General features: G+C 37.5%; 3 protein-coding genes and 1 long non-coding RNA gene across 4 annotated transcripts; 2 read left to right on the top strand and 2 right to left on the bottom strand.

Annotated features, from left to right (window-relative positions):
- The first annotated feature begins 3,089 nt into the window (after positions 1-3,089).
- LOC134669803 (uncharacterized) lies at positions 3,090-18,956 on the top strand. Its single transcript, XM_063527427.1, has 15 exons — positions 3,090-3,093; positions 3,316-3,580; positions 4,853-5,041; positions 6,081-6,297; positions 10,002-10,154; positions 10,555-10,649; positions 12,911-13,109; positions 15,130-15,244; positions 15,481-15,695; positions 16,032-16,216; positions 16,399-16,519; positions 16,824-16,995; positions 17,427-17,569; positions 17,896-18,001; positions 18,415-18,956. Exons 1-15 carry the CDS (start codon positions 3,090-3,092, stop codon positions 18,447-18,449), a joined length of 2,214 nt encoding a protein of 737 aa, XP_063383497.1. The 3' UTR covers positions 18,450-18,956.
- A 4,940-nt stretch (positions 18,957-23,896) lies between these two features.
- Positions 23,897-28,374, top strand: LOC134669794 (O-acyltransferase like protein-like). Its single transcript, XM_063527421.1, has 9 exons — positions 23,897-24,106; positions 24,347-24,461; positions 24,863-25,077; positions 25,598-25,779; positions 26,077-26,197; positions 26,451-26,622; positions 26,963-27,105; positions 27,483-27,588; positions 28,262-28,374. The coding sequence occupies exons 1-9, from the start codon at positions 23,897-23,899 to the stop codon at positions 28,372-28,374; spliced, it is 1,377 nt and encodes a 458-aa protein (XP_063383491.1).
- A 6,689-nt stretch (positions 28,375-35,063) lies between these two features.
- Positions 35,064-109,751, bottom strand: LOC134674442 (ATP-binding cassette sub-family G member 1). Its single transcript, XM_063532552.1, has 14 exons — positions 109,227-109,751; positions 50,599-50,716; positions 50,185-50,302; positions 49,668-49,766; positions 48,205-48,350; positions 43,068-43,191; positions 42,143-42,257; positions 41,287-41,501; positions 40,570-40,738; positions 39,865-39,965; positions 39,307-39,462; positions 38,447-38,655; positions 36,105-37,959; positions 35,064-35,843 (listed from the first exon to the last, which is right to left on the bottom strand). The coding sequence occupies exons 1-13, from the start codon at positions 109,375-109,377 to the stop codon at positions 37,818-37,820; spliced, it is 1,863 nt and encodes a 620-aa protein (XP_063388622.1). The 5' UTR covers positions 109,378-109,751; the 3' UTR covers positions 35,064-35,843; positions 36,105-37,817.
- LOC134675234 (uncharacterized) lies at positions 108,265-108,772 on the bottom strand. The gene is made up of 2 exons (XR_010099707.1): positions 108,690-108,772; positions 108,265-108,538 (listed from the first exon to the last, which is right to left on the bottom strand). It is a non-coding gene; the product is annotated as an uncharacterized LOC134675234 (long non-coding RNA).
- Positions 109,752-112,749: the final 2,998 nt, after the last annotated feature.

Here is a 112,749-nt window from a genome sequence, read left to right as displayed (position 1 = left end):
TGCAAGTGAGATGCACAGAAAGTAATTATACATATACTGATGGTAGCCGTGAATATGGAGGGTAGAGGTAAGGAGAATCCTTTATGACTTTATGAGAAAACTCCTTTATGGGAGAATATTTGCAAAAACTGGGCACGCTGTCAGCTATTATAATTTTTCTAAATCTCTCCAGAGTAGCGAAAAAAGAAAACCCATAAACCTAGTTTTTCATTGTATCAATACCATACTAAAAATCATGGAGAATGGAAGTTTCTCGTATTTAGAAGTGGAAAAACGTTTTCTCTTTTTGTATGGACGATTACGACGTATAGTCAGACCGTAAAAAGTCTGCAGCGATTTTGATAGCCCACGCAGTGCAAGTGTCATTTTAAACGTCAAACTTCTATGAAATTAATAACACTTAAGCTGCGTGGGCTATCAAATCCGCTGCAGACTTTTATTGGTACTACTATAGTATACTTCCCTCTTAAGGTTTTTGACGGAGACTTTTTCATTAATTAATTACATGGGGATTGTATTCCTTTACCTCTACCCGCCACTTAGAGCATTTAGAAAGGAGATGTCATCGCTGTCATTTTCTTTACAAAACGCGGGGACGTCAAATGTATTGCTATTTCTACATGATTTGTACGTAACGTATAAATAGCCATGTCAGTCCATACAAAAGTTTGCACAATTGTGCAAGTTTTTCGGCACAGGGGTGAGTAATATTGTCAACAAAAAAAATAAAGAATATAGACTAGGTATCTGCCGTATTCGAACTTCAAGATATTCACAAGAGACGACACGTACTAGATCCATTCTAGATACGTTATAGTTTAGATATCAACTAGTTCTCTTTTGCAGCGCAATTCGGGCAACCAATGTCACTTTTACGTTAGATAGCGTAAGATATCTATTAGATGTGAATTGGATCTCTAAGTCAAATCCCGAGGAAGTCGTTCAAGAGTATCTCCAGAATCACGCCAATGTCAAATTTGACAGGTTAGATCTTAAACATATCGTTATCCTACGAGTATCTTGATGGTGATGTCTAAAAGATATCTAATAGATATCTATTTCAAAATCCGAATCGGGCCCTATGATATTTGATTTATTCGGTTGTCAATATAAAACAAATGTAGTTGTTCTTTCTTCTTGTATGAGACGCCATTACTATGTAGTCTTGCTTGAGATTAAGAAACATTATTTGGTGTTAAAACAAGATTTTTTTCCTGCTTGGAACCCTAATCCTAACAGTAAGCACTCAATGACCACTCCAGTTATTAAATGCTCTAAGACCAATTTTGTCACTTTGTTACTGAATCAACCTTCATTCTAAATTTTTTTAAGATTTGACGTTGCCATAGTTACGAAAATAATAAACACATCAATATTAGTAAACAATGTATAAAATAAAATATATTGTATTCAAGAAAAAAATTGCAAAATATGATAATTACGTAAACATCATTAATTAACGAGTTTAAATTATAACTTTGCGTGTTAAAAAATAGGAAGCAAAGTATATGGCGCGATTATACAGGCTACTTTTGGCTACATATTTATTACCTATGATGAAAATAGTACACACATGAGAAGAAATCTTAAAATACTAAAATAGGTATATATTATATTATGGTCCGCTTCAGTCCGCATCATAACAACGGCCGTCTCCTATACTGCTAAGTACCATTATCAAATAGAGTGTGCGGAAAGAGAAGAGTTGTGAAATGTAGGGGAGCCCATACATCATACCTACGACTCTTCTCTTTCCGCACAGACCCTGACCTTAATAGCGATCTTAATTTTATAGTAAATGATCTCGAGTATATTTCAGTGCCAAGCGCCCCATTTCCAATACAAAATGAACCCACGCAGCGCAGCGGGTTTTTGGCAATAAATGTGTTTAAACCTTATTTAAATTTTCAGATTCTAAACCACCACGAAAAGTTATTGAAGAAAGTTTTATATTTCCTGTTACCAAATTGACATGAAAAACGATTACCTAGGTATCAAACACAAGAATTTGAACATCGGAAAATAAACTATACTTACTTATTAAAGAAAAATAAATAAACTCATAGAACATTTGTATGTTTTATTTTATGTAAGATGATAATACTTAATAAAATACGTAGGAATTCTTGCGTACATATTATAATAGGTCTTGCGGTATTCTTATATGTGTTATGTGCAGTGTGCACCCAGCAACAAAAGCAGCAGCATATCGTACCGCTCCTTGTAATGAGCCTTAATTCTTATTGCATACATGCATACGCATGCATACATGATGCCATCCGGATTTTCATGGAAATGTTGGTTCTTGCCTAAAACCAAAAACTGCTCGTAAGCAATGTGATCTTCGCAAATGTAGCAGTAGAAACAGGAAAATATGATGTCAAGTATATCTCATTACCTTTGTACTAAATCAGCCTTTTATCGAGTTATTAATTGATTTACCCCTTAAAGTTTTGCTTGAAGTTCACGTACTGTTATAAATTTATACATATTACGTTGAAAATTGCATTAATACTCGTGAAAAATCTGCGTATTTGTTGTGTTTACAAGTTGACAGAAATGTCACGTTGGAAACGCACGTATTTTTCGATAACATCTGTCACGTTTACTCGCGTAAAGTATTTACGCAGAATAATTCTGGCTCAGTTTTCATTATATAATTAGAAAGGGAGCGTTTTAGGTGTGAAGTTAGGCAAGTATGGAAAACTCGCGTAAAAACGTTTGTAACTCATGGTACAAATTGAAATTTTTAGTTCTTTACGTGACCGGTAGAGGCACTGTACAATTACTCCATACATTTTCCTTAACTTTCTCACTATCTTCACTTCTCACTGTCATTCACGGAACTCATAGTAGAGCTACAGGGCATTTCTATTAAAAATTTTATAATTTTTTTATGTTTGAATTGGGATTTTTTTATATTAATTCTACTCAGAATCACGAGTTTTTCCATTTTTACTGATTGTGAGAAAAAACGTGTCCCCAAAATTTTCGATCCATTTGGTTACGGTTTTCAATACAAACTACTGAACGTAACAAAACGGGCAAAAAAATTGAAATTAAATACATATATAATTTAATGAAAATATATGTGTCTAAAAAAATAGTGCCTAATCTTAAATTTGGATTATAACTACACCATAATTTATATTAATTACTTTTATTATTTACAATTTATATACAACCCGTATTGTATTATACATATACATATATCGTAGTCTAAGTACCCACTACACAAGCCTTTTTGAGCTTACTGTGGGGCTTAGTCAATTTATGTAAGGATAATCCTGTTATATATAATTTATTTTTTCTCAGTCTACGACGCAAGCTTCAGATTTCCACAAAACTTGCTCATAGGCAACGTCTTCAGTCTGGGCAACTACCACCAATGCCTCGCTATAAACCAGCCTGAAGGCATCCGAGGCAAATACTGCCTCATTCAGACCCATAGCCTGCAAATACCTATCTTAGCTGGAGGCAACGTCACTTGGGCTGAGGTTGAAAATGTATGGAGTGAAGAGAATTTGAGGGCGTATAAAGCGATGCCAGGACTTGCTTTAAATGATGAAGACATTTCTAGGTAAGTGTGTTGAAAACCGTCGTATAAAAAGCGTGTATATACGAGGACACATTGTACATCGGCTTTCTTAGCTCGCGCGCACAAAATAGCCTCGTGTACCAACTTAGCACACATTATGACTCCTCTACACGATGGGCCAACGCCGGTCACTCCACGGGACGCATTTATGCGTTGGAGGGAGCAAGTGATATTGCTATCTCATTATACCACATAGCTGCGTCCCTTGGAGTGGCCGGCGTTGGCCCATCGTGTAGAGGAGCCATAAAAAGCGTGTATATACGTGGACACATCGGCTTTCTTAGCTCGCGCGCACATAATCGCCTCGTGTACCAACTTAGCACTTGTACAATGTACAGTCGCCATCATATATATCGGAGCGTCCAAGGTGCTCACAAATATCTGAACACGCCTCTATTGTCAGGGCGTTAGAGTGCATGTTCAGATATTGTGAACACCTTGGCCGCTCCGATATATCTGATGGCGACTGTACTTATAAGCTTGCGTTAAAGAATCAACTCCTTGTTTCTCAAAAATCCATGATCAACGCTTCCCCGCAATTCAAAGTAACCCCAGTTTATGGTAACTATTATTCCATTCATTAAAGTGTAAACTGCTCGAGAGCCGAGATTACTCTACCGCTCTACCTTGATACTCCACCACGGCTATGTCTCTGAAATAGCCTTACGTAAACTTTAGCCCAATCTAGGGGCAACATTGCCCCGTGATAAAACACCAGCACCGTAAAATGGTCCTACTTTTCTTCCCTGTGGGTAATTATGCTCCAACTCCTTATAATAGTTTAACTTTCAACATATTCAAATGACATCTCATCGGCAGTGGCTTGGAGGACGTTTTCGTTAAGTTTTTTAAGTTAAGCTATTTTTTTTATAGTGTAGTCTTGTTGATAAATAAAACACAATGTGTGTGTGTGTGTGTGTGGTGTGTGTGTATGTGTCTGGTTGGTCGACTTGGAAAAAAAATGATAACGTAACTTCGCACCTCTATGTAAACTACATATTATTATTCCCCGAAAAATCCTATCCTTTGCTCCTTATTAATTGCTTGAGATATAAAATAAATTATATCATAACGTTGATTCACCGATAAAAATAATATGTTACATAAGATCTTCATATCAAATTATCTGAATATACTTAAAAATATCCATAATTTACTTAATTTGAAGCAAACATTAGGGCCATTTTACGCCAGATTATTTGACGACATTAGTAACGATGTTACAAAGGATTTATTACTTAATTTTATTTTCAGAACGTCTGTCTTTGATATAATCAATGGTGTTCCATCGTTAACGCTCGCCATCTGTATACCGCGCTCCTGTAAAGTGGCCGATGTCTTAGAAGCATTGGACAGCAACTATAATGTGCAGTTCAACTACACTGAACAGTTCTGTCGTTTGCCAGGTGACAAGCTTCACTCCGGAGCTGATATTACTGCTCTGTAAGCTTCATTATTATTATTTCTTTAAATATTTATTGCATAACTGCACCTCGCATAACTACCATGAAAAAAATCCATTAAACTGTCTTATACTCATGCAATATGTTATAAATTAAAAAGACTGTTACGGCTGTTATGTTTGGTGAGGCAGAGTTCAAGAAACGAGCCTTAAGAAGTTATGATCTATTTAAGTTCACTAGTCAACCGCTGAGTCTAAACATACTTGTTATTGCTCAAAAATTCTAACATAAAGTTCTGTGAATCTATGTAAATATGCATATAATATAACATTTTAGTCTGAATTTAAGTGTAAATACACTTAAATATTTTTATTTTATTTTACAGTGTGATATTTTCTATCATCGGATGCTTGACTTTGGCAAGCACGGCATACGAGCTAAACCACATATTTATAAAGAAAGGTAACGTGCCTATGAGCTGTACTGTACTGTATATACGGGATACTTTAGCCCAAGAGGGTAACATTGCCCACTCGTATATAATATGTAAACTACGATAACGATTGCAAAGCAATTAAGTATTAAGGATTAGTTAAATAGAAAATAATTTTACACGTGGTGTTAAATTCTATATTTAACAGCGCCATCTATCTCACCTCTTACGTACTTTATCGAAGTCTAGAATCACTAGATGGCTTAATGATCTATATAACGTACCTACTTAGTTCCCTACAAAGTGCATAGGTGGCGCTGTAATTAGATTTTATTATTTTAGGCTAGTTAATCTGCGATGTACTCATATCACTTTCCGAATATACACCATAAGAAGCACACGCTGGTTTGTCTCCGACTCCCTCAATATCCTCCGACCTACGCCCACGTGCCATCACGTGGGCAATATTATCTTCTAGTATTAAATCAAACTGGATTTATGAAGGCATGTAGTTTTATTTTTATTTTTATGATTTGGATTTTATGAAATTAATAAATAATCATTATTGAAAAGAGAATTATGTGCAGTCATATAAAATATGTATGCGTTTGTCGAATGTTTACCAAATTTTTTTGTTATAATACAGCGATAACATGTTTCTAGCCTCCACAAAACCTGACGAGTTACGAAGCTGCTTCTCAGTATACGGCAACACAGACCGCCTGCTGACGCTCACCAGCAAGCCTGGCGCGCTTGACTGCCTCGACGGCATCCGAGCCCTCTCCATACTCTGGGTCATCACAGGACACTCGTTCCTTGCCCATCTCAACACGTATTTAAGCAACTATTTTGATTTGCTTGAAGTAAGTTTATGGGTCCAATATTTTTTCTAAGCCAGGGTTACTTAAGTCCTGGGGAATAACTGTATCCACATCATCATATATATAAAATTGAAAAACCAGAACGGGATAAAAAACGAGAGAAGAAGCGAGATGGCGCCTTATAAATTTCTAAAAAAGTTTTTGACACGTTTCTCGAATACGACGCACGTATGATAAGAAAAAACTGTTCCAATCTATTATCTAAATATGAGAATATAACTAGAAAATAAAATTTATCGCTTTCGATGCGTATTTAATTTACAATAAGCAAATGAAATTTTCAAAATAACTTTATTCGGCCATCTCTCGGCAACTCTCGGTTGCTTTCGTTTGGCGGGGCTACAGATTAGACCAAAAAATCCGTAAGTTAAAGTAACCAAAATTATGTTTGTCATGTTGGTATACAGGTATTTCTGAGTTTTTTTACACAAAGTAAAATAAAAAGTGCTGCCAACCTCAACCTTAGTGTACGCCCATACGAGTGACTTATGCCATATATGACATCAATCAAATTAATATTGTCATATTATAAATAATTTGTATTTTGTGGTTTTAAATTTCTTTTTGAAACAAATTTAAAACAACAAAGTTTTTTGATAGCAAGTTATAACGTAGGTAGATAAAGTGCATATTCAGATATTTTTGAGCGACCAGATGAAAATAAGCAAATGTACAGTCAGCAGTCAGCCAAATATCGTAATATAACTTTATTGCCATAGAAATAAGGATGTGTTCCGATATAGTGGCGAAATATTGAGAGACCACAGCGGCTCGGATACTGAGAGAATGGGAGAGGATCGTGCCGAGAGCGTAGGTACTTGGGACAACAAAATGGGAGATAGCCGATCGACGGACGCCTAAGGTACCGCTGAAACGACGTAGTTGCTCGAGACCTGCTCAACCTCCGCCATGCCGACTGGCGAGAGCTATCGCAAGACCGAGAAACATGGCGTGATATGGTGTTGGCCAGGACTAACATTGCGTCACCGTACCTAGCCGTAGTAAGTAATGTTATAATATCCATAAAGGGAAATGGGGAGTACGTTTGTATCATGGTGTAATAATATACTCCGCCTGGTACTCTCTTCCCTTCTTTTCGTGGTCACGTGACTGACACAAGTCTACGTCATCATGCGACAGCGCTATATGATATTGATAATATGCGATAGCGCTATATAAAGTGGCAATGTTATTGTGATGTAGGCTTGTGTCACTCTGTCTGGGAGGAGAAGACCATGTTTTAATAGACTAAGGTTTGTATCAAAAGGCGATTTATGGGCGGTGGTCGTCCATATTATTCTTAAGGCGGTAATTAATCTAATAAACTTTTTTGCAACTAGGCTTTAACACAACACAACTAGGCTTGCATCTAGGCTTTAACACAACATAAAATAAATAATAATTTTATGTTGAAACAAGTTTTAAATAAATACCTACGTAGATGAAAAAATACAATCTTGCCTTTTATCAAATCACATCATTTTTTGAGAAATTTGCGAGCTAAGTTATCCAAATAACGGCTACAATTTAATAAGAAATGGATATCACAGTTATAAACCCTGGCAGGATTGAATACATAATAATGTCGGTATTTCAATGTACATAAAACAAACTCTTTATTTCATTTACGCGAGCGGAGCTGCGGGCTCGTCTAGTATTAAATAAGAGTAACATCCAATAATCAAATTAAGGTATACCAAAGCAATTACAAAGTCGTCATTTAATATTTGAAGAATTTATCTGCAAAATAATATACAGTTAGACCAAGAGAAGTCGATCCCGATAGCACACATCGTCATAATTTTGATATTTAAAATAACATTTGCTCTAATCACCTAAAATGTAACAGAGGTAAGGTAAGTACCCCTATTAACGAGGGGGTTAAGCAACTTTTACAAAGACAGCCAATAATGAAATATAAGCTGGCTCTGTATGAGCAAAGACATATTTTTTTATGATAGTTTGTATATCGAAATTTATATTTCATTGGTTTTTGGACTTGTTTTAATTAATTATATAGAAAAAAATAATTATTAAAACCAAAATGTCGAAATCGCCTATTACCGTGATAATTGATGATTGTTACCCAAATACCGCGGATAAGGGTTCCATTTTACGAGGGTAGATAAACCCATCGCATTTTTAGTGCCTTATTTATATACCTCCTTATATTTATTTCACAATAGTAGTTAAATAAATAAAAGGGATTATATTTAATCTGAATTCCAATCATTACATTCAATTAATTTTTTTTTGGATTTTCTTTGAAGAAACGAAAGGTTTTTAAGTAAAACATAATTATGAAAATTAATTCCTTAGATGTAGGCTACACCTACTAACTACACTTAGATAATAGATACGTGGTCGTATCAAAAATACATGCTGTATACGAGTATCTACATAATATTAATAAATTATAGACGGACAAGAAATTGTAGAAATTAAAAAAGCGGTCTATATAAAGGGACATCTTACACAGACCGACATCGACATAGCACCAAACTATGCAAAGCTTGTACTATGTAGAATGTATTAAATGAAACACAATGGCGTTCATGCAAGACTATTTTATTATAGATAGTGTGGGTGGGTACATATACTCATTTTTATACCTACCTACATAAGTACATACATCACATTCCTCCTCTCAGAAAAATATAAGAAACAAAGCAGGTAACAATTTAACAAACCAAATAGAGACTTATAGATATGCGCCGTAAGGTACATTTAATAATAATTGATTTCTAACAACGACAAGTGCTTGTTACTATCCAGTCACATACAAACATCAGTCGGCACCTTATGTGTTAAGTAATACAAGATTTACCAAACTATGATTAGTACATTACTCTTATCTACATATAACTATACACAGTAATACGTATCTATTTCTCTTGACAGGTGTGAGGTAGAATAAACTACTTATTTAATTAAACGTTAAAAACTAGGTACTTAGTAAATTAAACACAACTTTATACTTATAACTACTTTTAACTTGAGTGAATAGGGTTGGGTATTGTGGTAAATTTCTATTAGGTATTTGCAGCCTTAGTTAATTTTGTACATGTTTACAGTTTTATGAAGTATAATAATGCCTCTGTATCTTACGAGTATTACTAATTAGATGTATTTATACATATTCTCATTAATTTATTTTGTTTCACTATTAATATTAAATTTACATACGGACGGAGATAAAAAAAAAGCAGTTTTTTTTTATATTTTTTTATGAATGGTGTTATTATGCGTTTATCTTACCTACTCGTGCTTACCTAAATTTTATAATTGATTTTAGCACGCGGGCGCAGCGCCCTCGCCTGCTCCGTGCTCGCGACCGGCTCGCGGGCCGGCGTGCCCGGCGGGGGCAGTAGGGCCCTATTCGACTCATCCTTTTCCCATGATGCTTCTGCATCTTTAAATTCTGGGGACTCTGGTCTGGAGAGAATTTCATTTTGCTGGCTCGGTGAAGGCAGGGGAATATCGGGTTCAGAAGATAAATTGTCACTGGGTAATGAGTAACGTACTACTTTTCTTTTGATAAGTTGGTCTATGTGTCTGCTCCCGTCTTGTTCGCCAACCTTCACATTATATGTCACAGCGCCAGTGCGCTCTGTTACTGAGCCCTCTGTCCACTTTGGACCATTTTTAGAATAATTTCTAACCAATACCTGGTCCCCTTGGCGTAGCTCGCGCGTGGTCCCGCCGGCGTGGCGCAGCTGTGCATTCTGCGCCGCCTGCACGCGGGCGGCGGGCGCAGCGCTGCCGGCGCGCAGCAGGTCCAGGCGCGTGCGCAGCCGCCGCCCCAGCATTGCCACGGCGGGCTCGCGTGCCGTGCTGCTGTGCGGGCTATTGCGATACTGCAGTAAAAATTTTAAAAGGGCGGTTTCTACGTTCTCACCTTCGGTTATGGCCTTTTTGAGTACCTTTTTAATAGTTTTGACTGCGTTTTCTGCGGCTCCATTACTTGACGGGTGGTATGGAGCTGTGACAACGTGGAAGACGCCATTTTTTTGTAAGAACATTTCGAAGTCGTGGGACGTAAATGGTGGGCCGCCGTCAGTGACGAGTTGTATGGGTAACCCGTACCTCGCGAAGACCTCGCGCAACTTGAGCGTCACGTGCGCGGCTGTCGTGCCGCTCGTCATTGAGAATACTTCGATCCACTTCGAATGGGCATCGATAAGGAGGAAATAAGTTCGACCATTATGATGTAAGAAGTCGGCATGAAGTCTTACCCAGGGTTCGGCGGGCCAGGCATACGTCGCGGGCGTGGCGCGCGGCGGCGCGTCCAACTCAGCGCGGCAGGCGTCGCAGGAGCGTGCGCGCCGCTCCAGGTCGGCGTCCAGTCCCGGCCACCACACGTAGCCTCGTGCAATCTGTTTCATGCGCACCATACCTACATGACCGGCGTGAACCTCCTCCACCACCTGTGCCCGCAGACTGCTGGGGATAACTACCCGATACCCCCATACTATGCAATCATGATCGATGTGCAGCGTGTCCTTGCGGTGAAAATAAGGTTTTTCATTTTCGATTTCCGTATCTGAAGGCCACCCGCTCATGACGTACCCGTACACTTTGCATAGTGTAATGTCTTTTTTTGTTTCCCTCGCCACGTCCCTATGGCTAAGAGGGAAAGTTTCTTCCACGAAGTGTAGATATGCCGCGTCGTCTTCGTCATTTTTCCTCGACCCTGCAGGGAGCGGTAGACGGGAAAGACCGTCCGCATTACCGTTTTTGTCCGTCGATACGAATTCTATGGTGAAGTCGTATGCTGCCAGTCGCACTGCGTACCTTTGTAAGCGGCTCGCGGCCGTCTGAGGTATGCCATGTTTCGGACCAAAAATGTATGTGAGCGCTTTGTGATCGCTTCGAAGGGTAAACTTACGGCCAAATAGGTATTGGTGGTGCTTGTTCACTCCGTACACGATGGCCAACGCCTCCTTGTCTATCTGGCTGTAGCGTCGCTCGGTCTCGCTAAGCGTGCGCGACGCGCAGCACACGAGGCGCTCGGTCCCGTCAGGATACCGCTGAGCCAGCACAGCGCCCAGTCCATAGGCACTGCTGTCCACGCAGAGAACCAGCGGCAGCGACGGCTCGTAATGTGCCAGCGCTGGACTGTTTAGCAACTCACCTTTGACTTGTTTGAAAGCCTGATCACACAAATGTGTCCACTGCCACCGGTTTCCCTTGGCAAGTAGAGCATACAGTGGGTGTAAAATAGTACTGATATTGGGTATAAATCGTGAATAATAGTTGACAAGACCCAATGCGGCTCTGAGCTGTGACACATTTTGTGGCACAGGTAAATTTTCAATGGCGGCTATTTTATCTTTGTCCGTATGAAGGCCATTTTTATTTATCCTATAACCGAGGTAACAAACCTCGTCTTTAAAGAACTCACATTTTTCGAATTTAATACGCAACCCTGCTTCCCTCAGTCGAGTTAAAACCGCTTTCAAATTTTTCATATGATGGTCTTTGTTTCTACCAGTAACACAAATGTCATCGATAAAGGCCACTACGCCCTCTAACCCGCTAAGCGTCTCTTCGATTAGTTTTTGAAATATTTCAGGCAAACACTTTATTCCGAATGGAGCCCGTCGGTACAAGAAAGTACCTACATGTGTTGTTATAGCGGTTAGAGGCTGTGAGTCATCATCGAGAACCAGCTGTAAATATGCGTTCTTTAAATCTAATTTAGTGAACTTTTCCCCTCCACTTAAAGCAGCAAATAGTTGTTCAATGCGTGGCAAGGGGTAGTGAAACTCTTTTAAACACTTATTTACAGTGACCTTGTAGTCACCGCATATGCGAATCGAACCGTCGCGCTTGATTACGGGAACAATGGGCGTCCCGTATTCAGAGGTGTCGACTTTATAAATAACATTTTCTGATTGCAACCTCTCAAGCTCACGTTCGACTGGCATACGCAGCGCTAATGGCAACGGCCGGGCTTTGCAGAATATCGGAGAACTATCTTTCAAATGCAATTGTATTTTTGTTTTAAAAGTACCTAATCTGTCATCAAAGACCTCTGGGAACTCATTTTTTAATTGAAGCACCAGTGGGTCATTGTTGTCAGATATATTGTTTATTTTAATCGAAGCGAGATTTAATTTACGCAACCAAGATCGGCCTAACAAGGGCGGGCCGCCGTCCTCAATAACAAACAACGGTAAATCAGCTGACTCACTCCCGCTCGTCACATGCACACTGATGTACCCCAGTGGAATTATGGGTACTCTCGTATATGAATGGAACCTATCGTCATTCTTTTGCAAATTTAAATATGAAAAATGTTTATCGTAGAATTGTTTTGATATCGCCGATATTCTACTGCCCGTGTCAATTTCAAATAAAATATTACAATTGTCAACCTTAAGTTCACAATGATAAGGTCCATCTTTTATCTTACTTTTTACTGATAGAATCTTGTACATACCATCACTCATATCGTCGTCCGAACTATCACCATCAATGTAGTTCTGATACTTTGACCTGCCGGCACTTTCACTTTTCTTACACACTGTAGACAAGTGTCCTTTGTCCTTGCACAGGTTGCCAGTATATGTCTTGTAGCGACACTTGTTAGGCGCGTGTCCGTCCCGGCCACAGCGCCAGCAAGCGGGCCGCCGCTTGGCCGCCGCGGGCGCCTGGCCCACGCGGTGCAGGCCGGCCGCGCCCTGCCCGAGTCCTGCCGCCGGCGCCCCGCCGCCGCCGCCGCCGGTCGCCGCTGTCTCGGCGTGCCGCTCGGCCGCTTCCAATGCGAGCGCCAACTCCACCGCCTTTTTGTAATCCAATGTGGGTTCCGCGAACAAGCGCGACCTCATCTCTTCACTTCTGAGGCCCGAAACGAATTGGTCGCGTATATTTTCCTCCAGCTTTGTACCAAAGTTGCAATATGTCGCAAGATGTTTTAAATTTTGCAGGAAAACTCCAATCGCTTCGCCTTCCGCTTGCCGCCGCTGTCGAAAAATATGCCTCTCGGCTATTTCTGACCTTTTAGGATCCAAATGGTTTTTTACAAGCTCCACTAGGCTTTTGAAGTCCTTTGTTTCTGGATGGTCAGGTGCACACAGATCACACATCAATTCGTAGGTCGCAGAGCCGACGTGCGTTACTAACGTGGCCACGCGGAACTCTTCTTTTATTTCATTTAGTAAAATATACTGTTCCACGAGCCGTACGTACGCGTCCCAATTCCCTCGACCATGTAGATCAAATTCGTGTACCTTTCCGTAAGGCATGATCACTAATTTCGACCAAAATTCACCGATTCGTCGCCAGTTAGAATGTATTAAATGAAACACAATGGCGTTCATGCAAGACTATTTTATTATAGATAGTGTGGGTGGGTACATATACTCATTTTTATACCTACCTACATAAGTACATACATCACACTATGGATACAAGGCGACGATATACATACCTACTTACATAGATAAATACGTACTTATATACATAAAAAACACCCATGACTTAGGAAAAAATATCTGTGTTCGACACACAAATGAATGCCATCAACATCCAATGATACAAGATATAGGAAATCAAATATTAAAATAAATAAAAAGAATTTATTTATACAAAAGGTTAATGGTTTATAAAATCATACAAGAATAGCATAAATATATCTAAACATTAAAATATTTTAATCTAAAAGACCTCCGCGAGTTGTACCGAGTGCAAAGGTGTCCATCACACTTGCCGCGTTACCACGTTACCACGTTAAAATAAATTAATATTGTATGTCTGTGTATTATTGTTCTAATTAAAATAATACAATAGGTTTTATGATAATTATATTATGAACCTATTTATTTCCTACCAAAGTTATAGGTGGGTCGGTATTAGATTCCCATACCTACATCTTATTACCGAGTGATGTCTTTTGTAACCATCGCTAAACGGTTTAATTCACATTATTGCAAAACTCATTTACGAGTAATAAAAATAAATAAAGATCGTGTATATTTTGAATACAATCAAAATGGAAGATTCTAAATATTACAAAACATTGTATAAATAAAACAGACTTGACAACCATGGTTTTGTTTTTATATCAATATTTAAACAAGATTCTCATATAATGGTTTCTAAGAAAACCTCCAGTTAAGTACTTAAAACTGTAGTCAAAATTAAGAGTTTTTGAATAGATTTCATACCACGTTAATAGCTCTTTAGCTTTATAGATGGTTAAATATTTCAATAACATCAAGAGTTATGGAAATGTGTATCTACATATGAATATACACCCCTTTGAACTTAAAATACCGTTTCCGCTATTACCGAGATATACATACCTCGAAATTAGGAACCATACCATAAAATTGAACCCAACACCCGAGGTTTTGAAATTCCTATTTTTTACTATTGGCAAGCAAATGTTTACAAATTGAGTATTTGGGAAACATAAATATCATAATTTAGAATAGATATAAAGTCTTAGTTTTTCTATAATATTCACTATTACTATGAAAATCACTAAATAAAATACGCGTTTGCTTACTTGAGGTGTTGCGCGTTAGTATGTGGCATTCAAATAATGCGCCCCCAATGAGTTAGTTTACGGTTTTCGAATTATTTACTTCGTGTTTCTTTACTAGTGCTATACTTATTCGACAGTCAAAAGAGAAGGCTTTATTTGTGTGTACTTAAATTTAAAAAAAGTCAATTGGCTTTCTTATAAAACGCCTTTTTGTACATACCGCGGTAATCACTGCCGATTTAAATGGGCTCGTTAATAGGGGTACTTACCTTATATGTCACTTATATTTCCTTCATAAAAATGTAATAATTTTGTTTCAGTGGTCAACAAATTTAAGAGCGTTTTACATTTTGGCTGCGAACTTGAGCGTTGACTCGTTCTTTGCGCTCAGTGGTCTCCTGCTAGTTTATACAGCAGCCAATAAAATGAAGCCTAGTAAGTATTTCATAATTATATGTACAATATAATTATGAAATTATATTTACTAGCAACATAACTTACTATACATTTTTATTATCTAAAAGATAATATAAATATGTGACACTTAAAACTCGTATTTTCATATTTTAAAGATTGTTTTCGAATGGGTAACATCCCAAATTCTACCAAAAGGCTAACCGTGTTTACGATATTAAAGCGTAGACTTAGTGTAAACTATTGATTTATTTCAGTGCAACTTATAAAAAACCTGCACCTATTCTACCTTCACCGACTCCTGCGCATGTTCCCACTGCTGGCAGCCGCAGTGCTGCTCCAAGCATCCGTGTTTCACCAGGTGTCCGACGGCGTACGTTGGAACCGCGTCGCGTGGGAGACGCAAAAGTGCCGCGACCATTGGTGGTCGGCACTACTGCATATACAGAATCTGGTCAACCCTCGAGCAATGGTATGTCCTTTTCGATACTACTTATTATTAAATTGGACCGACAATCTGTCAAGATGCCCATGAGTGGATATCTCAGCTGATCATGATAAACCTATTAGTTTCATAGTGGCTTGCCTTAGCGAGGGAAACATTTACAAAGAATCAAGAATATGGGAAATTTGATACATAAATGTTCCAAGGATCTTATGTTACAAGGAACTAAATGTCGACAAGAAAATGAAAGCTCATATGAACCGATGAATCGTTTGGAATGGAGCTAGGCATCGTGAGGGCTTCTTCTTTTCTGAATAGTGGGGTATCAAAGAATGAAGACCAATAATTTTGTGATATTTCTAGTGCGTGGCCCATTCGTGGTACCTGTCAGTGGACGTGCAGCTGCACATCCTGTCACCACTGCTGCTGTTCTGGGTACTTGGCAGCCGCCGCTCCGCCTGGGCCGGGCTCGCTGCCGCAATCCTGGGCTCTCTCACCTTCGTCACTGTCTATAGCTTCCTGATGAATTTCAATGGAGACCAACTAGAGTAATTAACATCAGCTTGTATTTTTCCTCCATTGTACATTTGTGACTTGAAATAAGTTTCATTGAATATTCTTAAGGAGGTGCAACAAGAATGTAAAGACATTTTTAAAAATAATTCAAAGTACTCAATTATTTTTAAAAGCCATTCCTTATTTTCTAAATACCTATTATAAATCTTCACAGCGATCGTTACTCAGTATATTTCTACCGTAACACCCTTGCACGGTCACCGGTATTCATAATCGGCATGCTGTGCGGATACATGCTGCACGTTACAAGAAATAAGAAGATTGTAATGCCTTGGGTAAGTTCTTGAATATTTTTACCAGCAATTACCTATCCCATATATTAATGCATGCTCTTAACGTTGTGTACCTAATGTCATTTTTATTTATTCAGTCGTTTTCCTTTGTATTCGTATTCATTCTCAGTGTTATGTTCTTTAAGATATTGCCTAAATTGTAATTTGTTCAGCGAGCGTCAAAATTGTATTGACACATAAATTAATTAATTCATAAAGCCATACAATTTTGCCGCTAAAAACTTACAAATACGAAAATAATAAGGCCTTTGTTCTGGACTAACTACTAATTAATCTCATTTTGCAGTGGTTGGTTTGCTTCGGACACACATTGGCTATAGTACTGTTAGGGTACTGCATGTACCACGAGCATCCTGAATGGAGCCAATTAGCCATCAATTTGAACATAGCACTGGTACGGCCCGCTTGGGCTGTCTCGCTCTGCTGGCTCATTGTCGCATGTGTCAACGGATACGCAGGTATATTTTTCCACTGTTAGCATTAGGTAATTATTTTTTTTGTCAATCTAACCTATTTGTATGGGGATCAAATGACTACATAGTAAATGGGACCAAATGACCAAACACATCATAGCAAGTCAAAAGTCAGAAACTACAGTGAAAGTTATACATTTTTACAGCACAAAATGCGCCACCCTGATGGCAATCGAGTGTTGTAGTATTTCTTGGGCTTTGACTCTTTTGGGCTTTTATATTGCTTATGTACCTTACTTTTGTATTACTTACGTACGTTACGTAGTTTTTGTTACGTACTTTAGACATTAAATCATCATACTTGAATATCCAGCATGTATGAAAATGAGCTAAAACATATACACATATATGGGTTATATTGTGCCTGAAATAAATTATTATTTTATTTTATTTAAGATACGGATATTTTTACACAGGTCCGATCAACTGGTTCCTCTCCATCAACCTATGGAAGTTTGTAGCCCGAATCTCATACGCAATGTACATCTTCCACCTCCCGATGCAGTTCATAATGGTTGGCGCCAACATCATGCCCATATACTTCAAGTTCGAAACCGTTGTAAGTACATTCATATTAATACTAAAAAAAATCACTATACATTGATTGTTTCGCCTGATCAGATGTCGATTTTAAGTAAGAGTTTTTACCAAGTTTCACGATTTATCGAAGACGAATGAATAGACTTGGACATTTCTTTTTTTTTTGTTTAAATGGTGTGAGTTAGTTTTTTGTCGCGTAGTCATGAAATCTGGATATTATGATCCTGGAGAAACTTTTCAAATGCTATATAGCACACGACACGCATAACACAAAATAATACATTTGTGTATTTTCGTAAAAAGGTAACTCATGCATTTTGCTACATAATTTGTTTATGATGGCAGTTTATAAACCTCGCGAGTGATGTGGCGTACGCGGTAATCGTGGCGGTGGTTATGTGCGTGCTTGTGGACGCGCCCTTCTCTACGCTTATCCGGAGGCTAATGGCGGGTACGTACCTATCACCTCTATCAATTGAAGGTACCGTAAATTCGGGTAACTTTAGCCCAAAGGGATAACTTTGCCCACGCGATTAGTTTTACAAATTAAAAACTGCAACAACAAAGCAGGCATCAAAGCTGTATTTATGGATGTGCAATGTTAACCTCTATGGTGTGTTATGTTATAGAACTGAAAGACCCGGCGTTGTGTAGGTATTGTCTTTAAATTTTCTGATAAATCGACTGCTCTCCCAAAAATGGACTGTTCTCATAATCTATCTCAATTTTTAATGTTTAATGCTTCCTTACCTACATAAACCAAAAGGAAAATAATGTTCATCATTTTTAATCAAAGTACGGATTTTAGATATTATAATCAGTATTAAAACTATTAATAGTTAATCAAATTTTATCTGTTTTCAGTAATCGTCCCTGCACATCCGAAAAAACCAGCTTAACAAAAGGAAACTCCGGATTATTAGAATCTTTAGACTAAATAATATATGATAAATTAATATAAGTGATATGATATCATTTATTGCACTTTACTGACTCTTGTCATGTTAATTTACTTGTGGGCTTTTTTGTAATCTTTGATATTTTGTCAAGGGTTTTAGTAGGTGCCTAATAGTACATTATGATACAAGTGTGAAAAGTAGTAAATTCGCAACGAGTTGCAATACATTGAAACACGACCGAAGGAAATTCGCAAAAAGACACGAGTTGCGAATTACCTTTTCGCACGTGTATTGTACAACGTTTGCAGTACATATGGCCCTTTACATTTTTGACATACGCACGTATTGTCCTTAATCCCGCCCTAGGGTGGTATACTTACACCATATGTACTGTAAATGTAATGATTGGAAAGAGATATAGAGTTGTAGAATGAAACGACCCCGTGTTTGACAGACGAGCTAGGAGGCGTAACTGAACATTCAAACGTTGATAGGCACAGCGTCAGACGTCAAATTCGTTTCTGATTTCTTTTTTAGAAAATTATTCCAAAATTAGAAATAAAGATATAATATTTTTTAAATTATTATATTGTGGTAAGTTCTTTATATGCTGACTTAAAGTAGACCATCACTATCCTGATGTTGTGAAATAATTTTAAGTAGCTTTTGCCTGCGACTTCGTAAGCGTAATATTAGTAATTTGGGTAGCTGATGTGATTGTCACGAATAAATATATCTTAACTCAACTCAATAAAACTCAACCCAACTCAACACAACTTTCTTTTATTTCTTGATTTTCTTGAAACGCATCCACCCACAGGCTGGGGAAGCCCATTTTGGTATGTGGCACTCGCTCCTCCCGTAACTACCTCTGCTAGCCAGAGCCCTCTCTCTGGCTAGCAGGAGAATACCCACTACCTATATAACATCCCTGCGGCGTCACCGGCTTTGCCGTTAGGGGGCGTCATGGGATCGCTGGCGTATTCTAGCCGTAACGCCCCCTAGGGGCTATTCATAAAGGACATCGGATGATGGTAGCATGACGTAGGAGGAAACGGGGTCATTCGAACAATGATTTTTGGATGATTTTAGGGGGGGGGGTCAAAAATCGTCAAAAATCGATGACGTAATTTATGGACACCCCTAGCAGCCGACCGGCCTGTCGTTCGGGCACGTATGTCAAGGGTAGGAGAGCCTGGATGCGTGGCTCTTGTCCCAGCCGTGTAGAGCCATCCTATGTGGGCCCCCAACCCACTGGCTCTACGGGGGGAGGGGCTAGCTGTTGGCTACGGCATGTCGCCTACATCTCCCCCCTGTCCGCCTGCACCCGCGCCACTACTGCCCTCCACAGAGTCTCCTCAAGCTGGATAACAGATGGTGACCATACGTGGAAGCTGTTCCATCCTAATGGTCCAATCATACCCGAAGTTCCACAGGAGGGATCCCAACAGGGACTCCTGTAGCTGCGCTTGTAGGAGGACATTCAGGTAAGAAATGTATCTAAGATGCTTACATACTTAAGAAATACTAAGCACTTATGTATTTAAGAGCTACGCGATGAATCTAGCCCCCGCCGTACAATTGAAGTTACGCTCTCATTTTTAAAATGACTTGCTGAAATATATCTCTGTCTGGTTTTTCATAGCTATAAAATGTATTACAAAGATAACGGTTCGTAGGACTTTTAATACGACACAAAAACCCAATTAAAAATAAAATACGACATACACATCGGTAGGTCTTGCGTAACATGGAATAATCCAACATTTAAAACACATACAAACATAACACGGGTATCCTGAAGTGAATCGTAATTCATTATCTATAATGCATTATCACTCAATCGCTTAATTTTAATGATAGTTATCATTCCTTTGACTTATATTAAGCGAAATATAAACTGTTAAGTAGTCACTCATTTAAACCACCGAGAAGGGGACATAGTGAACGAAAAAAATGATTTTTCAAATATTTTTATTCGTGTTTTTTGTAAGTGTAACCGCGGAGAGTAAAATAGAAAACTTTGTTCATAGATATGCATACAACTATGAGTTATACGAAAATGTTTTGGATCCAGAGTTGTGTCAACGACACTTACAAGAAATGAATACGTTTGAATGTAAGTACATATCGTCGGTGCGAATAAAAAAATCGCCATGTATTTTTAAGCTACTTTTCAGGAGACAAAAATAACTGTTTATTTTCCTGTTTGTAATATATTTGTTGCGCCTGTATTTTTTTTGTGATAGATCAATGATTTTTAGATGATACTCATGAAGAAAATAAACAGATTTATATGTAATTTTTTAAAATATTATTATTTTAACCAAATTTTGCTACATAGCGACTTAAATTTGTTTCATTAAAATGGTCATGTGTGAAGTTTGTACACATAGCGATTTGTTGCCAAAGTAACATAGTACGAGAGATGATACATAGCGGATTTTAGGGTCTATGTCAGGTAATCCATTCTACAATAGATGATACATAGCGGAATTTAGGGTCTATGTCGGGTAATCCATTCTACAATAAATCGCCATGTGCACATATCGTTATGTGCTAAAAAATCACATAGCTATTTTTTTGTTTCTTTTCTATTATTTTTTGGACAAATGTTGTTCTGTGTTCACATAGTGGAATTTTTATTTTCAAAACTAATAAATATATAACAAAAATATTTATGTGGGTCGACGGGAAATTTAAAAAGGAATTCAAATATGCCAAAATAAAAAAATCTTAAAAAAACACAGCGATTTTTTTATTCGCACCGACGGTATATACATATTTCCATCATGACTATTTGAAAGTCCAGCTATAGATAGATCACTTTACTAACCACAACTACCGAACAGCATCATTGTCTACGAGCAAACTTGTGACATTGGCGAAATCATTATAAAATTAATAAAAGACATTTTTTTTTAATGAAGAGGAAAAGGAATTTTACGCGACTACGGTAAATCAAAACCAAGGGCCTTCCTTTCCCCTCGACCCCTTGTATGATTTTTATAGCTTAAATTATAGAGCGTCATTTAGCAAGTGAAAACAAGGCTGTATTTAAAAATGTCCAAAAATATGTTCTATAAACCGTAATAACCTGGACCCCTACTCGACAAGCGACGTTTGACGTATCGTGTTGATGTCCCGTTGATGTGGGAAAAATCATAAGTTCTCGAATACGTACAATGTCAAAATTTGAAATTAACAATCCACAGTTAGGGTGACAAGCAAACCAAACCGAACCACCCTTAGTTTAGAGTTGAGTTTTGGTTGTACCAAATGATATTATCCACCTTTGATGGAATCAACACTCAGTATGCAATAAAATCAACTGTTGATTTGACGTGGATGCGAAATCTGACAGTTGTACATGTCGAATTTGGCCCCTGGTCCGCCAAAAGTTTTTCAAATATTTTATTGGGCGAAAAATATATACCTATATATAAATTAATGTAAATACATTGTCAAATAAATAGCAATCTTAAGTATTAATTGGACTGGAATATTCAACACTTTGCCAAAAGGGTTAATATCTACCTACACTAATTTAAATTACCTATGTCTGAGTGAAGTACGTACACAAACACGAGAGTTCTTGCACTATGACTGGCTTACCAGCGAATAATTGTATACCTATTGTATCTCACCAATTTATTATTTCCCAGTCTACGACGCAAGCTTCAGATTTCCACAAAACTTGCTCAGAGGCAATGTCTTCAGTCTGGGCAACTACCACCAATGCCTCGCTATAAACCAGCCTGAAGGCATCCGAGGCAAATACTGCCTCATTCAGACACATAGCCTCCAAATACCTATCTTGGGTGGGGGCAACGTCACTTGGGCTGAGGTTGAAAATGTATGGAGTGAAGAGAATTTGAGGGCGTCTAAAGCGACGCCAGAAGGACTTGCTTTAAGTGATGAAGACATTTCTAGGTATGTAAATAATTGATATTGAAATTAGTGTGACGTTAGTGGATTGAGATAGGTACATTTCCCACCGATGATTGATAAAAACTACCCTATGTCCTTCCCCGTGCCTCATTCGTGCCGTGCAAATTTCATCTAAGTCAGTTTAGCGGTTTAAGCGCTAAAAAGTAACAGGCGGACGGGTAGGCAAAGTTACTTTTGCATTGATTATATCAGTATAGATATATGTACAACGGATTTAATAAATAATTACATTTTTTATTATTATTTCAGAATATCTGTCGTTGATATAATCAATGGGGTTCCATCGTTAACGCTCGCCGTCTGCATACCGCGCTCCTGTAAAGTGGCCGATGTCTTAGACGCGTTGGACAGCAACTATAATGTGCAGTTCAACTACACTGAACAGTTCTGTCGTTTGTCAGATGACAAGCCTTACTCCGGAGCTGATATTATTGCTCTGTAAGCTTCATTATCATTATTTATTACAATTTACGAACGGAACCTCCAGTTTATTTAAAAAGGCTTTACGAAATTCATACTAGTTTTTCGATGGTTATAATTATAATGGCTGTCATGCTTGGCGAGGCAGGTTACGAATTACGAAGAAGTACATACAAATCGAGGACTAATGCTTTAAGTCAGCAGTCAACCATCAAATATAATTTTATAATTACGAACAAAATGCTTTGTGTGTAACATTTCAGTTATACATTTACAACAACATTTTCAAGAAGTCTGGTCGCTTGTGGTGAAAAAAAAAATGTATGGAGAACAGAGTGGCCAACTTTCTTAACATTAGTTTATCTAATACTGATTCTAAAATGGTCATATCACACATGCTATTTACATTTCTACAAACAAAGATATGGCCTAAATGGTGATTAAAGTGAAGTATGGTGCTAACTAGTAAAAAAGACATAAAAGTGCGATTATCTCGAAAACCACGAAACTTTTACTAGACCTATAAGTGCATTTTCTGGACCAGCCTAAGGTGGGCCCTGTCGATGGTTAGAAGGTTGTCCATTTATTACTGGACATCCTGTATATAACATTTCAGTTCAACTAATATTGAAAATTCTTACTTTTCAGTGTGATATTTTCTATCCTCGGATGTTTGACTTTGGCAAGTACGGCATATGAGCTAAACCACATATTTATAAAGAAAGGTAACAAATTAATTAATTATATAAAAACGGGATACTTTAACCCAAGAGGGTAACATTGCCCACTCGAAAATAACTTTTTATGTATCTGAACTTCAATTACGATTGCAAAGCAGTTAAATTTAGAGAATTTATTAGTAAAATATGTATGTAATAAATTAACGGGTGGGCAATATTATCACATACTTATAGTGTTTAAGTAGGTAAACGTGGTTTTAGGCACCTAGTTTTGTATGTTTTTGTGCTTTCCTACTAGTGTGAAGCTACTAAATAATATATAACTACTGAAAAAGTTGTAAGCAATCATGTAAACATTTATCTTTACCATTGTTACTGTTATAATAGAGCGATAACATGTTTCTAGCCTCAACAAAACCTGACGAGTTACGAAGCTGCTTCTCAGTATACGGCAACACAGACCGCCTGCTGACGCTCGCCAGCAAGCCCGGCGCGCTTGACTGCCTCGACGGCATCCGAGCCCTCTCCATACTCTGGGTCATAACAGGACACTCGGCCCTTGTTCATTTCGGGACGTATTTAAGCAACTATGTTGATTATCTTGAAGTAAGTTTATGGTTCAAGTAGTCTTGGAGGGTAACTTTGTCCATGTATTAAGTACGAGTAACACCCAATCATCAAATTATAAACCAAAGCCATATCATTTAATCAGCAAAAAATATAGAATCTGATGGGTGTGTAACGTACTTACCTACAGTATAAATAGTCACCAAAAAAGTAACAGAAGTTTACGTTATTTACATTTTCTTCATAAAATGCATAAAAATGTAATAAATTTTGTTACAGTGGTCAGTGAATTTAAGAGCAGTTTACATTTTGGCTGCAAACTTGAGCGTTGACTCGTTCTTTGCGCTCAGTGGCCTCCTGCTTGTTTACACAGCAGCCAATAAAATGAACCCTAGTAAGTATGTTACGTAACGTATAAAATATACAACAGGGAACTTTTTACTTTTAGCCTTTTTCTCTGCTGATTTCAAATGCATAGAATATTTATATTACTTATTTTTAAAAGTAGTCAATCACTATACATTGCATTTAATAAAATTGAACTGGTATAATGCAACCAGAGAATAGATGCTCTGACGTTAAATATGATTACTGCAAGAGTAACTTTAGCATCAGAAGATAACATTGCCCAAGAACCATTATATCATTACTAGCTAAGTACCACTAATAGCTTCTTTAAAAAAAGATGGTGATAATAATTAAATAATATACTGCTTTTTATACTTAATTAAGATTTATTTTTAAATACTTTCTTTGCAATAGTCTATATTTTTGAATATTTTTGATTTCTTTCAGTACAACTAATAAAAAACCTGCACCTATTCTACCTTCACCGACTCCTGCGCATGTTCCCGTTGCTGGCAGCCGCAGTGCTGCTCCAAGCATCCGTGTTTCACCAGGTGTCCGACGGCGTACGTTGGAACCGCGTCGCGTGGGAGACACAAAAGTGCCGCGACCATTGGTGGTCGGCACTACTGCACATACAGAATTTAGTCAACCCTCGTGGAATTGTATGTCCTTTTCCATACTACTTATTACACGAAGGTCCACCTTAATATTATGTTATAATAGAGCGATAACATGTTTCTAGCCTCAACAAAACCTGACGAGTTACGAAGCTGCTTCTCAGTATACGGCAACACAGACCGCCTGCTGACGGTTCTCATTAAGGTGGACCAACGATCTGGCAAGATCGCAGGGTGGCCCCGCCCTTGTATGAGGGCAGCGTTGCCATCTTAGAAATCCATGAGAGAGTGCCCATGAGTGGGATATCTCTTTGCTGATGATGATGATAATTATTGTCATAACAGGTGTCTTGCCTTAACGAGGGAATTATTTCCTGTGTCACGTAAATGTGAAATAATGTTCAAAAAATTCCAAGAACCTTATGTTATATTGACAAAAAGCTCATATGAGTCGTTGAATTGTTAGGAACGGCGCTGCGGATCAGAGGTTTCGCGTGAGCTCTTCTACTCTTCTGTATAACGGTATACCAAAGAAATAAGTCCAATAATTGTGTGTTATTTCCAGTGCCTGGCCCACTCGTGGTACCTGTCGGTGGACGTGCAGCTGCACATCCTGTCACCGCTTCTGCTGTTCTGGGTACTTGGCAGCCGCCGCTCCGCCTCGGCCGGGCTCGCTGCTGCAATCCTGGGCTCTCTAACCTTCGTCACTGTCTATAGTTTCCTAAACAACTTCACTGGAAACCAAGAGTAATTAATATCAGCTTAATTTTTGTTTAATGTTGCCTTTGAGACTTGTAATCTTATCGAAGAATCTGAAGGTGAAACAAGAACGTATTGACTATAAAGGCATTTCTAAGTTCGATAAGACGATATGACGACCAGTGGTTAATACGATTTTTATGGCTTTTCCCTAGAGATTCGTGCTACAAAATCATCATTATTTTACAATTTTTTAAAATAATTAGATACTTTTACTTCTAGGCCCTTCCTAGAAACTAAGAAAATAATAAATATAGCAAATAATATTTGTTATTTTCTTTACAGCACTCAATACACAGTATACTTCTATCATAACACCCTTGCACGGTCACCGGTATTCATAATCGGTATGCTGTGCGGATACGTGCTGCATGTTACAAGAAAGAAGAAGATTGTGATGCCTTGGGTAAGATCTTGAATATTTTTACCAGCAAGTAACCCAATTTATTAATTCAGCCGTGTACAGCGAGCTTCGAAATGCATTGACACATAAATGAATGAATTCATAAAGTATAGTAATTTTGCGGCTAAGTGTCGGTACTAACCCTATAAATGTTAGAAATAATAAGAAATGTACGCTAATAAAACCTACAAATACCTACGAAAATTATGCCTTCGATCTGGATCTGGAGGAACTACTAGCTAATCTAATTTTGCAGTTGTTGGTGTGCTTCGGACACACATTGGCTATAGTACTGTCAGGGTACTGCATGTACCACGTGCACCCCGAATGGAGTCAATTAGCCATCAACTTCAACACAGCTTTAATACGGCCCGCTTGGGCTGTCTCACTCTGCTGGCTAATAGTCGCATGCGTTAACGGATATGCAGGTATATTTACTACTATATTACTATCATTGATTGCATTTTGAAAATCTACGTTATTTGTATGAATCAAATATATCATAGCAATATAACAGTCGAAAATGAGAGTCAAAGTTGGTTATTTCTGCAGTGCAAAACGCGTCATTCTGTTGGCAATGGAGTGTTGTAGAAACTCCTTGACTTCCATTTTGGGCTATTATATTGCTTACCTTACTTTTGTATTACTTACCTATCTTCGGTTTTGTTACTACAGTAGATTTAGATATGGACTCATTATATACTTACTTAGATACATTAATTTCAAACATGTATGAAAACGAGCTGACACACGGATATTTTTACACAGGTCCGATCAACTGGTTCCTCTCCATTAACCTATGGAAGTTTGTAGCCCGAATCTCATACGCAATGTACATCTTCCACTACCCGATGCAGTTCATCATGGTTGGCGCCAACATCATGCCCATTTACTTCAACTTAGAAACTGTTGTAAGTAGATTAATACCAGAAAATGGAGGCCATTTTCTAGAAAGTAGGACTTTACTCCAATATATAATATTATGAATATTTCATACTATTTGCTATAGATAAACTGATGTTAAGTAGATCTTATTCAACATATGTATTTATATAGGTAAATCGAATAATTTACTGTTTATCTGAACCAATGAATAAGGAGCAAAAGATACACTGTTTGGGGTAACTTTGGCCCTAACCATTAGTCACATTCTCAATCGGGTATTTTTACAGAGTAGGTAACTTAGTAACTTATGCATTTTGCTACATTTTTGTAATATATTTATTTATTTAGAAATTTAATTCAGGCAACAAGGCCCATATTACAAATACCTCTTTTATGGTGGTAGTTCATGAACCTCGCGAGCGACGTGGTGTACGCGGTGATCGTGGCGGTGGTTATGTGCGTGCTTGTGGACGCGCCCTTCTCTACGCTTATCCGGAGACTAATGGCGGGTATGTATCGCCTCTTTCAATTTACTCCGGGTAACTTTAGCCCAATAGAGCAAGGTAACTTTAACTCAAAGATATAACTTTCCCCAGGCGATTCGATTTTTTACAAATTAAGAAATACAACAACAAAGCAGACACAAGTGTAATAAGATTTGTGGAAGCATAATGTTCACACTAGGCCAAAATAACCCTGTCATGAACCTATTGACTTAATTTCCTACTAAATCATTTTTTTCTTAAAACACACTGTTCCCAATATTTGTCTCATTTTTATATAGGTATACAATTATATGATTATAATTAGTATTTCAGCCTATACACATTTGAATTTTCTAATCGGGCATTTCTATTTATAGTTGTACCTACTCAAATTTTTATGTCAGAATTGTGAATTTGTATGTACTCAGGAATCACATGTTTTTTTAATTTTACCGAAAAATATATCCTCAAATTTTTTGCCCATTTGGTTACGCTTTCAATAAAACCTTTTATGACCGTAACAAAGCGGACAGTAAACAATAAAAAATGTATGTAATTTTGGGGACACTTTTTTCTCGTAGGTATTAGCAGGTATTAGGATCGAAAGAGCTTGTGATTCTGAGTGGCATAATTCAAAGCATTAAAATGCAACTTTAAGTAATATTTCCCAATCAATAAAAATATTATCTGTTTCTAGTAATCGCACCTCCACCTCAGAAAAAACCTGCTAGACAACCGGGCACTCAGGATTCGAATCTTCCAGAAGCAAAATTAGACGAAACGTCAAAACCGAACGGACAATCAGCTTAGAACGGAGAATTGATAATTATCAATTTCAATGATGAAATCCGGAGCCAGACGGATTACCGAATAAACATGACTAATTGAATTTCCGATAAACAGATACTTAATGCATTTCAGAATAGTTATTTTTAACACTGATTAGGCGATTATCACACCGGTATCATAACCGGATACGACGAAGGTGTAAAGACCGCCTTTGTATCAAGGACATTAATATATCCCGAAGACTAAAAGATACGCGATATATTTTTTCTTGCTTTACTCACTCGTGTGAGATGTTTACTTGTGACGAGGATTTTTATAAAAGTAGGTACCTACTTACCTACTCAGTACAAATATACTATTAGGCTCACTAGATCAGTAGATCTCATGTAGAATGTCCTTACTTTTACGATTGTATTAATTTATTTTATAATGTAAGTACCATTTATTTTTGTGTGTCTAAGTGGAAATGTATATATTTGAAGGTGTTTTATTAATAATTAAATATTAGGTACATGTATTTTATAATTAAATTAGTTTAGTGATAGATAATCTCGAAAACGACATACACTATTAAAATTATCGACATTGACTGTGGTAAGTAGGTAGTTTATGAAACTCAATCAGGGGCGATCGTGAAATAAATTTTAATAAAGTTTTTTAACCCTTTATACAGGATGATTCATGAGACGTGAGCAGGACTAATCCTGCACACTCAGTAACTGATATTGATCGATCACCGTCGGATTTAGGTGAAACAGCCACACTTTTTCCTATTTATTTACTTTTTGGTGAGGGCAAATTTAATTCTCAACAATCATGGTCACCCTACAAAACCTAATTAATTATCATAAAACCTCTTTAACCGTAATTCATTTTGATTACGAAGAAAATAAACTGTCAAACTTGAGTGAGATACGAGTTTTCAAAAGTAACCAGACTGTGATGACAGTGATGAAATTCAATTTGACACAAAATATCGGTAGTTTAGTATTGTAAGTTGAGGGTGACCAATTAATAACTTTTTTGTTTCAACACGCCTAGAAAATTAACGTTAACCTTACTAATACTGATACGAAACAGTTGCTTATAATTTACGAAATGCGTAGTGTCAGTCCTGCTCACGTCTCCTGAATCACCCTATATAGTAGGTGCTACTTTGTTTTTATCTAAGAAAGGGACTTGCAATTAAAAAAGTGTTACATTCACCATCAGATATATCAGAGCGGCCAAGTTGCTCACAAGTATCTATACACGCCTCTATTTTCAAGGCGTTACGCTACGTCTTACGTAGGCGAACAACGCGCGAACGCGGCGCGGCGCGGCGCGGCGAAAGCGGCCGCCGCCGCGCCGCGCCGCGCCGCGCCGCCTGACATTCGCATGCAAATCGCGCCGCACCGCGTTCGCAACGAGATCGCTTACGTAGGACACTTCTATGGGCATCAAAGGATTGATTTCGCCGCGCCGCGCCGCGCCGCGTTCGCGCGTTGTTCGCCTACGTAAGACGTAGCGTTAGAGTGCCTGTTCAGATAATTTTGAATACCACGGCCGCTCCGATATATAGTTCGTTTTTTTAGCATTAGAAATAAGGTAAACAATCTTGATGTGTCTTTTAATTGAAAAACACATTTTAAAAATAAGTTACGGCAAATACGTAACAATTATGAATCTAATACGATCATTTATATTCTTTTGCTTTCATAAGTAATAGTTTTTGATTTTTAAAAAGCGTTTTTCAATTAAAAGACATGTCAAGATCGCTTACCTTCTTGCAAGTTCTTTCTAATGCTAAAAAAACGAACTTTAGCTGATGGCGACTGTGCAAAAAGCTTTTATGAGATGAGCCCAGTTATAGATTTGCATATTAATTTATTGTACTGTGCATTTTTTAATTTGTTTTATTATTTAATACAAAGTTTTGAGTGTAATTATAATATTATTTATTAACTATTGACATCCAACTATACATATTTACTATAAGAAGACGCAAGATATGGCCCCAACAAAGAATAAAGTAACTACGAATACGGCGGCGGTTAACAGGTTGGTGGATAATATTTCAAACTTAAATAACGAAATATTGAACATGAAAGGAGAATTATTAGCTTGCCATAACACCATCCGTGAGCAACAAAAGCTACTTACTTGCCAAAACGAGAGCATCCAGAAGATTCTCAGGGTTATAACCGGCACTAATAACACAGCACTACCGGACTCACAAAACGTCTCACTCAACGAGTCTGGCCCTTTTGGCATGATCTTCCTGGGTGATGACCAGCCCCCTGTTGCTCCGCCGCCGCCTTCCATCCAGCTTTCGACCCAAGAACCCCCTGTGGCCTCCACCTCAGACCAGGGCCGTTCTAGGCTAAGGCGTAAGGCTCTCACCGCAGCCCATAAAAACAGTCCACAGGGACCCACTGAGGTAACGTCCCCTCAAAATGCCTTGCCGCTGCCGGTACGGCCACCACAACAGCAAAAATTGGCGAAGTCACCGGCAGCCTCTTCTCCGAGGGGTTCTCTGCGTGTAACACCAGCTGTGTCAACAGATCCTGGAGCGATACCCTGCCCACCATCTGTACCATTGTTAGCTGCTGCACCACCACCAACTGCTGTATCATCAGCCGTCAATCTGCCCGCGAAATCGGCTGTAGCTGGTCTTCGCGCTGCTGGTCCCCGCATCGTGAGTCTCCATATTTTCAACCTTAGCGAGGACACCACCCTAGACGACGTCATTCGACATGTCCAGACCCAAATCAACATACCAACGCCAGTATGCGAACAGCTGGTCGTCACCCGCGGAAAGTACGCTTCTTTTCGCCTTGATGTACCAGCTAATAAACAAAAGGTCGCCAGGGACCCTAAAAATTGGCCATCTGGAGTTTCAGTGCGTTTATTTAACACAGTCCAGCCAAAAAACGTATCAACAAGACACGAGATAACAAAGACAATTTAGTATCTTCTAAGTTTGTTATTATACACCAAAATGTACGATCGGTATGCGGTAAAACTTCATTACTAGATTTATTAACAAATAACGAGAAACCACAAGTATTAGGACTTAGCGAGATTTGGTGTCGAAAAAATGAAATTGAACGAGTGAGGTTAAGTGGGTACGCGCTGGCTAGTTATTACTGTCGCACAAATATCGCACATGGCGGTACTTCGCTGTACGTAAAGGAAGGCACAGAATATCGACAGCGTAATGACCTACTTACTTTTGCCGTGCAATATCATTTTGAATTCGCGGCTATAGAAATTACTCATTGTAACTTGATTATTATTGTAATGTATAGAACCGGTAATGGTAATTTTGACATTTATATTGAGAATTTGGAATTACTATTAAGGAAGCTAACTGACGAAAACAAAAGGTTTCTCATTATTGGCGACCATAATGTGGATTTTTTATTAGACTCTAGTTTAAAACGACGCACTAATGATGTATTAAGGGCCTATGGATGTCGTAACACTGTAACGTTTCCCACTCGGGAGACTGCGGATTGTGCGACGTCCATTGACTGCGGTTTAAGCAACATTGCGCCCGACACGCTCTCAGTGACACCGTTGGTTACTGCGATAAGCGACCATACCGCTCAAAAGTTTGAGTTGACTACTGAACATAACAAAAAGTCAAATGAGGTGATTGAGCGCCGGTTATTTAGTGCAAATTCATTCCATTCATTTTATACTGACATTGATAAAAATAAAAAAAAAAATAAAAAAAAAAATCTTTATTGCAACTTTATTACTTAAATAATTATGATTTTAATTTTATTTACAATATTGACCTTGACATTGACTATAAATTTGCTAAATTATTTGAAATTCTGACATACTATATGAATATTCACTTTCCATTCAAGAAGATTAGGCATAAAAAACATAACACTGTACCGTGGTTAAGTGATGATTTAGCGGAGTTAGTTCGCAAGCACAATGACCTTCACGAAATAAGACGCCAGTATCCCAACAACCCCATATTAACTGACTGTATTGAGCACTACTCTTCTATAATTAAGATCACTGCGTTACAGGCTCGTCGAGCTCACACTGAGAGTAGGTTGGCTTCTAGTAGCAATAAAGCCAAAGAAATATGTAAGGTTGTCAATGAGGAGGTAGGCACAAAAGTAAGATCGAACCACATATGTCTCCGCGATCCTAACACCAATATTGAAGTGAAGAGTAGTGAGTTGCCAGACACGTTTAACACACACTTTTTAGGGATAGGGTGCAAACACGCAATAGGAAATGATATGGAGCAATCAACACGCTATCTTGAGAGGCACTTAGAAACTACCAATGTACCATCTTACACTCTGCCGGTCGTCACACGTGATCTATTGACCAGTGGCCTATTTTATAAAGCTACAAGTTACAATTTACAAGCGGAAGTCTCTTTCTAACCCTATGTATTAGAACGAGACTTCCGCTTGTAAATTGTAACTTGTAGCTTTATAAAATAGGCCACAGGACGTTACATTCAATGTTAAAAAAAGGTGACACTGTCGATGCTTTTGACATTTCGCCAAAAATTATTTTGTGTCTGTGGCCTGTTATTGGCGACATACTTGTCATTCTCATAAATACTATTTTTGAAACTGGTACGTATCCTAGCGTGCTAAAAAACACAAGAGTGTGTCCAGTTTTCAAGGGTAAGGGTGACAGGTGTGACGTCAATAACTATAGGCCTATTACAATAGTACCCACCATTTCAAAAATGGTAGAATCTGTCCTATCGTCTCACCTTATGACTCATATAGAATCGAATAACCTGCTCACCGAAAACCAATTCGCTTACCGACAAAAAATGTCGACAACCACCGCGACATACAGGATATTCGATTCTATCATGACAGGGTTAGACGATAAGGATAAGATTGCCGCTATACTGTGCGACTTGTCAAAGGCATTTGACGTCATAAATCACGAGTTATTGCTTAAAAAATTGAAAATGTACGGAATCAAAGGCAGTGCCCATGAACTGTTTACCTCATTCTTGTCAGACCGCAAACAAGTCGTGAAATTACTCACTGATGGCAAGTCAATCCAGTCTGATGCAGGAGATATAAATATTGGTATTCCCCAAGGTTCATCCCTTGGAAATACCTTATTTTTGTTATTTGTCAACGACCTGCCATCGAATATTGGAGCTGGCTCGTCTGTATTGTTTGCGGATGACACAACTGTGTTAGTTGGTGCAAGCTCTTATGACCAACTGGCTTTAAAAATTCATGATGCTTGCAACCAATTGGAGGCATGGTTCTCAGCAAATGGGCTATTGCTTAATTATACTAAATCAAATATTATGTTGTTTTCTGGTCGAAAGGTTCAACTGCCACCGTGCATGGCTAACTTTCCGATGCCCATGTGCGAAAAGAGTAAGTTCTTAGGGTTTATGATTGACAACACTCTAAATTGGAAGTGCCATGTAGACAACCTTTGTGATCGATTGGGTGGTGCGTCGTTTGCGTTGAGAAAACTGAAACCACTTATCTCAGCAGAAGCCTTAAAGCAGGTGTACTTTGCGCATTTCCACTCTATTATGGCATACGGCTCACTGCTTTGGGGCAATTCAACAGATGCCAAAAGAGTTCTGATAATGCAGAAACGCGCAATACGTACACTTGCCGGTGTGAAAGACAGGCACCCTTGTAAAGAGCTTTTTGGTTCTCAACGTATAATGACGCACTACTCACAGTACCTGTTCGATGTACTGATATATGTAAGACAGAATATATCCCAATTTGCACGCATTAACTTTCCGGGCAAACTGCTTCGAGCTGCAGGGCGTCTGAGAACAGTTCCCCGTCGCATGGCACTTTCAAGAAAGAACCCACGAGTAATCGGCCCTACTTACTACGAGCACCTACCTGCCGCTCTGAGAAATGAGCCGTGTGACGAAACATTTAAGCGCAAATTGAGAAACCTTTTGTTGGATAACCCTCTGTACTCTGTAAATGAGTACATGGAATTGAATTTGTAACAACATATGTAATTTTATTTATTATTAAATTGTAGATTTGTATTTTAAACATGACATTTTGTTCTTTTGTGATATTTTTATGTTTAAATTCGACATTTTAATGACAGTTACAAATTATTTATGTTGACATCGACTTTAATGTTAACTTGGTTTATATTCAATTGTTTGACATGTTTTTCTTTGTACATGACGATCCTTATTGGGAGACATAATTTTATTAATCTTAATATTTTTTATTTTTAAATATATAATGTAATTTTTGACGATCATGATGAGAAGATAAACATAATTTTGACGAATGTAGCAAATTTATAGTGTAATTTTCATCTTGAAATAAAGAAATCTAAATCTAAATCATATTAATTTATTGTAATTTAAATATTAAATATTATTATAGGCCAATTGTACACAGATCAACCTAGTCCCACAGTAAGCTCAATAAGGCTTGTGTTGTGGGTACTAGACGACGATATATATAATATACACATATGTATAAATACTTATATAAGTACATAGAAAACATCCATAACTCAGGAACAAATATTTGTGATGAACACACAAATAAATGCCCTTACCAGGATTCGAACCCGGGACCTCCTGCTTCATAGGCAGGGTCACTACCGACTAGGCTAGGAGGCCGTTAACTTATGACTCATTACTTCAGTATGATTTAAATTATATTTTAATAGGTTTATCTAGACTTATGTGATATAATAAAATAAAAATACTATAAAAATAATCGAATCAATTTATTTATTTACAAAAATACGATTTTATATTAAGTATTTCCGAAGTCTTCTCTTGGTCATAATTTTAATTACATGATTTGACATATTTTATATTAATGGCGAATAACAGCATCCAGTGCATGTTGTTTTGGTACAGTCAGCATCAAATACAAGTGGTGGCCAAACGGAGTGGCCAAATATATTGCACACACCTGTTTCATTTATGGCCACTTTAGATGTCACCAAATGTTGGGACCGTGCGCGTTGGAGGGTCTACCATCTTGTGGCCTGAATCTGTATACATTGACACTTCACCGTGAAGTCTTCACGCCAAGGTAAGTGGTGCCCTCTACAGTTCACATGCCAATAAACTGGGGGCTCCTGTGCTGCCCCCTACAGTACATCATACACGCGCCCTATCTGTTTGATGATATGATAGTGATTGTAATATGTAAGTACAAAGTATAAGTACAAAAATACAAAATATATATTTTTAGGGTGGCAGGTATACATATATATTAACGATCATACCTATGTATATACCTACATTTTCTTCTTATTTTAAATTACGTAACGTTAATTGAGTATACACATATTTAATTATGACCGGTTTACACAATAACTTGCAATCAGATATTTATATCACAACTTATTACATATTTACTAAGCAGGGGCCTAAATTATTACCTAATAAACATTTGGTATTTCTTTAATATATTTAAAAAGCAATAATTCTACTGTCTTAAATATACAATGATCACAGTCCCATCAAACTTAACTAACTTACGACTAACTAAGATTCACGATCACGATCAAGATTTACGATTAACTAAGATTCTCATAGTGCTATTTGTCCATATTAAATTGTCTTTCACCTGTAAGTATCTGATCCTTTCGCATTTTCTCAAAGGTTAGCTGGAAGAGATCCCTTTTAGGGATAAGTTCGCCTTTGTACATAACATTTTTATTTTTGTTTTGTTTTTGTCCATTTTATGTAAACCTGTTTATGTGCAATAAAGTGACATACATACATACATACATACATACATACTAACAATTAAATACCTTTATTTATAATTTATAAACATGCAGGTGCCTCACCACCCAAAACAACCATAAAGGATCTCACACTAAGTAGAACAGTCCGGGTCCGGACTGATGCGTCTGACCATTGACGTATATCTAAGGACTGGCCTAACGGCCAATATGAATGGGGCATGAGTGGAGCCAGTACAGCGTGTGACACCGCTACACCGTGATTGGTCGCAACTAGTTGCGTTAGACGCACGATTGGCTCGAATTCGTGAGTGACACCGCTAAACTAGTAGGTAGTTAGGTACCTCCCAGTTTTAGTGCCCGTAAGCACAGAATAAATAATAGTACTAGGTACAGAAGACTCACTCTCTAACAAAACGCGTCTGTCACAGTAGATGGCGACAGCGCCACGTGCGGCTTATGGCAAACCCCAAAATTGGGGTCGAACGGATGTACTTCTAGCTACCTGTAGCAAAGCGACGAAATCACGGAGTGAGCCACGCCTGCCGTCCATTAGATATATACAAAAAAGCAACACAACACGTGAGCACAGATCAAGATCACCCGTCGTAGAAAGCGAGATGTCAAACGCTTTTCGAACCGGACCCGGACCGTTCTAGCTTGAGTCATCCTTAAAGGTTGGTGTGAGATGGCAAAGAACTAGTGTCTGGTGAACCAATTATGACAAAAAACAGAAATATATATAGATTTCTGTTTTTTGTCATAATTGGTTTTAAACGAACAATTTTATGATTTTGAAAACATATTTAAAAGTCACAGTATGAGCCTAACAATCGTATCAAAATCGACACATACCTAATGAACCAGTAACTGGCCACCTGCTAGTAACTGGCCACCCTAAACTAAAAATGAATTGTATTCACCTATAATTTCATTTTTAGTTATAGGGTGGCTAGATACTTGCGAATTACCCTACTCTATAATGAGATGCATTTCAATTTTATATGGAGAAATCATCATAAAATAAATAATATAATGTTTGTTTAAGTTACCTACTTACCCATACTATACAATTGTGTTAAATGCCTGCACCAATTCATGTTTATGTTTAATCCAATTGTTGACTAACAGAAAACCTTTACATATGGGCAGAGTCGCAAATTCCATTTTAAAATTATAAGTGGAAATATTTACCGTCTTGGGTGAGACTTCAACTCACGACCACTGGATCTAGTTCAATTTTTGCACTTTTAATTTATTCCTAAGCTTAATAGCATCGTTCGCAGACGTTTCTGGTTCAGTACAAAATTAAATTAAATTCCATTATATTTAAGTACTTATTAATGTCTTCAAAACTTAGTATCATTTTGAAAACTGAATTATCTATCGACTTAATTAGGATCAATGTTATTAGCATTTTGTACAGTACCGTAAAACCTAAATTTATTTTGCTTTATAGTTTTTAGTCATATTCGTAGAAATTTTAGCCATGGTAGAAGGGCAAATAGGAACGAATTGATTCGCATTTCCATGTCTCTATTTAGTATGATGGTGGTACTAGTGCTCGACATGCCCAATAGATGACACCCTGCTGTCACCTCTATTGACAACGACTTAAGTTTCAAGATGACATTGCTTGGGACTGCGTCGAGCACCAGTACCACCCCCTTATTATAAGTCGATTCAAGAAATCCGGCGCCAATTTTCTACGAAAAATGTAGTCAGTTCAGTACAGCTCTTAAGTATTGCTATAACTAGTATTAACCAGATCGTTTGATACTCCGACGTAGAGTGAGATAAGCCACCACTCTAAAGAACACGATAGTCAGGAACAGCAGGACGATGTCCACCCAGAAGTTGTCCGGCTTGTAGCTGAACAACTTGATGACTTCCTTTGGGTGCCTGCGGATGGCAAGGGGCTAGTGTAAGGCGCTGATATAATGCAAAACAAGGATTCCTCAAGTGGGATTACTTCCGAAAAAAAGTCAGGGTACTTATGGACAATGCTTTTAAGCCGATCTGCTAATAGCTTAAATTCTGTGTAAGCATGTATGTATATGGCTAAGAATGAAAATCATAAACTTTAGTTTACGATGCTGTATTATCTGACAAAATTCGGAAGTTCAGTTCTTAATAAATCTATTAATTCTATTTGACAAATTTCGGTGACCAATACATTCAGACTACGATTCTGATTATATAAACCACCTCAAAACAGCGATTGAAGATATATTTATAATATGGGAGGAATATTTAAGTAGGTACAGTAGGTACCTACTAAAAGGAAGTTCTATAAGTTTAATTGACTGAAGCTATGGCCAACATCACTACTCACACAAAACCTTCCAAATTTAAGAAAACCGAGGTACTTAGGTTAAATTAAACTTACTTCATATGGCAGTAATCTTGATATTCAGGGCAGGGTAGCGCCTGGCGGTTGAACGAGTAGATGCACAAGATGATGGCCTCGAAGGCGTAGCGGATGAAGGAGGCGTTGGAGAGCAGCCGCATGAACCAGGACATGTGCGACAGCAGCACCAGGTACCCCGCCAGCACCAGCATGCAGCACGAGTAGATGGCGCCGCAGAATGTGCCGTTCTGAAAATAGTAAAATAGGTACAGGTTTTTTTTTTCAACTATGCAACCGTGGTCCCTATATCTATGACAGTTTATTTTTATATGGAGTAACTGTAACACAAAATTTACGTGTAACATTAATTAATAAAACCGGGCAAGTGCGAGTCGGACTCGCCCACCGAGGGTTCCGTACTTTTTAGTATTTGTTGTTATAGCGGCAACAGAAATACATCAATTGTGAAAATTTCAACTGTCTAGCTATCACGGTTCGTCAGATACAGCCTAGTGCCTGACGGACGGACGGACGGACGGACGGACAGCGGAGTCTTAGTAATAGGGTCCCGTTTTACCTTTTGGGTACGGAACCCTAAAAATGCGGTGAAACATACTTATTCAATTATTTTTTACTATTAAAGCCTAACCAAAAAAAGCTCCCAAGTGGTACTTGGGGAGGAATGGACTCTAGACTAGACTAGCAAGGGCTCTATCAAGAACAGAAGAGACAGTACTGAATATTAGTTAATATGTTTTTGGTAAATTGCCAACTTTAAGTACGGTATCACTCACCCTGCTTGCAACCCCCCGTATGCGAGGCAACTGGTAGTGTACTTATGGCCATACCCCGGGTATTTTAATGCGAGAATATCTTATGCATAAACAATAGGTACTCACGATGGGATTGAGAAAGGTCCCAATCAGATTGCCAAGCGCATCAGCGAGTAGCGTGGTGTGCGAAAGCACCAACACGAACATCGCGAACCGCGATAGATCCTGAGGTTGCTCCGTTAAGAAGTATGAGGGCGCTGAGTACACGAACGAGTACCAGATCTGAAACAAGTATTAACCTTTCATATGTATGTGGTAGTCAAATATCGTGGGGTTGTACTGTAAAGAGCATAAATATCGTTCTGTCTGTGTGACTGACTGTCTGTCTGTCGATCAGAAATGAGATCGAGATGAAATCGATCCAACAGTTTGAAGAGTAAATTCTAGCAGTTTATACATGCACGATGCAAGTAACTTGCAGAAGTTTCTCAACCTACGCAAGTTACTTGCATACTCCATGCAATTTCCATACTTTATTTATAACTAGCTATTGCCTGCGACACGCTGCGTGAAATTAGTGACAGCAGCTAAAGTAGGTATAGCGCCTGGATAATGCTAACGCCTATAACTAACGGACAGACAGACACACTTTCACCTTTATAATATTAGTATGGACTTAATTACCTGAATTGGAACGCCAGTGAACAGCAGCGCTATGTAATACGTCTTCAGCTGGTACCAATTATTGAACGTTTCTTTCTTTATGATCGACAGCTCGGCGGGAACTGAAAAAAAAACATTTTAAATACAAGAAATATCTTAATGCTGCATGTCTATTAGTACCTACACTTTTCTATGGAAAGCCACAATTGTTAAATTAGCACCGATCTAAGTAATCTCTTAACACTTAAATACCTATATATAAATTAACAAAGATAGTCCTTTGTCACACATCAGCAGCAGCAGTCTGCACCCCTAACACAAATGTGCCACGATACTATCTCGCGCGTGAAAAACACTACGCGTTTTATTCTATTTCATACAATTATACATAGCAAAACAGAATTCGTACAAGATGTGCACTGTCCCAATAATTGCCATCTTCATACTTAATTTCAAGCAATAGAGGTGACAAATAGGTTGTCTCAAACATAAGTGCCGTTCCGTGGGAATCTGCCAAATCCTACACCGGAACATGCGACACAACCGAAAACCGCTGTGTCGCCGAAATAATTTTTTATCTTGTAAGATTTTACTATTGTATGTAGGTATGTTAGTTTGTAAGGGCCTTAATTGCCTGATAATAAATGATATTTGATTTGATTTGATAAGTATTGGATGAAGCTGTCAAACACTAGTCAGTAATTACATGCAAGAGAAAAAACTTACACTTCAATATCCCGGGCATAAGCGACGTGTACATCAGGTAGACGATGGATATCATCAGGTAGCCAAGGTTCGAGAATGTCTTGGCGCCGTCGTTCCCTGATCCGTCGAAGAGAAATCCCAGCAACACGCCCACCATGATGTGTAACAAAACTTTTAGGTGGGTCACCGTCTGTAAGAACAAATTTTCAGTCATAACATAAGCAATATTGATTAAAGTCCCTAAACAGGCGCAGTGTGGGTATTCTAAGGAGGTCCGGTTAATATTTTGCACTTTAAGGATGACACACGCTACTAAACTAACGGCCTGGGTCCGGGCCGAAGCTTCCGACTCTTCGTTTTCTATGACGTGATCGATATTTTCGATAGAAAAATTAAATGTCAAAGGGCTCGGTCAAGACCTGACCCGTTCTAGCGTAAAACATCCATACACAGTCCTGAAATTATATCCTACACAATAAAGGGTGCAAAAATACCTGTCACAATCTTAATTTGAGGGAAGAGTGTGTCAGATATTTTGCGCGTTTCATTGTGTAAGACATCAAATGCAGATAACTGTAAGGTGGAAGTTCGAGTGATTACAAAGTCGCACTAGTAAGTTTACCAGTATATGTCAAATTTAAATATGTCAGAGATGATAGCAAGCTGTAATCTTTTGGGCATTAGCACGTCGCGCAATGGGGCATTCGATCGGCGTCGTCATCGGTGCATAAAACTCACCCAGTCTCTATATTGTTGTATAAAACACCGCCGAAACAGTACGCCCAATCTGTACCACTCGGACGGGGGTCTGACCGCAGCAGAGATGGTGGTCTTGCATAGCTGATCGGCTTTGCTGGGCATCAGCGTCGGTGCGCGTGTCCAGTCCATCTTGTTGCATTCCACTGCTAATAGCTCGTTGAAGCTGCCGTATTCGCCGTTCGCTATTTCTAGCACTGGAATTGAACAGTTTAGTATAAGTGTGTATAATCCTTTTTGACTAAGCGTAGCGAAAGTCTAAGCCATTATGACGAAGCAAATAGTTAGTGAGTACCGTTTCTTTACTACAAAGACTATGATTGTAGGATAACAAAACATGTGACGGTAACGAAACGGCCAAGCCACATATTATTTTGACTAAGGCACTGGTCCCACCGCGAGCTAGTAAGCTATGAGCTATCGGCTATAAACACGAACAAAAGATAAGCACTCCCGTGTAAATAAAAGAGACACGGCGATATTTATAGCTCACCGCTGGGCGAGTAACTATAAATATCGCCGTGTCTCTTTTATTTACACGGGAGTGCTTATCTTTTGTTCGTGTTTATAGCCGATAACTCATAGCTTACTAGCTCGCGGTGGGACCATAGTGCCTAAGATGGGTGTAATTTGTGAAGTTAGGCCTTGTAGAGTTAGGGCATGTAGAGTTAGAAGCTTGGCTCTACATGAGATCTGATAACTTTTAGACAGTGCTAGCCATTGAGTATTGGCAACATTTTACATGAAAAGGTTTTTAATGGGATTTGAGCGGCCAAAGGTCACGGTCTGGTACGCCCGTCTATTACAGCTTTAAGATGTTGGTGTTTGTTGTACTCACTGTAGTCGGCGGGATTGTGGTATTTCGGGCACTGGAGACCAACACTGGCGAGGTACGGCACTGTGTTCTCGCTCGCGCCGTGGTATACGCACATACCGTCTGCCAAGATGTATACCTGCAAATGCATAATTTGCCAACATATACATGGCATGATAAAGTGTCATTCTTTGGAACTTGCTAACTACGTAAACAAACCGCCATATTGAAATCATCATTTCAATATGGTGGTTTGTTTACGTAGTTAAACTAGCATTGTTAGCAAGTTCCAAAGAATGACATTTTATAAGGTAAGGTAGACATGAGGTGGATGGTTCTTTGACATGGCTATATTACAAAAAAAAAACAACGGGTTGCACTCCGGGAGTGCCGAGGTGAAAACCAATGACTAGTCCAAAATGTCTGCAGCACTATGTAAAGTTTAATTGTCCTATCCTCCTTTCTGAAAAACTTTAGTTCCAAAGTTGCTGGTCAGTGAGCTTGTTTAAAATTAGAAATTCAAATTTGTAGCGGTAATTGTCTAAAATTCGAATAGAAATTGTAAAGTTACCTTGCATACCTCGCGTCTAAATATACTTGGTCATGATATTTTGAGTTTCATTCACCAATACTATTCACTTTTATTAGCGATTACATCAAGATGTACTCGTAGCTTTATTGAATTATATTTGAGTGATATACAGTTAGAATGTAACTGTGAGATCCTCGTATTTCAACCCGTACAAGACTAGAACCTTTTTCATGTAATGTCATTGAGTTTTTCTTTATTGATTTAAATGAGTGGCCATCTAAACGTTACGGTCACGTGATCGCGTTACGCTGTCTCGAGTTTATAATTTTTTTCCCACCTCAAAAAGTGCCCAGCGCCGCTAAAGAACTTTTCACTTCAAAAATAAAATATATTATATAATTATTTATAGCTAATTACCTGATCAAAGAGCGAGTATATAGAGGCAGTAGGCTGATGGATGGTGCATACGACGGTTCGGCCTGAACGCGCCAAATTTTTTAGCATTTCTATACACTGTGCTGACGTCACGCTGTCCAGTCCGCTGGAAAAAAAACATAACATTAATAATTGAAATGCGATTAGAGACGCGAGAAAACCAAGGTCAACTTAAGGAGGGCACGTTTCAAGTCATAGAATAGACCAGTAGGTAGGTGGGCATTTTCAGAGAATCAGGTTTTCAATATTTAATTGAAAACCTGATTCTTTCACATCTTCATTCTTGGGCTCATTCTACTCAGAATCGACAGCATTCTCTATCCCACCCTTAAAAAAAAGATGTCCCAAAATGTCCATTTCATTACGTCACGTTTTAGTATGAAAAAAATTTCACTTATGTGCGTGACTAGAGCATGCAATGTCAGTCTCGGGAAAGGTTTCAAATTTCCCGGGATTGGGTCAGGACCAGTTCCGAGAATTCCCGGGAATTCGGGAAATTTCGGGAAAATTAATAAAGTTAACATTTTGATTGAAATTAGTATAACCAAATGATTAGTTAATATTTCTATTAGTTTTTAAACTAAATCATACTTAACGGTTGATATTTCGACTAAAATATACCTATCTATAATGTCAATATTCAAATTCAGACGTTTTCTAAGAATCAACTAACTAAGTAACTAATACGGCTCAGCAACCCAAAGAGGGTCTTAGCCTCCGAAACGAAAGCACGCCACTTTTCCCGATCCTGCGCCGTTTCCTGCCAATTATCGGCTTAAAGCTGACGCAGATCTCCTTCCACACTGTCTCCCCAGTGGTACTTGGGTCGACCTACCGGGCGGCCACCAGTCGGTCTTCCCAGGTATGCCCTCTTGGTAGCCCGATCCTCTCCTATTCTTAATAGGTGACCGAACCAGCGAAGTCTGTGGGATTTCGTTTCGCCGATGATATTGGGTCCAGCCACCAAACTCCTCGATTTCGGGGTTCTCCCGTATCCTCCACGTGCCGTTGTCTCTTTTGATAGGTCCCAGGATCTTGCGAAAGATCTTTCTTACCGCTACCAGGAGCTGACTTTCCTCTTTTTGTGTTAGTGTTCAGGCCTCGCACCCATACATAAGGATTGGTCGGATAACGGTCTTATATATCCTTAACTTAGTATTTCTACTGAGAAGCCTGGACATCAACACTTTATGGAGGGCTGCGCTGTTTTGACTGGTTAATCCTGTGACCTATCCTAGGGGCCTCTCGCTCCAAGACACTGGCTGCCTGTACTACTTCATCGCGGCTTTCCCCTAATAAAGCCAGGTCGTCCGCGTGATAGGGTACGCGGACGACCTGGCTTTATTAGGGGAAAGCCGCGACTTTGTGCTTGCTGCTCAATTCCAGCCTTATGTCCAACGTTAACACTTTTCGGACAACATGTTCAAGGGCTAAGTTGAAGAGCATGGGTGATAAGGCATCTCCCTGCTTTAGACCGGTCATCACCTTGAATTCCTCGGACAGCTCACCGCCTACCCTGACACGCATCCTACACTCTTTTGTTGCTGTACTACTAGTTTTCTAGGGATATTAAAATTTACAAGAATGGCATACGGAGCGTCCCTATCTATGATGTCATAGGCCTTAGTGAAGTCCAAAAACAAAGAGTGAACGCTTTGGGCGTACTCCCACTTCTTCTTCATAATTTCTTTGAGCAAGAAAATCTGGTCCGTCGTGCTGCGGTTTCTGCGGAAACCACATTGGTAATCCCCAAGGATTCTTTCAGAATATGGTTCCAGCCTCTTGAGCAGTACGTTGGACAAAACTTTGTACGCTGTAATGAGTAAAGCAACTCCTCGATAGTTTGACCATCTCTTTTTCGAGCCTTTTTTGTGGACTGGACAGATGACACTGACGGTACATAACTGATCGCATCTAAACTCTGTCACTTAAACTGGATCTTAATCTGTTACAAATGTAACCAGTCGAAGAAAACGTACTCATATACCATTGGTCTGTTGAACAAAGTATTGTATTAGGAAAAATATATATATATATATATATGTATAACATAATTTTGGCTTGTAGCCAATTCGCAATTAGACATAAATCGATATAACATAACATTTATAAATTTCCCGAAATTTCGATATTTTCCCGGGAATTTTGTCTCCAGTTCCGATACTGGCTGAAAGTGCCCGTTCCCGGGAATTCTCGAGAAAAATCAGTCTCGGGAATTCCCGGGAGCATGCCCTATGCGTGACGTAGTGAAATGAATTTTCATACAAATTTTTGGGACATTTTATTTTATCATCAGAATTGAATATGCTAGTGATTCTGAGTTGAAAGAACCCAAAAACACCGGGATCTGTGACAATCGGGTTTTCGATATTTATTTCTGAAAACGCCCTGTAAGGTTTGCAACCTTTACAGCCTTTTTGATCAGTAACTAACTGGCGACAGTTACGTATTTTTTACGTAATTTAGAATCTGATCTCGCTGTTAGATGGAACTCATGGGATGGGTGTGCGGATCGGCATTCCAGATAGGGTTGCCAGATCGAAAGGCGCTATTATCGGGAAAAAATATAATTTTTTCGGGATTATGGGACTTAACTCAGGAAAAAGTAATTGTATTAAAACAACGATATTTTACATTATTGGCCCTACGTCAGCTGCTCTGCTCATAGACGTTTCTATATAAAAATAGTATAATTTTTTTGAGATCTTGAACAGTCTCGGTCATCTCGACGCGGGTCGCTCGCTCGCTTGACGATAGTTCGGAAGTTGAAATTATTGTTTTATAACGTGAAGCTATTTTTCGGGACAGTTTTCACCTTGTCGGGAATCTGGAACTCATGCTAAAAATTGGGAGAATCCCGCCAAATCCCGACCATCTGGCAACCCTAATTCCAGAAGAGGCAGCCATTAAGGCTAATAGCCGATTATTGTAACGTCGCCGTCGCTAATACAAATAAAGAAAATCAACGACGTGTTTTTTAATTATCTTCCACATTCTCCCTGCTTATCCCTTCCCTTTACATTAATGTATAGTTTGTAGGTAAGCGCACATGTTGTTGTTTAAAAAAAGGTTTTTTTGTTTTTACTTAAAGCGTAAAATGTTAATTGATGTCAAATCATAAAGATTTTCCTACATAAATAAACAACTTAATCATTCCTGTCAAAATTATGACAACAGAATGATGATGAAAACTAACAATAAATAAATAAAATACATGAACAAATCATTTATGTAAATTTTCTTTATGTTTGTGCAACCATTCAAACGAAAAAAATAATTATATTAGCAGATGAAGATGACAATGGCTCATACTTTAATACCTACTTCATTAACCACAATACCTATTATTTTCGTTCAGGTATTGGACATTTTTCTCCTTCGCCTCTGATGAGATTTAGAGCGTTTTCACATTGTCCGATCCGATATCAGAATTGGGATGGAAGTAAAATGTAAGACAAATGTATTTTTCTAAAGCTTTTTATTTATTCCTTCAATAAATCATTATTACAAAAAAAATAATATAATGCAAAAAAAGGTTTGTGTGCGTATGTGTAGGCATAGTGTTTGTTCTAGAGTGCGTGATCGCAAAAGACGGCGCCCCCGCGGCCTGACTACGCAGAAGCTACTACCGGCTCGATTCGGGAAATGAATTAGACACTTACTAGATATGAAATAGTAAATATATGTGTCGTTCCACTGCAAAAGGTACCTTATAGCGGCTGGCGCCGCGATTCGGGAAATGAATTAGAGAGTCACAAGATATGAAATAGTGAAGATATGTGACGTTCCACGGAAAAAGGTAGGTACCTTATGGTGACCGGCGCATACGTCGCATAGCGCCGCAATCATATTGGAGCGGCGTTAATAATAGCGTAAGTGCCAAACGCCATAAGGTACCTTTACCCGTGGGACCACACATATCTTTACTATATCGTACCTAGTTAATCTCTAATTCATTTCCAGAATATGTTTCATGTTATTTCAGCAAGTTGTTATAAAATGAGAAAGTAACCTCGATTGTATGGCGGCGTCTATTTACGTTCTTGCGACATTAGATTGACTAGTAGAGGTGTAGTAATCAACCTAAAACGCTAGTGTGCGTGAGAATGAGAATTTTAATTAATGCATTTTGTAAGTTGTCTCAATGGTCATTGTCGAAGAGCTATGAAATTGAATACTATGAATAGTATAGGTAGGTACTACAAACAATTACTTTTTTCTAATTGTATTGATTGGCATCATACGTCATGTGGCCATTGTTATAAAGCTGGACTGTAAGGGCGCATCCATTAATTACGTCAGATGTTCGAGGGCGAGGGGGGTAGTAATATGGGTCACGCCGAATATCACCAAATATCACGTATTTTATACGAGACAATTAAATTTAAAAATGGTTCAAGACTAAATATGGCAAAATCAGACACAACCCTCCAAATACTACTCTAAAAAATGACAAAGCAAATTGTTTTTTTTTTATAAATTCAACGCATTTATACTCAAATTTGTAATTTGTATTTGTGTTGTTTTGAAACATATCGCGTGAGGTTAGGGGGAGGTGTGTCTAGGAAAACCACATGACATCTCACCAGAAGCAAAAGGGGAGAGGGGGCAAAAGTCCTCAACACCTCACGCAATACATGGACGCCCCCTAAGGTGTATTTAGCATCAAGGCACCTCTAGGTGTTGGAATGATTTAATTATACCTATTAGAGATAATTATACCGGTAATAGCTTAATTTAGCTCATCTATCTTATGCATTTCATGTCTTGGCGCATGCGATTTCATCATCTTCATCTTCCTCACGTTATCCCGACATTAGCCACGGCTCATGGAAGCCTGGTATCCGCTTGGCAACTAATCCCGAGAATTGACGTAGGCACTAGTTTTTACGAAAGCGACCGCTATCTGACCTTCCAACCCAAAGGGTAAACTAGGCCTTATTGGAATTAGCCCGATTTCCTCACGATGCTTTCCTTCATTGAAAAGCGGCTGTCGTTAACATTATAGTGTGTTTGTGACCCGCTCCAAGTGCAAAAGTAACGTCCAGCAGTTCCAGAAGTTCCAGGTCTTCTAGAACTTGATCAAGGACTATGTCAAACATGGTTATTATATACTCACGTGGTGGGTTCATCCAGAAACAGTACTGGAGGGTTATCCAGCAGTTCCAGCGCTATGGACAGCCGCTTCCGCTGCCCGCCTGACAGGTTACCGCACCGCGTCTTCTCTGTGCCAGACAATCCCAGGTCTTCCAGCACTTCGCTTATCTGTTCGAAAGAAGATTTTAGTTAAAGATAAACTATAAGTATGTACAGTTCAATATGCACGTAATAAGATAAGGATGATATTCTTATTGACCAGGTATTCATTCTATGTATTTATTTATCTTAATTCGATCATTTTTACGAGATTATTATTTAATGGCACTCGAGCAAACACCACAGTTAGGGCTGATTTAGACGGTGCGCGAACTCGCATGCGATTTTAGTTACATTGCGGACTGTTGGTGACATCCAATTCAGCCGACCAATCAAAAACCGTAATGTAATGAAACTCCCATGCGAGTTCGCGCGCCGTCTAAATGAGCCTTTATCGACAATTTGGTACAACCGGTCCCGAGGTCGATTCTATTTTTTTGTATTTTTTTATTTATTTAGGGACCTTTAATCTTAAGATTACGCCAGTGCCATTGTACATTCAACAAATTAAACAATTCAAATTGGTTCGATTCTAATTCAACAAATTGTAATGGTTATAAAATGGTTTTGATACGTCAATTACGATCGTCTCGGTGATTAGCACGCATCTCACGCACGACATTCACTTCATTACAATGACGGGAGATCAAGGACGTAAGATAAAATAAAAAACATAATAAGCTGAATCGGACTCTTAAGTCTGAGGCCCTACTGTGAATCACATTCGACGTGTTGCCTCACTGTCACACTTACGTACGAATTCACAAATGCGACAGAGAGGCAACTGTTGTGACACTCGTGACTGAAGGCGACTTTTTTACTCGGATAATAAGTACTAATTCACGGACGTGGCGTAGTTAAATGACAATTTGTAATCCCTATTACCTATTATATTAGATACAAAGAAACAATGAACCAATTTTTTACCAAGCAGATACATCTGCGAGCGAAACAATGTCATTATGCTTGATGTAATCAATGGGTACATTTGCGTGTCCTCATTAATGGAGGTCGAAAATTACCACAATAGTCGGAAAAAAGTAGATTGTTTCTTTGTCAAGTTTCTTTAAAGCCTAAGCTGTAATTTAGACCTGGGGGATCGCAGAATCCGGGCTCCGCATCAGGCATATGCAGTCAAACAATGACGGTCAGAAACTTACCACGATCTGCTTTAGTTTGTCGGTCACGTTGCCCAGATCCCGACGGCTCCTAAGACCAGCTGTTGTGGTCAAACAGGGGAAATAGTCGAATATTTACCACGGTCAATTACGGTTTTTCGCTCATATTGCTGCCCAGTTCCATGTCAACAGCAAACTAGATCAGCTCCTTGGCCGTGAATACAGAGTATCTAATGCGATCAAGTAAGGAAAAGGGTCAGAAACTTACCATAGTAAGCTTCAGTTTATCGGTCATGTTGCCTAGTTTCATGTCGGCAGCAAATTTCATCAGCTCCTCGACTGTGAACAGCGGGCTGATGCGGTCATCCTGTAAAATTATACATTCAAGGCTTTAGTTAATTTTATTTCTATTATATATATAGCATTCCATTACAATCATCGATACGAAGCCACATTTTTACAACTTTTGATTATTGATATCGAATTTGCATGAAATACTTCCAATCGTTCACAAAAATGACCGCATTTAGTATGTAAATTATAGGTATAGGAGCCTAGTGTCAAAATGTTGGGGAGAGAGCTCTCCCCACTTTTTCCAACCCAAATCAACCCATTCATTACTGTTGGCTACCGTCCACACGTATCCGTACCGTGCTCGTACATGTAGAATAGGTATATGCTGAATAGTTCTCGAGTACCCGTAGTTACTGCTGATGTGTTCCCAGCTGGCAGACACTGTTGCCTGTCCGTGTCGTATCCGATACCTATCCGTGCCGTGTCCGTACCTGAAGGATGTATGCTGATTTGCTGCGGTAGTGTTTTAGTGCGCGCATTGACCGCTGATGTGTTTCCAACTGGCAGACACTGTTGCCCGCCCTGATCATGCCCGTCACGCCCTTCGTGCTGAAACGTTTAAGGATGCGTTTAAAGTTTTAGTTTTTTATTCTACATTATTATTTGACGCAATAGAAGATAGCTGCATATCATGCAGCTATCTTAGCTAGAATATTATTCTACACAATCCGGCACACCGGCACATAGGTAATTGTCCGAAAAATAAAGGCTTTTTGTTCAATTTGATATTATTAAAAATAATTGTTTAGGATAAGTATTAGTACGATTTAACCGCAAGAAGGGAAACTTTAAGTCGTTTGCTACAAAAAAAGTTAGGTATGTTGAGTTTATTCTAAGTAACTTACGAGAAGCCAGTGAGTGCGTTCATGAGAGACGACTTGCCGGCGCCGGAGGGCCCCATGATGGCCGTCAGCTGCCCGGAGCGGAACAGGCCGGAGATGTTCTTCAGGATAGTCTTCGTTCCTGGAATTAAACAAACGGTTTTTAATGCAAGTAATCGGCTTAATATTCGCGGGGGCAGAGCCGTTCTAAAGCATAGCATATGGTAACATTCCATTTCTGACTGCAGCTGCACTACTAGTACTGAACGCGTCGCTGTTATTGTCAAATTCCATAGTAAAATGAACAGTAATGCAGCTGTCGTTGGAAATGGACATGTCAAAATTTCTGTTTTAACGATATTATTTACTTTTTTTGAATAACTTAATAAATACCTATATATTATAATATGGTTTTCGTTTTCGCACTTTAAGTAGGTACCTACCTATCTTACGCATTAAATGATAAGAAAATGGTATCATTGAAACATCATCTTAACATCAAAATGTCAGTAAGTTCGAAGTCCCTTCGAAGTTTTCCTAAAATTACATTTAGTTTCATTAAACACACTCAACTTTGTTGCAGTTGGCCAACGATGGCCTTAAGATGGTCGCGCTGCTATCGTTTCATAATGCCCGTCACTTTCTAACATATCTAACCAACTAGAATAACTATAAAAGTCTGACTAGAACTCCAATCCAATTCAATCCAATTTAATTTCATTTTATTTATTGCATCATTCGTTTTTCCAATTATTCCAATTATTTTTTTGAAGTGGAAACTTCTTTAGCGGCGCTGTGCACTTTTTGTGATGGGTAAAAATGCAACGCAACAGCGTAAGACGTAAGACGCTTCGTAAGACGGACACATGACCTGATCGAAAAACTGTTACAGTGTCATTGAGTTTTCACTTCTGCCGGCACGCCCGTTGTAGCACTTGTAGCGCAACCCGTTGTTTTTTTTTTTGATTAAAAGTGATTAATGCACATGCATTGTTACTTGGGTAGTGATATGTGTCAGATACGTGCCAGTCATATCGACCGTTTTTCAAAGCATGCTTTCTTTTTTTTTCTACTAACAATAGAATAGTAAAAAGGCAGGATCACAGCGCGCCAACAAACTGGTTACTCCAGTTTGGCGTATTAATTGTATCTACAATATACATATGTATCTTTGTAATTATTTCACATAAATTACATAAATAAATGAATTAATAATTATTAATAAATCGCTATATATTACGTCACTGCTTAAAGTGCAAGAGTGACTCATGACATGACACCATAGACGATAAAAGTGTAGCCATCATACCCGTACAGGTTCCCTTTGCAATCCGGTTAACATTTATGTAAGGACGAGTTGGCAAACGCGGGGTTTGCGAAACGTAGGTACCGGTTCTAGCCCTTTCCGCTAGGCTGAACTTACTACGACTGGTTTTTTTACCCGACGACTGCAGATAGATTCTTGAATATCCATGCCAAGTTTCATATAATTTAATTACCTACCTAATGTACTTGATTTTAAGGTGCAAAGTCTTTTATTATGCATCTACTACTCATAATTTATAATTAAGTGAACATTTAATTTTTTAAAATCTTGGTCATTCTGCCTGAAACACAAATCCTAGTTCAGGCACTTGACGGCTACTTTTCTCTAGTTAATAACATTTCAGTCTTTAAGAGCAAGTAAAATACTTACTGACTTCAATAATTTAAATTGTTCGTACAATTTTTCAAAAAAAATTCAGCACATCGTTTTAAAATGAAAGGCGACTTCGATTGTAGAGTCTGTTCGGAATGTATTGGGGCCCCATACATTCCACGACACTTCTCTTTCCGCACAGACTTTGTAATAATACTCGTAATGTACGTAAGTAAATATACTTAATACTATCGTAAATTATAGTTTTCCCATGAATTATATATGAAAAACAAAGCTCTTAATGGCTTACATTACAACCTCATTGGAATGAGTGCAAATATGTTTAACTGTATTAAAATAAACATATATAATTACCTATATTATAAATATTTAATTACTACGTTACGTCCATATTTGTAATTGTTTGTTCAGAAGTGGGAAACCCACGGCAAGCGAGCATGCGGCTATTTCAAGTTTTAACTGCGACACTTTTAGTAGTACTAGTAGTACTAGTACTAGTGGTAGTAAAACACTTTATGGCACAAAACAAGTACATAAATAACAATAGAGAATACAATAAATATGTACGAAGGAGAACTATACGTCGAGGTCTCCTCTCCTGCGCGAGAGGGCTTGGGCTATACTTCCCAATGTTCCCATGCTGGCCCAATGCGGGTTGGGGGCAACACATTCAGCGTTGAATTTCTTCGCAGATGTACGCAGGTTCCTCACGATGTTTTCCTTCACCGAAAAGCTAGTGGTAAATTTAATACCTATCAAATAATATTATTTATATTTAATTCGTACAAAAGTCCTGAGAAACTACATACTCGTAATTGGTTACGAGCCAGGATTCGAACTTAGAACCCGCGACCTCCGGAATGTCGGACTTCAAATCCACTCGGCAATCCCAGCTTCCACACAACTCAGGGTTATTATTTTCTGTTGCACTTGGCGTTCTTCTCAAAGGTTTTCGACTCCTGAATTTTAAACATTAGTAAGTAATTTATAGTGTCACCTCTATCAAGTCTTAACAAGAGATTATTATTTCTCAGAAGTATTTTATACTGGTTCACTTAATTACAATAATAACAGCGTTCTTTAGTTTTCCCTGACGGTTTTTCCTTGAGGTCTTAGCGGACCACCTTGTTCTAGTCATCATCACAATATCCTCCGGAGTAAGAAATTTAATGAGCGGATTTTTTATAGTGCGACTTAAAATAGTAGAAATTAAATAACATTGAACTAGAAAAATTCCATACCAAATTGTTGCCATGCATTTTACGTCAAATATGTGAAAGTCGCGTAGGAAATGGCGCCCTCAATAATATTCTACAATTTCTAGCTGGACTATACCTAAGTTCCTTCTCATTGCAAAACAATATGCTAAAACATGCTTACATTACATGAAATATGGCATGCAATATTTCAATTGGCAGCGTTAAGAAAGCGCATAAAATACTCCGACCTTGAGGCGAATTATTATTTTGTGCCACTCGCCTTCGAGGTAACGGGGTGTTGGGGGTCTGACGCCATAGCTTTTATAAGGGAGGTGGGAGGTAGAATCAGGGAGAGGACCTCTGACGCTCGCGCGGGTTCGTACCTGGTGCAAAGGCTGGCCATCGCTATCCAACGTGGTAACGCGGCAAGTATAATGGGCACCTTTGCACCCGGTACAGCCCGCGGAGGCCTTTTAGATTAAAATATTTTAATATTTAGATATATTTAAGTTACTTTTGTATGATTATTTATGTACCATTAACCTTTTGTATAATAAATTTTAATTTTACCCTAAAAAAAAAAAAACACAAATTGGAAAAAGGAAAATACTTCGACTTGCTCTAATAACCAAAACTTATCCGCCGCTCATCATCCGCTGTTATTAATGCGGTCTGTGCCAACCTACACCTATTTCTTGTGTACATTGCGTAAAATGGCGGTTTTTTTTTTTTTTTTTAATTTAACAGAACACAAAGTACAGTGTTACCTATAATTAAAGTTTCGCCAAACTGTAAAACAGTTTGTTGGCGATGCGCTCAACAAAACTATAAACAACAATAGTACTTAGGTAGGTAATAGATATCAACAACACACAACTGCCTGCCAGCCTGTAATAAACCCTATTTCGACGCAATACGTACCTACTATCGTTCGGTAAGTACTTGCGCCTTTACCAATTCCCTTTTTCCAATTGAAATATTGCATGCCAAATTTCATTCCTAACTGTTCTTAATAGTTCATGTTCAGAGGCCCAACGATGGCACAAACTGATAAAACCGTAATGGTGGCAAAGACAAATAAATAATATAGATCGCAGGATTTACATGTAAAGTGGCATTGAGTGATTATGTACGGATATGATGGTCGATCTTGTCTACGAGACAGCGTGATAAAACGGCGTCCGCGGCGGCGTTGAATTAAATTAATATAAAAAGGCAATTTATAGACCTTTTTTGTGGTCGTATCGTATCTAATCACTAGCGACCCGCCCCGGCTTCGCACGAGTTATACAAAACCTTAATACATTATCACTCTATTGGTAGGTGAAAACGGCATGAAATCCGTCCAGTTGTTTTTGAGATTATCGCGAACAAACATACAAACAGACGCGGCGGGGGACTTTGTTTTATAAGGATGTAGTGAATAGTGAGTCTAAAGTTAAAATGCGACTCACGTTAGACCGGACCGTGGCCGGGCCGGAGATTCCAGAGCTTCGTTTTCTATGGAAAGCACCACGTGATCATAATCATCGATCAACCGTCAAAATGACATATCAGACGTCTCGTCTCGGGCACGGCCCGGTCTAGCATGAGTCAATCTTAATGGCTCCTCTACACGATGGACCAACGTCGGCCACTCCAAGGGACGCAGCCATGCGGTAGAATGAGATAGCAATATCACTTGCCTCTAATGCATAAATGCGTCCCTTGGAGTGGCCGGCGCTGGCCCATCGTGTAGAGGAGCCATAATATTAACCTGTCTCTGGTTGTGACAACAGGCAAAACATTATCACAACACAGCCATCTAACGAATTGCGCACAACGCAGAACTGTCATAGCGGCATCATTACGAGTACATTATGTGCCTGACTCATTGTGTGTTTACCTTTACAAGGACGATCATTCTGTCAATATAAATATTGGACTAATTCGTGCCTCGCTTGTGGACAGACGCGGCTTTCAAACTTTTATAAATTGATCTTGATTTGATATTATTGTTCTCTTTATAAGAACGGATCATGAAACATAAATATAAACTGAATTGAACGGCCTCCTAGCCTCGTCGTTAATGACCCTGCCTACGAAGTATCACTTGAAAATGTAATATCAGTAAACGAAATGTTGGAATAAAACTAATTTATCCCAGAACATACTTCCATATAAGATTAAAAATAATTAGTAAGTAATTCAAATTCGAATTTATTTATATCATGTGATTTACATACAGATATACAAAACGATAAGCATAGGTACAACAAATTAACACATTAAAAGTTAACAAATAGGTCAGATATAATACAGTATTAGTACCTAGCCAAACAATTCAATTTACATAATAATTGTTAATATATTTTTTAGGTAGTAGTACAATAAATTTATTCGTAATTAAATTGGTACAGAAATTTACATAATTAAATTAAATTAAGACATGCATAGGTAATTCAAAAAGATAAGATAAGATCCATTGCATTGAATATGCATATTGTGTTAACACACAGATAGTGCACCTCTGCATGAACTGACACATTGACACCTATATTGCAATTTGCATGTGAGAGACTCATAGGTATTTATTTATATATAGGTATTCATTATTTCATTTCTGTGTTATGGCTTAATGGATGTTTTCTATATGTTTAAGTATACCTATATCTAGGTATACAGTGTGTTTTCTGTGACAGGAGCAATAAATTAAACTGTAGGCTGTACTCCTCAAACTGACCAACATTTGTTCAGCAACTTTTGAAAATAACTCATGGTTTGATTTTTATTACACTTTAAAGATTATTCTAAGAGGCAATGTATTACAAATTTTGTTATGTTAAAAGCGTGACAAGTAACGTCAAACACACTGATGTCAGCGTACATTGAAGGCAATATTTATTTTGTATGAAAAAGTCTAAAGGATTCATATTTTTTAAAAGTTGCTGAGTAAATGTTGGTCAGTTTCAGGAGTACAGCCTTTAGTTTAATTTATTGGTCCTGTTACAGGAAGCACCCTGTATATTATATTATATCGTCGTCTAGTACCCACAACACAAGCCTTATTGAGCTTACTGTGGGGCTGGGTTTTATAAATGTCTAAGGACATCGCGTGAGAGCGAGCCACCGCGAAGCGAACCAGATAATTAGTTGATAATTGATATTGATTTGACTCCATCGACCTCAAGTACGATTCAATGATGCAACGATTAAAGTCGAATGATTATAGAGGTAAGAACTGGAGTCGGTAGTGACTCTGCCTACAAAGCGGGAGGATCGGTAAGAGCATTTATTTGTGTGTGAACACTGTTTGTTCCTGAGTTAAGGGGCCCACTGATTAACAGTCCGCCGGACGGTATCGGCCTGTCAGTTAGAACAAAATTTTGACAGTTCCGAACAACTGATAGGCCGATACCGTCCGGCGGATTGTTGATCAGTGGACCCTTTATTAATGTATTCTATGTATATAAGTATGTATAAATATAACTATATATTATATATATCGTCGTCTAGTACCCAAAACAAAAGCATTACTGAGCTTACTGTGGGAATAAATCTGTGTAAAATTGTCCTATATTTATTTATTATTTACTCTATTGATATTAATTAGGTTAGAAGATGACTTCTCCTCGCAACACAAAATAATAATAGTGTCTATAAGTTTTGTATAATTTTCTATTTTGTTTTTGTGTAATCCACTTTTTCTTCAGAATTTTTGGGGCGCCCCTCATATAAACAAAGGGGTTTACTATTCAATAAATAAATTACCTTTGCAAACAGTGACGATAACAATTTACATTCATCAATAAGTATGTCAAATAAATCTCTTTCCAAAGTGCCTAATAAATCTTTTTCTACACATATTATTTTTCCGTACATACACAGAACACATAAAAACCATCATGTCAAGCTACAAATTTTAACATTGTAATTACCTATATATTTTTTTACGAACGATAAACTATAAAATATATTAAAAAGACATACTTTATACCTACCTATGAGTAAATAAACTATAATTATTTAATTAATAACTAGCGACAGCGATAATGAGATCCGTTTCATAAAGGTCTTCTCTAGGCGATAATGCATTTTTATTGCAAGCATACAGGGAGTTTTTCAACTTGTACCCACTCTGTGAATAAGTAGATCGTAGGTACTGGACATGACCGGTACTGACATTTTATTTGACAATAGGTAAGACACATTATTGCCATGATTATGTAAGCTACTTGTAGCGACACTGTCTCAGGGCCAAATATAATCTTGTGTAGCTATTGCAACGGGGTAAGTGACACTTAACTGTAACTGGCCTTCACGTTAGGGCCTGTATACACATTGGTTAGTATTTATTGTGAGTGCATAGTTGCATACATTTACCAATAAACAAAATTAAGTAGCAAACAACAGGTACTTTTACTATATTCAACTCCTCCTTTAAAAACATCTGTTAATTAAGTAGGAACTTTTATGAACCATTCGGTTATAAAAAATATGTTTTTAATTAGTTAAATAATATTATTAAAAAAATGGTCCCATTCTCATTGTTGGCCCTGTATATTTGGGTTGATTCCTTTAACCTTACCCAAAGTATTATCTTTAGTAGGTGTAAGCAACAACATTTAACGTGAACTTTACTCTATAAACAGTTGACAGATAAACAGGTACAGTCAGCGTCAAAAGTTCAATAAACCATCATTCTCTAACAGCTTAAAAAATAGACAAGTTTATAGAAATTTGCAGCAATTTATTTTGTACTCGTATCAAGCAGAAACGTCTGCGAACGATGCTATTAACTAACCATAGAAATAAATTAGATGTGGAAAAATTTACTGTCTTGGGTAAGACTTGAACTCACGACAACAGGATCACTAACCGGTTATGAAAAAAAATCAGTTTAGACAGACAAATCATATCCATATCAAATTCATAACCTGTTATTACAACCAGAATACTCCTCCATATCTTTCAATAATGTGTTGTAACACGTGATTTCATAAACACGTGATATTTTCTTTGATAAAGATATCGATGTAACTACATGACATACTTCTAATGTTTACGATTATTCGTAACAAATAAAATACACAATGATATTACATATTATACGTATAACTATATAGTCGCACCAATAAAAGTGTGCAGCGGATTTGATAGCCCACACAGTGTAAGTGTTATTTATACGTCATAATTTTGTAGAAGTTTGACGTTTAAAATGACACTTGCACTGCGTGGGCTATCAAAATCGCTGCAGACTTTTTACAGTCTAACTATAGATAGATTTTACTCTTAAATACTCGTAAGGAGCATAAAAAATTCTTCCATACTTATACCTGCCAATAAATCTGTTTTTGTTGATTATTTTTGCATAAGTATACGTAGGTGTAGGTATCCAATCTTTGTATAACGTGATACGCTGTTACTAAATAACAGTACATGAGCAGTGATGCACTGTCCATTTTCTTTCGATCACTGCTCATGCACTGTTAGTGCTTGAAAATGGAGACCTAGGCTCTCCGAAACATGTCGCGCGTGTGACTAAAACATATGTGAGGTACCTAAACTGTAAAATTAGCTTAGTGTATAGCCAGTATAGCAACTGACACATTTTTAGGGTCTCCCCAGATTTATCGCCGCGCAATCGGCAAAAGCTATATGTCTGATTGTCTGCGCAATATGAGCGAAAAAGCCAACGCATCGGCAGGCGCCGGCCGATGTGAGCAGAACCGAACGACGACTTTATCGCTCTTATTGCGCAGACATAAAGCTTTTTCTATATTCCTATATGAGGAGACCAGAGGGCTTACCGCAAACCACGTTCGACGTGTTGCCTCTCTGCCGCACCTGTAAATTCGTACGTAAGTGTGACAGGGAGGCAACACGCCGAACGTGGTTCGCGGTAGGCCCTCAGATTGATAAAATGAGTGACATTCGCCACCGCATCACTTTCGCGATTAGAATCGTTCATTCAGTCTCTCATTTTATCAAGGAAATTGACACATACAGCGGTGGCAACAACAATTTATTCCCGATAGCAACGAAGGTAGGTTGCTATTTTATACATATTTGGCTACTCTGTCGTAGTGTATCGGTTGCTAGGCTGCAAAATTGTTAATAACAAGTTGAACTTGGCAATGCTATTTTAAAACAAGTTCCATTACTTCCAATTAAGGCGCGTTCCGACTTCTGCGACCTTGACCGTATATTTTGAGCCCGCCGCTTGCACACGCGAGAATACCTATTTTATAAACTTTCATCAAAACGACTTTAGATTAAGCAATTATAATATACCTACCCTAATTATGATATAGGTACATTACTTCCACTGGGTGGGCCACTGACCAACCCCTAGGCGGTGTTCTATGGGGTTGGCCAAATATATTTTGAAATTTGTTTTAAAGCGATATATTGTTGATAAACTAAACAAACATTTGCATTAGTGTATTTTGATACACTAATAGTATAAGCAAGCCAAGCCAAGAGCCAAATTAGTATAATTTTAAAGTATTCCTTTTTTTTATTCTATTTTTCGATGAGGTAAATTGCAGCTGTCACGTGGTACGGTACCACAAATTCGGTCGGACACAGGAACCTGCCAACACATCAGGATTTGGCCGATCACTTTTTTTACTGTCTTCAAAGGTATCCTACAATACAAGTTTCATTCTATTTTTCGATGAGGTTTTTTTGATGCATACATTTTTGTAACACGTACTTTTTTTAAATTTGTTAAGTTAAGCCGCGGCCGACCAAGAGTAGCTGAAGCTACGACTCCATTTACCCCTATAGTCGCCTTAAGTCGTTCGGTAATGACACACTGGCCGCGGCCGTCAGCTCACTCGCAAGTTCAAGGCGCATACGCAGCTGTCCAGAGGGCCTTCTCTTTTACTCCAATTAAAGGCGTAAGTAGAGTGACAGGGAAAGATGCCCGCAATTTGCGAACTTCGGTGTTCACGGAGCGCTGTGTGGTCAAGCGTATTAAAGTTTGAAATGGGCAGTTGAACCAAAATAACTGTGCATGACAATATTTAAAATTAGCAATGATAAAGTTTCACACGTCATCATTATTGTTAAATTTCTATAAAAATATGTTTATTTATGTGACTCCCGAAATGTATTCTGTTCAAATCGGTGCAAAGTTAGCTTAGACGGGCTATGTGAACTCACGATGGCAATAATATTATGTCGAGTAAACCGAGATGAACCTAACTCTTTTTCGGCAGTTGGATAAAAAAAACTTACTTCACAAAACAGTTTAATACAAATAAAACCTGATTTTAACCGCGCATGTTTTAACAAGTACTTTTTGCGCTTAACCGCATTCATCGCTGCTGATGCTGACTGGGCATAATAAAATAAATTTTATCAATAATCATCGCAATAAATGTCAGTTTTACATGACTAGGACTAGTAATTGTAATATGTATGTGCATACCACCGGCCACACTTTTAACTGACAGTTCGTAAACCTTATTACAAAAGGCATAAGGTCCACCGATGGACAGTAAGAGTGTTGCTGTTTGTATCAAAGAGCTGCTTAGTCATGGAAGAACGATAGCCCAGCGTTGTTTATCAGCTTAGACATCATTTAACTCAATAGCTTAATTGACTAATTATCATCATTTACACCGACGCCAATTAAAAAGTCGTCGCATATTATCTGCTACTGCGTTTCTAGGGCTTCATGCCGGGCCCGAGGCTAAACGGAACCTAAAGGGGGCCACTGATTGTCAGTTAAATGCAAAATATGACAGCTCCGAACAACTGACGGGCTGATATCGTTCGGCGAACTGGTAACCTGTGGGGCCCACTGTGGGCCTACTATCTATTCTTTTTTTATTTCGTAGGTGGGTCAAAATTCTTTTCGTTGGCTTGTTTCTGATCACTCTGTCACGCTTCCTCGCATGTCTTTCTAGCTGTATAGACATAATATATGTATCCTTTTTTGAGAAGTTTTGATTTGACGCGTTGATTTGATACGTTAGTTTTGATCCTGATTATACATCTATATATTCTACTATATAATAGAAGTTTCGTGTTTTAGCCACACCATGACATGAGGAAACTTCGATCTAAGTTTAGTCGCATCCTCATTTGAAGTGTGTGGGTTATAAAACTTATAAAAATAAACATAAGTTAAGGTATCTGATTACCGGTTTTTTAATTCCTTCTAGAACATTGAAAAATATCGTGTGATAATAAGTTGATTTTTTAATAAAAGCCTCTACCTTTTTTACCCAGCTTAGGGACGATAGGTACAACAACTTTTTTTACCCAAAAATACATTTCTTGCCAAACTACCCAACACCTTTATTTGTATTAAAGTGTACCAAGCTTTGAATTAAAAATAGCTAGTAAACTCCGAATCTGCTAAGACAAGTTAAAATAGTTTACAGTTTTTACAGATTTTACCAATATTTTTTGGCTAGTGTAAAACATTTCCGCCCCGAAAACCTCGGGTTTTAAAAATAAAATAGCCTATATACGTCCCACTGCTGTAGTTTCGGAGATAAAAGGGGGGGGGGGGGGGCGGGAGGGCAATTTTTTGGCTACTTTCTTAAATAACTTCTAACTTATTTATGATAAATTATAAAAAAAATATGTTTGAAATTCTCAAAATGAGCTCTTTCATTTGACATATAACACGATATAGTTTGAAAACCTTTATTTTTCAACTCTCTCATTTACTCCTCAAAAGTTGCCCCTAAGTATAAAATTCATTTGTTTACGTTACATGTCCGTCTTTGGGTCATTAATTTACATATGTGTACCAAATTTCAACTTAATTGATCCAGTAGTTTCCGAGAAAATAGGCTGTGACAGACGGACAAACAGACAGATAGACAGAGGCACGGGTGATCCTATAAGGGTTCCGTTTTTTCCTTTTAAGATACGGAACCATAAAAACAAAGCAAGTTGATTTTTTTAACAATCCATAAGCACAATCATTTATTACAATAAGATGTACCTAACCTAAAATCAAAACTAGTTAGCAACAAAACTAAAACGAATACCTAAAAAATAAATAAAACGTAATAGGGGTGACTTAGCCCAATATATTTATATATTTATGTATTAGGTTACCTCACCCAGGTTCGATCCCTGCTGCGGAAGGGTTCCCATAACATAAGGGCTGTAGGGCTACCGCCAATACCGAAAATCGTCAATTGCGGGGATTTTTCTCAGTCACTCTAATTACGCCTTCATTGGAGTAAAAGAGAAAGATCCCCGCAATTTGCGAATTTCGGTTTTCGCGGTAGCCGCCCTGATAGACGGCGCGCGAACTCGTAACATGCGATTTTAGTTGGCTGGCTGAAAATTGATATTTTAACCATAGAATCGATCTCAGATTTGTAAGGCTCACCTCAATGGTCAGATTCCTTTTTTTGGGTAGCCATGTGTAGGTATAATGCTTATTTTTAACCGACTTCCATTTCATAGAAGGAGGAGGTTCTGTATTCGGTTGTGGCTATTTTTTTTTTTTTTTTTTTCTATGTACGTTCACCGATTACTCCGACATCCGTAGTCCGATTTGAGTAATTCTTTTTTTGTTTGAAAGGAGCTACCTCCGAGTTGGTCCCATTTTAATTTGGTTCTGTTCTGATGATGGGATCCATGAGGAATTGAGGGAACTCCTCAATTTTTAAAGGCACATGCATGGTGATTTGGGTGTTTTCTTAAGCAACTTGAGCATTTTCTCCCGAAAACCACCACTTTGATGAAGTAGACCTGATGATGATGATTGTTTTGATGATAATGATGATGATTTTTTAAATGTAGTATGTTCAGCGATTACTCCGGCACCTGTTATCCGATTTGAGTAATTCTTTTTTTTTTGGAAGGAGTTACCTCCACGGTGTTTCCGTATTATTTTTGGTTCCGGTCTGATGATGGAATCCATGAGGAATTGAGGGAACTCCTCAATTTTTAAAGGCACATGCATGGTGATTTGGGTGTTTTCTTAAGCAACTCGAGCATTTTCTCCCGAAAACCACCACTTTGATGAAGTAGACCTGATGATGATGATTGTTTTGATGATAATGATGATGATTTTTTAAATGTAGTATGTTCAGCAATTACTCCGGCACCTGTGATCCGATTTGAGTAATTCTTTTTTTGTTTGGAAGGAGTTACCTCCAACGTGTTTCCGTATTATTTTTGGTTCTGGTCTGATGATGGAATCCATGAGGAATTGAGGGAACTCCTCAGTTTTTAAAGGCACGTGTAAAGTGATTTCGGTGTTTTCTAAAGTAACTCGAGCATTTGCTTCCGAAAACCGCCAATTTGATGTAGTGCAAGTGTAGCCAAGTGTAGCCTTACCGCGAGTTTGACATTAACATATTCGCTAAGTTAGCGACGCTAACGTCTTCGTAACTTACTATTTATGCATCTCGCTCGCACTAATATGCCAGTACGAGCGAGATGCAAAGAAAGTAAGTTACACACACGCTAGCGAATAAATCAATGTCAAACTCTTGGTAAGCTGGTAAGGCTACTGATCGGGGGTTAGGGTTAGGAATTAAGGCGAAGCGAAGTTAAGGGAATGGCTGTTGAAGGGCTGCTGGTTCAGGGTCGAGGGGTTCATGGATCAGGGGTTGATGCGCTGTGAGGTAGAGTGATCGGGGAGTTGAGGGATTGGGTCAGCGGCGGGGCGGAGGATGGATTTAGTGTAGTGACAGGAATTATAATTTCCCAGACGGACTCGAAAAAATTCCTGATTAAGTACATATTTATTAAAGTAGGTACACGAATGTAGTGTTAATCATGATGTTGTTTTTCATTCATGCGTCGCGCACTTAACAATGCGTTAAAAACTAAAAATGGAAAAATAAAAACTTTTTACAAAAAAAAGAAAACCGACTTCAAAAAGGATGAAATAAAATATTATCCTTTTTAAGTCTATGCGTTACCAACTGATATGTTTGAAGTCGGTGCCAAGCCAAGTAGTAACAATACCCGTCAAAAATAATCAGCTTTAAACCCCATTAGAATTGTACTAATGAGTATTATAAATGTGTAAGTAATTCTGTCTGCCTCTTTGTCGCCTTTTCATGGCTAAACAACTGAACCGCTTTAGGTGAAATTTGGCAAGAACGTAAATTCCTTGATTTGTTTTATATTTTGAAATGTAGTCCTCTGAATAAGGGACGGGAAATAACTTCAGTCCCAATCCCACGCTTGCGTGCCGACAAACATGGTACGGACTGTACCAAGAAGGTTTGATCGTGTGTTCTTAGGTACAGTCGACGTCAAAGATATGTTTACACTTTTGCACCGTACTCCTTTGTAATATGTAATATAAGACGAAAAGTGTAAACATATTTTTAACGACGACTGTACCTACAGAAAGTACGTTCATTGTCGTCGTATAAGGCAATCCAACGTAAATCATTATAGAATCGCACCAAAATCATGGTATGCTTCAAAAGTTGGCTTGGCACCGACTTCAAACATATCAGTTGGTAACGCATAGACTTAAAAAGGATAATATTTTATTTCATCCTTTTTGAAGTCGGTTTTCTTTTTTTTGTAAAAAGTTTTTATTATTGTAAGCAATTAAAGTATTTGCCATAAAGAACGGAACTATAAACCGGCTTCCATTTGGCCTTCATCATGCTTGACTCTTGAGAGGAATGACAACAGACAGACATACACGAAAGTTCTAGACTTCAATTATTTGTGTGCTTATGTATCACAAATATTTGTACGGGGTGTTTTAGGGTTCCGTACCCAAAGGGTAAAACGGGACCCTATTACTAAGACTCCGCTGTCCGTCCGTCCGTCTGTCACCAGGCTGTATCTCACGAACCGTGATAGCTAGACAGTTGACATTTTCACAGATGATGTATTTCTGTTGCCGCTATAACAACAAATACTAAAAAGTACGGAACCCTCGGTGGGCGAGTCCGACTCGCACTTGTCCGTTTTTTTGTATATAGGTATGTATACCTACACCGAGTAGTATACCTACACCGTGAGCCAATTAAACCCGACAGATTTTAACCATGCATTCCTAAGATCATAAGGAGCAAAAAATGTTACATAGGATTTGTTGAAAATCAATGAAATACGGCAAAAAAATGTGGATCTTGGCGATAAAAACCATTACAACGAATAAGTTAACTTTTTTATTTGCAGATGGAAATTGTGAGTTTTCTTTATAACTTTAATGTCACATATTGGCAGCGTCACAGCTATAGATGGTCAAGCAAATCTTGTCAGTAGAAAAAGGCGCGAAATTCAAATTTTCTATGAGACGATATCCCTTCGCGCCTACATTTTTTAAATTTGCCGCCTTTTTCTACTGACAAGATCTGCTTGACCAACTATAAAAAGGTGTTTTTCGCTAAAAAAAAATACAGATATATTTTTAAACATAAATTTTAACTGGGTATACCTAAAACAAGATCAATTCAAGAAACTTTGTATGACATTTTAGGCTCTGCATGCGGACAAGAATACACCTTTATAATCTGTCGGGTTTAATAGACCCACGGTGTATAAGTATTTATTATTTATATACATAAGTACTGTTTATTATATACTAGCTGTTGCCCGCGACTTCGTCCGCGTGGACTCTTATCTTGAACATTTTACATCTTGAGTACCTACAATTTTCATCGATGCAAACTTTATAATACAAACTTTTAACATAATGTTAATGCCCTATTACCAAGTTTGAAGTTCCTAGCTTGAAAGCTAGAAAAAAAAATGTTTGATATTCATACAAACTTTCAAATCCTTTTGCACCACGTTACGATGAATCTTCAAAAACGCTGAAATGAGTTCTCTTGTAATTTAATTTAATACCTTTTTGCAAAGTTTCAAGTTCCTAGCTTAAAATCAAATTTGCACCCCAAGACGAACTTTCATCCCCCTTTTAACCCCCTTAGTGGTAGAATTTCCAAAAACGTTGCAATTACTTTTTTGTAATCAGCTATTACGCTTTTCTAAGAAGTTTCAAAGCATTTGTAATGGATTAAAACTTTCAACCTCTTTTAACCCTGTTAGGGGATGAATTTTACAAAACGCTGAAATTACTTTTCCTGTCTTTTAATAATATCCCCAAATACCAAGATTCAAGTCCCGCTGTCGAAAAAATTTTTGATATCCATACAAACTTTCAACCCCTTTTTCATCACCTTAGGGGATGAATTTTCAAAAACGCTGAAATTAGATTTCTTGTATTTTAATTTAATACCTTTTTGCAAAGTTTCAAGTTCCTAGCTTAAAATAAAATTTGCGCCCCAAGACGAATTTTCATCCCCCTTTTAACCCCCTTAGGGGTTGAATTTCCAAAAACGTTGCAATTACTTTTTTTTCTAATCAGCTATTACGCCTTTCTAAGAAGTTTCAAAGCATTTGTAATGGATTCGAACTTTCAACCCCTTTTTAACCCTGTTAGGGGATGAATTTTACAAAACGCTGAAATTACTTTTCCTGCCTTTTAATAATATCCCGAAATACAAAGATTCAAGTCCCGCGTTCGAAAAAAAATTTGATATCCATACAAACTTTCAACCCCTTTTTCACTACCTTAGGGGATGAATTTTCAAAAACGCTGAAATTACTTTTCTTGTATTTTAATAATATATCTTTTTACGAAGTTTCAAATTCCTAGCTTAAAATAAAACTTGAACGCCATACAAACTTTCATCCCCTTTTTAACCCCCTTAGGGGTTGAATTTCTCAAAATCGCTTCTTATCTCTTGTACACTTTATAAATTTAATCTATTGTGCAAATTTCAACTTTCTCTTTTGTAGTTTCGGCTCTGCGTTGATGAATCAGTCAGTCAGTCAGTCAGGACACTTGCATTTATATATATAGATTAATATTATCGTCGTATAGTACCCACGACACATGCTAAGGGATTCCTAAGGGTAGATCTGTGTACAATTGCCCTATACCTAATATTTAACGCTTACAAACAGTCGGCCTATATGCTTGTTTGCCACCGACGTTTGTTTAGCTAAAATTGCAATCAATCAAGTACCTACTAAGTAAGAATGAGATGATTTATACGTTATTTTATTAAAATATACCTACGCGTACTCGTAAGACATGCATTTAATAGGAAATCGCTTAAAAACTATATACCTATAATACCTACATAAATTAATATCGCCAAAACAAGGTTCAATAACCTAAACATGTTATAATTATCATAATAAAATAAAGTTAGTCGAGTTGTAAATCCGGTTTTAGCTAAGTTTAGACGCGACACCGCTTCACGCGTTGCACACATCGCCGTCGCCACCAAATGTCAGGGTAAAAATTTATGCCAAAAAAAGAAAACTTCAAAAAGGATAAAATAATATAATATCCCATTTGCGTCACCAACTGAAATGTTTGAAGTCGGCGCCAAGCCAAACTTTGGGGTGTTAACACACGGCCGAACCAAACGATGACCTTGATACATATATAGTGACACTGGATTTTTCTACATTAAGTATGTAGGTAGTCATAGAATAGAGCTTACGGGTATGTTTGTAAAAATGCGTAATTTCAGAGTAAAAAAAATAAATTGCCATGTTTACATTTTGGCGTTTCTATTGAATTTCAACCAACTTAATTACTACAGTCATATTTATTCAAAATTACTATGTATATGAGGCGAAAATCCTGTTTTGATTTTTTTTGTGTCCATTCTACCATGTCCTAACTTCCTCAAACAAAACATTATTAAGTATATCCGGTAATGTTAATCCCAAGGTCACGCAAAACAAAGTTAGCTCAGCCTGATTACTGAATTTGAAATACATATTTGAATTTTAAAAAAGTATTTGCGTTTGTTGTTGGCATTATATATGACAAGAAACCTTATTGGAGACGGGGCGCCTCAAATACAACGTTGCGCCATCGACAATAAGATCCCTTTTCATACAGGGTGCTTCCTGTAACAGGAGCAATAAATTAAACTAAAGGCTGTACTCCTCAAACTGACCAACATTTGTTCAGCAACTTTTAAAAAATATGAATCCTTTAGACTTCCTCCTTTTTTCATACAAAATAAATATTGCCTTCAATGTACGCTGACATCAGTGTGTTTGACGTTACTTGTCACGCTTTTAACATAACAAAATTTGCAATACATTGCGTTTTAGTAACTTTAAAGTGTAATAAAAATCAAACCATGAGTTATTTTCAAAAGTTGCTAAACAAATGTTGGTCAGTTTGAGGAGTACAGCCTACAGTTTAATTTATTGCTCCTGTTACAGAAAACACACTGTATATACTCGTAGGTAGGTAGGTAATGCCACATTTATACTTTAAAAATAATATTAAACTGGTTGGCCTCGTGGCCTGCTAATTAACTCCTCAACAATTGTAAACTTAGGATCTCTCTTAGCTTAGGTTATTTTCAGATTTAAATATAATATTAATGCAACACAATTATTCAAGTAGGTACATACATTTTTAGAAACTAATGTTTTAGAATTTATTATGTACCTACCTACCTACTATTAACGTAACTGGAGGTATTCAGTGTAATTTTAACAGATTATTTTACAATCAATAATAAATAATAATATAATTATCTTATCTTCCACGTGAAACTGTCAATGACAATTAAAATTATTTTCATTAGCATTTACCTTTCTTATCGTTGTTTTACATGTAACTAATGTACCTTTTGGGTATGACCACTGACCTTAGACCGACGGTGTGACATGTGTGAAGTGCGTGGTGTGGTAGGAGAAATGTAAACATTTGGCACGAAATGAGAAAAATGGAAACTAAAGAGGCCCATAGATTACCAGTTCGCCGGACGATATCAGCCTGTCAGTTGTTCGGAGCTGCTACCATTTGTGTTTAACTGACAGGCCAATATCGTCCGGCGGACTGGTTATCACAAATGGCATGCGATTTTAAGCGGGCCACTCACACACCTGCCGCAGGGGCAATATTGGAATTGGACCCTTAATTGCCTCCTTAATTGTGATGTGTGTAGAGAAGCAGGGGCAATATTTAGATTGGGCCTGCAGCAGGGCGGCAGGGGCGCAAGACCTTCCTAGCTCCCTAGATTGTATCTACCGCCCTGCTAGGTTGTTACATGTGTAGTACGATTGGGGCAATTCCAGTCAGTTCATTGGCGACTACCGAACCAAACGGAGGTCACTTGTCACAATGAATAAAGAACGTGAAATTTGGACACGGATAATAGATGTATATAAAGGCCGGCTCCACATGTGGGATAAAAAGGAGCCATTCTCGTCGACGTGCGTTCAGCGGGACTATCACTTACACACTGAGTGGCAGGCTAGTGTGTAGAAAACTGCCTAAAATTGCTCCGACCGCCGTGCGACCGGTATTGCCCCTGCGGCAGGTGTGTGAGTGGCCCGCTTTAGATAACTGGCTCAATATGAGAAACGAATTCAATCGAACGATCAAACGCTGCAATGTAATGAAGTCGTACGCTGTTTGCAGCGTCACGTTCTGTAGAATTGCTGCCTTCTAGTGCAGTGCAATAAAAAACTTCTACCCAATCTACCCTCCCATAGAAAATGGACTAGCCAAAATGTATGAAACAGCCAAATTTTTGTTTCGAGATTTCGAAGTTGGTCCCATAGTAAAAGTTGTTCAGTATAATCCCAAAACCACAACCACTTTTTTAGCCACCCTGTATTACTTACTGCCGTCGGAAGATGTGTAATTAAAATCTTAATTGAAACACAGCTATCATTCCGACCAAGTTTTTTGGACAAACATTTGAAGGCTAGGACCTACTAATTAAAAATCTGCCAAATATTCAGAAAAACAAGATAAGCCGATGTAATTATTGATATGAATATTCCTCGTAAATTTATGTACCTACCTACTTCGTAGTGTATGTTGATAATAACGACCCAGATTCTTGTAAAAAAATGCCAAGGTTGCCAAAGTCAAAGTCAAATCTGCTTAAAAAGTGATAAATAATAAAATCAGCTAAAATGAGTTCTTTATGTTTATCTAAAAATAATTGACATGTTATTTTTCAATCTCTATTCGAATGATTGTCATCGTAAGATTATTTAATATTTAATATATTAACAGATTATTTAATCTAAAGAATATCATGTCATGTCATGGTCTGCCGATTCAGATTTGAACATTTGTAACGGTTTTGGTCTTGAAGATCGCTCACGCCGATTGGTGCACTGCATGCGAAATGAAGTCGTGATCCGCGCTGATCACCAAAATGATCGTTAAGGTCGTAACAAAACTTAGTTGAATTCTTATTAATTGACGTTTAATCATGTTATCACTTTTTATGCGTATTGTATTAAGTGTATTGCGTATTATCGACTATTGTAGAAACAAATAAATTTCTTATCTGTCATGATATTTAAAAGACAATCTTTGTCTTTATGGCACATATGATTAATATCTTAAAAACAGTTTTTACAGTTTTGTTAGGACTCCATACAAAAATTCTAAAAACCCTCGTTAAGATTTATCGCTGCTCTACTTACTCAATACCGATTTATTCAGAGTTTACGAAACCGAGGTCGCCACTCGTTCCAAATGTTCTTTTAATTTTTAACATAAAATAACCGACTTCACAAAACATTTAATGGCCTTCATCGGTAGCTCTTTTTCACCACGTGTTGCTTGTCATGAGCAAATTTAAAAACACGCGTTTTCAAAGGTCATTGACCTACTTACATGTTTATAAATTACATTTTATGAATATTGATCAATTTATTAGAGGCTAATATTTACAGTATTTACCGATTTAAGGATGACTCACGCTAGACCGGGCCGTGCCTGGGCCGAAGCGTCCGACATGTAATTTTCTATGACGGCTGATCGGCGATCACGTGGTGCTTTCAATAGAAAACGACGCGCCGGAAGCTCTGGCCCGGCCTCGGCCCAGCGTGAGTCAACCTTATAACTGACAATGATAAGATTAAAGTAATTGGATAATTATCACGCGATAAACATGTGAATATTAATAAAAGAAGTACAAAAAGGAACCCTACTACGATTTAATTCTCTTATTAAAATTACAGTTCAATAAAATTATGTTGCTATTTTTTGTCATTGACACTTTTCGGATATGGAACGCTTTTATTAAAAACAGTTTAAGGAATAATCACAAAATTACATTTGAGTAATGAAATGTTATCAACAGTATTCAACTAATATAATCAATTGTGTTACGAAAATTAGTCAGTTTTAATTATGTTACATGCATGTATATGGTTGTAAGCAATAAACATACGTACAGTCAGCAGCAGAAATTGCTAAGCGGGCCAGGTGTTCAAAATGATCTTGACGCGACTATATTGTTAAGAGAATAAGAGCGTGTCAGTCTTATATGTCAGTACTTAAGATGAATAATCTAAATGGGTAATTTCATGGAGTTTAAAACTCAATCGAAGTGTTAGCTATGTAGGTACATTTTTTTACAATTTACCCTTGAATTAATCGACGACCAGCTACATACAACATACAACGCAATCACGGCCGTTTAATTCGTACAGAACCGTTGCAAATCAACGTCGGTTTTATTTCCATTATAGCTGTCGACATAACGAATCATTTCAAAATCATCCTTGTTGACTATACCCCGTTTTTTTAAGATTAGAATTTTTCTAACCTCAAAAGTAGTGGCCATTAATTAAGACTTAGTACCAATACTTTTGAGGTTATAAAATTTCTAATCTGACAAAAAACGGACTACACTAAAAGGCTCTGTTTTATTTGCACTCTGAATCATTTTAAACGAACTTCCAAAAGGAGGAGGTTCTTACATCAGTTGCATGTTTCTTTTATGTTTGTTACTTCAAAACTCCATAATTTCTCCTTAAATTTCGTTTTTAGGTTATAAGTATAGACTGACATTTTGACATTTTGCATTCACATTAATTTCAAAATTTAAAAAAAACTGTGTCGTTGCTTGGGCACGGCGGTTCGAGATTATTGACGATTGACGAAGCTCCAATAATGAGCCGACCACCATTTTAATAGCTTTTCAAACTGTTTTGTGAAGTCGGTTTTATATTTTATTTTAACGATTATTTCTTACAAATTTTATTTACAGTTGTGTTAATATATCTGGAAGCCGATTTTTGAAATTCTATCGCTCGATTTTGTCACTCGAAAATCGGTGCAAACGGTAAAATGCTAATTTTTGAAATACGAGCTATCGAAATTTGGAATATATATAGTGGTATTGACCACTAGATTTCAATTCTATTAGTAGAATTTAAGCGCCTAGTAGTGGAGATATCATTCAACGAAATACACGAAATCGAGTGGTCGAATTTCCAAAATCGGCCCCCTGGGCGATTACAGGTTAAATTTATACCAAATTATTACCGTCTATAATAAAGTACTCCGTATACAGTAACAGCACCAGTCATGGGACATTTAAGAGGAAATTTGGAGTATTTATGATATTTCCCGTATACATGTAAATGGTCTACCGCTCAGCGTGTTAAAAGATGAAAGTCCTATCCGTCTTTCATGTTTTAGGCGTGGTGTATCAAAGATACAGCAATTAGTTTCCACATATTTAACAAATTAAAACTATGCTTTTTTTCTCCAGTCATGGACACCAAAGCTCCAGTAATGGACGTGGATCCAGTAATGGGCCCCCTATAATGGACATTGCTCTATCAGTATAAAATATTGAAATGGGGAATAAGTTACGGCAAAAAAATCAATTTTTGGTATAAGCTTTTATCGCTGAATGTATTTTTCTTTCCACAGCCAATTATTATTGTATTAGATCCATCGAGACAATTCTAATATACCCAAACACAATTAGTTAGGGTTTATTGCGATAAAGTTCCCATGGCCACCTCCTGTCTCAATCATCAGATTAGGTCCATGTTATCATAATATTGCATTATCATCCGATTTGCATACTTAATTACGTACTTACACAAAATTTTAACTGAATCGGAAATCGAAAAGTGGCTCAAATTCAGCTACCAAGATTGGACCCACACTAACTAACAGGGCAAGTTAAATAAAAGTTTGGAAAAACGATATTAATTTATCCGAAGTCCGAGAATACCTTTTGATTGACATATTTCGTAACTACATTTTACTTCTGTATTGTTTAAACATGAAATTATGGCATGGCAAGCATCATTCTGTCAATTGTCCCATCATAGGAGGTACGCAGTTTTACAGCTCCTATAATGGGATTGGGCCAAATACCACTATTTTTTTACATCTGTGGAGTCACAACATAGTGTGTTGTATACCTTATCTCATGGTAAATGCAATTAACAAAACACATTCTAGTTTTCATCAAGTATTAATTAATTGAAATTTAATAAATTAACTCACCTCTCTTAGCGAAGTTGTTAAGAATCCGTAGTGGTATATTTTTTCAGTGACACGACAACTTTTGGGTTGACGCCAATTTCTTAAAAAGCAACCAATTTGAATGAAACTTCAAACTGAAACAGCTCTAGGACTCTTATTTATGATAATATACAGCCAGTGTTTATAAACTACTTTTAGATACTTATTTTAGAGGAATTATGTTTTTTTGTCCCATTACTGGTTCCACGTCCATTATAGGGTATACTACTATATATACTTTGTACATAACCGGCCTGGCTACAAACTGCACATCGCGAATACAGGTTTTGAACACACGCGAGTATGCGGAAGGCAGTTTGCATGTTTAATTTTGTTTAATTTTACGCATGATGTTTTATTTGCCTTAGATAGTACCAAAGAGATAACAGGTTTAGTCAATATAAATAGTATAAGGTTAGGTTATGGCACTATAAATAGTTATATATTTGGCACTCTTAAAACGAACAATACAGTAAGATGTTTCTTTTCTTTTCAAATATTAAAATTTGAAAAAAAAAATACACCTTTTTTGGATATTTTTCTACTCTGAATATACATAATACATAAACATTCAAACACAGGTGATAAAAATATGTCAGTATTTTCTTTTAAGTCACATTTATATTTGTAAACTAGTGCGTGACGAACCGAAAAAAATATGAAAGATAAGAACAAAATGTGGACATCGCACGAAAAGTACTACTTATCCATATAGACATACAATTTTTGGTTCGGCGCCGGTACCTAATTAATCATTCTAATTAGTACATTTAAATGAGTAGAATTGGCCGCATAAGTTACTTTTTTCTACGAATGTAATTAATTACTAACATTATCGTTTAATGACAATGAATAACCTCAATTAACGCTGACCGTTAATATACGAGTCTAATTAAGTAAACACTTAATATCATATGACGCAAAGAACAGGTATCTCGATATTTTCTAGAATATAATACCTAAAATGCTAAAATGCTTAAGGTATCTACCTACAGTGTTAGAAGGCTCTCAAGAAGATAGACCGTTGAACTTAGAACTACCATTTTGACGATGCATATTGCGGATTGTATTTTGAGAAGAATAAACTTTTTTAGCATGAGACAGGTTATGGACATTTTTCAGTGAACATAAATAGGTATGTCATATTGACACTGCTAAGGCAGTCGTGGTAAGACTACGTATTACTTGTTGTATGATAAAAGTCTTAGAAAATGTAAACAAATCATTGACTTTTGTAATCTCCAGATCATAGGTAATCATAATAATATTTGTCACAAACCATGGTATAACAGATATACTTAATCTCTCCACAGAAAAAACGCCGCGTTTCTCGAACGCTTTTGACCCAGTAACAACAATTGTAGACATACCTTACACATAAAGCGCAATAAGGACATTTCCAACTGAAATATCAGCAAATAATATGATAGAAACATCTTTATTGCAGATGAAGCATAAGGACCCTTCTCTGATGGAAAGCCGCAATGTAATTTCTCAAATAAGATTTTTTTTTACAGTCGGGAAAATATAATTTATTTACATACAATATATATACAGTGGTACTACTAAAAGAAATTAATAAGTAGCTTAAATCTAAAGAATGTTTTAGTTTTATATTATTAGATAAGTTTCACGTTATTGTCTTAAATGTGAGTTATTCGTGAATAAATGAATAAAATGGTCGCTGAAACCAGTTGGACGACAATCAACAGGGCGGCGTACTCTGACGTCTTAAGGGGCCCACAGATTACCAGTTCGCCGGACGATATCAGCCTGTCAGTTGTTCGGAACTGTCACCTTTAGCGATTAACCGACAGGCTGATATCGTCCGGCGAACTGGCCGCGTAGCCAAGATGCCGATCGCTTACGCTCCGTAGCGATCGAAACACAACTGTCACTGTCGCACCAATATGGAAGCGTGATAGAGAGATATAATGCTTTTCGTTGTCGAAGCGATAGCGATTGTAACCTTGGCTAAGCCGGCTGGTAATCTGTTAATTGTATCTGGTAATGACGAGCGATTCACGTCTTTGTCCAGTGATCAATTGTAAACAATAAACATAATTAAAGATTTTTACGCAGTTTACGCACATATCTATTATGGAAATCTACTTAGTAAACTTTGTGTAAATAGGCCAACATGATTGAGTCATATTGGGATTTGAGTGTAAAGTAAATATGTATATTGTAGCGGCCAAAGTGCTCAAAAATATCTTAATGTTGGTTCGAATTCCACAAGTTGATCCTCGTTAATGTTTTCATTGTGATTGACATCTGTATATATGTACCTACTATTTCTCTTAGCACAAGTGTCTTCTCACTTAAAAAGAGACACCAGAGCAGATACTGTAATTTGTTTTTCAAGCTACTGAAACTCCTAGTGAGTATTATATTCTTTGCTATTGAATATTTTTTTTTATTATTATTTTATTATTCATAGATTGTATGTTTGTAGAAGGTATGTCACTTTATGCACATAAATAAGTTTACAGTTTGAGAAAATAAGAGAGGATTGTAATGTAACCACAATAAAAAAGGAATAATATTAACGCCGTCTGTTGCCAACTCTATTTAAGAACTGTAGCTGGTCAAACAAGTTTGTCATAGCAAAAGGCGCAAAAATATTTTCTATGGGACGATTAAGTACCCTCCGCGCCTAATTTTTGATTAATTGGTTGCTTTTTTCTACTGACGGAAATGGCTTCACAAAGTATAGTTTTCTAAGAAACATTCCAAGGTTCCTTTCCGTTATTCGTCATTCCAATGGTCAATTAGTAATTGGTATCAAGGATGCCACAATGCAGTCTTGTGGCACGCGGTCACTGGGTCTGCTGGCGGCCGATAACACCCACGAAAACAGTCCTATTCGCAAACATTTGGTGAGGTCGCTTGGATGACCCCGAGGTTAAACACGTTTTAGATTACATTATTTCAACTAAATTACTTAGGGTTTTTGAGAGTCCAGTACGAACAATCTGTACTTTTTTATTCATCATCATCATTGGCCACAGCCTCTTTGCAGATGATAGTTGCAACTTTTTTTATTACGAGCGTACAAATGCGTGACCCACCGGAAATTTAACTGACGACCGGCCTGGCCTAGTGGGTTAGTGACCTAGTGACCCTGCCCGTGAAGCCGATGATGGCGATGATCCTGGATTCGAATCCCGCGGTAAGGGCATTAATTTGTGTGATGAGCACAGATTTATTCCCGAGTCATGGGTGTTTTCTGTGTAGGTATATCTATGTATATCGTCGCCTTGCACCCATAGTACAAGCTTTGCTTAGTTGGATTGTTTGGGACTAGGTTGATCTGTGTAAGATGTCCCCTAATATTTATCACAAAATTAACAAAAGTGTCCAAGTGTGGAGTTCCAAATGAGTGTTGAATTTGTAAAACATGCATGAGATCTGGTTTTCAATTTTATGCGAAGAAATAAAAATATGTTCTTGACGTCAATTGATCGTGTATTTTTAGGATTGAACTTCTATATATAATCTCAATATTATTGGTATAGGTAAGTAGGGTGTACATATGTATATGTGGTAGTAAATAGTAGTATAGATAATAACTACCTATTTTTTATGTCCTTACGTTTATATAATCAAGATTGAACTTAACTTTAGGTAATTCTTTTAATCTTATAATTCTAAATTTAATTTATATTTAAAACTAAAGATACAATATGTAAAACTAAAGTTAAAACTAGATATAAAATAAAAATACAAACTATAAAATATTGGTATAGGCAGTATTGTATGACAGTCTTTCATTAAATAATCTTACAAAAAAAAATATTTTAAACATCTGAATACGCGTCCGAGATAAATGGTCGCGCCACCACCTAATTAGTGTAGGTAAGTACCTACTTACCGTGCAAACGACACACACACACACGAACACGAATTGGGTAATTTGGGTAGCAAGTATGACAATAAGACGTCACTTATAGTTCGTTTTTTTTAGCATTAGAAAGAACTTGCAAGAAGGTCAGCGATCTTGACATGTCTTTTAATTGAAAAACGCTTTATAAAAATCAGTAACTATTACTTATGAAAGCAGAAGAATATAAATGATCGTATTAGAGTCACAATTGTTACGTATTTGCCGTAACTTATTTTTAAAATGTGTTTTTCAATTAAAAGACACATCAAGATTGTTTACCTAATTTCTAATGCTAAAAAAAACGAAGTTTAGTTTTTTTAAATACTAACAATCGTTAATGAACTTTATTTCGGTGTAATAAGGATCAATGGTGAGTTAGAGTTGAGGATGGTATTCAGTCGGTGCCAGGGCAGACCATTTGAAGGAAGATCGTCAAAATAGCTTTCTTATGATAAGGCCGCTTTTAGAGCCCGTTTATTTAAATAGATTTGGACTGAACAAAGTGAGGGATTGTCATTATAAACGTCATATCTTTTTATAGAAATTGGATATTTTCTTTTTGTTTTGTTGTTTTTCTTTCTTTTATAGTTTAGATATATCTACTTACTTATACCTACTTACATGAATACATGTTATGGTTATGGCCGCTTTATCTTTAGATATATCTAAAGATAAACTTAAACAAATATATAATATACTTCACTTCTTAATCGGAAGTCATATCGTGCCACCTAGCGATGTAAATAATTAATACATATATGTACTTACTTAAGCTTATTATTTATTGTACTGCATCTACGCATGGCATCACATTATGAGTAGGTACAAATATATAAGATGCGTATTATGCAGACAATTATTATTCAAATTAAATTATTCGCGATTAACATTTCCGTTAATACATTATTCGAAGTATTAGGTACCTTCAAACATGGTATCTATCGTGGTGCAACAAATACAAGCCACGACAATGCAAAAACCGGATAAGTGCGAGTCGGACTTGCTCACTGAGGGTTCCGTACATAAAAATATACGGCTTTCAGATTTTCGTCTTCAGTAAAAATAAGTGAAAGTTTAAAAAATCTACAAAAAGATTTGGTCACCCATACAATTATGACTGCGCATACCGTTGCCTCACCTCGATGATTGATTACGTACCTATTTAAAAAAAAGATTAGGTACCTATATTTTTTATGATTTAATCACAAATGTATAGTTTTAATTTTTTTCCGTCTCCCCCCATTTCACTAAGGCTACAGTGGTAAGGGCTTGTGCACAAATCACGCGAGGTTCGATAGGGGAGGGGGATTTCACAAAAAATCAGGACAGATCACGTTAGGGGAGGGGGGTATAAGGAGACTTCATGTGTATTTTTCTACAGTGAACGAAACTAAAACAAAATACATACCACATGATTACTATAAATGTATGCAATTTTAAGATTTTTAAGATACATACTTATATAGTATTGTATAAGTAAATACTAACTATTTATATATTTAGGTTGAATGAACAAAAATTCAAAAATAATACAAGTGAGGTTATGTGGGGGAGGGGGTAGCCAAAAACCTCACCAAATATCTCCAAGGGGGAGGGGGGATCAAAAAGTAGCCGATAACACCTCTCGTGATTTGTGCACAACCCCTAAGTAGCAAGTAGCAAAAGTATGAACGCGCAATAAACTAATCAATGTGTAGGCACAGAATAAATAATAGTACTAGGTACAGAAGACTCACTCTCTAACAAAACGCGTCTGTCACGATCAGCACAGATATGGCCGCTAGGTGGCGACAGCGCCACGCGCGGCTTATGGCAAACCCCAAAATTGGGGTCGAACGGATGTAGTTTTAGCTACCTGTAGCAAAGCGACGAAATCTCGGAGTCACCCACGCCTGGCGTAGGTAACCAGACCAATGTTAAGGTCACTTACACTTACCCCGTAGACAGAAAAACAGTGGAAGTTTTACTAAACAAGCAACCGTGTTGACAATATATGTCCACATTGCCAACTGGTTTCCACCCGACTTTACTTCACCATTTCACATCAGTTGCAGAACCGTGCCAATGCCGTCTGAGACAGTTTCTTAAGAAAAAACTGATTTCTTAATCGATAGCATGAATAAATTAGTACTTTAGTAACTGAGGCTAAATCAGGTTTAACGCGGCGACGGTAAACACAAATTGAGTAAGTAAATAACCTGAGTTTTTAAATAAATAAATAAAATGTATGTGCAAATGTTCCGTAGTTCAGTGTGCCAAGTGTTCGGAGGCTCTTTTTATTCTTCATAAACAGATAGCAAAATTGCATTTTATCCTCAGAGTGACAAAGTAAATCGGCTGATAAATATTTGATAGAATTCATTTTGATTCGATTTGCAATGGTTGTTTATATTATTAAATTTTTATAGCTATGTTTATCTTCGCGTTAGTGTGGTGAAAAAAATACTGTTGCACTTGTCATTTTGTTCTCGCATGGTTCTCGCTTTTATTTAACTTACGTACACTTTTTGCAAGTATTCTTTGTTTGGATATAACTGGCCTTTAGCATTCGTACGTGACTCCGGTGAATGTGGTAAAGGTATGTATAAAGGTCGGATACCTTTATTTTACGATCTCCTTTGTTTGATACAAAATGGCGCCAACGCCAAGTTACGGCTTAACCGCAGCAAATACAAAATAACTTATGGGAGAATGAACTTTTTAGTGTCACTCGTTGGCTCGGCTACGATTACTTGATCCTGATTTTATGGTAGGTATATATTTAAATTTACCGCAAATGTATTTTTGTGGTAGTTTATAATTAATGGGGCATATCCATAATGGGACATTGACAGTATAATTAGCAGAACGGGACAAACTTCTTATAAAAAAAAGTATCAGTATTGTCCCTTAGCTTGGACGATGTCGATGATAGGTACATAATAACTCAAAAAAAAGTTAATGCACTTATAAGACCTTGGGTCTAGATTAGTGCTTACTTATACAGGGTGTCCCAGAATTCGACGTCAAGCCGTAAACGGATGATAGACCAAGTCATAACAGTTATCATAAAAATACAAAAAAAAACACCAACTCATGTTCTTTAAAAATTATGGTCACTTTAAAAATTCACTAAAAAAACCACACCCTGTAATGGTTCTTTAAATCTTGTTACTACAAATTCCATAATTTATTCTAATTTTTTTTATTATTGTGTAATCTTGAATAATTACAGGGTGTGGATTTTTTAGTGAATTTTTAAAGTGACCATAATTTTTAAAGAACATGAGTTGGATTTTTTTTTGTATTTTTATGATAACTGTTATGACTTGGTCTATCATCCGTTTACGGCTTGACGTCGAATTCTGGGACACCCTGTATAATAATTAATAATATCTGGGAGACCGAGCTTTGCTCGGATAACATAAAAACTCAAAAATGCGTGTTTTGCCAGAGATAAGATAATACCTAGCTAGATCGATTTATCGCCCCCCAAAACCCCCCATATAGCAAATTTCATAGAAATCTTTAGAGCCGTTTCCGAGATCCCCGAAATATATACATATACCTATTAATAAATATACAAGAATTGCTCCTTTAAAGGTACTTATTTTATTTTCTTAAGTCTATAAAAAAAATCTAGCGGAATGTCGGTAATTATATGGCTAACGCTAGCACATCGTTTGTCCTAATCGTGGTGACGCAATCCACTATAGCTGATAGCATTTTAATTAATCAATCGATTTAATATGGAAATTTATAGGTATTTAGAGTTAAAGTATTTCACTTTTAAATTAAACTATGTATACCGATTATATCGCATATAATTAATTTAGAATACCTACATCCCGACATTCCCGACGTTTTGAACTCATTACAGCGTGCGTGGTCAATGAGAGGCACCGCTAGCCGGTGGTGGACGAAATCTATAATGGCTCCTCTACACGATGGGCCAGCGCCGGCCACTCCAAGGGACGCAGCTATGCGGTAGAATGAGATAGCAATATCACTTTGCTCCCTCTAACGCATAAATGCGTCCCTTGGGGCGGCCGGCGTTGGCCCATCGTGTAAAGGAGCCATAAAAGATTCGAAACACCGCACACAGGCGAAAAATCAATAAAAGTCGGACAAAACCAAAAAACTTCTAAGTAGCCCCAACAGGCAAAAACCAATCTTAGCGGGTAGTCCAATAAACAGTGCACGCTACTCGCATAATCATTTTCATGTTAAGGATGACTCACGCTAGACCGGGCCGTGCCCGGACCGGGGCGGGCCGGAGCGAGCCGACGCAGGAGCTGTCAGGAGCGCCACCGTGACCGGGCCGTTCCGGGGCCGGGGCGTCAAGGCCACCCGTTTATTACATTAACACTAGTGCTGTCCGAGCAATGTCCGAGCCTCTAGTGTTTACATGTAGGAACTCGAGTCCTTTGAGTCTGAATTTGATGTAGGCACAGCTCGTTTTTACAAGACTCTGCGCTTAAAAAACTTCTCCCGACTTCTGTCCTTTGTAGTCCTTTTTAAGAGCAACTCAAAAGGACTCGAGCCTCCAAATAAAGACTCCGTGAAAAAATTTATAGATTTTTCCTATATAACAGTAACGAAATTAAGCGTTATTTTATGATTTATGTACGTATCTAATCTACAAATTATACATAAAGACAATGCATTTCGATTTTTTTTTTGTAAAAAAACGAGAGTTCTCTGAAAAGTACTCAAGTCTCTACAAGAGACTTTGGTTTAAACTTACTCGAGTTTAAACCATGGACCTAGAATACTACGGACGTAGTTTTGCTAAGACAAAAACTGTGATTCCATCATCCACCACTTTCCTAGTATTTACGCGTGACACACACACATTAACAGTTATCTCAATGCCCTCATCCACCAATTTGCCGTCAGACGGATCGAAACGTCAGTGAAGCAAATTTGTCCAAGAAAAATATAAAATATGCCGGCATGCGTAGTTAAATCCTGCAAGAATTGTACCAATCGAAAGAAAAAAAGTGACGGAATCACTTTTCATAGCTAATTTTATTAATTATCATGGTATAGTACATAAAATCTCCATATTTCATTGTTTATAAATGCGAAACAGGAGTGTGACCAGTAAGTTGAATAGGGTAATTTCCCGAAAGTAGGGTAAATGATGCCCTTCTTATTAAATCATTATGTATATAAGAGATCATTTAGTATATTTAGGTAAATAGCTAAATTATTGATTTTGCATTCCTAACTAGGTCGGTATGGTAATTTCCCGATAATAAGGAGATTAAAGACGTTTACATGAATAATGTTTGATAGTTAACGTTTATTTGTTATGTAAGGTAAACATACTCATGGTGCTCGATGCGGTCCCAGTCTAGTACATGTCATCTTGAAACTTAAGTCATTGTCAATAGAGGTGACAGCAAGGTATCATCTATTGAGCATTAACATGTCGAGCACTAGTACATTTACCTTATATTTATTTTTTGTTTAAAACCAGATATGTTACAAGTTAAATATCATTAGGTACCTATTGAAAATAATATTTGCACAAAGTAATTGTGCAACAATGCGCATTTTCAAGACCTATAAAATCAGTTAGGTACACACTTTTTTATTGTCTGACGTAAAACTGTCCTATTTTAATATTTGAAAATAAGGACGATATTGAAAATAATTGTTTCACCATTAGGGGAGAATTTGTGTTACATGGTATCACTCGTCTACACGCACATTTCCAAACCGTCCGCCATTGCAGTGTCACAGTTTGTCTTCAGTGACATTCCCTCTGTCAAATATATAACTCTATGGTTTAAACTTAATTATAAGAGTCAGAAAATTGAGTAGTCTTCAAGCAGAGGATTCAAAGGATTCGAGTCCTACCCAGCCCTACCCGAGCCGACCGGGACGTCCGAGCTGACTGTTCATGACAAATGTCATAATAAATGTCAATCAGATTGAAAACAATGGTTCGATAGGAAGCAAGCGGATATGGAAGGAAATAATATAATCAAAATATTGGCCCTAGCTGCCTTAATGACTGATTAAGAGGCTACTGCATACTCTAGGGCGTACATCCACGTCGACACGTTCGGAAAAATAAGAATAGGTACATACAACATGATGTAAAGAGCTTTATTTACATATGACTCAAGATTCTTTCGAAGCCGTCCACACGGCAGAATTAAACAACGTTTGGTAAAACAAAAACAAGATTTCAGAAACCAATATCCAGCATTCACCGTCTGGCTCTCTGCTTAAGGTAAGATATGGAAATACAGTGCATGTACCTATTAATAAATATGTATAATCATGTGCCGAAGTATATTAAGCTATTAAGAGGAAAGGGAATGACCGGTTCTCCATACAAACATAGTTCCCGTTTTCCTCACTGGATATTGATATTATGGAATATTTAGGTAGTCGTCAGCAAACTGTAGTGGTACCCAATGCATTTAGTTACATTCTACAAATGTAGATTTTTCAGCTTATCTGGTTTTGACATTATTTTCTCCCATCAATGCCACGTTCTTCAGTGTCCATGTGTTCAGTTCAGATACGTTCAATTTCAGGAACCCATGCATGAAAAACGAGTTTAAAAGAGGAGAAATTTCCAATGGCTGCGACAAAGTAACAAAAATTTAAAAAGTATCGGTATAAGATAATTATCTACAAGCTGTTTTCGGCCACAGCGAATACAGTACCACCACTAAGAATGTCGGTGGTGCGTTCTCAATAAAATAAGTAAGTAAATAAAAACTATTAAGCTCGTTACACTAAGATAGAATTGTGTCGGTTACAAAAAATAAACTATCTACTTACTTACTTTCCTCTGGTGAAAAAGAAGCCAAGATGGCAAAAACGGAACCCTTACAGTTTCGTCATGTCCGTCCGTCTGTCTGCCTGTCTGTCTGTCTCTGTCTGTCTGTCCATATGTCACAGCTATTTTACTCAAAAAGTATAAGATAACGATTTGGAAATTAGGTATATTTGGTAAGTCGTGCAGAAGAAGATAACAATATCATTGATTTTAAATATGGTATTTATTCATTAGCTTGCATTGCAATGGCACTTTAGGCTTAGCCTTAAGTACTAAGATTCTAATGCTTAGATCTAATATTAAAAAAAGTCCTTCTTTGGTCCGACTCTTAAATAATATGTTTGGACTCTTTTCTTATGCCTTTTTACATTTTACGACTTTTAAATATTTGACGCTGTCATGTTTTTCGAATAATATAATAAACATATCAAAAGAAAAAATAGTGATATTAAATTTGTAGAAAGATACTAAATGTATTTGAATATGCAAGAACACGTTGAATGCAGGTAATGTATCGTGTTACCCCGCGCGTCAAGGTATTGGCAAAAATAGGTATGATTATGGTGTAGTGCCGTTTGAATCTGCATAGGAACCCGCTTTCGCCTTTGTAATACCTATATATTAGTATGCATTGATGCTGTGCTCTCCCCCAGGGTGTTTGTCTGTCTGTATTTTAGGATTTCATTAGCTATCCAAAACATCATCATCATCATCATTAACTACTTAAGAGTTATTCTCTTGTCGGTGGAGTATCTTCCAGCTTTTCCTATCTTGCGCCAAAACATACGAACCCAAATTATTTCTGTGTTTTAAGGGTGAAACCCTGGTCGTGTGAAGAGATTTTATTTTCTTTGACAAATACAGCATTTGCATTAACCACACATAGATGAGGTGTTCCACGATTATGTGGCTTTCGAAATGCTTTTGTCATGTAGGTATGACAACTTCCTGAATTAACTGCGTAAAGCTCGAGAAAATACTACCAATAGGCTAGGCTAGATGATAAGTTTTTTGTAAAGGATCAAATGTCTATATCATATGGGGCCATGCAGGCATGCACCCATGATATTAAAGTAGGAGGATTGTTTTTAAAATATTTGTAAGTATATTGTATGTACGTAGGTTTGTCTAAAAGTATATTTTTTGGTTCTAGAAGTAATACCTAGTAACCTTAACAGTGATGTCTTTCACGTTTTTTTTTCAAGTAGGTACGTACTACTTGCATACGTGAGAAATAAGAAGAGGACTAAAATACATTTAATATTACTGTACACATACGTATGTCCAAAGAAAGAGCGCTATGATAAGCAAAAGTTATTTTTTAGGGTTCCGTATCTCAAAAGGAAAACACGGAACCCTTAAAGGATCACTTCCGTCCATCTGTCTGCCCGTCTGCCCGTCTGTCCGTCCGTCCGTCCGTCCGTCTGTCCGTCTGTCCGTCCGTCCGTCTGTCCGTCTGTCCGTCCGTCCGTCTGTCCGTCTGCCCGTCCGGCCGTCTGTCTGTCGATACCCTTTATTTCGGGAACGGGTCCGTATTGAGTTGAAACCTTTTATATACTCCTAGACTTCGTAGCGTAGACCTACGGTCCTGTGAAGATAAATCAAATAGTAATAATTATTATATATGTATGTATGTAATGTACCTACAGTATTTCCAAAAAACAGCGCTATGTAAGGTTTCGGTGCTTAGGTACAGTCGCCATCAGATATATCGGAGCGGCCAAGGTGTTCACAATATCTGAACACGCACTCTAACGCCTTGACAATAAAGGCGTGCTCAGATGTTTGTGAGCACCTTGGCCGCTCCGATATATCTGATGGGGACTGTATTATAATTTTATTGTTATGACATGAAGTATGGTAAATAATTTTGATGGTATATGGTTTGATTATTTTTTATTAATAAAAATATTACTTATAGAGAGGAAGGAAGAGAAACTGCCCAAATTCCACACGGGCTAAGCCTTGGCCACAGCGAGTATAATCACTAGGTACACCTAGCTTATAAAACAAAGTACCAAAGAGTATATATATTATATGCTCGCGATAGAATCAAAATAGGTATTGTGATACAATTAATTGTATTATAAACGATTTTTTTTTCATGTATGTACCATGGACATTCCTCGATGGCACCAAGTTGCAACCGGAAAGCGATGATCACTCGGCAAATCAAGACTATAGCAGCCACATTTAAGGAGATCATGAATACCTATTCAATAAATTTTTATTCTTTGCTGTTTGATATGTAATAATAAGTTTTTGGCAAAAATTTCATTTTTGGTACAAGCTTTTATCGTCGACTGTACTTTTTTCCACAGGCAACTAATACTCATCGAGACAATTCTAAAAACCCCAAACACAATTAGGTTTCGTTGTTTTATCACAGAGTTCCTATGGCCACCTCCGGTCTCCATCATCAGATCAGCTCGATGACACCATAATATTGCATAGTCACCCGACTTACAATCGGAAACCGGGAAGTGGATCAAATTTAACTTGCAAGATTTGATTACAGACAGACAGACAACGGTCAGGTGAAACTAAATAAAAGCTTGTAAAAATGCGGTATAATCCAAGATTTCACAGGTCCACCCGCCATCCTGACATCAGAATAGCGGGTGGACCTTTTTTGTCACATATCTCGTTTCCGGAAGAAGTACACTGGTTTCTATTCATAGTTTACGCAAGTACACTGTAGGTACAATACTAGTATAAAAACATACATTTTGCGTGAAATAATGCAATATTTCACAGATCCACCCGCCATCCTGACGTCAGAATGGCGAGTGGACCTTTTTCGATAAATATTTCGTTTCTGCAAGAAGTACACTGATTTCTATTCATAGTTTACGCAAGTGCACTAAAAGTACACTATAACTACATACTTGGAGTGCGGTATAATCCAAGATTTCACAAGTCCACCCGCCATCCTGACGTCAGAATGGCGGGTGGGCCTTTTTTGTTAAATATCTCGTTTCCGGGAGAAGTACACTGGATTCTATTAAAAGTACACTAAAGTACACCGAAGGTACAATATGTTTATAAATACGAGTATTTCGTTCAAATTCGCTGAGGTCCACCCGCCATCCTGACGCTCACGGAATGGCCGTCCCTAGCAGAATTGTAATTTAAATTGTTGCACACGCAGTATACCCTGGTTTGATTCTTATACAGTCAGGGTTATAACCGCGAACCACTTCATTAATTAATATATTTGCCTCTCTATCACTCTTATGATTATTTGCGCGAAAGAGAGGCACTTATATGATTATTTGGCATGGTTAGCGGTCCCCCTGACGCGTTCCACGTCTTTTAGGATGGTATTCCTTCTATCCAATTTCTTTGCCCAATGTGTAAAGTCGGACCAAAAAAAGTCTACAGCGGATTTGATAGCCCACGCAGTGCAAGTGTCATTTATACGGCATAATTTCAAAGAAGTTTGACGTTTAAAATAACACTTTAAGGCACTGGTCCCACCGCGAGCTACCCAGCAAACATTTTAAGTATTTTTTCCTAGGCTCGAAGAAGATTTTTCCAATTTAAGTGAAAATGACGTCCTAAGTCACCAATTATTTTACGTATTGTACACTTTTACTTCCAAGTCAAAATATAGGGACAATAAAACGTAAATTTCACTTCATAAATACACCATGAAGTCAGGGACTTAGGGGTTGAAAATAAGGCAAAATATTAGGTAAAATTAACCTTAAACCCTGACCAATAGGTCAAATCTACTAATAAGGTATTTTAGGTGTATTTGCGACGTAATTATTACTTATACGGGGACTATGAAGTTACGGACTTAATGGTTGAAAATAAGTCGTATTACTAGGTAAAATTAACTTCGTACCCTGACCAATAGGTCAAATATACTAATAAGGCCTTTTAGGTGTATATGCGACGTAATTATTTCTTATACGGAGACCATGAAGTCAGGGACTTTATGGTTGAAAATCTGTCGAAATATTAGGTAATATTAACTTCGAACCCTGACCAATAGGTCAAATGTACTAATAAGGCATTTTAGGTGTATATGCGACGTAATTATTTCTTATACGGGGACCATGAAGTCAGGGACTCAATGGTTGAAAATAAGTCGAAATATTAGGTAAAATTAACTGCAAAGTCTGACCAATAGGTCAAATGTACTAATAAGACATTTTAGGTGTATTTGCGACGTAATTATTTCTTATACGGAGACCTTTAGGTCGTCGATTTTATGTCGATTTAGCTACTAATTTTAGGTAAATGTTACTTAAAATAGATACCAAATTGCGACCATATAGTTAAAATCACTTGTAAAGTACTATCAATACCATAAGGTTGTGCCGCCATTTTCTTTCATTATAACGAGATGCTAAATATGAAATTGCATAACTTAAGTTGTTATATCTTGAATGGTGCCATCGCACGGTACTTCATTGTGCTAATATTCAAAATAAAACAATATTTTTGATCAAGTCAATACACTCACACACACAAATATTCAATTACAACACTCAATTACAAGCAAATATATGCATTTTGATTTTATAAAATGTTGAAAACTTAAATATTTCAAAAGCCCATCGATAGTTTTGTATGTAAACCTAACATACTGCACGAAAAAATTTTCTGTGCACTAGATTTCATCGTTCTTCATCAGCGTAATCGGCCTAAATGATTTTACATGACTTAGTGGCCGCCATTATCATTGCACAACTTAAAGTTGTTTTCTTGTTAGACATTTTGTTTCTGAGTGAAAAGAATATATAAGCGTAAAATGTTTGTGTCTCTTTTTCTCTTCATCGCGTCTCATCTAAATATTGCCTCGCAGAGTAATTATATGGATAAAAATATGTCGCCATCACGTCTAAAGGTGGTAAAGAATACCAAATTAGTACATTTTCACTACGCGGCACGTCGTGGCGACGTCGAATCCACGTCGGAAACATGACCTAGTGTTGACCTAATGGTTGTAATCACTAATTTACCGTCAATAAATACGTCGCCGGCACGTGCGTTTTTTCCCCATTTATGTCGCCGGCACGTGCCCACGACGTCGATTCGACGTGCCTCATTTTGGTCTCCTAAATTGTGCGACCTAAAATAGGTGCCTTTTTCGGAATATCGACCAAAAATGTTTGCTGGGTAGTAAGCTATGAGCTATCGGCTATAAATACGAATAAAAGATAAGCACTCCCGTGTAAATAAAAGAGACACGGCGATATTTATAGTTACTCGCCCAGCGGTGAGCTATAAATATCGCCGTGTCTCTCGCGGTGGGACCAGTGCCTCACTGCGTGGGCTATCAAATATGCTGCAGACTATTCTTGGTTTGACTTTCTATTAAGTCTCACATCAGAGAGTGAGACGCAATGACATTGGACAAATAAATTGGATAGGACGGTGGAATACCACCCTTAGTCATTCTCATTTATATAAGAACAATAAAATATACGAAGAGTTCTATTGTATTATTTTAGTAGTTAGTGCCTTTGGGTAATTTTAGGCAGGAAATAAGGAATATTACGGAACATTCTGCGTATGGGGCGTTACTCTCACTAACCCCAGGACCTACTGCGAAACACGAAAACCAACATTTCGGTTTCTGCCTCTCTATCACTCGATATCTGCTTCTCTGCATATCGACAGAGGCAATCACTCGATATCTGCTTCCCTGCATATCGACAGAGGCAATCACTCGATACCTGCTTCTCTTATCGACAGAGGCAGATAACGAAATTTTGATTATTGCGTTTTGCGGTAAGCCATTTGTAAACAAGTCACCTGGATGCAAAGAGTAAAGTAAGTATGCATCAATATCATGGTGAAAAGTTGACATAAAACTGTTTAGCCCGCTCCACACTCGTGTGCGAATCGCAGCGCGAAGCCAAGATTCGCGCACGAGTGTGGAGTGGGCTTTTAAGGCATAGTTATGATGTAAATTTGTACTCTGTGCAGGCAGAGAAGATCAGTTGAACTCTAAATGAATGAATAAAAATGGTTATTATAGTTTGTCAAAGGACTGTCTCATTTCAAACATAGATAGAGAGAATCATGCTATCTTGGTCTTACACTAGTACTAACACCCAAAAGAAAAGGATGAGTATAGTTTTTTTGTTCTTATTTACTGACAAATTTGGTTTGACCAACTATAGATACGGTATTGTCATATATGTTTCTATGAACTTCGTACGAAATAAAAAAGTATCTAAGTAATAAGTTACTTCTACACTCCATATAATAAGTGGTAATGTGAGAAAAAACTATATAGTATCTTAATATTCATTATAAACCTACATGCTCATTATTGAATCATTTTTACAAGCAGTAACATCAATAGATGTCTCATTTAATATAATCCGACTAAATTACATTTCAGCAACACTTCCATATTTTACAAAATAAATCAAGACATTATCCAACCTATATAATCTTGACGTATATTATATCAAAGACGGCTGTACCTAATATAAACCGACCAAGTAACGAATTAGCTATACCATCATATTTAACAAACAAATTTATGACGTTTTGCAACCTTCTTATTTTGGCAAATATATTCCGACACAGGGGTGGTATTCCATCTGTCCAATCTTGGTCCAATGTGTATTTGCGTCTCACATTTTGCTTAATGAGAGAGTCAGACGCAATGCATATTGGACAAAGATCTTAAACAAGTAGAATACCACCCGAAGAGAAAAATAGGTTGTCAGGAGGCTCCGGGACGTGACCGGGCCGGGCCCGCACCGTGCCACGCCCGAGCCCCGGTGATCACGTGATGCTTTCCATAGAAAACGACGCTCCGGAAGCTCCGGCCCGGACACGGCCCGGTCTAGCGTGAGTCATCCTTTAGAGTCATCTACGCGACACGTTCTCATTCCAAAGTTCGACTTGTTCAAAGGCGAATATTTTACTGCTCTGCGAGTGTTACTTATGTGCTTACTTATTTATCGTTTGCTTTCAGAAAGTTGTGATTTAATGATGGATACCCTTCTAGGAGGTAATAACCTAATTACTAATAGTTACTTTTGATAGCTATGCTTGCTTGTTTATTATTAAAAAAAAATAAGTGTAATGTCTTGTATTTTTTGCACATTGTTCAACTTCACCAAGGAGAAAAGTACAACTTCCTGATAGATCCGGTTTTGATATTATCAATTTTAGAAACTACAGAACTTGGGTTTTAACATACAACCATTATTTTATGCGACCTTACGCGACGTTTTAACAAAATTTTCATTTTAATCGATGACTAGTGTAATCAAGCATGAGCGCTTAGACACATTTTTTTTAGGCAAATGGCTATGGAAAAGACTTTTAGTGTCTTCCGATCCTTATATAACAGGACTAAGAAAATTGGGTAGTAAAAAGTCGCTTCCCATATGCCAAAATGTTTTAAATCTTTTAGAAGAACCAGATATTATGATCAAAATTTAATAAAATGTCATAATATAATTGTAATTTTGTTTTTATTAGTTGGCAAACCTGCATTAATACGATTTCTATAATAATCCTGAATGTTTAGGTTTTGTCCGACTTTTATTGATTTTTCGCCTGTGTGCACCGGGATTTATGTATTTTAATTCATTACTCGCGTTATAATCCGTTTATACCTACCTAGTTTAAATTCATGAGTAATTATCGCAGACAATATATTTCAATTTCAATATTATGTGTGACCTGCTCTACTTTTGACAGTATTTGCGTGTTACTTTGCATGTTACAACGTAAACACCGCTTTGTCTAGTTCTATTCTACCTTCAGTTTTATGTTTAATAGCTGAATAGCTTCTGCCCCCGACTGTCTGCGTGTAACGATGATAATGATGATGATTCATATATTATAAACCATAAACCCTATGTCCTTCCCCGGGCCTCAAACTAGCCCCATTTTAAGTGCGAAGAGGTAACAGACATAGGTACAGACGGGCACATTCGCATTAATAATATTAAGGAGAGATTTACCCACTCATTGTTAACATTAATATTATTTAATTAATCGTAAAAGGAGCATATTTATCTTTATTAGAAGATAAGAACGCCAAATTTAAGGAAACAAAATCAAATGAAAGATTATATTTCCTTTGGCCTTATCATATAAATATACATACTTGATTAGGCCTTCAAAACATATGTTTTTAGATTGTATGAAGGAAAAAACCGTATCTTATCCTAATTCAGTAATTAAAGTATTTATCAGGACTTAAATAGGCCAATCAAATTAAAACATTTTATCCTAAACGCGTGTAATCAGAGTTTGCGCAATAACAGGTGTGCATAAATTTTTACTCATTTTCAGTTTTTTGCTTCTAGATCTAAAACAAACTGTACGTCCGACGGACAATTTGTTCTAATCATGATTAAAATAAATAACTGACGATCGAAAGGCACCTCTTAATATGAATTCGTAGTCAAAGTTATAAAACATTGCCGTCATTCAGAATACCTATCTTTATTTTTGCTACGTTCATGTTAAAAATCCGATTTCGTTTTTCACCAATGTCTGATCTGATCCACCAAACGTTGCTGGTCTTGCCATTGTAATTGAAATCTGGGTTCCTTCTACATCGAGTGGTATTGATATTGATATTTATTGAAATCAAATTTACAGCATTACAGCTAACACCAATGCACTGTAAAATTAAGTACCTAAGTAATAATAAAGCGATTAATAAGCTACCTATTACATGTTTGATTCGCAAAAACGTAAAAAATCTTTAAAAAGTTTATGACTTTCGTCGGCAAACAAGTCGGAGTTAGGTGCAAAAGATAAGAAATTATTAAGGAGTGTCCTGCAGGCGCAGCACGGTTCCATTTTTATCGACTATCACTATGCGCGTCCCTTTCGCACTTACATACCTGTTAGAACGTGACAGGCATGGTGACAAGCGATAAAAAGGCTACCGTGCTAAGCCGCCTGGAACGGTATTGGTATGGCAGTCCAAGGATAAAAATATGTTAAACCCGTTATGTACGGATATGAAACAATGTGGACACGGTGTTGTGGGCATATTAGTCCGTATCGCGTTACATTCCGTACCTGATACTATCACAGCACGGTCATGGTATAATACGGCGTAAGTAAGGCTCCCATTTATGTCTAAAAATAGGCCACCGACATTTTGTTCAACAATTTTAAGACGTCTATAGGTATTAAGTTTCGATTTCGGTTTCGGCAATAAAAACACCGGCTTTGGTCAATAGTTTTACCATATCCATTGCAATACAATTGTTTTATTTAAAGTAACAATTGCAATAGGTATAAACGAATTACTGTCATAACAGTTATTTCGTGGTGCAAGTGCTATAATGTAAATTTCAGACGTAGGTAATTGGTGTTTTATAACTTGCTAAAATGCAATTTGACTAGTTATGCAATTTTATTGTGTTAATCCTCTGTTTAGGGGTCATCAACACTATAAACCACGAGGAAGGACACACCGCGAATGCGAACCGGTACCCATTTGGAAGATAGGTGCAAATACACGGATAAACACCGCAAGCATACCGCAAGACCGCAATTTAATATTTCTTATGATTCATAAGCATGACATATCATAATTCATAAGTTATGAAAGCTCCTGTCATGTTTACAATACAATAGGTACCTACATTTATTGAGCCCCATATACATTCCACGACTCTTCTCTTTCCGCACAGACTATAAATTGTTGTAATACAAAGAAAATATTGTAGAGAGAGTATAATTTTTATATGTACCTACCTAAAACTTCTAATCGTTTCAAACCGAAACGGTGTCGGCTCTGGTGAAAAATCCGGCTTCTCGGCTGGACACTATAATCGCAAGTATCGCAATGAACCACGCGACCTAAAACGTCGTAGTAAGTGCCGTAAAATTCATGACGCTGACCGCGTATAGGTCGTGAGATTCTTGCTCCGCTTCTATGGGTTGTTGTCAAAACAACATCAACTCATGTCGCAAAATATTGGTTCTGTGTGCCGGTTCTATATTACGTTAGTAATAATAGTACAATGGTAGGTATCATTCTTGTTTGCTTTGCACATCGCGTGAATTGTATCACATCAACGCAAAGTAATAATTAAAGCGAAATAGTCAACAATTAACATGTTTTTTTACGAATTAGTAATTCAAATAGGGCATGAGTTCGAGGTGTTTTGGCCTACGGCAGCACTGACGTCAACTATACATTACACTATCGCTGACCAATCGTTTAACTGTCGCCATCGCGTCGGAAAAATACTCACTTTTGTTGATCAAATTAATCCAACGGAGAATTAGAAAATAACTAAGTAAGTTGTAGTCATTAGTCAAAATCTTTACTTCCAATACAATATATGTTAGTATTTTTATTCAAGTAATAAATCATACATGTTACAATGCCCATCTAATAATATTATATTCTCTCTTAACCCTTCAGAACCCCTAGAGTAAATTTCATTCGATAGCGTGACGCGTGACGTGCGTTCGCGTTGTCTATTTTTGTATGGGAATTTGAACGGTGCGTCAAGCGGGACGTTTTGAAAACTCAAATTCCCATACAAAACGATACTTTACGCAACTTTTACCACTATATTCTTTAAAATGGAGTCAGTACATGCCACACTAGTGGTGAAACACACGTCACTAACATACGAGTACTAAGAAACCTACATAAATATAGACTGTATGCTAAAATTAGTCGGACAAAAATACTGCAAGCAAGGTTTTATCTGAACCAGCGATCGTACAAAATAAACGTTGCAAAGTAATAGCACTCTACCGGGAAAAACGAATATCGTAATTTCGTTATTTGTCTCTCTATCCAACGAATATGGAAGTAAGATAGAGAGTCATATAACAAAATTTCGCGGTAGGCCCTCAGCTCAGTGTATTTGGCACAAAGTCCTTTTATTTTTGCATTAACTCTCTCTGTGCAACAGCAAACAATATTCCGATGTAATACTATCTACTTGTTTGTTACTTATGCTTTTTTTGACATTTAGATTTTATTCTAGAAATTCTAGACTAGTATTTTTTTATACAATTTTTTTTTAATGTTTGACGATCCTTTTGTGAAATTCTTAGTGTTAAATTTGACATGTATAATAATCCAATTTTATTATGGAATAATATTAACATCAATAAATTGCTCTGATAATTAGATTAAGATTAATTACGATTCATAAGAGCTTGTTGCTAGGCCTACATGAATAAAGTATATTTTGATTTTGATTTTGATTTGATTTTATAAAGCGCGTTCTAGCATATTCGCTCAGTTAAAATTATCAATAATGAATTCTTATTCATTATTAACAATTCTAATTGTTAAAATTATCAATTCTGATAAAATCAATAATATATGTCCCAATACATATCCGTTCCGGAACGTCACGTTAGTATCTGCGACTCTGTTTGTGAGTGTGACACACCGGAAACATTTTTTAAGAATGATAAATTTGTAAAACAACGAAGACCCGGTATAAATAGTAAATTTAACTACTGAATATGTGCAAAGTAATGCAATTTATGTTTACAGTGCCCTAACCTAAAGAAACAAAAAAAAATTTTTCACACAATATGCTCTCGTGGAGTAAATACGTGAAGATAACTGGAGTGCAATTATAAAAAAATATGGTAAGCATTTAACCTAAACACAGCGAAATAATCAATAACATACACAATTAAAAATAAAATAGTTTTTAATTAGGTAGGTACTATAATAACTTAATTTTGTGCAAAAACAGCATTATGTAGAATTGAAAATAACATGTTTATTGTTACTTAAAAGCAAACAAATAACACAATAATTACTTCATAAATAATGCAGTTTATATAAAATTGTAAACAAATACCTATCCTCGTATGATTTATATAAAGAAGTGTTTCAAAGGCACGAGTTTTAGGGTTCCGTTGTCAAAATGGTACCTACACGTTTGATCGTCCATGCGTACAAAACTAAAGTGTGTTAGTACCTATTAAAGAAATGTAGAATACAGGGGAGCCAAGATGAAAATTGTTGATAGAAAACGTCAATCGAAAGTGTATGGATACAGTCACGAGACTTTTCGTAGCATCTGTCATCCAGAGATGGGCATTAATCGATTAACTTTTTAATCGACTAATCAATCGATTAAAAAAGTTAATTGTCAAAATTAATCGGCGATTAATTTAATCGCGATTAATTTAGTCGACCTAACATACGATTGAAATTGAATTAATCTTAATATTAATCGATTAAATTTCTCGATTAACTCTCGATTGAAAGTAGACAGGACACTGGTGGTCATTTTTGTATGTAACTAAAAATCAAAACTTCTTGCGTACACATTAAAAACCATTCCAGTGTTATAAATGTGCTTCAATAGTATAAGATGGTTACATTGGTTACTATAATAATGCGGATAACTTAGCGCGGCATCTCTAGGTAAGGGTTTAGGGCTTGTAGCGCAGGTATAAAAATTAGAAAGAGAACGACGTATGTGTATGAAAGAGCAAACACATTACTTACCTCTTATCAGTTGTTTTCTATAAGGTTTCAACTTGTCAATGCAGTAATTACTTACTACTTACATCGAACGGATACTATCCTATCGAAGACGGTCGAAATTAATAGTCTCCAAGTGAACATACATAAAAATTCGTCTGTTACTTATATTATTTATAAATGTTTCAGACGAATTAGGCACCTCGTCCTTTTTTTTTAAGTCGGTTAAAAAGACCATATGTATTGCTAAAATTAATCGAGAGAAAATTAATCGAACTAATTAATCGATTAAAAAAATTAATCGCCGGTAATTAGTCGACGATTAATTTAATCGTGACAATATTAGTCGGAGCTTTTCGACTAAAATTAATTAATCGTCACTTTTAATCGTTGCTCGCGATTAAGTCGGTTAATTTTAATCGTTAATCGTCAATCGATTACATTTTGCCCAACTCTGCTGTCATCTCATCCCGATACATTTTTACTTTGTCGGCATATGTTTCGCGGTTGTTGATATACGATTATCATCTTGGCTAGCAGTTGGCTGGCAGTTTGAGTTCCACATTCAACGAAATTGTCTACCTTGTCCCGTAAATATACAAACACGAATTTTTGAAGATTTGCAGGTCTGGGAGATATTTCCGTCACAGTGAATGTAAAAATTTCTCAGCAAAATTACCAATTCTAAATTATAGTTTGAGTAAAGTTTGAGTAAAGTAGAGTTCGATTTTGAAAAAATGTAATGCCCTCAATTCATCAAAAATAAGTCCCCACAAAAGATATGCTGCATGTTCAGCTCCGTGATGTCACTCAGCATGCAGCCGTTACATGATCTCAATTCGGATAACCGCAAGTTTTTGTTTTGACATACCGAAAATGTTTATCTACTAATGATTAATTTAATTTGCTAAAACATAACAAAATGGAACACAATATAGGTATTTGCAACAAATAAAATAGGTATATCATCAATCACCATAAATGTTTAAGAAAACTATTTCGAAACGAGTCTGCCAATTTATGCTAATAAATAGTGTTGTTTGATTTACCAGGCTTGCCAACCAACCAAGGTACCAAAAACGCTTATTAACTATTGATTGTTCGGACAGTCAATAAAAGAAGTACATATAGAAGTGAGCAATATTTGCTGATTATTGTATAATATTTAATAAAAATGAGGGAAGGTCAATGCGGCCAAATCCGTCTGCGGGAAATTCCGTACTGGAGCGCTTTTTTTTCTAACAATAGTACACGATTGTTAACTTTATCGATAGAGCAGCGATTGTTTTTGGTTTCAACAGTCAAAAGCAGGTGGACTATATCACCTACGGTAAAAAAAAAAGAAAAATTATATTTCTTAATGTTCCGCCAACGGATTTGGCCACTTAGACTTAGATGTGATTTTAACGTTTGGCTTTGGTCGCTACATGTAGATATAGGTAAACTATAGTTCTTTTTTTTTGCATTAGTAATAAGGTAAACAATCTTGACGTGTCTCTTAATTGAAAAACACATTTAAAAAATAAGTTATGGCAAATGTGTAACAATTAAGAATTTAATACGATCATTTAATATTCTTCTGCTTTCATAAGTAATAGTTATTGATTTTTAAAAAGCGTTTTTCAATTAAAAGATATGTCAAGATCGCTTACGTTCTTTCAAGTTCTTTCTAATGCTAAAAAAATTACACGTAGACAAATCCTGATACTTAGCAATTGTACTAAAAGAATATAGATCGCAAAAAAGGACATATGGTTACAGTTCGTTAAGAGTGCTATTACATTTCGGGGTTGAGCGAGTTTAGGTATTTTACGCGCTGCGGCAGGCCGTGCGAGCTCAGTATTCCGATCCCTTCTACCACACTCGCACTACCATGATGGATTAAACATTCTTGATCCTTCGCGAAGCATATTGAAATCAACCATAACAACACTAACTGTACTTAACTTATAAAGTCCTAAAACTGTTATTTGGTAAGTACGAAAATACTAAATGCAGTGCAAATGTACATAGGGGCTGTTCATAAATTACGTCATCTATTTTTGACCCCCCCATCCCTCAAATCATCCAAAAACCATGCTTCGGATGACTCTGTTTCCTTCTACGTCATGCTACCATCATCCGATGTCCAGTGTTGGTTACCGGTACCAATCAACTATGCAACTAAACCACTTCAAGTTTAGGCTCGTTTTACTAGTCTCAACAAGATCTTTGACACTAGGTGATACTCAGAGTCTGATAATGGAGCTGGAAGGTGGTCACCGGTACCAATCAACCATGCAACTAAACCACTTCGTGTTTAGGCTCGTTTGATTCGTCTCAACAAGATCTTTGACACTAGGTGATAAACCAAACACGAAGCCCAAACACGAAGTGGTTCAGTTATGTGATAGACTGGTACCCGTCGCCACCTTCGAGCTCCATCATCAGACCCTGAGTAGTATCTTGTGTCAAAGATCTTGTTGCGACGAATCAAATGAGCCCAAACACGAAGTGGTTCAGTTACATGGTAGACTGGTACCCGTGGCCACAGTCCAGCTCCATCATCAGACCCTGAGTACTAACTTGTGTCCAAGGTCTTGTTGAGACGAATCAAACGAGCCCAAACATGAAGTGGTTCAGTTACATGATAGCAGTGTTGGCAAAAAATCAATTCGAATTGACGATTGAGAATTGACCGATCAATTCGAATTGATGATTGACGAAACTAATTCTAAATCTACTGATTGAAGATTGACGATTACTAATCGTTAATTCGAATTAATCGGTCAATCCTCAATCGTCAATTCGGATTGACGATTACTTTGTATGTACCTACCTAATGTCCTTTTTATTTAGGCCATTTTTGTGAAACTAACCAAATGCGTTCAAAAGCGGTGTCTGAGTTTACCAAAGGTTCCGAAACATGTTTCCGAATTCCGACGGCTATATGAAGGATGTCTTTTTTGGAACATTCTCACACACCTCTGTTTACCTCAGATATCGATTTTTAACGCAATTGGTTAATTGGAAGAAATGTCCCATAAATGTCCAGAAAAAAAGGAAACTCCGTCTGTATTGCCGTCGGAAACATGTTACGGAACCTTTGGAAATCTCAGATATCGTTTAAAGTGCCAACGATCAATTTAAAAAAATGTCCCGAAATGGAAGGGACATCCTTCAATACTGACGTCAGAAACATTTTTCGGGACCTATGGTCGACATCGATTACGAATATGAACGTAATTGGCCAATTTCGAAAAATGTCCCTAAAAGGGACATCAGTCAATACTGACATCAGGAACATGTTTTCGAACCTCTGGGAACCTCAGATATCGACTTTAAGTCCAGTAAGTAAGTCCCTAAAAAGGACACCTTTGAAAACTAATCTTAGGGAAGGGAAAGGGACCCTAGGTTAATCTAGATTGAGAATTGATTTAATCCGAATTGAGGATTGATGCGTTAATTCTAATTGATTCAATCGGATTAACGCGTCAATCAGAATTTAATCAATTCGGATTGACGCGTCAATTCGATTGATCAATCCGGATTGATTTAGTTCAGATTGATGCCAACACTGCATGATAGACAGGTACCCGTCGCCACCTTCGAGCTCCATCATCAGATCCTGAGTGCTATCTTATGTCAAAGATCTTGTTGAGATGAATAAAACGTGCCTAAACACGAAGTGGTTCAGTTACATGATAGACTGGTACCCGTGGCCACCTTTCAGCTCCATAATCAAACCTTGTGTATCTTCAGTGTCAAAGATCTTGTTGAGACGAATAAAACGAGCCTAAACACGAAGTGGTTTAGTTGCATGGTTAATTGGTACCGGTGACCACCTTCCGGCTCCATCATCAGACCCTGAGTACTATCTTGTGTCAAAGATCTCGTTGAGACGAATAAAACGAGCCTAAACACGAAGTGGTTTCGTTGCACGGTTGATTGGTACCCGTGACCACCTTCCGGCTCCATCATCAGACCCTGAGTACTATCTTGTGTCAAAGATCTTGTTGAGACGAATAAAACGAGCCTAAACACGAAGTGGTTTAGTTGCATGGTTGATTGGTACCAGTGACCACCTTCCGGCTCCATCATCAGACCCTGAGTACTATCTTGTGTCAAAGATCTTGTTGAGACGAATAAAACGAGCCTAAACACGAAGTGGTTTAGTTGCATGGTTGATTGGTACCGGTGACCACCTTCCGGCTCCATCATCAGACCCTGAGTACTATGTTGTGTCAAAGATCTTGTTAAGACGAATCAAACGAGCCCAAACACGAAGTGGTTTAGTTGCATGGTTGATTGGTACCGGTGACCACCTTCCGGCTCCATCATCAGACCCTGAGTACTATCTTGTGTCAAAGATCTTGTTGAAACGAATCAAATGAGCCCAAACACGAAATGGTTTAGTTGCATGGTTGATTAGTACCGGTGACCACATTCCGGCTCCATCATCAGACCCTGAGTACTATCTTGTGTCAAAGATCTTGTTGAGACAAATAAAACGAGCCTAAACACGAAGTGGTTTAGTTGCATGGTTGATTGGTACCGGTGACCACCTTCCGGCTCCATCATCAGACCCTGAGTACTATCTTGTGTCAAAGATCTTGTTGAGACAAATAAAACGAGCCTAAACACGAAGTGGTTTAGTTGCATGGTTGATTGGTACCGGTGACCACCTTCCGGCTCCATCATCAGACCCTGAGTACTATCTTGTGTCAAAGATCTTGTTGAGACGAATAAAACGAGCCTAAACACGAAGTGGTTTAGTTGCATGGTTGATTGGTACCGGTGACCACCTTCCAGCTCCATCATCAGACCCTGAGTACTATCTTGAGTCAAATAAATACATATAGAATGTCAGGTCGTTTCAAATATTTTTAATCCTGTCCGGTAGTTTATTAAACTGTACCATTATAAATTATAATACTATAAAAACAGTGCTAGGATCAAAGTCTCTCGTTGCGGTTTACACGCACACAGTATAGCGTTTTACACGGCGCCCGCCGCACACAATGATAAAAAACCTCGTCGTCGCCGTTGAAAATGTGCGGAGCCGACCGACACACGTCCTGCCTGTACACAGTGTTGCCAGGGCTCTGGAGTCATAAGTTACGTTTCGTTTCCCTAAAAGTCACGTTTTTGCCGCTTAAGTCACATTTTTATATTATTGTATTGTATGGGTAGTTAAATCGATTTTGTTAGAAGAAATTCAGAAAATAATATACCGTGCCTTTTTTGGACAACTAGCCACATTGTGCGAGGTGATTACTGATTACTTGATTAGGTAGGTCATACTGAACAACTTTTTCTATGAAACTAACCCCGAAATCCCAATAAAATAATTTGGCCAAGTCCGAGATAGCTCGAGGCATTTAGTGTTCCGTACGGCTACCATCAGCTTGGCATTGACATAAACGATATCGTGAACGTAATTTACTTCCTATAGGTATATCTCTTTCGCACTAATATGTCAGTACGAGCGAGATGCATAGAAAGTAAATTACGTTCACGCCCATCACGGTAGCGTTTATGTCAATGCCAAACTGATGGTAGCCGTACCGCTCGCATCGTTACATTTTACAGGGGTTGTTTGTCTGTTTTTAGGATACCGTATTCAACTACACACACAGAACAATAGTACAAAGTGTCTAAGTGCGAAGGCCGAAGGCCGAGCTTTAGCAAAATGTCATCGCTTTAGCACAGAGCATTAGAGCAATAGTACAAGTGTCTAAATATGAAGGCCAAAGGCCGACCTCCGCGTAGCCCGAAGGCCCGAAGCGTCCAGGATATCAGTGCTTTAACACAAAACAATAGTACAAGTGTCTAAATGCGAAAGCCGAAGGCCGAGCTCCGCGTAGGGCCGAAGGCCGATACAGGCTGTCAGTTCTGTGTTTAACCACTGACATCTTGCAGGCTTCGGGCCTTCGGCCCTACGCGGAGCTCGGCCTCCGGCCTTCGCATTTAGACACTTGTATTAATTACCTGTGTTTAGAACTGACCTCCTGGATGCTTCGGGCTTTCGGCCCAATGCGACTTCAGCCTTTGGATCTTGCGACTTAGACACTTGTACTTAAAAATACTTGGAAAAGTTACGGGAGGCGCGCGTCTGTCGGACGCTTCGGATCTTCGAATCGCTCCTTCGGCCTTTGAATTTAGTTAGATTCTTGTACTATTGCTTTGTGTTTGAATACCGAAGTCGAGCATCTCGCGAATGCTTGATGTATTATAATAATTTAGAGTAAGGCCAAGCGCGCACCACGATTTTTTGTCCTGCGATAATTTTGTCGCAGAAATGCAACGTATGTGTTTATATGTTAGTGCGCGCATATGCGACAAAAAAATCGCAGCGATTTTAAAATTGTGATTTGTCACATTTTTCCGCGATTGTAGCAAAGTGATTGCAGCATGCGGAGTTGTATGGCCCCGCGCGCACTATGATAATAAAATCGCACCCCGGCCGGACCTCAGTCGGCATTTCGCTCTCCAAACTCCAACATCTCGGCACCTGCTTCTCCAATGGAGTCTCAAAATGAGACGCTAGATGTTGACCATTTAATTATGGAAATAGACGGGGATCACCTTTGTGTTATAAATGCTCAAAGTCATACAGCAATGGCATATTAAAGACACTTTTCATGACAAGCGACTGGTACGAAATCCATGTTGAGAATGAACAAATCGTCGACTTTTTCAATCGCAGTGCGCGCAGTGAATTTTCTGCGATATATTACAGCGCGATTCTAAAATCGTGTCGCAAAAATTAAAATCGTGTGCGCGCTTGGCCTATAATACCTTAAATGTATACTCCTTCAATTTGAATTTAGAACTCATTACCTTAAATGTATACTCCTTCAATTTGAATTTAGAACTCATTATTTTTTTATGTCATATATATAGACTTTAATATTATTTAGAACTGCTAAAAAACAAGATCGGCTTACTTTAAATATTTCGTAAATTTTACCTTTGTTTCTAAAAACTGTGATATTTAACTGTCATATACTATTAATGTCTTCCAAAATTATTTTCTCGTAACAGGACTGAGGGGCTACCGCGAAAACCGAAATTCGCAATTTACGGGGATCTTTCTCTTTTACTCCAATGAAGGCGTAATTAGAGTGACAGAGAAAAATGCTCGCAATTTGCGAACTTCTATTTTCGCGGTTATAGCCCTGAATCTTGTTGCTCACCGATCCATTCAAAAATATACATAAGTAAACTTGGTCAAGCAGATCTTGTCAGTAGAAAAAGGCGGCAAATTTGAAAAATGTAGGCGCGAAGGGATATCGTCTCATAGAAAATTTGAATTTCGCGCCTTTTTTTACTGACACGATTTGCTTGACCAGCTTTACTGAATATAATTAATAGATATTATAATTATACAATTAATACAGAAATGTAATGGTACTTAATGAAAAGGAATATTGTGTATATTGTTTCGACGAATTAGATACTCTCAATAAAATCTATACATGAGGCCAAAGCTCAAGCTGTTCATAAATATTAAATGACTTTATTATCTCTATACGCCATACTAACTCTATGTGTCCTATTGTGGAAAAAAAACACAACGACAGTCAAGAACGGAATTCTTAATTTGAATTTTTCAGATATTTGAGATGCCTAGTCCATTGGTTGGAAAGCCCGTTCGAAATTGAAACTTATTTGCAATATAATAAGGTCGTATTTTGTAGATCTCTCTCATACTTATAGTAGGCTATTGAGATAAAATTAAATATCCCACAAAAATAAGCAAGCAGAATTAAACTTTGTGTCAAAGACATAAGTCATAAATTTCAATGCCAAAGTTTTAACTAAGGATGTTTCTCGCCTAATATGAATTGACCAGTGTAAGCATCAGTTAGCTAGCCCTAAGCAACCAAAGGTCAAGCTGCAGTTGAAAAACTAATAAAGATAAAGTTAAGCTGATAATTTTCCCGCCGTCTCCATGCTTCTTTAAGTTGGGTATTGACTGGTCAGCTGCCTGTTAGCTATAGTTTTCGCGAAAATCGCCAGGACAGAGGTGAAAATTTTTGTATGAAAACTTGCAACTTTAAATGCATTTTTTGACGAAACTATTGCAGTCTAAAATGAAGTCAAAATCAGTCCATCGACTCAATTTTTTGCAAGCTTTCTAATGGTACCCCACACGATTCTTACAAATGAAAAAAGTTTCAGCCTACCCCTCTCAACCCCCTAAATTTCCCCCTTTAATAAGAAATAAGCAGTTTTGACTTATTTACAATATGAGTGGTGGTAATTGCTATAACTGTTCCAAATTTTAGGTATCTATGTCAAACGGTCTCTGAGAAAAACGTATTTAACTGATTTGCAAGACCGAAGTGATCCCATAAGTGTTCCGTAAACAAAGTTTTGTACGGAACACTAAAAATGGTTGTCTGTACAGTCGGTTTACGGACGATAATTTTGCGTGATAACGTCATAAGAAAACGTGGCCGTAACGTTACCATAGAGATCTGTCCACAACGTGACACTTTTTATGCTACCGGTGTTCATCGATTTATAAGACGTTATCACGTCAAAAAATTGGCTTTCCCATAGAAATTTCGACATCCACTCGACTAAAATGTATGGAACGGCCAAAAAATGTTTTGTGATTTCGGAGTTGGTCCCATAGAAAAAGTTGTTCAGTATGGCCTGCCTAATCACCTCGCACAATATGGCTAACGGTCCAAAAAACGCCCTGTATTTCACAAAAAATCTACTAACTTTACATGAGTTTTAGGGTTCCGTTCCTCAAAAGAAAAAACGGAACCCTTAAGGAATCACTCGTGCGTCTGTCTGTCTGGCCGTCGGTCACAGCCTATTTTCACGGAAACTATTGGACCTTCGAGCAACACCGGCTTCCGACACGTCGGAAGGGAGGGGCCCAAGCGATATCTCACCGTACAAATCTTTCTGCCATTTTTCGCGGGGGGAAGGTGCACACAGTCGCACTTCTCACACACTTACATACAAAATCCAATCAGAGGCCCTACCGCGAACCACGTTCGACGTGTTGCCTCTCTATGGCACTTGTAAATTCATACGTAAGTGTGACAGGGAGGCAACACGTCAAACGTGGTTCGCGGTAGGCCCTCTGTAATGACGACACAAATACATAGAAAATGACACACGTCAAAGACAAATCTTGCAAACCTCGTTCTCTTTTTGTGTACGGACGAGTGACTAGTGTCACAACACGCACACTAACAAATTTTCGTTGAAGTATGTCATTGTATTCTGAGAGATGAGAAGTCGGATTTGTCGCTCGACCGATCCGCAATTTGTACTGAGCGAGCAAAATCGATAAATCCAACAAATACTTGAGACTAAAATATAATAATTGTATTTAAATGTAATTAAACGTATGATATGTAAAAAAAAAATTACATGTGGAATGTAACACTTTCTTTTTGTAAATTTGATGTCCCCGACCTCTTTTTGTAGCAAAAAACCGAGCAAACAGGCATTTTTGTGCAGCAGTGTTCACGCGCGCGTCTGGACTCGGTCTAGTGAAAAATCCAAGTGCAACTAGTTTTATTACCCGCGGTAGATTAGATTGACGCGCTAATCTTGTACCTCGGCAGAGGGGAAATAGTGCGAATGCCGCCTCCCTTCCGTGTTGCTCGAAGTATTGGACCAATTAAGTTGAAATTTGGTACACATGTAAATTAGTGACCCAAAGACGGACATGTAACGTAAACAAATGAATTTTAAGGGCAAGCACTTTTGGGGGGTAAATGAGAAAGTTACAAATTAAGTTCCAAGGGTAAGAGTAAGTACATTACCCAATTTTTAACAATGTACTTTTAAAAGTGAAACGCATAAAAACCCGTAGGTGTCGGATCAAAAACGAAGTAATTAGTCCGACTCACGCTTGACTGCATATTTCTAATTGGTTTTCCTGTCATCTATAGGTAAAAAACTATTTTGTATATTTTTTCAAAATTTTAGACCCAGTAGTTTCGGATAGGTATAAAGGGGGGGAATGGTAATTTTTTTGGATATTTTCTTAAATAACTTCTAAACTATTTATATTTAAAACTACAAAAGTTATATATTTGAGATTCTCAAAATGAGCTCTTTTATTTGATATGTAACACAATATAGTTTAAAAAACATTATTTTTTATTTTCACCTTTGTGAAAAGTGCCTCTATGTTTAAATTTCATTTGTTTACGTAAGATGTCCGTCTTTGGGTCACAAATTTGCAAATGTGTACCAAATTTCAACTTAATTGGTCCAGTACTTTTGGAGAAAATGGGCTGTGACAGACGGACAGACAGACGCACGAGTGATCCTATAAGGGTTTCGTTTTTTTCTTTTGAGGTACGGAACCCTAAAAGTATAGGTATGCGTAAATAATTTACCCCCGGATAAAAATAACACAGTAATGGTTTTTGAGCGCTCAAAAATCTCAAAATAACTGATGCAGTGCAATGAGTAGTACAGACTAAAAGTAAAAGAAATGAATCATTTCACTAAAAAAAATAACTACTACTATCAAACTAAATAACACCGTCATGTCAAGTCAAGGTAACAAGTCTCGTTTTGCCACGACTATTATAATAAACATGATGGTGGATGTCAGTGCAAGTGTCAACTTGGGTGTGTTCACTGAATTCCTAAATAATACGAATTGCAGAACTAAACTTGTCCAAAATTTGACTAGCTTCAAAAGTCACAAAAATTGCCTCAAGATCGTAAGTCACACACATGTCACACGAGAAGGCGAAAATTCACGAAAAATGTGACTTTTGTGACCATCTGGCAACACTGCCTGTACAAGCTCTGCCGCGGCACTGAGCTGGCGAGCGCGCGTCATCGGTAATATAGAGTAGTTTTCAAAAAATTGCCAAAAAATTATAGTAGAATTTCATAAACACTAATGTATACCAACAGTATAAGCAAACGTTGCAGATTGCTTGAGTATGAAAATGACTTCGATATTAAGTAGATTTTCGTAGAAATTGACACTTGTTTCGGAGAAAAAATTGAGTTCGTTTTACTTTGATTTTCTCTTTCTCAAAGGTATGTAGGAAAAATATCGTTTGATATACCTAAAGTACAGGGTATTAGTAATACAAAATAGCCAGGTTTAGCAGAGTAAACTTCTCAATATTTCCAAATAAGAGCTTACCGTTCAGTGCTTCACGCGGTTTTTCGGAAACGACCATCAGAAAAAAATTCATTACTAATTTAATAAGTCCTTTTTCTAATATTTACAACGATATTTAAAAAGATAAGAAGACGCTTTTACTGGAACAAGTACTCATTGTTTCTAATAATGAGCACAAAGTCCTGAATTTCGTCGACTAGTATCATCAATTTTGCATTATTTCGACTTTTCTTGTAAGAGCGCTCTTAAAAAAAAGCGGCCAAGTGCGAGTCAGACTCGCCCATGAAGGGTTCCGTAACAGCAAGTAACATAATAAATTTGCGGTTTACGATTTATGGCGTATTAAAAAAAAACTACTTACTAGATCTCGTTCAAACCAATTTTCGGTGGAAGTTTGCATGGTAATGTACATCATATATTTTTTTTAGTTTTATCATTCTCTTATTTTAGAAGTTACAGGGGGGGGGACACATTTTACCACTTTGGAAGTGTCTCTCGCGCAAAGTATTCAGTTTACAAAAAAATGACATTAGAAACGTCAATATCATTTTTAAAGACCTATCCATAGATACCCCACACGTATGGATTTGATGAAAAAAATTATTCTGAGTTTCAGTACTAAGTATGGGGAACCCCCAAAATTTACTATTTTTTTTCTATTTTTGTGTGAAAATCTTAATGCGGTTCACAGAATACACCTACTTACCAAGTTTCAACAGTATAGTTCTTATAGTTTCGGAAAAAAGTGGCTGTGACATACGGACGGACAGACAGACAGACAGACATGACGAATCTATAAGGGTTCCGTATTTTGCCATTTGGCTACGGAACCCTAAAAACTATGACAGCAGGGTAATCGAATTCCGAGTACCTGACTCCACTCCAGTGACTACCCGTTTTTTTTCTTCTAATCGTTTTCTTCGAACCGACCTTGGTGGAAGCACATAATCTAAACTTCCGCATTATTATAGAAGTTAAGATTAGATATTTAGTTTAAGTACCTAGATATTTTTGTGATTCTCTGTCTGCCGAATTAAAATCCGAAATAATGTATCGATTTCTAACGCCAAACAAAACAAAGCGTCGTTTGTGATAAATAAATTAACGGTTTCATAAAACATGTTAGGAAATCACTTCATATTGATACATTTATGGAAAAAAAATGCTATAGAATGCAAGTCTGGGAAGAACGCCTGCATCTAACTTCCTTCCTTCTTTTAACCTACTAGTACCTACTCCTATTACTCCTTCTTTCCTGGCAAGTATTCCGTATGTAGAAAAAGAAGTACTTACTTTTCTTCCTGAACCCTTCAGTGACTGTAAGCGAGAGATTAGTAAACTGGATATCCACAGAAGAGGGCATGTCGACCGCGGGCGCCTTTTCACGCTCACCCCCAGTGATCATATTGCTCAACCCTTTCAGCATTGCCGAAGCCACCGCCATTTTTGGTAACCACTTTGAGAATAACTGTCTATAGCATAGTCTAAAGTCACTTAGTATGTTTGGATATTTGGTCGGGTTGAAAAAGAATGTTCACTATAGAAAATTATGTTGGATATTTCTAATTTTTTTATACGTATCAAAACACCTAATGTTTACTCATCCAAACCACTCACAATACTATTAATATCTATAAAAACCACAACAAAAAAGCAGTAAAATATTTCTAAATCTAACCGTCACGCTATTTTTTTGATATTTATCTGTCATAGAAATGCTCACTCACGCCGCGAGTCAACGTATATACTGGCAACTTTTTTTTAATTTGGGGTACATGTGAATCTCGAGCATATTGTTTATGTTATGCGCGGCGGATCGGCGCAGCGTGCGCGGGCCGGCGGCGGACTGCGAGTGCGCCTGCGCCGTGCGCGTGGGCGGATCGCTGATAATCTCATTACATTGAAACCGGACTAATGCGTATTTTACAACGGGGTTCTGTATATGCCAAATTTCGTAGTTTCGGCTTGGTACTCTTGGTAGCGTCATTGCGTCACTCGCGTTTGCCGTGATAAAGATCCACGTCGTGATAAAGGAGTGTTTGGGCAAATCTCAATAAGAAACTACGAAATTAATTGGACGCGTGATTAATTCTTAACGAAATATCTATGAATGATTTATTTATTTTGTCATGGGCCTTACACTTTAGCGGTTGTCTTACTTGGCATTATTTGGAAGTTGGTCACAAAAAAATATACAAAATAGTAGGAATTTCCGGTGCGTCACGAAAAAGTTCCAACTGAAATGTGACGATCCGGAAAAGACCGTTTTCAACAGTCTCGATCGGAACCACCGGAACTGTCGAAAGTGTTAACATTATCTTAGATTTATAAATTAAATTATAAGGAAAATAACTTTTTTACACGAAAATCGCTTAAATATCAGAGCCATTCTTATTGCCCGTAAGGCCAGTCCAGAAATATACGTCAATGCCGACAGACAACTGCCGTCTTAGCCAAGGTACCAATCGCTATCGCTAACGAAACGCTTTTTGTCTCTCTATATATGGCAGTTGCGTTTCGATCACTACGGAGCGGAGCGTCAGCGATTGGCATCTAGACTACGCGCATTGTATAGAAAAAAAATGCACGGCACACGTCTCTGCCACGCTCCATAATCTGTAGATATAAACCGATCTTTACCCGTACGGAACCCTAAATCACGTCACAGTCACAGCTGAACGCGTTATCATAATAAGGGCATAGGCCTTACGCATCATTAGAAGTCACAATTATTTCGCGGTAATTATTAGTCGCAAGTAATGATTGATGTCATTACATCATTATCAAATCATTATGCATAAATCAAGGAGGCTTAATTGGAACAATTTTAATGTAAAGTACGTGACTTTAATCGGATAATAAGTCAATCAAAATTTGTCTTCACGTTTACCCAGTAGTTCCTCGTAAATTAGTCTTAATTAATAAAAGTTAACGCGGTAATCTTATACGCTCACAATCATTATCTAACTCTGGAAAAGTACAACTGTCCCCCAAAGTGTCATTCGATAATGTAACGTGATGTACGCGTTTGCGTACTGTCATTTTATAAGAAGGGCATGAGGTTTTGAGTTTCCAAAACGCCCCGCTTGGGCCGCACACGAAACTAGCCGCCGCCATACAATCGAAGTTAAGCTCTTATTTTAAACAAATTGAAATTATCATTAAAGTAACATCTATGTTTGGTAGTACCTAGTTATACAGGCCGCCTAACCAAGGTGACGTACTATCGGGTGCAGCCACGGTTGAGCATTTCTCAACGAAAATCGCTTGCACCCAAAACTTTAAAACGTCACGCCTCCTTATATTACAAGTATTACAACCAATCACGGTCGGGCCTTAAGTATATTCCATCGGCATTGTTTTTGGGTTCTAACCTGACTAACCCAAACACGTGTTGACCATCGTTATGAGTCTATCAGTTACATTTTAAACGGCATTGTTAGAAAGTTTATGCATCTGGTGCCCGTAAAATTCTTGTGCGACTAAGAATGGCAAGAACACTTGGAAACTTTTTTTAATAGCCATAATGTTTGTCCAGAATTGTGCTTGCGCTTCGCTATCGAATCGCTTTGTGTCTCGCGCTGTTACTCTTCCATATTAGTGTGACACTGACAGTTTCGTTTCGTTCGCTACGTAGCGTTAGCGATTGGCTATTTGGCATGTTGTCTACGGGGCCAGGGTGGCTAAAAATTAACTGCATTCCTGTTGCCATCTTTTGGGATTATACTGAGCAACTTTTACTATGGGAACAACCCCGAAATGGCGAAAAAAAGATTTGGGTGTTTCATACATTTTGGCTGGTTTATTTTTCATGGCAGGGTATTTTTTTTTATTTCCGGGTTGGTCCCATATAGTAAAAGTTCCTCAGTTAGGTCAGGAAATGAATGCTCAAAAAACGTTGTAGAGGGAAATGCTAGGAACACAATTTTTGACTCCGTAACTTTGTTTAGACTAGTTAGGAGGTAAACATATCAAAAGTCCCCGGCTGTACCCCGGTGCTGCGGGGTAGAGGGGGGTAAGAAGGTCGAATTTTTCGGTTTTTCATTGATATCTTGGCAACTTTGCATCTTAGCGACATGACTACTAAGACAAACCGAAAGCATAAAATTAGTTACAAGTTTTATCTAGTTAAGTTTTTCGATATCTTGAATAGTTTTTGAGATACCCGCTCTTGAAAGTTTATTTAGGGATTTTAATTTTATCTTGATATCTACATCAGTGATGCTGTTAGGCCATGTTTGATATCATTTTCGTATAAATCGGGGGCGCTGAATTCATTTATGTTATCACATTGGCACTATTCCGAAGTAAAACCAAAATTAAAAAAAAAAAAATTTTAAGAATCCCTCTTCACGCTTAAACCGCTGAACCAATTTCGTTAAAATTTGGTATAGAAATAGTTTCAGTCTCGACACAGGACATAGGATGGTTTTTATAACCAAAAGCATCTTTTGAGGATGTGAAAAGTGGGGTGGAAGTTTGTATGAGGAGTCAATAACCGCTGAACCGGTTTAGGTGAAATTTAGGATGGTATACATCTGTGATTTAGATGAAAATGATACCTAACATGACTTTAAACTTTACCTTAAGCAGTATTTACCTCAGGAATTCAGTTTCGTTGACGAAGTTGAATTCCCCCCATACTCCATTTCACAACTTTAAAGGATGATTATTGAGATAAAAAGTATCTTATGTCCTGTCTTGGGACTCGAAATATCTGTATACCAAATTACAATTAAATCGGTTGAGCGGTTTAAGCGTGAAGAGGAATTAAAAAAAAAAGGTATTTGTTTAAAGTTTATATGTTTTTTCTAAG

The sequence above is a fragment of the Cydia fagiglandana genome, chromosome 1 (genome assembly GCF_963556715.1).
Source record: "Cydia fagiglandana chromosome 1, ilCydFagi1.1, whole genome shotgun sequence".
Taxonomy (NCBI): Eukaryota; Metazoa; Arthropoda; class Insecta; order Lepidoptera; family Tortricidae; genus Cydia; species Cydia fagiglandana.
The sequence above is the reverse complement of the archived record's forward strand: the minus strand, read 5'-3'. Positions and strand labels throughout refer to the sequence as shown.

What these genes read in the sequence shown, in the direction of transcription:
- LOC134669803 (XM_063527427.1), top strand. An exon ending in GGCTCGCGTGCCGTGCTGCT is followed by an intron (nt 10,155 to 10,554) that starts GTGCGGGCTATT and finishes AGTCTTACCCAG; the next exon opens with GGTTCGGCGGGCCAGGCATA. An exon ending in ACTTCAAGTTCGAAACCGTT is followed by an intron (nt 17,570 to 17,895) that starts GTAAGTACATTC and finishes TTATGATGGCAG; the next exon opens with TTTATAAACCTCGCGAGTGA.
- LOC134669794 (XM_063527421.1), top strand. Translation starts at nt 23,897, where the DNA reads ATGTTTCTAGCCTCAACAAAACCTGACGAGTTACGAAGCTGCTTCTCA. An exon ending in TAGTCAACCCTCGTGGAATT is followed by an intron (nt 25,078 to 25,597) that starts GTATGTCCTTTT and finishes TGTTATTTCCAG; the next exon opens with TGCCTGGCCCACTCGTGGTA. An exon ending in AACTTCACTGGAAACCAAGA is followed by an intron (nt 25,780 to 26,076) that starts GTAATTAATATC and finishes TTTTCTTTACAG; the next exon opens with CACTCAATACACAGTATACT.
- LOC134674442 (XM_063532552.1), bottom strand. Translation starts at nt 109,377, where the DNA reads ATGGCGGTGGCTTCGGCAATGCTGAAAGGGTTGAGCAATATGATCACT. An exon ending in TGAAGGGTTCAGGAAGAAAA is followed by an intron (nt 50,717 to 109,226) that starts GTAAGTACTTCT and finishes GTTTAATTCCAG; the next exon opens with GAACGAAGACTATCCTGAAG. An exon ending in AACGCACTCACTGGCTTCTC is followed by an intron (nt 50,303 to 50,598) that starts GTAAGTTACTTA and finishes TAAACGTTTCAG; the next exon opens with CACGAAGGGCGTGACGGGCA.